This window comes from Stegodyphus dumicola, chromosome 2, assembly GCF_044657685.1.
Source record: "Stegodyphus dumicola isolate Sdum_Otavi_A_Nest chromosome 2, ASM4465768v1".
NCBI lineage: Eukaryota > Metazoa > Arthropoda > Arachnida > Araneae > Eresidae > Stegodyphus > Stegodyphus dumicola.
Genome location: NC_140769.1, coordinates 259,342,268 through 259,486,446, shown reverse-complemented (window position 1 = coordinate 259,486,446; position 144,179 = coordinate 259,342,268). Strand labels below are relative to the sequence as shown.

Sequence of the window (144,179 nt, the reverse complement as noted above, 5' to 3'; positions counted from 1 at the left end):
TCATATTTGTTAAATAAAGATTTCGTAGTTATTTTGACTTATGATTCTTTGATTAAAACTGCGTTAAAAAGAGGAAACGTACTCAATACGCCTTACGTGCTAATACACAATACAGCAGTACCTTTCTTTAAAACTTTCCGTTTCTGGTGTAAGCAAAAAATGTGATTCCAGTCCAATTGTAATTTTGGTAAAAGTGCGTTATGACAGAAAGAAATCTTCCTTTAAAATATGATTTTGGAAGCAAAGGAAATTGTTCCCCGCCTATCTATTTTGATCAATGTTTCTTCTCGTGTGAGTTTAAAATTTCCTTACCTCTTGTTTGAGAATGAACCTTATAAAGGTGTTCTTTTGGCAGCGTAAACTAATTCCAGACTCAGTGCAGACGTAAAGCAGATTATCGCTTCGTCTGAAGTTCATGACAGTATCTTGAAGAGGTCTGAACAATCTTTGGTACTATTCCGTTTTGAGGAATAAATAATTGCGTAAAAAAATTGCAACGAATTAAAAAAAAATTGCAGTAAAAATGTATTCGCAATAGCGCCAAATCTAGCAAACGCGCCTATCTAATAGGGCGCCAAATCTACCGTACACGCTGATTTCAGATTGTGTAAGTTTATATAGTTCTATATTTCTTAAGACACCATAGAAATACTAGTTTAATTTTTAAATCCTTTTTTGATTTTAAATCCTTTTTTGATATCCTGTGGATTTAACAATTTGGGAATTGCCCATGACAAAAAGTCTGCGATAGAATTTTGGGTAAAGTACAGAATCAACCACTGCTTGACGCGTTTTTAAGAATTGCACATACTCGGTATCCATGTACACATCGACCTATTTTCACTTAAAAAGTAAAAGAAAATTGACAAAAATCCAATTATTTTCACCCTTGTAAAATGCGGCAAACAAATAAGCGGACAATTCTGCACTTTACCGAGAATTTTATATATAGAATATGAATATATAGATTTATTATACAAAGAATATGAATCTGCGTCTATTACTTTTAGATCGCTCAATTTATTAATTACTAATTGAATTAATATGAAAGATAACATAAAAAAAATTAAAGGTTTCAAATTTTAAATTACGACCAAAGAAGGGTTTTTTTTTAACGTTTTGTGTATTACCTTTATTTATAAAATATCATGTTCTTTGCACTTAAACCATAAATTTTAGTTCAGTAGCAAAGCCACAAAATAATTTTAAAATGAGCCTAGAATTTTCGATACACAGCTACGCGCGCTGGAGATAAAAAGATCCCCCCCCCCGTTAATAGTTGCCATTGCTCGCTTTCAAATCGTGGAGTTTGTTACTCAAAACTTCGTTAAAGTTTTACAAAATAGGAAATCGATAATAAAACAAATTTCAAATTTCAAATTTGATCTTTTACATGCCCATATTCGTAGGAGGATTACGTCATTCAAAATTCGATGGCTCTCTGAACCGTTGTTTTATCACAATAAGAGAAATAGGCATACATTTGTGCAGAATTTTCATTATTTAATTTCTTCAAATATAATGCAGGACTCTAACATTTGGTGGCAATAGTTTGAAAAGTGAAACGGGCATTTATAATGATTCAACGCAAAATCGCAAAACGAAAACAATAGTCCTTCAGGGACAAAGCTCCTTTGGACTAAAAAATCGTAAAATAAATTTATATTTAATCAATTAACTTCAAATGTATTTAATAAATAAGATACTTATGTGCTATCGCAACCACCTTAGTAGAAGTCGCCAGATTATCAGAATGTGTCAGATTATGGCAACCCTTCGTATAACCATTCTTCAGGCAACCATTCTCATAACAATCCTAAAGTCCATCAATGTCGCTAATTTCGTATGCGTTCCAAGTTCCAATGACTTTTATAATTGTATTCCAAGTTCCAATGATTTTTATAAAAACATCGTGGTAGTTTTTCCCTTAAATCTCATTTTAGAATATGCGTTTATGAAATTTGCTAAGAATGTAAGAAACTGTGGTAAAATTTCTGCATAAATATAGAATTACCTTTGGTAGATATCTTGTGTTTACATTTGCCTTTCCTAGTCTCTGCCGTTCTCTGATATTTTTAAACGAAAACAGATCGCAGTGTACTTGGAGAGAATAGCGAAAAAAATTACAGAAAAATATGGAGACGAATGTAACTGCTTTATATTTTAATTTATAACATGTAAGATATTTTTTCCGCCTTCTTGGCGTGCCTACGTGGTGTAGTGGTCTGCATGCTAAGCGCGTAATCTAAAGGTCCGTGGTTCGATTCCCCGCGAAGATGGTTGCTTATATTTTATGTTTCCTGCTTCCAAATTACCTAATGTCTCTACAGTGGCGGCCGAACTAAAAGGGTTGTGGATGATGATGATGATGATGATGATTCTCCTCACCCAGTATTTGGCAACTGGGTCTCAATAATTTTCGATCTGTTTAGGTTACGAAATACACCTATATATTTTCTCAGATATTACTTTTAATACAATATTTTGTAATGAACATTTTAAGATGAAAAATCTTTCTTTTAACTGCTTGATAATATATAATCTAACGATTTCTTTACAGTTTTTGTGATAATTAGCCTAAATTGATCAGGATATTGTGTTAATAAAGTAATTATTGAGCTTCCTAGGAAAAAAACTGCATTACATCTATGTAAGGAACAATACTGTTACTCAAATGGAAAGCCAATTATCTGCTCTTTACTTTCTTTAAAATAAATTTTAAACTAAAAATAATTAAGCGTTTTTACTTAAAATTCATATTTACCTTTAAATGTTTTTAACAACGGAAAAATAGAGGTAATTACTTTATTAGCCCAAAGGGCGTTAGCTCAGAAGGGCTATTAATTACGTTTTGGCATTTTGAGTTGGTTCACTATGAATGTCGTTTCCCTTTTCAAACTGTTGCCACCAAATATTAGAGTCCTGCATTATATTTGAAGAAATTAAATAATGAAGAATCTGCATAAATGTATGTATATTTCTCGCATTGTAATCAAACACCGGTACCCAGAGCCATCTAATTTTGATTAACGTAATCCTACTGCGAATATGGATATCTGGAAGCCCAAATTTGAAATTTGGAAGTTGTTTTGTGATCGATTTCATATTTTGTAAAACTTTAACGAATTTTTGATTAACACACGCAAGTATTTCAAAGCGAGCCATGGCAACGTCTTACAGAAAAAAACATTTTTATCTCTAGCGTAGTAGACTGATCAAAAATTCGAAAGATATGCTCAATTTAAAATTATTCTGCGATATTGCTGTTGAACTGAATTTTATGGTTTTAGTGCGAAAAACGTTACATTTAATAAATAAAGCTAACACACAAATGTTTAAAAAATGTCCCTTTTGGGCGTAATTTAAAATCTGAAACCTTTTAGGTTTTTTTAAAATTTATTTTACTCTTTTGAGAAATTCTAAAAATAGGTATGTGTAGGGAATTATAAAAAAATGCACAATCCAAGGACAGTAATTATTATTGCCCATGATGAATTGCATACGCAACGGTCCGTTCATGCACTTTTAATACAGTGGACCTAGACATTTATTAGAAGCTAGAAATGAATAAAGACCATGATGTCTACTTCTTTTTCATTTATATTTTTATTTAGACCGTTAGAAGACTTAACCTTCCCAACAAATAACTCAAATAAACTCAAAAAAAATTTTAAAATATACTGCTGCGAGCGTGCGGGTTCGTAATAGATTGAATGCACAAGTCCGATACTAGGTCAATAAACATTTATTATTATCAAAAAAATTTTAAAATATACTGCTGCGAGCGTGCGGGTTCGTAATAGATTGAATGCACAAGTCCGATACTAGGTCAATAAACATTTATTATTATCAAAAAAATTTTAAAATATACTGCTGCGAGCGTGCGGGTTCGTAATAGATTGAATGCACAAGTCCGATACTAGGTCAATAAACATTTATTATTATCAAAAAAATTTTAAAATATACTGCTGCGAGCGTGCGGGTTCGTAATAGATTGAATGCACAAGTCCGATACTAGGTCAATAAACATTTATTATTATCAAAAAAATTTTAAAATATACTGCTGCGAGCGTGCGGGTTCGTAATAGATTGAATGCACAAGTCCGATACTAGGTCAATAAACATTTATTATTATCAAAAAAATTTTAAAATATACTGCTGCGAGCGTGCGGGTTCGTAATAGATTGAATGCACAAGTCCGATACTAGGTCAATAAACATTTATTATTATCAAAAAAATTTTAAAATATACTGCTGCGAGCGTGCGGGTTCGTAATAGATTGAATGCACAAGTCCGATACTAGGTCAATAAACATTTATTATTATCAAAAAAATTTTAAAATATACTGCTGCGAGCGTGCGGGTTCGTAATAGATTGAATGCACAAGTCCGATACTAGGTCAATAAACATTTATTATTATCAAAAGAAATATTCGCACAAGTTTTCACAGTATCACACGGTATAATAGGTAGTTACACTTCAAGAGACTAAGAACGTTAAACACAACGTAATTCAAAGCTCATCTAAAGAGAAAGCTAACTCGGATTTGTCTCAGTTCACGCGGAACTATCAGCAACAATAACTAAGCAACTGAATTTAGATGCTATCTCTCGGCCTTTACAACATATAGTTTTCAACCGGCCGACGAGATATTTCTAGTACTTTCTGCTTCTCAAAATTACTGGAAGATAAGAGTGTGGAATTATGGTTACAGCTAATATAGGGGGTCAATTACGTTTGCTCAATTCCAGTACATATTATGGTGATATAGTAACCGGACCAAAATGTCGCCCAATGGTCGCCAAATTTGACTGCAGAACAAGTCTCCAAAACCGTTGTCAGCCTGGCGATATTACCCAGATACCAATTTACTCAATACACTTGTCCTTGTATTAATTACTTTTTACCAGATTCCAATTTACTCAATACACTTTTCCCATATTTCCAGATACCAATTACGAATTACCCAGATACCAATTTACTCAATACACTTTCCTTTGCATTCCCAGATACCAATTTACTCAATACACTTGCCCGTATATTCCCAGATACAAATTTACTCAATACACTTGCCCCTGTATTCCCAGATACCAGTTACTCAGATACCAATTTACTCAATTCACTTGCCCCTGTATTACCACATACCAATTTACTCAATATACTTGCCCCTGTATTACCAGATACCAATTTACTCAATACACTTGCCCCTGTATTACCAGATACCACTTTACTCAATACTCTTGCCCCTGTATTCCCAGACACCAATTTACTCAATACACTTGCCCCTGTATTACCAGATACCAATTTACTCAATACACTTGCCCCTGTATTACCAGATACCAATTTACTCAATACTCTTGACCCTGTATTCCCAGATACCAATTTACTCAGTACACTTGCCCCTGTATTCCCAGACACCAATTACCAATTACCCAAATACCAATTTACTCAATACTCTTGGCCCTGTATTCCCAGATACCAATTTACTCAATACACGTGCCCCTGTATTACCAGATACCAATTTACTCAATACTCTTGCCCCTGTATTCCCAGATAGCAATTACCCAGATACCAATTTACTCAATACACTTGCCCCTGTATTCCCAGATAGCAATTACCCAGATACCAATTTACTCAATACACTTGTCCCTGTATTCCCAAATACCAATTACCCAGATACCAATTTACTCAGTACACTTGCCCCTGTATTCCCAGATACCAATTACCAATTACCCAAATACCAATTTATTCAATACATTTACCCTTGTATTCTTGCTTTTCAGGCATAGCTTTCTCTGAGAACTTGTTTCGCGCTACAATACAAAGAAAAATGAGCGACACTTTTACTTATAATTCTACTAAAATTATCTAAGTACGAATTTCGTAACAATATCTTTTTATTCGAACTTAACAACTTGCACTACTCATGAAACTGGCAAAACAAAGTCACCACTGCTTGCGAGGTTTAACAAAACATAAATTTGATATAAAACTAAACAAGTACGTAGTTCGCACGCCAAAATCCTACTCTAGTCTCCTTCGAGATGACATCCAACCTTAAGGTTCTTTATATATATTAAACGGATTAAGTCATCCTCATGGCATACTTTAATTGAGTCTTTCCTGAGTTATGCGAGATACATATATTCATTGATACGTACGTACAGATGTTAAGAAAAAAACCATTTTGTAAAAAAATAGTGTTTTATTCTGTCCGTACTTACACATGTCAAGCAAAAAAATCGTGCAAATAGATTCGGGAACAATCAAAACGAATTTCCATTGAAATAGTTTATCCGACATTTTTCGCGATTACAATACCTCCTTTACTTCGTACAAGGAACAAAAAAAATCTACTTCATTTATTTATATAATTAAAATTGAATAAAGAAATACGCATGGCGTAACATGATTATTTAAGCGTAATCGTAATGCTGTCAAAACGTTATCGTAATTACAATAGAGGAATAGTTAAAATAATTCCCGTTTGAAATTTAGGTTCCTGTGCAGAAACAAAAAAATAAATAAATAAAACACAAAAAAAATCTGAAAGGTTTCAGATTTTAAATTACGTCTAAAGAGGCTAGTTTTTTTTTTTTTAAACATTTTGTGTGTTACCTTTATTTATTAAATATTATGTTCTTCGCACTTAAACCATAAAATTCAGTTAAACAGCAATATCCCAAAATAATTTTAAAATGAGCATATTTTTAGAATTTCCGATACACAGTTCCGCGACGGGAGATAAATAGGTTCCTCCCCCCCGTAGAGTGTTGCCATACCTCGCTTTTAAATCGTCGAGTTTGTTAATCAAAAATTCTCTAACGTTTTACAAAATATGAAATAGGTAATAAAACAAATTCCAAATTTGGGCTTCCATATGCCCACATTCGGGTGGAAATTGTACGTTATTCAATATTGGATGGCGTTGTTTTATCATAATGTGAGAAATATACATACATTTATGCATATTATTCATTATTTAATTTCTTTGAATATAATACAGGTCTCTAATATTTGGTGGCAACAATTTGAAAAGTGAATCGGACATTTATAGTAAACCAACACAAAATGCCAAAACGAAAATAATAGTCCTTCAGGGCAAATTGCTCCTTTGGATTAATACCGGCCAACAAAAGTAATATATACCAGGAAGGTGAAAAACAAGCAGCTCCTATCCAAAGAAAATTTAAAGAAAAGTTGGAACACACCTTAAAAATCCTTCATATATTTTACGTCATTTGAAAAGTTGATCTCTTTGACATGCAGCGTATAGCATACATAACGGAACATATTTCCTCATTCTAAAGTTTGTGCAGCACAATGCTGTATACATTTTGCTTATGAACGATGATTAATATATCATTGCTTTAAATTTCCACCAATGAAATACTTCCTTGATAATTTATTCGAATAATCACATAAAAGATTTGTTGCTGTGCATTCTTCAGTTTCATTATTCTTCTCTTCTGAGAAGACTCGGTATTCCGCTTTGGAAAATAATATTTTACTTATAAAATTCCATCATTTGTAGAGGACCAGAGAATAATAGCGAAATTCAATCAAAAGTTCTTTGTGCATTCTTTTGAAACTCCCACGCAAAAGTACTCTCAAAAGATTAAAGGGAATCTGGAGAGTTATCTATCAAATAGAGACGTTTCGATTATTTTATTGTACTGTAAGAATTCAATAGATTTCATTTTTAGAGTTTCTGGAGTAAATAAAGCAGAAAAGAAATTTTTAATCAGTTCTCTTTGTCCTTTCTTTTTTTATAGCTTCTTTTTCAAAGACTACAGCGTTTAATTTCTAGTTCTACTTAAGAATTTCTCAGAAACGAAATAGACTTCGCAGTATCTATAAAAATAGTTTAGATGATATGTAAGAAGTATGATCAAAACATAGTGGAAAACAAATCAAAGGACATTTTACTTAATGACAAAACAAATACTAAGAAAATTAAACGAAAAAATGTGCTAATGTTCAAAGTAATAGAGCAGAAACATAAAAAAAGAAATCTGAATGCTTTCAGATTTTACATTGCGCCCAAAGCGGCGTATTTAACGTTTTGTGTGATCTTATTTTTCGCATATAAACCATAAAATTCAATTCAACAGCAATATCGCAAAATAATTTTAAAGGGAGTATAGCTTTAGAATTCCTGATCACAGTCTCGCGCTCTGGAGATAAAAATGTTTTTTTTCCTACAGTTTTCGTACAGTGTTTCCTACAGTTGTTCGTATAGAGAACTGAATTAAAAATTATATTCTTTACGGACTGTAAAAAGCCATCGGTCAAACATAACCTTTTCTTACTAGTTTTCAACTGTGGAAAAAAATATGAAAGCTTTCATGTTTTATATTACGCCCAAAGGGGCTTTTTTTTACGTTTTATGTGTTACCTTTATTTGTTAAATATCATGTTCTTCAACCATAAAACTCAATTTAACAGCAATATCACAAAATATTCAAAAAGAGCGTATCTTTAAATAACAGAATTTCCGATACACAGCCTCGCGCGCTGGAGATAAAAATGTGTTTTTTTTTTCGTACAGTGTTGCCACTGCTCGCTTTGAAATCGTCGAGTCTGCTAATCAGAAATTCGTTAATGTTTTAAAAAAACATAAAATACATAATAAAACAAATTCGAAATTCCATATTCGGGTGGAAACATTCAATATTCAAAATTTGATGGCTCTAGGTACCAGAATCATAAGTTAGAATAACTATGAAATCGTTAATTAACAATTTAGAGAGTTTGCTTAAATGAGATGGAACACAAATCAAAACTAACAGTATTTAAAAACATTTAAATTGAAGTGTCGTAAATAAGGAACTCACAAGAGGCTCATTTATAAGTTTCAAATAGCTTTAGGCTTACTTATTAGGCAATATTATCAGGAGTATATTTCGTAAAAGAAAGTAACAGGCTAAAAAGAATGACGCACAAGTATAATGCAAGTACGAAATCTTTTTAAGACTTCTGCATCTGAACATAATTAGAATCCTCTCTCGACAATATATATCGCTTGACGTTCGTTTGTGTTTGACGTTGCATAGTTTCATTACGCAAAATGACGCTAATTTTTTTAACACTTTAGTATATATTTTGAATTTAAAAAAATAATAAAAAAGAAAAGAAACCTGAAAGGCTTCAGATTTTAAATTACGTCCAAAGGGGAGTTTTTTTTAACGTTTTGTGTATTACCTTTATTTATTAAATACCATGTTCTTTGCACTTATCACAATAAACTCCTAAATAAATAATGGACTTTATTCTAACCTTGGAACTAAACTCCTTAACCCGCGAGCACACGCACCGATCCGACGAACACGAGAACACGTGACGGGTATGTCATACCCGAATTAAAAAATTGTAATTAAAAATTTGCCGAAAAAAATTAATCGGTTTTTTAAAAGAAATTAAAATGTAAAACCAAGTTAATGCTTCATTTTAGACAAAATAGGAAACAATAAGAAGAGGAAAAATTATTTACAATTTTTTGAACATTGTTTTCAAAATGAGGTCATATGTTCCATACATATACTTATGCTACAATTTTCACAAATGAATCTAGTCTTTCTATCTTTTTTCTTTGAGCACTCTTTACACCTCTTGTAAGTCATATTAGGTTTTTGGAGGGCGGTCCATTGTTAACATGTTCATCGGTGGTCAGTGTTTGTCCAGAATCAGGAACCACAGATGCTCGTAGTCGTTCATTTTGAACATTTTTCTATTAGCTGCATCCCTAAGGCTTTGAGAAAAGTACTCATCCCGTTTACGAATGAAATTTTCTCGTATTGAAGCAATATAAATATTTGTATTATCACGTAACATGTTTATAATACAAATATTAACAAATACTAACATGTTTATATACAACTAACATGTTTATAATACAACTAACATGTTTTAACATATCTTCATCGATAAGCAATGGCAAGGACTCTAGAGGTGTTGAGACGTCTTTAGAATACTTTGTATTTCCAGGGGGCTTAGTTGTAATATTTTTGGCGCCAATTCTAACATTAGTCCGGAATTTATTTTTGTTCCATTTTACTCCATTTTTTCCAACATAAAACTCATTGCTACATTCCAGGGGTTCATTTCCTGTTTCTGCATCTGAATCACTACTCTATATGGATGAATCATGATTACTAATTATATTCTTCGTCATCAAAATCTTCCTCTTCTTCACTAAATGAATCCTCATCAGAAGAAACTGTTTCAAGGAGATTTCTCAATCTTTTCATCTCTTCATCGTAAGGAATATACGATGCCATGCTTACAACTCAAGAAAAACTTATACTAAAAGCTTGAAAACGAGAAGTGCGAAGTGACGTACTGAGAAACGCCAGTACACGCGCGGGTACAATACTGATCCTAAAAAACCGTTGCACTCGCCACCTCAGGAATTTCCCCCATTTAAGTATGTTACCTTGAACTCAGCTACACCAAGTTTCGTCCTTTTATGAAAGAATGGGCGAGAAATATACAAAAAGCAAAATGCACATGGGTATGACATACCCGCCGCGTGTGCTCGCGGGTTAATAAATATTAACATATGAGTACTCAGTTTTATATAATCATCACAACATGCGAGTGTAGAGGTAAGTACAACACTACATGAGAGTGGAGAATAGTTTTACATAATCATCAATACAGGAGAAAGGGAGACTACATCACAATAACTTCGACATTACGAGAAATCAAAGAGTCATTTTCTCCAACACGTTAGGTATCAGTTCCGAATAGTCATTGTATACCACACCGTAAACCAGATTATTACACATGGCTATCGCACATTCTGTCTCAAATAGACACAGAGCCTAAACTCCGCTGGAATTACGCAAATCGGCAAGAAAAAGACACTCCGAAAGGACCTCGGAATAAGGTATTGTAAACAGCAATTTTCACAATGGACATCACTCATCAAATTTCCATCAGGAACTGAGTTCGAGATCCCTAACATGTTCTGGAACGTCTTCCTTCAGGATTACTTCATCACCATCAGAAAGGAACATTTAGCTCTCAGTCACTTCTCAAATGTCTGTAAAACTGGCACTGTTCCTCCATGTAGGACAGGAACCTTTATCGCTCAGCCATTTCGTAAGTGTCAGCAAACCTGAACAATATAATCGTACAGGAAACGCGAGTTTATATTTCAAAGATTCAGTAAATGTCTGTAAAACTGGAATACTTCCTCCGTGTCGACAGGAAGCTGTACTGCTCAGTAATTACTTAATTGTCTGTAAAACTGGAATATTTCAACTGTGAAGACAGGAACATTCATTTCTCAGTTATTTCTTAAATGTTTATAAAACTAGAACACATCTTTAGAACAATAACCTTGAGCATTAAGACATTTCTGAAATTACTGTAACACTGAGACACTTTATCTGTGTAGAACAGGAATATTTATCGCGCAGTCATTACTCTTCATTCAGTGTCAGTAATCACGGTCAGTTGATCATCGTCGTACACGACAGGCGAGGTTCTGTAAAACTGGAATGATTCCTCCTTGCCGGACATGAAACTTACTGCTGAGTGATTACTGAAATATCTGTAAAACGAAAATATTTCATAAGTGGAGGAGTGGAAACTTTATTGCCCAGGGATTTCTTAAATGTCTATAAAACTGGAGCACTTGAACCTAGGAGGACAGGAAACTTCATTGCTCAGTCATTTCTTAAATGCTTGTAAAACTATTACACTTCTTTAGTGTAGAACAAGAACCTTCACCATTAAGACATTTCTGAAATGACTGTAAAACTGAGACACTTCATCTGCGTAGGACAGGAACATTTATCGCGCAGTTGTCAGTCTTCCTTCAGTGTTCCTAATCAGGATAACGTCATCATGGTGGAACATAAGCCTTTATCGCTCAATGACTTCTTAAATTGTCTGTAGAACTAGAACACTTCATTTCTGTAGCACAGTAAACCTTAACATTCAGTCATTTCTTAAATGACTGTTAAAGTGGAACACTTCTTCAGCGGAGGACAGAAACCTTTATCGCTCAGTCATTCTTTAAGTGTCTGTAGTCTTTAAGTGTTCAGACTTCATTCCGTGTGAGAATCTCTAATGTATGCCATTTAATACGGCACCTCTCTATCTTTTTCTCCACATTCCAAAAACAGCAAAAGCCTCTTTATAAAAAAAGAAAGACTATGTCTTCCTTTTTTACCTCATGACCTAATTATTAATTAATAGCCATCATATGAAATATTCACGCCTCACTGGAGCTTAATTGGTCAATATCAGTCACCACACAATATTTTAAAATAAATTATAGCTATGCAGCATATACTTTCCTACTTCGGTTTAAGAAAAGTTTACAGACGTATTTTGCTGCTTTTCATGACGTGGAAAGCCCTATAGTCAACAAGATATGTCTAAAAAAATAATAGACCTAGTAGACGGTCTTTCTACCTTTTGTTTCCTTTACTTTTCAAAAGCCTTTGAAATAATAAAATGGCGCCATGCTCCAAGTCAAGCCTTTTTCCCAAACTATGTCCGACCTAGTGCAACAGATTTGTTTACAATATTTTTAACTCTCTCTAACTTCATATGGCTGTTTTAACACCCAAGCTCAAGCCTTTCCTTTTAAAGCGATCTCCTTCCTCTTAACTGCACCCTACGCCTCAATTTGCTGCTTAAATAAGCAGAAATCTTTCTCTTTCTTCACTAAAGGCGAGGTTCACAATTTATTTAACGGCGTCTCATATTCCCAATTATGTGCATTCCCTATCATGCAATACAGCGAAAAATATAGTTAATTTTGAAATAAAATCGTTGCATAATAGTCTTGAACTCTTTGCATGGGGGTCGAATGCACGATCTGATAGCAGTTGACGATGTGAAATGTTATTTTAAACAAAACTGATTTTTTTAAAAATTAGAACAAAATCTTTCTAATAAAACTAAATTCTAAACTCTGTTTACTACATATTTTTCAAGTCATACATAAACAGTAATAATAATAATAGATAGAGAAAAATTCCAGCTTATATTTATTTTTAGAATGAACTGAAGTTTAGCAGCCACAAAACATCTCGGATGGTCACACGTGGTAATTCAAACGTGTTGACAGTTAAGGGTTAAATTTTCAGACTATCATTTTCAGATTATCATTTCAGACTATTTAGTTCAAATAACTCTAATGTGCTGAAAGAAATACTAAATTACTTACTTAAAAATGTAAATAAATAAATTACGAAAAAGTTTCAATTGGGCCAAAACTTGAACACAAATAAAGGCAAAATATCCTATTTCTTTTATTTATTAAATTTTTAAGATATATACATTTATATTTATGTATTTTTTATGTATTCTTAATTTCTTACTGCAGTTTACAGATTACTTTGTGGCATTTCCATTTTGTTGATGTTTGTAATCTTGGAGAAAAATTACTAGAAACTATGCTCAATACAAACTGAAAATGTTTATCTGTGGTTCTAGTCCTTTTTTTTTTTTTAACTTATTAATTTTTAGCTTCGAAACAACGGTTCACATATGAATGTACTCCGAAATAATACGATTATTTTCATTGTAAAAATTTGTTACTGAGGTTTTTCATCATTTTCCAGGTATAAAACGAAGTTAGTTAATTCAGTATCATGAAATATTTGAATAAAATGTAAGATCTGGTCTTCTTTGCTGGCGTAAACTGCAATTAGACATACTTGAAAGTCAGTTTAGCGATTTCGCAATAAGACTAGAAGAAAAATACAACAAAGGAAGAATATGAAAGACCCTTTTATTGAATTCAATTATTTAAATACGGCACGGTCTTATGTGCTTACAATTTCCCCATCCACTTGTGATGAGGAACATAATGGTATTACTAAATTTAAATGTAAGCTAATAATTCAAAACTACACAAATTAATTTAAACTAGCAGTTTGGCTCAGAAACCTACACTAGCATAATATAAAACTTCGGCGAAAAGAATGCGAAGCCAGATTAAGAATTCAAAGAGGTGGTAAAAACTACAACTTGAGCATTCAATAGCGAAAATGCGCTCTGATTAACCTTTTCACTACTTCAGTTTAAATACACTTTTAGCCTACTGCGATACTGAAGGACCCAGGTTCGAATCCCGGAGAAGGCATGCATGTTTGTAAATGTATGGCAACTTTGCGGTATGGGAACACTCTATGGCAAGCCGAAAATCCTCTCGAGAGTTTGATGGTAGGCGAAGAGGGGTGGGAGACCCTGAGACACGTTTCCTCCGGAGGTGCTCTCCATTAAAATGGGGGTGAGCGACGTCGTACTGTCACTTGCGTGGTGCAAATGACATGCGCAATCTTGTTGCCCTTCTCAATATGAATCCCGAGAGCTTGTTAGTCCAAAGAGCTTTGTCCTTGAAGGACTATTGTTTTCGTTTTGCGATTTTGAATCGCTATAAATGTCCGTTTCACTTTTCAAACTGTTGCCACTAAATCTTAGAGTCCTGCATTATATTTGAAGAAATTAAATAATGAAAAATCTGCATAAATGTATGTATATTTCTCGCATTGGAATAAAGCACCGGTACACAGAGCCATCGAGTTTTGAATGACGTAATCGTCCTACGAATATGGCGCGTGGAAGACCAAATTTGAAATTTGGAATTTGTTTTATGATCGATTTCCTATTTTGTAAAACTTTAACGAAGTTTTGAGTAACAAACTCAACGATTTGAAAGCGAGCAATGGCAACAATCTAAGGGAGGGAAAAAAATCTTATCTCCAGCGCGCGGAAATATGTATCGGAAATTCTAAAGATAGGCTCATTTAAAAATTATTGTGCGACATTACTATTGAACTGAAATTTATGGTTTAAGTGCGAAGAACATGATATTTAATAAATAAAGGTAACGCACAGAACGTTAAAAAACGCCTCTGCGGACGTAATTTAAAATCTGAAAACTTTCAGATTTTTTTTAATTTATGATGTTACTGTCAGACAAGTGAGATAAAGTCACAAATACACTCTCATTCACTTTAAGTCATTTACATACCTACAAGGAAACTCTAGGGAAACAAGAAGTTATAGAAAAGGCTACCAAATTAACTATTAGTGAAACATAATATAAATCTTATCATGATTTTCACCACATCGTAAATTATTAGCTCTATCTTAGAATTTCTGAGCTGTTGCATATGGTTGTTTTTAATGCTAAGAAAAATAATATAAAATTGGATTCCAGGTTATTAAAATCATACACTTTTCTTCAAATTCCCGTCATAATAATGCTAGTTAATTTACGAGACATGTATTGGTGGGCCACAAACAAATTGTTTCCGCAGCTACCAGTTTATTGGGTCATAAACTGGTAGCTCATTTCAACTGGTAGCTCAGTCCAAGCTCCGAGTGATGTTGGGAACGGGTTTAGATAACACTCGGTGGGCGGAGAAGAAATAGTCTTATATGACAGAATTAGAGACTTCCCTCCACCTAGTTTTCCATGAACAAGCTAATCATTTATCGCTGATAGTATTCGTAATATGATCCTCTTGTTGTCTTGACTTATCGTTTGATTTTCTTAGAAGCAGAACATGGAACGCAAAGGTTGCAATCTAAAACCATTGATTCTGCGTATATTTGCTACCGAACCTCAAACTGAGTAGAAAGAGAGAGATAGCATTTTTAGTTATTGCGTCAGCATGTATTGTAATTCCAGATGCACATGTCCTTGAAGCTTGAAATTCGAAATTGTAAGAAGTATTAAAAGTTGGCTAAACATTTGACGATACGTTTAATAAAACCATTTAATTTTTTTAAGTTATTGCACACTGCGTATAGAGCGGGGTTATAAATACTATGCCAACCGAAAATTGTATTTCGTCTTTGATTATGAATTCTGGAATGTAACGAAAAAAGTCTATTTATTACCGATAACGAATAGAAGAAAGGGTATATATCTGGTTTCGTTAAAATTTAAGTAAGGAAATTTAAGTAAATTTAAGTAAGAAAATTAAGTAAGAAAATTAAAGAAAATTTAAGTAAGGAGTTTATGATTGTCGCCGGTTTCTCGTCCAATGGGAAAATAAAAATAAGAAGATTGGAAACAAATGTTAAAAATCAACTCAACTTCCTATAAAGAAATAAATAGAGCAAATTCCATTTCTTTGTCCCAATATCTTTCGATGAGTGACACTTTATCTAAAACAAAGCAACATGTCGTACTTGGGAAAGTACCACTGTAATCCTTGAAAAACTGAAGACTGATGCAAGTATTACATATATACCTTTTTAAGATGTATTACATATATACCTTTTTCAGGGCCAAGCTATATTGGCAAGAGAAGATTCGTCCTATGTCTTGTACCTGAGACAGAGTATCAGTTACTCTGCTTTTCGTTTTCGGCCATGTTACCTTCCGTCTTGGGATATACTCCTGTAGTTATTGCCTAAAAGTTAAGCATGATGATATTTATGATTGATGAAGAATCTATGTAAATTTTCTTTCGATATCTTAAATTTTAAATGTTTGATACAGGTATTAATTTAATTTTTGTCCTACTTAAGTTACGTAAAACTCTTTTACTTGTTAAACAGATGCTTCATAGTAGATTTGAATAATGATTCTTTACTGAAGTTGTGCTGAATACAGAATAATGAATTCAAACCGCTTTAGCTGTGTTAATGTACAACATATCATATTGAGTCTTTGAAGACTTCAAAAAAGCTCTTTCTAAGTACGACATTCCCCCCCTTCATGATTCCTGGACTCTGAAAAGTAATGGAAGTTTGTGTGTGATTATGGCAAAGCCTCGAGGGCTTTCTGCCTTAGGGGAGGAATGCCTTTGTGGAGGACTTTTTAAGCGAAACTGGCTCGTATACACGTTACACATGGGGAAAACCACGAAAACGCCCATGCAGCCCAGCCCATTCGCGGGATCCGAACCTCGGACTTAACTACCAGTGTTCAGCGACTTTACCGCTCGGCCGCTAGTGAGCGAAAAGTAATGGAAGATGAATGGAAATCGGTACCCCTTGAAATTATGCGAAAAGCCTTTTTATCAAGGAAATCACGATGCAGAATTATAGTCCGGAAACAAGGGTATAAGATCGAACATTTAAAAAATTAGTCCTTGCATTATTAGCCTGCCGCGGTAGTTGAGGTAGAAAATTCTGCAAAGCTACTGGCTAGGATCTGTACCTAGGCAGTCTCAGCCACGGGGGGGGGGGTATAACATTTTTGAACCTAGTGTTGCTAAAGGCCCCGGAAAGGTTGCTCATTGGCCGGCATGGTGGTCTGGCGAGTCCTAAAGCAGTGTGGCTCTAGTAGCCAGTGGAGTAACACCCCTCGAGTTCGCTTTGTAATGTTCTATTGCGAAGGGCAGCCTGAGCGACTGGCAGGTAGCAAATTGACGACCAGTGTCGCTTTAGGTGATGCGTCCTTCTCTCCAAAGTGCGAAGACGGAGGTTGAATCTTTGTGCCTGGTTCTAAGGGGTGATGGAACTCGTAGTGCGGTTCAGTCTCGCGGAACGAGAAATGCCCTAACGTGCTTTACATAATTAAATTTTTTTCTAAAAGTTACTCTTTACACCTCCGTGTTTGTGTGTATTTTTCAAAGTGTGTTATTTTTATGAATCTGACGGCTGAAAATTAAAAGATCATTAAAACAAAAATTCATTAATTCAATTAGAATTAATCATCTGAGCTTTATCCTGATGTATGAAATACTGTACAAAAGCTTCTTATAGCATTCCTTGCATCTCATTTATAGGCGTTCAAGAGACTACAACTCTAGTAGTTAAAACAAATCGGTTGAAGATAAATAACTGCGGAGATTTTAGAATGCTGTTAACTAAATTGAAGTTGAGTGTCGACAAATTAGAAGAAATGATCATGATCATCCTTCTTATACGGCATAAATTACCCCCCCCCCAATTTACTTAAACATAACAGGTAAATACTGGCAATTTCAATAATATGTAAACAAGCCAACTTCTATATATTTTTTTATTTTTTTACATACTTTTATAAAATCCTTGTCTTGCTGGAGATTCCTAGCGGGCGCTGAGTATTAAATGTTTCCTAAAAGTTGCCCGGTAAGCCACAAACGTTTGAGAAACAGTGAGCTGGAGCAATTAGAGCATGTGTCTTCTAGGGTAGTCCTCTAGGACATGAGAGTCCTCTAGGCATTTGACCTTCAGGGATACTGAGATACCTGGAGATTGTTCTGCAGATAACCTACAACGAAACTCCATAAAAGCAGTTTCTCAGCTAATTTTTTGTATCAGGCCCTGAGTACCTGTAAGAATACACACCAACTGGAGACTGCTGTCTGAGAATTGTACTCCAGAAGAGATTTATGTCTTTCTGGGGTGTTTTAGATGCAACACACACGTTCATTTTATTCGGTAACTAAAATTTTTAATTTCATAAGGTATGTCATTTCATTTAATAGGAGCTTCGCTCTTTAGATGCGTTATAAAATACTTCCGCTGCCTTATTAGCATGTCTTCATAGTGTAGTGGTGAGCACGTTGGGCGCATATTCCAGACGTCCGTAGTTCGATTCCCGGCGAAGGCTTTGCTAATTTTTCACATCTCCAGCTTAGAAATAGCGTAATGACTCTACAGTGGCGGCCGAACTAAAAGGGTGGTGGATGATGATTCTCCAGGATTAGCGATTGGGTACCCTTAAAACTCCAGTCGCCCTCTGAAAGCAGAAGTATATAAGGTATTTCTTCCGCCTTTTTATAATACCTTCGTAGTGTAGTGGTCAGCACGCTGGACGCGTATTCCAGAGGTCCGTGGCTCGATTCCCGGAGAAGACGTTGCTCATTTTTCACGTCTCTAGCTTCGAAATAATGTAATGACTGTAAAGCGCTTTGCACTGCTTTCTGTTTAACATCCTTAGTAGTTTAAAGTGATAACTATTAATTGTGCTCTGTCATACGGAAAACAGTTGTCCAAATATATTTGTGGAAAACTGTGTCCCTTTTATGAAAATTAATTTTTTTCCAAGTTGCTTTCGGTTCTGTGTGCATTCCATCCGTTACGAACCCGTACACGCGCAATACCACTATACTCAGGATACAGATAGCTGTAGACATTTCTGCAAGAATTTGTCACTTTAAATTAGCATTGACGGAAGGATAAGGATAAGGAACTGGGGACGTGGGCACTATGCCTCTACCATACGGTTAATTAGTATAGCACCACGTCCACCATGATCTAGAGGGCCCTTAAGACAACACTAATGCGAATACGTGAGTACATTATTGAAAATGAATGATTGACTACAAACAATAATAAGAAGTTACGATACATTTAACATAATACAATGTAAATACGAAGTCATATATGTTATTGCGTAAGACTTCTAACAAGTGATATGTCATTATACTTAATACATGATACAGCTCGAGGATAAACTCTTGAGGAGAAGTCAAACATTTAACTTATAGAGAGATTATAATATGATAAAAATACGGTACAGTATGATAAAAATCCAATATAGGATGACACAAATATAGTAGTTTACAGCAGATTACAGTAATGATGAATACAAAGGTATGGACTAATATGTTTGCGGTAATATACATTGAAAATATTATGCCAGTTAAAAATAGACGTGCGTATGACATGATACAGTTTAAACAGTTGTAGTATACCTTGGTAATAAGGAATTGTTGCATTTGTGTAAATAGCAGATTACGATACATTTAAACATAATACAATGTAAATACGAAGTCATATATGTTATTGCATAAGACTTCTAATAAGTGATATATCATGGAAACAACAAGATTCTGCATAAGTAGCGTTACATTGTATTCTACATCTTTGGGTACGCATTAATAAAAGTAACCTAAATGTACACTGCGCCAAAAAAAAAAAAAAAAAAAAAAAAAAAAAAAAAAAAAAAAGGACGGTTCTGTATCTCCCGTTCTACTGTGGGCCGATTGACGAAATTCAAATTTCGTTTTTCATGTATCGAAAGCGCGACTTAGGATATATATTAGATTTATATATAGCACTATTCTAACATAGGTATTTTGACACAAAATCGGACTTTTTCTGAAATAACATACCAATTTTTTTTCCACATTTCGATTCTACAATTCAAATTATGTAATTTTACGACTCAAATTATGTATTAATAATTATATTTTGTAAAATTTGGTGCGAAATTTACGGAGAAATTCAAAAATTTATCTTGGCTCATTTTTTTTTAGTTTGCGCCAAGAATAATTCCCTTGACAAACTTCTTAATATGTGGCAACCCATTTTCCTTTCCCTTTCATTATGCCGTATCGGAAAAAAGGGCACCTCGTTCCTACCTTTTTACGTTGTGCATGAGCGGAAAGAAGTTCCATTGTTTCTACTTCCAAATAATTTTAGCAAAGTGTCTAAACCACATTTGATGTTTTATCGCTTTCAACAAATATGCCAAATTTCAAAACTCGCCAATATATAAATTCACGTATATCTTCGACAATTTTGAACACAAAACTGTAAGTTTTTGCTGGTATGCTTAGAAATACGTCTACTTTAAGATGATGGTAAAACATTAATAAAATATAAATCAAAAATGTTTTGAAAAATTTTTTAAAAATTGTTTAAAAATACAAATTTTAAAAATAAATCATAAAAAATGGGTCAATTTTATTTGGAATGAACCAAAATTTCGAAACGTGATAGGAAGAATCAAGTACGTTTAATAAAAAAAGAGAGATTAATAAATATATACCAAATTCAATTAACATTGAGGAGCCAAAATTTTGGAGCTAATTTTTTAAAATTTACTCGTGCGATTTTTACAAAACTTGGTACTTTGGTATAATTTGAGTCGTAGAATTGAAATATAGAAAAAATTGGTATGTTATTTCAAAAAAAGTCCTATTTTGTGTCAAAGTACCTATATTAGAACAATGCTATATATAAATCTAATACATATCCTAAGTCGCGCTTTCGAGACATGAAAAACGCATTCGCCAATTAACCCAGTAGAACGAGATATATAGAACTCTCACCACCTTTTTTTTACGCGGTGTACATATGTAGCATATAACTCTTTTCTGCATATTTCATGTAGACCAGCATAAACCTTTAACGTAATTTTGGCATAAACCTTTAACGTAAATATAGAATACATGTTGAAAATACACATACTACAAAAAAAGAAGTAGAATACGTTACGCAATAAGTGACCAGATTTGATAAAATTATAGCATCAATCGGTAACTACAGTGTCTCACAAAAAGTGATGGGACACTTGTGCTTTACAAAAGGAAATTGTAATAAAATAAATTAAAAGAACATCTAAACATTTTTTGTGGGTGTGTTTCATACTTAAATTTAGTAACAATTATTACATAACATACATTTTCTCATAATATTAAAATATTAATTTAATAAAAATGCAATTGTTTAGAACGGAGCAAAAAATGGCTCACATAAGTGATGGGACACCATTAGATATTACTACGTACTACAATAAAAATATTTTTGGGGGATTTTCTTTTTATTCAAAAGCAATTGTCAATAATTTATAAAATCGCCTGTAGTATTTCGCTCCAGTTTGCTTTGGAATTTTTGTGTTTTTTAGCTCTGTGCAGTCATGAATGCTAAACGAAAAGAAACTTTGCCCGAAATTCGAAAATTACTTATTAATTTGCATATTGAACGCGTAAAATCTATTAGAGAAACTGCTAAAACAGTTAACTCGAGTCATTCAACAGTTTTTATCATTAAACGATATAAAAAGAATCATATGATTCAGGATAAAAGAAGATCTGGCCGACCATCAAAGCTATCCAATGGAATAAAGCGAATTATCGTTCGAAATATTAAAAAAAATTCAAGAATGAGTGCTCCTAAAGTTGCTGCTGATTTACAAGCATTATATGGAGTAATTGTTATTCCTTAGAATATTAGAAGAGTAATTCGATCTGCTGGATATCACGGTAGAGCAGCCAGGAAAAAATTCTTCGTAAGTGAAAAGAATAGAAAACACAGACTGTCTTTTGTAAAATCAAACATAAATAAGAATTCTTATTACTGGAATGAAGTTATATTTGCTGATGAGAGTAAATTTAATATATTTGGTTCTGACGGTAGAATCTTGGTGTGGAGAAAACCCAGGGAAGAATTTCGCAAACAGAACTTGGTGCCAACAGTAAAACATGGTGGAGGAGGAGTTATGGTATGGGGGTGTATGTCGTCCATTCAAAAGTTGGTAATTGGAGTTGGTAATCTTGTTTTTATTGACAGTATAATGGATCAGTACAAGTATATTGATATTTTAAATCTTCAGCACGAAAATTGAACCTTCATAACGATTTTAAATTCTACCAGGACAATGACCCCAAGCACACTGCTTTGAACATTAGACTCTGGCTGCTCTATAACTATCCTGAAATAATAAAAACACCATTACAATCTCCAGACTTAAATCCCATAGAGAATATTTGGCAAGAATTGGAATCAAGAATTCGAAAACACACCATTTCTTCAAAACAACAATTAAAATCGGTGCTTCAAGAAGAATGCGGTAAAATCACTCCAGAAATCACAAAAAAAATTAGTCGAAACCATCCCTCGAAGATTAAATCATGTTCTAAAAGTAAAAGGATATCCAACAAAATATTAAAACCTTTTAAAAAGTAAAATTTTTGGATAAATATTTGATGGAAAAGTAAGTGTCCCATCACTTATGTGAGCCATTTTTTGCTCCGTTCTAAACAATTGTATTTTTATTAAATTATTATTTTAATATTTTGAGAAAATGTATATTATGTAAAATTGTTACTAAATTTAAGTATCAAACACACCCACAAAAAATTTTTACATCTTTTTCTAATTTATTTTAGTACACTTTCCTTTTGTAAAGCACAAGTGTTCCATCACTTTTGTGAGACACTGTAGCTTTGCAAAACTGTGATTTTATAAAATACAGACTTTTGTTTCCATAAAAGACTGCGGAATCGGAACTTGTCAGTTCCCTTATGAAATTAGTGCTCCATAAATTTGATCGATTAATAAAGAATCGTTCATAATTACCTTTGATAAAATTAGAAAAAAAATATACCTGGTCTTTTTAAATTACATATCGCATCTAGCTTTAATTAAATATTTCTCCACACGGGAAATTATGCTGGAAAACCTTTAATTAAGCCGAAAAACGATTTTCTGAAGAAATCTTTTTTCTACGATAAAATAATATGCTTTCACGATTTTTTTTCTTCTCAAAATAACCTCGGGAAATGCTGCAAAAGGAAACATTTTTCTAAGAGCTCTTTCGAACAAAAATTAATTTTGAATGAAATTTTTGAACCACTGATAAAATTGATAAAGTCTGGTAGTTTTAATTTCTAAGATAATATCTATTAAGATAATAGAATGATAGCAATTAACATTAAATGTACTTTAATAATATTGAATTAATAAATACATTTTTGGAAACGTTATATCTTGATTCAAATAAGAATGTAGCCTGTTTGCTACCCATCTCATCTTTTCGAAAAAAGTGCAATTTGTTATTATCATGTCCATAACCTTTTGACTTACAGTTTGTCAAGCGTTTAATCCATGTACTAACTCTGATTTCTTAGGTTTGTCCCTGCAAAGACACGCAGGTCAGCAATTAACAATGAAAGATTATTTATTAGTACATTACGGGAAAGAAGGCTTTTCTTGTATTTTTTTCGCGCATTTTACAGCGCTGGCAATGACCGCTTTGTATCATCTATTTGCTGATGATTTTATTTTATTTAACCCTCTATGCTAAACAATTAACTCTAAACAAACAAACAAAAAGTCGCAGATGAATAAAATTATGGAAATTTGCCTAATTTAAAGCTGATCTTCATTTCCAGCAAAATATTTCTTTCTTGATTTGGTCCATCAGCAGCTAAACTGTACGATCGCTGGACACTGATATTGACGGCCAACTGGGATAATGGTTAATGACTTTAACTTCCGTACCGAAGAGCCTGAGCTCGAATCCCGGATAAAACATACATGTTTGTATGTGTATAGTGTCTGTGCGGCATGGTGTCCCTCTAAATATCCGACAAGACTAAAAGCCTCTCAAGATTTTGGTTGTAGGGTGAGAGATGGTGTGAGAGACTCTCCGATCCGTCACCCCGTGGTTCTTTCCCTCAAAATTGGGGGGGGCGGAACTAAGCTAAAGTCCATCGGTCAGCTATATGGTTGTCAAGGCTCATGCCATTGATAGGCGCATATGACTCTGCCACGAAAAAGTCGAGCAGTCACCTATATGGTTCTCAAGGCTCATGCCATTCATAGGCGCATATGACTCTCGCACTATGAAAGTCGAGCTGTCACCTATATGGTTCTCAAGGCTCATGCCGTTGATAGGCACATATGACTCTCCCACCATGAAAGTCAAGCAGTCACCTATATGTTTCTCAAGGCTCATGCCATTGATAGGCGCATATGACTCTGCCACGATGAAAGTCGGGCAGTCACCTATATGACTCTCAAGGCTCATGCCATTGATAGGCGCATATGATTCTGCCACGATGAAAGTCGGGAAGTCACCTATATGGCTCTCAAGGCTCATGCCGTTGATAGGCACATATGACTTTGCCACGAAGAACGTCGAGCAGTCATCTATATGTTTGTCAAGGCTCATGCCATTGATAGGCGCATATGACTCTGCCACGATGAAAGTCGAGCTGTCACCTATATGGTTCTCAAGGCTCATGCCATTAATAGGCGCATATGACTCTCCCACCATGAAAGTCGAGCTGTCACCTATGTTTGTCAAGACTCATGCCATTGATAGGCGCATATGACTCTGCCACGATGAAATTCGAGCTGTCACTTATATGGTTCTCATGCCAACGATAGACGCATTTGACTTCTTGCCCCAATGAATGTCACGGACTTGTGCTGAAAATGGCAGGCAAGATTGGTCACAATAACAACAGCACTAATAGTAATAGTTCGGCCTTTGTCCAGTCTCGGCAAACGGGTTCGTTGTATAAAAATTCTCCTGGTTTTCTCCGTATGTAGCGTGAATATGAGTCCATTTCCTAATGTTTTCGATCCAAAAATTTGATAATGAGCTATTAGTGAATGAGCCCAAATTAGGGTTCCCACAACACTATTTTACTAGTTTCATAAAGATTTCTGTCGGTCTCTGTATATGTGTGACGATTTTTTCACCCACATTAACTCTTATATCAAACTTCCTAAAATTTATATTTCCGCATTTATGCTTTAAGCATTCATATAAAGGGTTGATTATATTTTGGGTAAAACTGGACAACCGAAAGTGGTACTTTACTTGAAGTCCGTAACAGGTTTTAAAGGGCAACTGGAAATGGTATTTTACTTGAAATCCATAACAATTTTGAATGAAAACCACATTAAAATGGAATCTAAAATATTTGGGTTTTAAAATTTAAGACTTTTATACCAATAGAAACAGCGTATTAAATTTTGACTATAATTAATAAAACGGAAGTGATATTTTATTAAGTTCTGAACAGATTTTGGTGAAAGGTATGTCATTCTATAGCACAACACTTTTCCGATTTGTTAAACTCGTATATGCAAATACTATGCGTGTAAAATGATTATTGAGAACATCATATTAGATATTGACTATACATATGATAAACCGAAAGTGGTACTTTACTTTTAACAGGTTTTCATGTAAAACATAGAATCACTAGAAAGATTATTGGAGAAGTCAAAAAGACAACAAGAATCATCTTTATATTCGTAAATTACTAATTACGTAATTTTCGAATATAACGATGATTCTTGCTATATTAGTAAATTACTAAATTACTATAACTTAAAATTAGTAATTTACTAGTATATTAGTAAATTGCTAATTAAATTAGTAATTCACTAAAATGAGTTAAATTAATTTTATAATAACGCTGATTATTGCGGTTTGATTTTTCCAATAATCATTATTCGGTGTGCTATTTTAACCTAAATCACTAGAAATAATTTAATCTAAAACAATTCAGCTCACATTAAGATTATTTCTGTTATATTTGAACTAGACATGGCGTATTATATTTGGACTTAAAAACTTTTATAATGCAGGCATGTTACCAAAAAATATATTTGTTATTGCCTTGTACTATTGATGATGGCGATGCACAATAGTAAATAGTAGAAAATTCGAAAACACCTATTGCTTTACTTCTTACTCATCCCCGAAGGCAGGTTCTGATTGTTCGGATGTAACTTCAAAAACTAACGACCATTTTTTACTGATAAATATCGGGGTATATACATACAGATCAAAATGAATTTAGATTAGTTAATAACACAGAAGGAATTCAAAATTTGAAACGAATTTTAAAAAAAAAAATTGCACATGCTTAGTTCCTCTTAATGAAATATAATCCACAATTTCGTCTTTCTATTTATTGAAACAATAAATTAAACTCTATTTACAAATGATGAATCAGAAGTAACATTTTACTTAAAATTCGTTGCTGTTTAAAGTATGGAATTGGCTTGGCGGGAGATCAGGTGTGGACCACATAAGATTTTTTTAAATTTTTGTTGAACTTTACAAATTAAAAATGTTTAATTCAAATTATCCTTTGAGAGTGATCATTTGTTTAGTAAATATTAATTTAAAATAAAATGGCATAGTTCTGTGCGGTTATTTTAGAAAAAAAAGTGTCTGATTTGGTTCAATTATTTTTAACGTATAAAGAGAAGTACAAGTCCGATATTACGCCTTAATTTTCACAGTTATATTCTCATTAAGTTCAGTAAGCCTTTGAATATACACTTTTAAATTATAAATATATATGCATCAACGTTAGTACATTTGCATAACTAATATTTCAGTGATTCGGGTTACTGCTTAAAATATTGCTTAATACGCATTTAAGGAATCAAACTCGCTTAGTTTAATTTATAGTTTTAGTTTTATCATATTGTTACGTTTTTTTCTTCCTTTACGTTCGTACGGGGTTCGTGGATTTGAAGTAAATAATGATGACACTTGATAAAGTATCGAAACACACTTTATTGGCCAGTATTATGCAAGGCAGCTCCAATAATACGTTTACAGTCGTCGAAGAACTATTAGAAACACGCTGAAACAATCAGCGACATAGCCTCCAGGCTGCCAGGCTATAAGGGTGAGGACAGCTTCACTGCAAAGCACCAGAGTACAGCTCCCGACTCTGCTCGGTCATTTCCGGAACTCCACGTACTCTCGAAACTCTATACACTACAACTCGCGATGAACTCGAAGATACACAAGAGTACAGCTCCGGTTCAGTCGTTCTCGGAGCTCAACACACTCTAAGATGAAACTCGGCGATGTACTAACTCGCGATACACTAAGAGACGCTTTCGGTGCGCTTGATTACCAACTCGGCACTCATTGACTGACTATCAACTCGATAAACTCTCACCGACTGACTCTCTGCGTACCAGTAGGGTTTATATAGCTTTTGGCTTGTGTTCCCAAACTTTCTGATCCAAACCATTAGGAATTCGTAACAGAAAGCTCTCCATCCGGCTATGGCATGTCGCCAGTATTGTCGCCAAGTGGGCGATTTCTTGCCAACCCTGCCTTCCTAGGTGATCAAAGCTGGAGACGTGAAATTGAGCAATACCCTCGCCGGGACTCGATCCCTTGACCTCTCGAGTTCGCGCTGAGTGTGCTAACCTTACACCACGAAAGTATGCAGAAACGAAGGCAGTAGTCAACCTTATATACTTCCTCTTTTATAGGGCGACTGGGGATAGGGGAGCCAATTGCCAAATTCTGGTGGTGAAGAATCATCATCCACCACCTCTTAGTTTAGGCGTGCCACTTTAGAGTTATTGGATGATTTGAAGCAGGAGACGTGAAAAATGAGTAATGGATCTCGCCGGGACTCGAACCCTGAACCTCTCGAATATACGCCGATTGCGCTAACCTTTACGCCACAAAGGTACGCTAAAAGGAGGGAGAAAATACCTTATAATATTTGTGTCGGTTAAAAGGCTGTACCACACATTAGTATGCTGCAATTTAAAACACTAAAAGCATTTAAATTTTTATTTAAATAATTAAGGTAAACGTTTACAATAGGGTTCCCCTTGGTATTTTTGGCCGATCTTTATGACACCAAGAATGCGCCAAAAGGAGATGCTTATAACATGGCTGACACTCAAAAGAACGCCGAATACATATGTTACAAAAACAGCAAAAGTATTCACCTCGTGTGTGGTCTTATTGTCAATAATATGTTTACAGTCTTATTGTCCTTTTGACGTCTTATTGTCAGTATCGGATGAGTGCTGCACATCCATAATGCAAATCCTGCAGTCTTGGAATTGATCCTCCTTCTTCTGATTCCGGCATTGGAGACGTCACATAAACTCCTTACTGGGCGGCCAGGCTTTTCGCTAAGAAAGCACAGATTTCCAAAACTACTAGGAGAACAAATTGTTTTTTTGATTTTAATGCGAAAACTTTCCTTGTATTTCATACCTGGATTTGTTTTCTTTTGATATATTGCCTTAATTCAGTTGGCATATTTTAATATGCACGTATATATACGTTCTTACAGATATCACAATAAATATTCTAGGCCGTATATATACAGCCTTGCCGCTTAGAGGGTTAAAGAGGGAACACAAAATGTAATCCGTCGACTGGCTAAGATCCCGACTGCGAAACGTCGAGCTTAATGTGGCTCCACATACTCTCAATGGCGTTAGTATAAGAGCCTGTTCCGAAAGCCTTTATGGCAAAAAACCCACTCATAGGCCTCCTATTGATCCTGCTCGACCAGACACATATCTTTCTCAAAAATTTGACATTCATAGCGAGAATTAATTAAACCTCCATTCATACAACAATCAGTTACAGTTTTCTTACCATTTCGCTCTAAATCCTGAAATAAAATAGTATTTATCTTGTCAAATGTCCTTCTTCGTGGAAGTGACTGGACAGTGATTAATTAGAACCAGCCAGCTAACGAAACTTAAAGATCAGTTAATGGTAATTAAAAGTCGAAAATTCAAAATACAGTCAATATTCAAAATACCTGATTTGTAATACGTAATACACGTACTAAAAATCACGTAGCCTTCAATAACCAAAATGCTCCAATTAGATTAAACTTAAAAACAAACATTGGGCTAATCTTTAGAATATGGTAACAGGTAGTTTGGCGACATTTTAGTAAGGCAATAAAGGTTACTAGCTAGGACTTTAGCAATAATCTGAGAAGTACACAGTTTGAATCACAGATTATTTTGTCTCAGAGAAATGAGAGATCATGAGACATGTAATGTGACATTTTCCGGAAAATTCCGATCGTGATTTCAGCTAATAAGCACTTAGAAACAATTTCGCTGCTAAAGTGCAGAATCGCCCACTTATTTGTTTGGCGCTTTTTACAAGAGTAAGAAGAAGTGGATTTTTGTCAATTTTCTTTGACTGTTTAAGTGAAAATAGGTCGATGTATACATAGATAAAGTCAAGAGTGTACGCAATGCCATTTTTGTGCAATTGTGGGATTTTTTTAAAGTGAAAATAGGTCGACGTGTACATGGATATCGTGTATGTGCAATTCTTAAAAACGCGGCAAGCAGTTAGCGATTCTGCACTTTCTCCAAATTTCGCACCTAATCTTCGTCATGATTAAGCATTTTTGTTCCATAAAAGTTCTAGTATAAGCGTAATTCGGCTAGCAGATTGTTGGAAAAAATATTCAGTAAAAAACAGCATGCCTTTACTTCGTGAAAACAAAATGGAGTCCAAAACAAAACTAGCAGGCTGCTGTAGCAGGGTTGGTTGCCAAATTTTCGCCAAAACATCGCCAAGTTACAATAATGTAAAGATTCTCCAAACATTGGCTCATATAACAAAAAATTGGCTGCCATTAAACATTGGGAAAAGAGTCGATGAGTTACTAAAAAAACGGTATCAGCGTCGGTATTTGATGCCAAATCAAAGGGCAAGTTTTTCTAGACTTTATAACGATAATCAGAATTCCAAATGACTGATGCTTCTGCATGATTTCGTAAAATTGAAATTTTCGATATAAATCACAAGAATAAAAATTACATTTCTAATTATGCTGATGATAAAATAACTCATTAAAAGTGTTTATGTCACAGTCGTCTTTTAGATTTGAAAAGAAAAGTCACTAATGATGGTATTATAAGAAACAAGAGTAAAATCACTAATGAGCTGCAAGCGGAAAAGTGGTTGCAGTTGCTTATTGCGCAAAGTTTGAAATTAGTTTTTTGTAGCATGTTTCCAACGATATGCTTACTGCACCTTGTTCAAGTATTTAATGACTTTGCATAGGAAACAACTGTTCTCTGCGGGAACATTGTTCAGTACGAAATTTTATCTAATTCCGAGTTTTATTTCATTTTAATGCATCACAAAACATGTAATCCCAAAGCGTTTGCTGCTAGAAGTACGAAGTTGTTTTTAGTGTAAGAAATATTATATTTTTATATGAAAGCATTCATGTGTGTAATTATTGCATGAGCTTCTATAAATTTAACATGCAGAGTTCATTCGTGTATTTAATAGTATTCAAATTTTAATGCCTAAATTAGAATTAGTACAGATCTGATATTTTTTAAATGAGATATTGTTACCGATTAAAGCAATGTTTCACGCTTCCAGTTTCACCCCAAAGGACCTTATAAGGTTTGTCTCCAGCCTGCCTAGCTTGCCTTCGTGGTGTAGTGGTTCTGCACGCTGTATTGGTATTCCAGAGGTCCAGGGTTCGAATCCCGGCGAAGGCGGTTTCTAATTTTTCGTTACTCCTGATTCCAAATAAATCCTGATATTTTTACACTGGCGCCCGAGCTAAAAGGGTTGTGGATGATGAATCTCCACACCCAGGATTTGGTGATTGGGTCCACTAAAAACCCCATTCGTCCTTTAAAATGGGGAGTATATATGGTATTTCTCCCGCCTTCCTAGCATGCCTTCGTGGTGTAGTGGTTCTGCATGCTGGGCCGGTATTCCAGAAGGCCGTGGTTCGATTCCCGGCGAAGGTTGTTGCTCATTTTTCATCTTATCTGCTTCTAAAAATTTTCTAATGTCTATACAGTCTTATTAGTGACTTTAAAAAGCAAACACTTCAGTTCGTAGAAGCCTTAAATGAAAAATAATCTGAAATAAAAACATGAAGTATGAATTCTTAGACATTAGATTTGAAGATTTGTCAAGTGCTCATCACGTGTAGCATATGAGGAAATATTCTTCTTTGTTGCTGAAAATCTTCTTCAAATTTCCCGCGTTTGTAAACAAAGCATGTGAGGTATATAAACCCCAAATTAATTCGGAGGTCAGAATTTGGTATCGATTTCACACTCTGTTAGTTCGAATTGCATTATTATTATATATTACTTTACTTAATACTGTTATAAAATAAAATACGTTGACATTTTTTTTTTGCAGTTTCGAATTTCAGAGCATATATTTTATCAGAAGAACCTCACGTTAAAACCTTATACCCTTTAAAACAAAATAAAAAGAAAATCTGAAAGCTTTCAGATTTTTTCGGTCACCCAAAAGAGTTTGCTAAGGTTTCTTATATTCTCTCTGAGCCCGCAGTCTACCAGTCGCACCTACCAGCCCGCTGTTGGACTCATTCCTGCTAACTAATACAATTCTGCCTTTCTAATTTTATTATTAAGCATATTTTTCTTCTCACTCACGGCATATACAATACAGCAGCAAAATTTCAAAATCTTTAAAACAAGCATAGAGGTAGAGTGCAGTAGAATTTCCGATGCAGCATTTAAGTGTTGGCATCCATTTTTATGTTTCTTCAGCCTTTTCTCAGTTTATCATATCAATGTTCAGTTTTCTTACAAAGGTGCCTTTCAAAACCTTTTTCTTTTTTACTTCCTTGTACGAAGTAAAAAGGAAGTATTGTAAAGGCGAAAAGTTTCAGGCAGCATATTTCAATGAAAATATCCATTTTGACCGCTATCGAATGAAATTTAACGATGTTTTTGCGTGATATCTGTACGTAAGGACAGAATAAAAGACTCGTTTCCTCCAAAAAATTTATAAAACTGCTCTAAAATTAATTCTGAAGAGAATTTTACTGGCGTCTTTGCGAACGTATGTACGTACGTGCGTATCTCGAATAACTCAAAAACGAGTAGCTTCAGAACGTTGAAATTTTGTATATACGACTGCTATAACATGCAGATGTGCACCTCGTATTTTGGTTTAAATCGGCCGCACCAAACGTATATAAATATATTTATATATATATCCACTCTGTTACCCGGCTCAGTGATCTCAGTTTCTTTACTCTTATACCTTTGTAAATTATACATTTTCTGCTTTAAAAATGATTGAATTATGTTGTTTTTATCTTCCGGTTAAGAATTTTATGCCTTTAGTAAATCTGTGTGCAATATTTTTAGAATTATCAGCAATTTTAAAGTTGTTTAATTACCGCTAAGCCTGCTTTTAATGGCGCCCATTGGAGGTTTACATTTGAAAGAGGAGACTAGTGGATTTGTTGCCAATCTAGAGGAACTTAGCTTCACAACAACATAGATAACGCATTCATTTATTATTGCCAATTGAATCATGCTTAATTCTTTCTGGAAATTTTTCGAGGAAATAAGTGTTTAAGATTTACTTCGTAATTTTTAATACATATATTTTGAGTTTTTATGTAATTTTTTTTTTTTTTTTTTTTTTTTTTTTTGCCTTCTCGAGAAGTGAGAACTGAATTAATTGAATGAGAAATACTCAATCGTCTGTGAAAAACTGTTTCTTTTTTTGTTTTGTTTGCTTGATTTATTTTATACATCGTTCTAGCTTTATTATAGTATTTGAATAGAACATGTGGCAACGATTTGATAATTCTTTAAATGATATAAGTTTTGTGCATTCTGAATTATAATATGAACGAAATATAATACTGTTAAGTGAATCTAGCGCCAGAGTGTCGCTATGGTAAACAAAGTGAATTTTAAAGAATGCATTTATTCTGTTGTGGTTTATGCGGTGTCGGCGAAGTAGGTTTAATTCAATCTAATAAGTTTAAATGAAATGCAAGAAAAAATGCGTATAATTTAATATTCCGTAGAATGAAGTCATGTGGTGTACACATCAGATTTTTTTTATTAACGTTTTGTGTCACTTTCTTAGCGCTTACGTCACATAAAATTCAATTCAACAGCAAAATCGCAAAATATTTAAAACCAGCTTATCTTTAGAATATCCGATAGACAGCGTCGCGCGCTAAAAATATTTTTATCGTACAATGCTGCCAATATTTGAATTTGCCAATTTTGATGAAAAAAGTCAACAATAAATTGTTGACTTTTTTCATCAAAAATTCGTTATAGGTGTCCAAAATATGAAATGGGTAAAAGAAATTGAAAATTCCAAATTCTGTTTCCAGCTGCCCATGTTCAGGTGGAGGACTACGTCATTCAAATGTGGATGGCTTTAGGTTGTTTTTCAGAATGCAAGAAATATGCATACATTCATCATCAGGATTTACCTCCACAGCGAAATATGCTTAGTTTACTTTAGCATCTTAGTTGGATTCTTCGCTCGGTTACGAGTTTGGGTTTGAACTCCGCAGCGAGATAAGCTTGGTTTACGTTTCATATTTTGTTGCCATCGTTGCAATCACTCTTGAGGGTGGCGAATAGAAGGGAGGTAATTGAATTAGCAGGAAAAGGTGAGCTCTACCCCTCCTACACCCCGTTTTAAAGAGTTACACCCCGTTTAAGAATGTGGGTTATCATGTTCCAGAAAGTATCCCAAAAGAAGGGAGAGTTTTTCAGCACCCCCGCCAAGAATAAAATCAATGCAAAAATTTCTGTTTTTACTTTGTTTCAGTTCCAACCACTTTCAACCTTTACTTCATCCGAGTTCCCCCCCCCCCGAAAAAAAAACAGCTAACCTTTTCGCGGGCTTTCCAACCCCTTATTAACTGGATGTGAGACCTATTAAACTGCTTAGGTGGTTCACTTTGCTTAAAACTTAAGTTAAAAAGTAGCTTTCGAAAGCCAAACAAATTCTCGGTATTTCTAATACAAATACTTACTTATTTGAAGGTAATTTCCCGAATAATTAGCTTATATTAACAAATATAAGATCACCAGAAAGGCACATTTCTACTGTACACTGTATATAAATTTCAAATATATAAATAAATAATTTCAAGTATATATAATCAATAATAATAATTTTAAATCGCAATAACACTCAAACATTTCTCAAGACTCGTGTCGCTTAACCGAGTAAAGTTAAAATTAAAAGCCTAATAACTGACTTTTCAAAATAAAAAGAGGAACTTAAACAAATTAACTATTAACACCTCTTTATTTAAAGAGACTAATTAGTAAATTAAAGTGTATGGCTAAATTCTTAATAAGAGATTCATGAATTAAATCTATCTAACTACACAACACTTGTCATGTGACTTCTTACTATGTTTTTACTGTCATTTTCGTATTCAGGAAAGTAGTTCAACTCAAACGACCTGCTTTCCTCTATGGGGCAGATCAAAACGTTTTGATATGATGACCAGGGTAAATCATTGGGTGCTACTTTGGTAGACGGCTGCACGGATTTTTGGCGATTTTTTTTTTGGCGAGCAGTACGACTTATGGTAAACCCACTGCTAGAGAGGTTATTTATGATAACCGATACTTTGTTGTCATTTTATTTTAAAAATAATGCTTTTTATTATGCATAAATTCTGTGTTTTAAATATTATTTATGGCTTCTAAATATTAAAAACAATTTAATTTTGCATTTTTATTTGAAATAAAGATTTTATTGTTTATGATATTTTATGGAATTTTATGTTGTAGATGATGTAAGGAATGACGTTACATTACTTCAAAAGCAATTGGTTTTAATATCTATAATTTTAATCTAATGTTTTAAACATTATTTATGGCTGTTAAATTTTAAAATACAATTTAATTTTGCATTTTTTAAATGATTTTATTATGTATGATTATTTAAATAATTTTAATTCTATTCGTGATGTAATCAGCTGCCTGATTGGTTACAGAATATTTGTGCATTACCGCGCCATTTTAAAATTTTATTATTCAACTCTTCTAATTCCTTAGATTACATTTTTCAAATTTTTTTCATTGATATCTAAATTATGATTCCGTTTTTTTTTTGTGGTACTTATCAATATACGACAGGTTTTATACTCAAAAAAATGTAAGTACATATTTTTCTTTTACTTTATAATTGTATACTTCAATTTTTTTTAAAAAATTAATACACTCTTTTCAAAAATTGCCGAGCTATTTATTGCCACATATGTTTTAATGTTAAATAATTATATCCTATAAAACTTATTTTAAAAGATTTGAATTTAAGTAATATTTTAATTCTTTTAAACGTTGGTATGATGTTTTTAATTCGATATTCAATTTAAGTAATATTTTAATTCTTTTAAAAGTGGTATGATGTTTTTAATTCGATATTCAATTTAAGTAATATTTTAATCCAATTAAACGTTGGCGCAATGTTTTATAGCGATGTTTTTATTCTATTTCTTTGCTATATGAAAGTAATAATTTAACTTTACTTAAGTATTTTATACTCATAGTAAATGTATTTATTTACATTTGCCTACCATTTTAGAAAACGACATTTTCAACAAAAAATTAATCCATTATTTTAAACGATATTTATTTTCTTAAAGTTTCGAATACTTTACTATGCATAAAATACGTAAAAAGAGCGTTTTTCAAGATAGCTGACGATTGTAAAAACCGCGCCAACAATTGCGCCAATGTAAATCGCCAAATATCCGTGCCAGCTGACGATTGTAAAAATCGCGCCAACAATTGCGCCAACGTAAATCGCCAAAAATCCGTGGAACCGTCTACCAAAGTAGCACCAATTATTGCAATACAAATTTTGAAAAAGGTCTATAATAGCAAATGTATAAGGAAAATTATCCTTAGTTTAACAGAGAAGTGTTTTGGATATAGAAATGGGCTTTCGTTATGGATACACATTTAGCGTTAGTTTTGGATATACAAATTGGCAAGAAATAGAGCTCAACTAAGATGGGCATACTTTCAAGTCCAACCCTAATACTGGCAGGAAACAGGTTACTAGTAATGAAATAATTACAGATAAATTAGTCGGCAAATGGATACCAACGGTATTTCCAAAATTCTTAACCAAATTTCTTGTATTAACACTTTTTAATAATTAAGTCATTTAAATAAAATGAAATGATTTAGTGCTTTAAATTAAAATATGTATAAATAGATGGTGTTTACACATTTTAAAAGGATTTCGAGGTAGTTTAATTAAAATTTAAAATGTAAAGAGTGTTTTTAAATGGTCTATCTCATGATTTCGATGATAGAAGGTATTTTCATAAAATTTCGAGGAATATTGATTTCCGTTCCTCGTCCACTACTTTTAGAGTCTATTAGTAGAGGCATGTTGGCACTTAAAATGAGATCTGGTGAATCTTTACATTATGGTAACTTGGCGATTTTTTGGCGAAAATTTGGCAACCAACCCTGCTACAGCAACCTGCTAGTTTTGCTTTGGACACCATTTTGTTTTCACGAAGTAAAGGCATGTTTTTTTTTTTTTCTTTTATAGAACAAAAATGCTTAATCATGACGAAGATTAGGTGCGAAATTGGGAGAAAGTGCAGAATCGCAAACTGCTTGCCGCGTTTTTAAGAATTGCACATACACGATATCCATGTACACGGCGACCTATTTTCACTTTAAAAAAGTCCCAGAATTGCACAAAAATGGCATTGCGCACACTCTTGACTTTATCGATGTACACATCGACCTATTTTCACTTAAACAGTCAAATAAAATTGACAAAAATCCATTTCTTCTTACTCTTGTAAAAAGCGCCAAACAAATAAGTGGGCGATTCTGCACTTTAGCAGCGAAATTGTTTCTAAGTGCTTATTAGCTGAAATCACGATCGGAATTTTCCGGAAAATGTCACATTACATGTCTCATGATCTCTCATTTCTCTGAGACAAAATAATCTGTGATTTGAACTGTGTACTTCTCAGATTATTGCTAAAGTCCTAGCTAGTAACCCTTATCGCCTTACCAAAATGTCGCCAAACTACCTGTTACCATATTCTAAAGATTAGTCCGAGATCTTTTCAAAAGACCAAAGGCAAAATACTCCATAGTTGAAACGTCAGAGAACTTTACAGAAATACGTTGAAACTATATCTATGCAGTACGTGTATCAGTCTTCATTTTCTCAAGGAATGCAGTGGTACTTCTCAGAGAATGACTTTTATCTTTTTCTTGATAACTTTCACACTCCAAAAGTCTTTGGGACAAAGAAATGGAATTTGTCCCGCGGATATCGAACGCAAAACGTTCCTTGATAGCATGTTGAGTTGATTTTAATATTTCTTCACAATCTTGTTATTTTTAATTTCCCATTGTAAGAAAAATCTAGTCGCTCATTAACTCTTATTGAAACTTTCTTTACATTGACAGAGCCAGGTGTTTACATTTTTTCTCTTCTTTTTAGGTAGTAAAAATTTAAATAAACTCAGTCATTTAAATAAACTCATGCTTCATCAAAGGTTCAAATGCATTTCCATTTACCTCCTATTAAACAATTTTCATATAAGGTTTTCACATAAGGTTTCATATAATTGTTCTTCTTTGAGCCACGTGCCTCGGCAAACGCTGGTGCACATTATGGGTTTTAGCTTTTTTAAGTTGACAGTCGTGCTTTATTATTAGTCCAAAGGGGCTTTGTCCCTGAAGGACTATTGTTTTCGTGGAATAATTTAAACTTATTTACTGAAATTTCAGTTAGATTGGTAATTAGAATATACCTCTTCTTGTATATTTTAGTTTCTGAATATAGTTCTTACAAATATCTGTTAAATTTTCGTTTTTTTGATTGAGAAAGTTGAATCTTATGCGAGAAGCAGGACTTTTATTTTCCGTTTAGTTTTGTAGCCCAAGCAATATTCAAAACATATTAAATTAACTTTTTTAACAAATTTTACTTCTTATTTAAAAATAATCCAAAGCAATGACATGTTATAATACGTTATTAAACAGTTTGCAGTTAGGTTGCTGTAGCTTGTCTTCTGCTGGTGTCGTTAAAAAAAACAAATATTTCTCCACCCTAAAAAATTCTACTAAACTTTTGTTTTTTGAATACATGACAGGAAACGTAATTGAAGAACCAGTTTGCGTACATATGCGTTGATCTTATTGTTAAGCAATCTTTCACTTGTAAACAAGTGCCTTCAATCTGGCCGTTACTAAAAAGAACTTTATTTCAAAATTTAGTTAACATAGCTTTTCATCAGTTATAAACTCAAAGGATTAAGAAAAACTAAATGCTCCAGTACTATTTAATTATTTCCCAATAACCTATCATAATTCATACGCCTACAAGTTGCCTATAATGATCGCAGCTTTCAAACTGAAATGTGAAAGTCTTCTTGCTATGTTGCCTAGCTATTAAAAAATAATACGTAACTCAATTAAAACAGCAGACAAAACAACGCACATGACTGAATTTTGGGAACTATGTATCACATATTGTTATCGGTCTGTTTGTTTTCTCTTTTTTAAAATAAGCATGTTACATAAGTACAAGTGATATTTTATTAATATTTTTTGCAACTGGTAACAATATTTAATTTCAGGTTATTGTTTTTTTAAAAAGAATTCTAAAATGTAACGCCCTGTTTTATTTACATCTTTAGGTATTAAAATGCTGGATACTATTGACTGGCCTGGACGAATATATGCTGTAACCTCTTCACAACTTGCCACCAATATTGAGCACTTCAAATTTATCAGCCTTATAGGTGATAGGGTTCCTGTACAGCAAAGATATAGATATTAAAGACGCTGTAGAACAGAGATACAAAGATGAGGTTACACAAACTACATCATCATATTTTGAGGACATAACATCCGTACAGTATGATGAAAGATATGTACTTAATATGATACCGAAAGACGTTCACCATTCTCTACCTGACAATAAATGAACTGACTGAGAAAACTTGATTCCATGTACTATAATGGCTAGAAAAAGATGGTTGGCTTGCAGAATATCCATACGTATCTGAAGATGGTACAAAGGAAATAGTTGCAGAAGCTTTCTACATGGTCATTACCTTTCTCATCATCATATTTTGAAGAAAAATTGCAGAATTAAGATCAGGTCAGTATTAAATGTACCTGCAGAGATTCTTAGAAATCTTTAACTGAATGACAGGAAATTAAACTAAATTAAATACATACCACATGTACTGATGAGATTTCTGCATGGAAAAAGTGGTATTATATGAGACATAAGAAAAATCGTCTTGTAGATTTGTCTAAACAAAGGAAGTAAAGATTACCTCATTTTATGTAGTTTGATGTACAAAGTAAATTTTAAGTTTTGAATCACAATCATGTAGACTTTCCCATTACTTGTAGTCCCTTTTCTTAAGGGTGGTTACTAATCACTACTTGGTCGAGGAATTTATGTTTACTGAATATTGCCACATCATATTGGTCACATTCTACAGGCAAAAACTGAAAGGCAGATTTTATTATCTCATTGAATTTTACACAGGTCTTACACGATTGAAGTAGTTCTTACATATTGTTTGAAGTGCAAGCTGTAGAAAGCAAAAAATATGGAGGTTTTACTTCTGGATTTAGCTGAAGATTATGAATATAATGTTAAGATTTTGAAAGTAACAAGTGTAGATATTGAAAGTTCTCCATACCACGAAAGCTAAGGGGGGGAATTCAAATAAATCATAAAAAATATTTCTGTTTGAGAGTCTCTGATGTGTAATGTTTCTTTACTAAAGAAATTCTTTCTTAAAATCTTTGAGAAAACCGAGGCGGAAAGGTAGATAATTTATTATAAGAAAGTTTTGTGAATTATCGGTTTGCATTTTACATCATATAACTCGACTAATTGGAGATCATAGTTTTTATACCATGAGCTTTTAAGGGGAAGCAACTTTTGCTTCGAAGTTCATATACTTCGATGATATTTTTGTAAAGCTCTCTTTCTTTCATAAATATCAGATCCTCATTTTACGCATATCAAATATAACTATACAATCTGGTGTTATGGAAAGAAGGACGGGTGAGAGAAAAATTAAAACATTGTTCAATTATTTCTCACAACTGATAGTGTAATTTAATGAACAATTTCCAGAACATTTCAAGCTGCAAAACACTATGAAATAAGATTCTTCAAGCGCTAAGTCTCAATTAAAAATCACAGATGAATCATATGAAGAATTTCTTGTTGGGTGATATGAACAATGTTAACTGGTTTTTCTTACACTTAGTTTCACGTGGCGTATTATTTTTTTTCCGAGCAGTTTGAGTCTGCTGACATTTTGGACACTGGTGAAGCAGAAATATCCAGAATTAGAATTTCTGGATTGTAAAGTGGCATTCAGGAGTCCAATAAAATATCGTCCATTTTTTTTTCTTTTCTAACGGTTCTAAAACTTTTAATTCCTTTGAGCGCTATATATGTAAGATAGACGAGGTTATTACTACTAATTGTCATTCAAACCAAATGCACGTTCTCAATAAAAATTAGAATTGTATAAAGAAAATGGTACTTTTACCCCCCTAAAAATTATTTTGAGCTACCAGTTTGATAAGTTTCAGATCTCTCTGAAAGATATTTAAATTTTAGGACAATGTTTTCACACATCTTTAAGTAAAGACAAAAGTAAAATGTCTATAAAATAATGCTTATGGGGAATTATTTATTAACTCTGATTATGAGATACATTTCGCAAGAGAAGAAGAGGAAGAACTTGTTGTAAAGTTAGCTATACATAAGTCATGTGATCTCTGAGGTCATCTGCATTGTTTGTTCACATTAGCTATGCATAAGTCACGGGATCTCTGATGTCATCAGAATGTATCTCATTGAGAGCCTTAGTACATTTTTAATATCTGAGAGATACCTTGTTGAGAGAAAAAGATAGCAGTACTAGATTTATGGAAAGCGCAAGAACGTCAGGAATAACAAATTCACGAACTTTTGGCATTAAGGTATGATACAGTTAATTTAATACGATTTGATTCCGCAGCTACAGAAAATGCGCTTACTCTACAATGGAACCTATGGACTCTAGCTTAAGCAATATTTATGATAAAGGTAAATATCATTCATAATAAACACCAGATACATATTTTATATTTAGATAAAGCTTTTTACTTCTAAAACGTGAGAGATAGTTCCCCCCCCTCCAATGACCGGACACTTTACTAGTTCAGGTTTGCTGTCGTCAGCAGTAGTTCACCGGTCATGTAGCTTGTCATCATCGAGAACGTTTTGCCCTGGTGGAGGCGCCACAATTGGCGACCGATTACAAGAGAAAAAGGAAATTCCTTGCCAATCTTGAAGCAGAAAAACCCAAAAGACGTATACCAGGGTCTCTTACCAACAACGTCTCGAAAGGACTTTCGGCACGATATTACTTTAAGTGCCTCTGTACCTTAGAGGAACTGTACACGGCTATTGTAAAAGATTCGTTCATTTTCATAACGCTGTATACTCAAAAGTATTAATCGTGCAAATATGAGTTGTAAAAGAAAATAACCCCAAATTCTCTCAGTTTTTTGCACACTCTACAAATATTCTATGTGCTCCCTGTGGGTAACATGGTACATGTTCAGGGGCATTTGAAGGCACTGCAACACATTTTATAACTCCATCCTGTCAATGGTCATCCCTGCAGCATTGATCTGTTGCCTGAGTTCTTCTAATGTTTTTGGCAGTAGGAGTACCTACATAAGGTCCTTAATGTGCTCTCAAGGAAGATGTCACAAGGTGTTAAATCCGGTGACCTGGTGAACCAAGGGAGCAAAGAGAGGACATTCTCACCAACACGCCCAATCCGTCGATGCGGAAGTTCATCGGTCAAGTATCTACGAAACTAAATGTTCCAGTTATCCGCCCTGTTGGAAGACAAAATCCACCAATTCAGCAACCAGTTGCAGAATCAATCACAACTGTAGCATATCCAGGTAACATGCACCAGTCACAGTTCTGGTATACAAGCTTGACGCGTTTGATGTTATTTTCAAATATCTTTCCTTTTTGTATGTGTAGTAAGTGTAATAACACTGTAGTTCTCACTGAAACTACAGTATTTTGTGAATAAATGAAACATTTATAGTTGCTCTGCATAATTACAAAAATCCATATTTTCACCGAGATTCGAACATGGGTCGCTGGAAATTTAATAATGCTACAATTTCAAGATCTGAATTACGTAATTCCAAAACGTTTATCACATCTTTTAATAAATCACAAAGACGTGTTTTGTATATAGATAAAATAATTTATTGATAAGTTTACAGTGAAAATTGGCAAAGTCCCTTTTATCAGTGGACTTAACATTTTATTTACAGAACGTGTACTTTTTCATACACATACAGACAAATTTTAGTCATCGTGTCCAGACCATCTTAAACAAGATATGTCACTCACTAAAGCTACTTCTAAAACATTAACGTTTATATACACATCTAATATGCATATGCATTATACAGTTATTTTAAAACAGTAAAAACAGTTAACAGATGTTACAGATACAATTCATCACATTTCATATATATTTCACTTTGTGAACATTGTGCTACGTTCGGACATCCATATCCATGCCTTTAGAGACCCACGAAAAGCGATATTTGAAGCTGAAGTTAACAAGATGAAAGTATAGCGTTTACAATTTTGAGCTTCTCGGTATACGCTGTTTCCTCATTAACAGATAAAATTATTTAATCACTTTAACAAGACTTTGATTATTCTGAACATGTTCCAAGTAGCACATAAATACTTATTTACATAAATTAATACATTTGTATTTACTTTTGATTCTGAATGCAATCCTTCATTAATTTAAGTAAGTGGGTGCTACTTTGGTAGACGGTTGCACGGATTTTGGCGATTTTCCTTTGGCGAGTAATACAACTTATGGTAAACCCATTGCTCGATAAGTTATTTATGGTAGCCGATACTTTGTTGTCATTTTATTTAAAAAAAGCATACTTTTTATTGTGCATAAATTCCGTGTTTAAAATATTATTTATGGCTGTTAAATATTAAAAATCAATTTAATTTTGCGTTTTTATTTGAAATAAAAATTTTATTGTTTATCATATTTTATGAAATTTTATGTTGTGGATGATGTAATCAATGACTTCACCTTACTTTAAAAGTAATTCGTTTTAATATATATAAATTTAATCTAATGTTTTAAATATTATTTATGGCTGTTAAATATTAAAATGCAATTTAATTTTGCATTTTTTTAAAAAATGATTTTATTATGTATGAATTTTTAAATAATTTTATTTCTAGCCGTGATGTAATCAGCTCCCTGATTGGTTACTGACAATTTGTGCATTTCCGCGCCGTTTTAAAATTTAATTCATATCTTCGAATTTCTTCAAAGGTGTCTTCAAAGATGTTATCTAAATTATAATTCTGATTTTCTTGTGGTACTTATCAATAAACAACAGGTTAAATACTCAAAAAAATGTAAGTACATATTTTTTTTTTATTTTATAATTGTATACTTCAATTTTTGTTAAAAAAATTAATACACTATTTTCAGAAATTGCTGAGATAATTATTGACCATATGTTTTAATGTTAATTATATTCTGCATAACGTATTTTAAAGTGTTTGAATTTAATAATATTCTAATTCTTTCAAATGTTGGTATGATGGTTTTTAATTCGATATTCAATTTCAGTAATATTTTAATCTAATTAAACTTTGGCCCAATGTTTTTATAGCGGTGTTTTTATTCTCTTCTTTGCTATATGAAAGTAATAATAACCTTACTTTGTATTTTATACTCATAGTAAATGCATTTATTTACACTTGCCTGCCATCTTAAAAAAAGACATTTTAAACAAAAAATTAATCCATTACTTTTAACGATATTTATTTTTTTTAAGTTTCGAATACTTTACTATGCGTAAAAACAGCGTTTTTCAAGATGGCTGACGTTTGTAAAAATCGCGCCAACAATTGCGCCAACGTAAATCGCCAAAAATCGGTGCAACCGTCTACCAAAATAGCACCAGTAAGTGCATTGATAAATAAAAAAGTAAAAACCAAGCAGGACATTTCTTCAAAAAAATACTTTCTAAACAATTCAATTAGGCACTCACTACATATAGCCTATTACAATGAAAGCAATGGGCAGTTTTAGTACTTTTAAGTGTAAATAGCTTAAATATTTAAATAATAAAATGTGATAATAATAAATTAAAAAAATGAATAACATAGACCAGGAGATTTTCCTCAGCAAATATTTAAAAAACAAATTTGATTAGGCACTCACTACATACAGCATTTTTTAATGAAAGGAACAGACAGTTTTAGTACATTTGGCGCCAACTCAATATGCATAAAAGTGTTTTACTTTAGTTTCTTACAGCTTAGAATAAAAGGTAATGGTTTAATTTGCAAAGTATCACCTTGAGTTCTGATGAGCATATTTTACAACCATCATAAATATCAACATATATTGTTTCTAAGAGTTACATTGCCATACAAAAAGTACTTTTATTATCACAGAATTGAAATTGTTTCAAAAACAAAAATTTTAAATTTACGAAAATTTTTCTCAAACTACTGTCTATCAGCCTGCAAAACGGCTTAATATACAGCACCTAAAATTACAGCACACATTAAAATCAAAACAATAATTAAAATGGACTATAACTAAGGCGATACGTTAAATATAAAAATATAACTGCATACGAAATATGAACTTAAAATGCTGTTTTGAAAATTAATGCTTAGTTATGTTTTTAAAAGTTGAACCATTTGATTGGATTCTACTTTCGTAAATAATCAGATTAATAGGTTAAATTTAACTTCCACGTTTTGCAGATCATGTTGCATTTATATAAGATATTCTGCGTACAAAGAAGTAGTACAATTCAAAAATTAAATTATTAGGGTCTTACTGAAATATATTTTAATTATTAAACTTTATTTCAAATCTACTTAATACTTTTTCAGGCATATCAGTGTTACATCTAACAATATTGAAAAAACTATGAATTTGGGTACAATAATTATTTTTAAGAAATTGTGTGTAGTATGTTAAACATTTTGTATTTTGCTTAAGTATTTTGCATTAGTTAAGGTGTATTATCCTCTTAACTGCGTTTTTTAAAAATTTATATGTTTGATACCATTCGAATGAAAATGTAAATTACTATCTAAATTTTCAAAAATGGTGATGCTGCTCTAAACATCATATTGGGAATCATATCAAGTCGAATTACTTACAATTAGTCTAATAAAGAAGGAGGATTTAACTAAAGAAGAAAATATATTAAAAATCTCTTAAATTAGAAATCTCTTAAAAATCTACCACCCTCTCTGGAAATTTAATAATGCTACAATTTCAATATCTGAATGTATTTAATTTTTAATATCTGGAATGTTACAAGATAGCTAATACAAATGAACAAAGCTTCTCATACAAAATAATATAATTTTGATACGTATCCCATAAAAATACAATAAATTTGATACGTAGCGCATACAAATACAATAAATTTGATATGTAGACTATTCAAATACAATGAATGATACGTAGCCATAAACGCACTGTTAACTTCAAGTTCTATAAACTTAAATAAATGCAATTTAACACACCTTGTAGTGCAGTAATTCCGCTAAATAGTATGAAAACCACTTAAAGCATATTTTAAATTTTATTTGTAAAAATATTTAAGAATTTCGTTCATAATCTTCTGAACTTAACGCTTGAGGTTATGCTGGCATGCGTTTAAAATATCAAGTTGTTTAAAAACCAACACTGACTATCTCCTCTTGTGAATCCTATACTCTGAACGCTGCTCGTGAAGTCTGTACTCTGACAAAGCGTTAATAGTGATCTGTATTAAGCTACAATTCAGAACCCTCAAGATCTCCTTGTAACCAGATGGTTCTGCTCAGAATTAGAATTCAAGTTTGCAATTCGCATAAATTTCAATAATTCTTCAGCTAGGCTATTCAGGAATTAGGTTTTTTATTTAATAAAAATTAAAGACACGGATGTCTTTTACCTTTCTCACCTATTAACATAAACAGTTTTTTATCTGCTATCGGTCGATTCGATCCAAATCTGCTTATATATGCTTAGGTGCCCAAAACTCATTTTATAATGTACGTCTAATGAATACCACTGAAGACCACAAATTTCATAACAGTGCTACCTCTGTCTTATTTTCTATTGCAACAACCCCCCTTCTTGTGCGTCTTGTTCTTGGACAAAGTTAAAAAAACCTGAAGGACAGAGAACGATATCTAAATTCCCAGGCTAATTCATGTTTGATATTTCTGAAGGTATTGCATTTTATTGGCTTAAGTCCTTAAATTGTTCTTCATTTAGTTGGCAATACTGCATTGTAAAGCCTTCGCTTTTCTTTATTTTTGCCATTTTCAAGGCTAATCAATATGGTGTTCATCTAGAGAAAAATGAATACTTCCAATATCTTCATCGCCCTTTCAGATTACCATCTTTTCCAGCCTTTCTCTAACAACATTCAGGGCCAAGAGCTTCATGATGAAGCTTCTCTTAGCAGCTACCTAACAGATTTCTTCAACTTGAAACCACAACATTTCTACAGGAGAGTCACTGGACTCCTACCTGGAAGCTGGCAGACGGACATTGATGTAAATGGTGACATCACTAAGTGAATATTGATTTACGACGTAGCTTGACAATGTCTTCTCATCGTGTATTGTACTCTTTTGTAGTGTGCGTATTTTATACTAATAAAACCATATCGTGGTGAAACCCATAACTCAATGAAGAACGGTGCGGAGTTATGCACCAACAGAGAGGTTGGGTTGTGCAGCTAACTGAGACACCGTCATTCTCTATATAATTTGCAACGTTCTAGAAAGTCCCATAATCTATTCTTAAAGTGTTTTAGGAATTATTGTAATCTGAAAGACTTTGGTTTAATTTAAAAAGAACTAAAATCGATAAAAGTACCGTAAGTTCTGATTAATACCAAGCAAGCTCATATTGAAGATTAAAAACCGTCACCCTCCTTGTTCACCTGTTACGCGTATAAGTGTCAATTTACTCTCTATATTATCTTTAGTTTATCAGCTATGTCTACAACGATGTCTGACATACAGATTAGCTTCCGAAACACTGATTTCGTGATGCTGAACTGAAAGAAAAATTGTCAAATAACTTATTTTAGATTCGCAATATGCCTATTTAGCACCATATTTAAACTCAAATAAATACGAAAATGCAGGCCTATTGCTTATAGCTGAAATTCAAATGAGTAACTAGCTTATATTTTGCAGAATTCTAATAATAAGTTAGATGATTCTTCAGTAAGGTTTCAGCGAATGTGCAATTTGTGAAATATTTTCAGCAGTAACATATGGAGGATTACCTAAACACTAAAATTACAGAAATGTATCAGTTCGAACCATGCAGATAAAAAGCGCTGACAGTAAAAGATTACTTCTTGCATCGTAGGGGGAGAATTCAGTCGTTTTTCGTTTGCATTTCGGAAAGAAATTTGTTAAACTGTTGGTTAGTAAAGAGCCTGATATAATAAAGAGGGTTAAGTTTCATCTTACTAAGTGTTTTACTCAGGTAAGTTCAAATTCAGAACTAAGTGAAGACTTTCATTATTCTAATCAGATGTTTCGGATAAATATTAGGAAAGATTTTAAAAACAATATGAAAATATTATTATAATTTTTAAGTAATACGTTATTGAATTAACTAAAAGTCAATAGATTCCAGAAAATAAAACAACAAAAGTTAACGACTTAACACTCATTTTTGTTCAATCCTCTTAAGAATTACCGAACTTGAATTACTATACTGTGACTTAAGTAATACTTTATTTACACATTTTGTACACTAAAACTGCAGCAAGTGATATTAAAAGGGTTCAAGTTTAAATTTTACTGGAATGGATCTAATTCTCACTCTCATTAAAAGAAATTTTAAAAGAGGTTTCCAAATTATTATTTTTTTAATTTCAAAGAACTTTCTCACTAATATGCCTTTTTATCTCTCTGTATTTTTGTTATTCTTATCACATTTTTAACTCATTTAATACTTGATTTATGTCAAGTAATTAAAGCCTGTGTTTACTTTATCAATTCAACAGACAGATTTTAATATTTAGTATCTTTAATTCGGTAAAAATTTAGAACAAAGGATAGCTTTGAATTTCAAATTAGGTTTCCATGAAAATATTATTTTTTTAAATTAAGGTTAATTTAATTTTTAAAATATGAAACAATCACCTCTTAACAATAAGTAAAACACAAAGTTTCATATTTGAGACAAAATAAAGGTATTGCATTAAGCGAAAATATTTACCAAAAGTTTTACAGAAAATACAGTTTTATTGTCACAATTTCCTCTCTAAAAATGCTAATAAAATTAATCTTCTCTTACTTTGTGTTTTTAAACGAAACATTAGTTTTCATAGCACAGTTTCGATACATAAATTTGCGAAGACACAAACTATATATTTAAGAGCTATAAAAATCAAACATTTTCCTTTTCCTTAACGTTAATCTTTAGCTGAAGATTTCTTAAATAAATGTTTCTGCTAATGTGCAACTGAAGACACTTTACATAAATGTTTAATAATGAAGTTACGATTAATGAGTTATTTGAAAAGACAATGTAGTGGTACAAGAAGAATTCATAGCTTAGTGACGTTAGTTTTTCTTTATATTAATACATTTGCCCTTTCTTAAAAATTGCCTAAATTTTAAGACTTACTACAGTATATATGAAGATAGTTAACTACATTAAAAGACGTCCTCTTATTCCTTCCTGCTTTAAAGGAAAACTTATAAATTCTTTATGTACTGTTCAAGCAAATTTCATTGGATATTTTAAAAAAGATTTTGCAATCAAACTTTGTCTTCAGATATTATAAATTTCATCGAATTCGTAATTTGTGAGAACATAATTGAGATCCTTTATCGTCTGCAATTTCCCGAGCACAAGATTGCTAAAATATCCCAAAAAGTTTACATGCATTTGAACTCAATTTAAATTCTTATCTGCTATATTTTAGTAAATATACTTTAAAATACTTTGATACGGAAATATTAATAAAAAAGGAGAATTATGCTTACTCTTTCTCATATTTTTATTTGAAGCATTAGTTGCAATATTACAAATTTAAAAACATCTTGAAATCTCGTTTCCCTTCTAAGTTATATTATTAATTTCAGAAAATTTTAATTTTATAACCCTTAAAGCAGAGAAGCTTTTAAGAGAACACATTTTTCTATGAATTTTTTGATAAATAGGATTTAAAAACGAAAGCGGTGTCTAATAAAGCATTAGATGCTCTTTACTTCAAAGTGTCTTTGAAGAAATAAGTTATATCAAATTTATCCTTTATGCCTTGAAATTTACTGACTATGAAACACATAAAAATTTAGATGCATTAAACTAACAGAAGTGAAACATGCTAGTTTAAAAATTAAATTTTATTTTATTTTCACTTTCTTTAATTATAATGAAATTGCTTTCAAAGCCATGTTCAGTTATTTTAGAATACATTTATAAATCTAACAAATGAGTAAAAGAAGTTAAACTTATTTAACGTCCATAGCCTAGATAGCTGAATTTTATATGTGTTCCTTCAACTAAAATATTATGAGGCAAATACTAGGTTATAATATAGCACTGCTAACTTTTTATACAGCAGATGGGCATGAAATAACTAATTCACTTAATATACATAATCTAGCATTAATATGATTCTAATATATAGCTAAAGCTGAGCTGAAAAAAAGAACAGTTAGTAGGATAAATATTAAATTTTTATCTTCTTAAGCGCTATCATGTTAAAGCCCTGAAACTAAGCACTCTTCACCTACTGTTTAGGCAGAATAGAATTGATTCAAACGAAAGAATAGTTTCAATTAAAATGTTATAAATTCAGACTTCTTTAATCATATTTTTTCTTAAAACCATTATCAATGCAATCAGCTGTCGAAACCCATAGGATTGTTCCAAATTTTGAAACACGTTTTCCTTTAACATCAACTGCAAATGTTGCATCGAGAATACTGTAATTTATAATACAAAATATTCACAATATATTACACAGACACAATTAGCAATGTGCGAATAAACAAAATGTTCTTTCTCACTCGTACAGAAAAAACATCGTCCCATATCAAAACCATAGTTCTCTTTCTTTGGATACTCATACGGAAGAACATCACATGGTTACTTACTCAAGCACTACTTGAATCACAGATCAGTGATCCGATTGGAAAGAGACAGAGGAAGGGGCGGGGACAAAGAGATGACGCAGTGATTGACGTCTGAGACAATGAGCAAACGGTTTCGAATTCATATTTTTTAAACTTTTTCTTCACCTCATTTTACTTGATTTCTTATTTTTGCTTCCATTGCTGCTTTAATTTGCTTCAAGCTCGCATTAGGGGAATGGATAAATATTTGAAAAAGTGTTCGTAGCAGAAAACCTTTAAACGCCATGTTGTTTTTTCAGGTTGTTCAATTCTTCTGTCAAGGGATCAAAAGATTTCTTTTTCTGTGCATTCTGAATCATCTGCTTCAAAAGAGGAATGGGACTCTGCAAGAAGAAGAAAGTAACATAAATGCTATTTTTATATCTAAAGAAAAAACACATGTGTGTATATGTTACCGTGAAAGACCGAAATTGGAGAATGTCGACTTTCACCGGAGAATGTCAACATTCACCAAATACGTCAGTGAAAGATCGAATATTGCACTACATTCTTGTATATTCGGACCCTCACCGGTGTATGTCGACAATCACAGATATGCTCTGGTGAAAGTTGAAAAGAGAGGTTATAAAGTGCCATAATAGTTTAAGCTGTTGCAATAAATAAGATTTGAATCACATTAATTTAGTAAGTTTTTTATTACTGTTATTTTACTTTCTCATTTAGAACGTACTGTATAATTAAGTAAGTTTTTTTTTAACTTCTATTATTTTCCTTTCTCATTTTGAATGTACTGTGTGTTTTAGGTTCTCATGTTCTTAAGTTCTTATTTCAAGTCTCAAATGCGTTTATTCGCGACTGAATGACGGAGAAGAAAATATAATATTGTTATATGTTCAACATCCACCATTAGTTTATGGTGAACGTCGACATTGACCGGTGTAAATAAGAGTATATGGAAATAGGAGTATTTGGAAAATATTTCGGACATACACCAAGAGACTATGTGAATGTTGACATTCACCGGTGAAAGTCGACATTCTCCAGATTTCGGTGTTTCACCGTAACATATGTATCTAACATACAGTTGAGTAAATGATTCCTGAAAGCGATCTAAAAAATGCTTGCATTTTCTTTGTTGTCAACGTTAGGGTAAAAAGAAAAAATAATTAAGATTATTACGTTAATATCTCGCAACAGAATGGCTTAGAAATTTCAAGATTAAACTATTTGTCAGAGAAAAAGGATCTTGAATTATACCAATCAGTTATGATTTTATGACGTAGTTTAAAAGTGTACAGCGAAAACTGTCAAAATGGCAAACATTTAGGTTTTACTTTCTTAAGTTCCTTAATGTTTGAAAAAAGATGAAATTTTGATCGAATGTAAGCAAGTAAGCTTGTAAGGATCCTAAGTTTTACTAACGTTTATTTTATTTTAAAACTGCACTATCACTTCTTATTTTCTACTTCCGGCCAGAATTAAATGCTTTAACTTGTTTATGCAAATTGTCTTGCTAACGCCCAAGTATTTAAGTTGTGGCTTTTTACCAAGATTTAGGGAGAGAGAAGGAGATTTAGGAAGCAAGCAGCTTGCCACTGCAGTTTTATGAGTTTTCACTCAGTTGATGGTTGCCTTTAAGGTCAGAGGTGTAGCCCTCTTGATATTTGTAAACGTATTGTAGTTTCAGCACCTCGGCGTACTACATACGTACCCTTTTAAATAAAGGCCAGTCGTAGTGCTAGGCATTTGTATACTAATTCAAAGTTAGCTTTTAGTTATAGTTAGTAGTTTTATATTCTTACGTTCAGACCCCAAGTGGTTGGTCTTTGTTTAAGTTCGGGAGTACTTGTAAAAGTATAGAAAATGAAGGGTTTCGTATACCCTTCCTGCTTGTGTCGTCTGTTATACACACAAATCTTGAACATAGCTTGAGTAAGCTCCCTGTTCCTATTCAGGATACATCATGTTTCCAAAGCAAATCAAGAGAAACACAAGTCCTGATAAGCTGTGAAAAAAATTGTTTTAATATTTGAAGTTTCATAATGCTGTAACTGTTACTTAAGCAAAGTAATTTTGATTGGCATGCTACGTCATATGGCTGTTACCATATAATAAATTAATTAACTCACCCTTGCCAGGTATATGGCATCAATGGGAATTCGTATTAGTATCTGGAGAGGTTCACAGACCATTCATTCAAGAATTACCACTGCACCAATTTGTATTATGTTGAAGATTGGCATTTAATAAAATCTTAAGATTGAGCAAGGAGAGTGTGTGCAGCACCCATTAATACAAAATCACTGTAGCAATTTTCTCTGGAGGTAATGCAGATAGAACTTCTTAACGAAACACAGACCGTATCCAGTTCACCCATGGGAAAGCTCTCACGGAGCCAGATCTCAGCTGGTATTTGAATCCGCGTCATAATACTGAGTGACGTTAACCCCTGTCAGTTAGTGGGCCAGTTATAACACTGATTTTCTTCTAATTTCATTTACAGTCATTGTGTTACAAGCTTGCATTTCTCAGCACTAAGATGTTAATTTGAAGATATTAGTGTTAGGAAAATCTATATTATTTTCTTTTGTATCATATTCTTCACTCTAATTTCTCCTCTAGTGTTTTTATTGTACGATTTCATTGCAAAGTTTTCAACTTAATTCCTAAATTCAAAACAAAGAACTGCTCCGTAAGTATAACATTTCCTGGCGCTTCCAAACTGATTTTGTTTCTGCATGAACCCTTTGTACATGCTTGTCAATGCCGATGACTCGTCTCTTAAAATCTAAGCTGAGACCTTTCAATCCCCCTTTGCATTGAGGCATAGAGATGAAAAGAAAAAGGAGCGGATGTAGAATATAAAAAATATTCTTCCTGGAAATTCAATTTATATGTTCAAGTAGGAATATAAAATGCTTTTATACTGCATGGAATAGAGTATAAAAGCATCTTATACTTCTGTCTGACCATCGACATATTTTCTACTTCCAAAACTTAGTTGCTATGCCCGAAAGTCACTTCCTAGCCTCTTTTTGTGACTGATCTCCAGCCACCACTCGTAATAGAATATTATGTGCATTGGAACTATACACTACATTTTAAAAGCCCTATGTTGGGAAAAAATAACTTACTTTAAAACTCTTATGTAAAACAACTCACATAAACAACTTCTAGGGCGATTCTACTTGAAATATCAAAATTTAATCAGTAATCTTCGAAGTAATATCCATTGGAACATACACACTTGAAGAGCTACCCTTAGTTCACTAACTTGTAATGTTGTGGTTCTTTTAACCTGCACGCAACAATAGTGGTGACTGCTATGAACTGGAAAGTATACAAAGTTTTGAGAAGGGTTTAAATCCCTTTTTTATTCAACTTTAGAAATTACAGATGCGTGCTCTTGACGCTCACAAACTACGCCGACCCGGCGGTAAAATAAAAATAAGAAACTAAAAATGAATAATAACAAGTGACTACCTACGAGGCTTTCTAAACGTAACTAACCTAACCGCGTTCTAAGATACCACTGACAATTCAGCAAACTTCTGAATATTACGTTGAAAGATTTAACTATCTCCCGAGGCAAGCACACAGGCCGAAACGCGTGATTCTTCAATTTCTACCTAGCCACCTCCACGCTCGTGAAGCAAGAAAGTACACTTTCGAACTCGTTTCCCTTCTATTTAACTCAGATTACTTCCGCTGACAATTTGAATACTTTGCGCGTTCTACTAAAATTTACATACTCTGGCATTGGCAATTTCAGGGGAAAATAAGGCTTGACAGGAAAGATAGTTTAAACTTAAAATAAATGTTAGTTAAAATAAATATAAACCCTACAAACTTAACTTTAACTTTGGTGTCTTTTCTAAGTTCTTTATTTCCCCTTGTATTTCCTCGCCAAGATGCAAATTAAAAAGGTCAACGAAAGTATTTAAATGAGAACGTTAGACAGAGTCTTATTTCGCTAATGTAACGCACGTATGCTATTTTGTCCTCCAGCTGTTAATCTTAGTAGCGACTACGCCTTCTGGCTTTTTAGTTAGTCTATCTCCACTGTAGGTTGAGTCAACCTGCAATAGTAAATTAAATTGCGTAATTTAGAACTACCTCTTAGCTTTTGGATTTATTGTTAAATTCTCTTAAGTTCTCAACGCAAGTAGTCGGTGTTATTGTAAGCACAAAGTCCGTGCCTTTATGTTAAAGAGTTGTAATAAATAAAAAAGTGCATTTTACGACATTTCTCTGTTGCGTTACTCTTCCAGCTGTGCGAGAAGTCGCCAGGATAATCTTTAAGTTCTAGACACTTTGTATGATAGCTAAAGAAAGCAGATCTTATACACTTGCTCCAGTTCTTCTGCTACGCGGTGAAGCGGTGAGAGAATGTCACATTTGGTACGCGAGACAGATTGTCCGCTATGTCTATTTTAATAGCTTTAACGTATTGGAAACATTTAGGCCTTAAAATTGCCTCGATAAGAGAAGAACAGAGAAGTCGAAGGATGGCAAACTTAGCAAATAACGTGGTTCGTGCACTTCCGGAATCTGTTTCTTATTGAAGAAATCCATTCGCCTGTGTGGATCCAAATGTGACACGACGCGAAATGGTTTAAAAACACATTAATTCGTTTTACTCCGCAGCACAAAGTATCCAGTCTCGCTTGATGTCCTTTCATTTATTCCTATTATAGAGAATACGTTAATTCCCGCTGACCGTGAAATTAATGTGCTACAAGTTCCATAGGCAAGACTTGAATATAGTACGGACTTTTGAACGTGGGCATATTGGTACATCTATCCGATATTCGATTTGATTGTATGCTTTCTTCTTTCATCTCTTCTGAGTACAAGAGTGTACACTGCATAATGTTTATTTCAAACTATTAAATTAAGGAAAAACAGGCGTAAATGAATGCTATGTTAAATTACGATTATTATCTCAAAAGGGGCGTTAGCCCAAATGGGCTATTAGTTTCGAAACGGGATTTTGCTTTGAATCTCTATAAATGGTCACTTTTCAAACTGTTGCCACCAAATACCATTGCCACGTATTTTATTTAAAGAAATTAAATAATGAAGAATCTGCATGATGTATGAATGTTTTTTGCAATGTGAAATCTAAGCTGAGACTTTTCAATCCCCCTTTGCATTGAGGCATGGAGATGAAAAGAAAATGGAGCATCCAGTTTTGAATAACGTACTCCTCCACACAAACATGGGCACCTAGAAGCACCCGCATTCTGAATTTCGATTTTATATTTGATATTTTTAAAACTTCAATTAATTTTTAATAAACTCAATGATTTGAAAGCGAGCAGTGGCTACTCTGTACGGGATAAAATATTTTATCTCCAGCGCAAATAACTGTCTATTGAAAATTCTGAAGACTTTCTGTTTTTAAATATCTCATGACTTGAATTTTATGTAGCGCAAGTGGGAAAATCAAGATGTTTTATAATTAAAGTTTGCACACAAAGTTTAATAAAAAGATAAAAACCATTTTGCTAGCATTTTACTAAGAAACCAGAATACTGATGTAATTAACTGAAAAATATATTCGACACTTAAAACTGCATTTGGAATTCTAAATTTTGTAAAATTAAACAAAAACTGTGTGATTTTGTTTTAAGAAGATTGCGAACTCAGCGACAGGGTAAGAACTCTTCACAAACCTTTTTAGGCCATTGCTAAAATCTGATTCCTTCCATAATTTTTTAGTTTTTTTCTTCCTTTTTTCAAGTTTTATGGCTGTTTTGTAAGATATATTGCTTTAATTTTAATTAGTTTCTCACATTGAAAAATTCTAATTGATTCCGCTTCGCATTTAAAATTACAAAACAGAAAACTATCTCTTTTACATGCTTTGTCACGAAGGTCATTTAGTAGCCAAAATTTAGACTAGCCGTCTCTGAGTTTTATACGCGATCTCTAAAGAAGAATGCATTCATATTTACGAATATCTAACTACAGTTATAAGTAATGAATTCTTAAAGTAAGAATAATCTAAAGCCATAGCAAAATAAATATTATTCTACTGTAAAAATGGTTAAGAAAAATACTTATTTGTTTTAGAGTGTCAAAAATAATCCATTCTTCAGAGGGAAATATGTAATAAATGAGATCATTTACGTTAGACTGTTATTTCAAAAGCGTTATATCGGCTTGTAAATGTCAAAAATTAGAAATGATTAGACTGTAGGGTTCCAACTTTTATTTAGATAAAATGTGGAACCTTACAATCTAATCCTTTCTGATACAATACCCTACAATACTCTACAATCTAATCCTTTAATTCACCTGAATGTGGAGGATCCTAGTGAATAATCGCTAAGCGAATAATCGCTTTAGGTCAGGCACAAAGACGAAAGCTCGAGAAGGGTTAATTACCCTTTATTGCTCAACATAAGAGTTTAAAAGATGGCCCCTTTCTCAGGGCGTATAGAAAAGCCTCCACTTGGGCTTGAACTCCAAATAATAAGAAATAAGACTTAAATAATGATTAAGTAAAGAGATATAGCCGAAGCTATCAAAATTCTAAATAGTTGGTCCCCTAAATATCGAATAAGCTAGCGAAGCTATCAAGGACCTGTAATACGGCTTAGCGTAGTAACAGCCTACATTACCTTGTGCTTGCCAGCCCGATTAGGTACTACGAACAAAAGATATTTTAAAAATAACCATTCATTTATATTTCTTAGTTGTTAAAATATGGTAAGCATTTACAGTCATAAGAGATATCTTGCAAGACGTTATGAAATAATTGATTGCTGACTGATTAACTTGATAGCGAACATGGAATCTTATTGCTTCATTCCAATGTTTAGATGACTCAGCAGGGGAAAAGTACTTCAATGGTTTGTAAAATTTCTTTAGCCAATAAAGCAGTTTTTGGAATCCGGAAACGAACGTTATAAAGAATTGGACGATAATAATTGGTTATCCGATCTGTATTTATCACAGATATAACAGCTAAACTGAACGAAGATCTCCAGGGAAAAGAAAAAAAAACCTTTTTCACTTGACTGGGACTGTAACTGCTTTTCAGGTAAAGTTAAATTTGTGGATAAATCAGATAAAAAAAACCATTTCACCCATTTTTTCAGAATTTATCAAGCCATATTAATAACCACAAGGCAACAGAGAAATACTCGGAAAACCTAAATCCACTAAAAAATAATTTTGAACTCCGCTTCTCTGATTTCCATGAAATACAACCAATATTATTATTCATCTCAAACCCACTTGCCTAAATTAATATTTCAGATGTATTACATAAGAATGGAAATATGTTTAACGAAAGTGTTGATGTTTTGGAACTGCGCTCGCGAGAGACCAAAGGTTAAGCACCACTGGTCTAGAGAGTCGTTGCCAAAAGGCAAACGCGCTCTAGTACGAAATTCTGAGGCTCTCTCTCGAAGTTAGTGGAACTTCGACTTAAATGCTACTCTTACTCGTTTGTTTTCAACGCGATTCTAAAACCACATTTTGTTAGGAAATTGTAAGCTGAAATTAGGAAGGAACAGGAAAGTAACTTCAACTAAAATTAATTGTTAGAAACTTAGGATAAACCTTACAACGTGGTGCCGTCCAGTCTTCTTAGCAAGCATATACTGCTACTAGACCCTAGGTGAAAGTTTCGGTAGCGACGTGTATGTCAAACTATAAAATGAATACAACAGGTAAAGTATTCTAAAGACATTTTTACTGAAATATTTTTAGATGGCACTTACTTACAACTTCGCCAACCACTTTGTCAGGACTTGTTTTTCTATTGAATTGCGTTGGAAACATGAATGGTCCTGAATCGGAACAAGGAGATTACTCAAGCTATGTTCAAAAAGGTGTGAAGAAGACAACACAAGCAGGAAGGGTATACGAAACCCTTTATTTTCAATACTTTACAGGTATTCCCGAACTTCGGGATACAATGACCAACCACTTGTGGTCTGAAAGTAAGAATATAAAAACTACTAACTAAAAACTAACTTAATTACAAATGTAATATACAAATGCCTAGCACTAATATTGGCCTTTATTTAAAAAAGGTACGTATGTAGTACGCCGAGCTGCTAAAACTACGATACGTCTGCAATTATCAAGAGGGCTAAACCTCTGGCCTTAAAGGCAACCATCAACAGAGTGAAAACTCGTAAAACTACAGTGGCAAGCGGCTTGCTTCCTATAACTCCTTCCTCTCTCTTGCTTGGCAAAAAGCCACAACTTAAGTACTTGGCGTTAGCAAGACAATTTGCATAAACAAGTTAAAGCATTTAATTCTGGCCGGAAGTAGAAAATAAGAAGTGATAGTTTACTTAGCTTATAAGTTTTACTAACGTTTTAAAATAAACGTTAGTAAAACTTAGGATCCTTACAACTTGTGGGGAGGAACTTAAAGACAATGGTAACAAACTAAATTAAAAGAAAAACTAGTAGTTCAAGACTACACAAATTAATTTTAATTAGCTGACTGACTCAGAAACCTGCGCCGGCGTGATATTAATTTCAACGGCAAGAAGGGAAAGTCGAGTTTAAAAATTCAAACATCTGGTAGAAGTAACAACATGCGCAATAGCTAATTAGCACATATTACAGCTTTTTTCAAAGTTGTTTTAATTTTATTGGAGATATACTTTCACCCAGCATTCAAATTAATTACGAAGATAATTGCTTTATTCTTTAGATTTACAACTAGAAAGTAACGAATATTGGCGTATTGCCGTATGAAGAAATCTAAAATTTAAGATTCCTTTCAAATCTGAAATTTTCACTGAACGTTGTAGAATTTCTGATGTTAAATGACTAGTTATTACGATTTGAGACTTTCTGACTTCTCTTTTCCGTATTCTTCATCAGATTAGCTTTTTGTGCATTTAAGCTGAAAGTTCTGAATCTTTATATTAGAGCTTCTGACAAAGACGTCTTGCTGTTAGCATTTTCGACAGTTCTGCTTTAAAGGATATTCCAGCTTTAGCATTCTCGCTAGCCGAGGTTTTAAATAGGTGCCGGTAAAATAACTGAGTCAGTTTATACTATTTAATACAGTGCTTCGCAACCGGTGTACCGCGGCACACTGGTGTGCCATGAGTAGGATATAGGTGTGCCGCAATCAAATACATGTATTTGACATTTTGCAATTTTTTATCATGTATTTAATACAGAATGACAATTTTTTTTCCTTAATAATGTCTATTTTAAATGCTTTTATATATTTCACTGTTGTGTGGTTGTGTGTGTGATTGTAAGTGTGTCAGCATTTGAATTTTTTCGGCATTTCCTTGATAACTCGGAACTCTTTGGTGTGCCACGAAATTCCAGAAAGATTTTTTGTGCGTCGCAGGTGAGAAAAGGTTGCCGAGCACTGATTTAATACACGTTCACTTTAACATTCATTCTACTTCACCATTTGGGGAGGGTTAAATTAAAATTTAACAGTCCCCTAGACCTAGTTAACTAGTAGTTTAAACTATTAACTAAACGTTCTCAAAATTGTTAGTAATTCTCATTTAATATACTCTAAAGAGGCTACGAACTTCACCTAAGACTGACACATTTATTCAAGCTTTTAACTTACCATATCTATGCTTGAGCCATTTATTTATTTCCAGACCAACTTTGCAGTTGCTAAGAAAAAGAATCTTTTCACGACATTCCAGAATCGGCAGGAATACCAAAACTACACATATCCAGCTATATGAATTCTTTATAGTAAAACTAATTGCCACTCAAATCTATCTATATAAATACTGGGCGATTTTCGTGGTGAAATGACGCAAAGAGGAACGATGTAAATTAAATGAATACTTAGTGATACTTAAATAAACATATACGCCACAAACTGAAATTCATTACATTTTTTACAAAATGCGTAATATTTCCGCTATGAAAAGAAGTAATTCACTCACTCCAAAATTTAAGTTCTTTATTCAACTGTGCTAAATCCAGATTTTCCGATCAATTAGGTTTTCTGTAAAATAAATATAAATTGTATAAATTAATTTACTGATTTTACTGTAGTTGCGCAGACTCCAGAAAAAATATAAATTGTATAAATTAATTTACAGATTTTACTGTAGTTGCGCAGACTCCGGAAAAAATATAAATTGTATAAATTAATTTACTGATTTTACTGTAGTTCCACAGACTCCGGATGGGATACAAACGCAAAACATTACCATTTTCAGCTATAGTAATTGACAAATGGTTCCGAATATTTCCAATCAATGATTCATGAAACGTTTTGTTTTGCAAATTAAATTAGCCATTATACAATCTGAGAGTACCCTGAAAATTCTCCCTTTTCCCCCTCCCTTTCTGATTTGGACGGATGCGTTCTGAAGATGGTTGATGGTTCTATAGTTGGTAATGGTTGATGGAGTTCCTAAACTTTTCATGGTTTAACTTTAATTAATAGCCACTGCAACAGACTGGTTTCCGACTATGACGAAACATAAGAAAAAAATGACATATCAGTCTGTTTGGGACAAACAGGTGTTTGAAAACAATTTTTCTACTAGCTATTCCCTTTCTCACAAAGTTTGTAATGGGGCAACAGTTTGCCCTTCAAATGATAAACCAAAGTAGTTCTTCGAGACTGTCTGTTTTACATCATGGGACAAATCAGATAAACTGCTTTAACTATTTTTTTCAGAAATTATTTTAATGTGCGATACGACTGTAAGATTTCCTCACCATAGTATGATATATTCTTGACATTTGAGTGCCATTTCCCATTACTGGCAATGAGAGCATTCTGATGAAACTGAAAGCCCTTCCTCAACTCTCGATAGATTTGATTTGATTGAATGAAGTGATTTTATCTGATTTGATTTGTCCAGAATATGCTTTATTTGGTATAAACAAAACACATAAGGCTCTCTCCTAAGGCAGGAGTGTCTTCATGGAGGATTTCATAAGGAAAGGTGGAACGTATCCAAGTTAAACATGAGGGAAACCACGAACATTCCCATGCAGCCAGTCTGTTTCCTAGAATCGTACCCATCTATCATTGTTCTTCAGCATTTTCTGGACTCGAATCCAAGTATCATTGTTCATCAACATTTTTAGTCGGTAAATGATGGACGTTCACATTGGGTATCAACATTGGTTAATTAAGTATTTTTCTTTAACAATAAAGAATTTCTACTAAGAGAAGCATAAGGTTTTTTATATTTATACGAATACATTTTTCTATTTTTTAGAAACTTTATTTGATGAGAGTTATATAAAATACACATGTGTACACAGTTATACACAGTTATATAAAATACACATGTGTAAATTTCTAAAAGTTAATATTTTAATTTGAGGAAGCTAGGAAGTACTTCTAATGGCATTTATAGATATAAGAACTTAATGAGCAAATTTATCATTATAAATTTAAGTTAAAATTTATCATTGAAAAATCATTGTAAATTATAAATTTAAAGCTATATTCCTTTTAGTTCAAACATACTTTAAAAAAGTTAAAATCCTACATAATCTAACTTATCTCAACTTCTACATTGTTCTATTTCCTTCTAACGTCTTATTAATTAACTACAATATTCATTATTCTAAAACATAATGTTTAAAGCTCAAATAACGGTAATTAAGTCAATTATCTCTAATGTCCCCATGGAAAACAACAGGAATTCATTTATTTCGAAGAACACAAGATAAATCAAAAATCAGGCGCTATTCGCCAGAGACCATCTACGTCATAATGACGCAGAGGTACAAAGATGGCCATTCAGCTATTTTTGGAACAGGAATTTACGTCATTCGGATTTTGCCGCATTGAAGCGTTTGCTATTTATGGGTCCCATAGCGTGCTTTCATGAATGGGGCACTTTCGGAAAACTTCTGAATGAGGCCGCATCCCGATCGATTCTGGATTCGGCCAATCAAATCAGAGCTCCATTTATTGATCCCGCCTACTTCTTATGACGTCAGAAGGCTCACGTAGGTTCAAGTGCTCTCCTGTAATGCAGCTATGGATTAAGTTGCCTAACTTTCATGCATGAAATACTAAAACTCTCAGTATGTACACTTTATCTCAATCTTTGTGATAATAACTTGGGAAAAGTAATTACGTCCGAAAATATTTTTGGTGTTACGTTTCGAAACTATTTTTATTTATGTTTAAATTCCAAAGACGATACTTTTGGATGAGAAGTTATTTGTTCAAGAGTAAAACGCATTTTGGTAAAGTTGACAGCTGAGAAAATTAAACTTCCTTTAGAAAGTTTTCAGCGGATTGAAGTGTAAATTATTAAAAACTAGTGTAGCGTTTATGATTATAATTTTTAATATCAAGTAAATTATCAATAATCCCACAATTAATTAACATGGGTATTTTAATCCAAATTTTTACTTGTGTTTAAAACACATTTACCCTTTCCTTTCACGTCCATGAATTTCATTTTACAACGTGAATTTTCTTACTGTGCTGATATATTTATACTTATCATATGTTTAATCACGAGTAACTTCTCAAAACTTCTTCTTAGTATAAAGTATTCATTTAAAACCATTAATACAGTTTCAACATTGGGAACATAAAGGAAGATGACAAATCAGTTATATCATAATTCCATCATTTACTGCCTCAAACAACCCTTTCTAATGCAGCTTTGTAATTATTTTGAAGGCAGAATTAATCTTAGAGCCTTTTATCATTGGAAGGTCACATCTTGATTTAAAAGCTGAGTACTCAAACAAATAATTCTATATTTAGCTTTTAGTTACCTGTGTAAGCAATATCATAAAGCTATGAATTAAAATGAATTCAACGTTTCTTTTTCTGTATCTCCATATTATGATTCACATATTGTCATATTTTCTATTCTTGAAGCACTGCGAATTCGCGTGGTGGCGGATAGCTCTTATATAAAAGCAGCACGTGGCTTCCTTGTACGGCTTATTAAGTTATGCACATTCTTTACTAACTTAATCAATTAATAATTTTAAATTATTTCCTCGAATTTCTTGTATAAATGTTGCAACTTAGAAATATAAGCAAAAAACCAATTTGTTCTCGGGCGTTTAAAATTTGCCTGTAAATGTATTTTCTTTGCAATTGTAAGATTACTGCGCTGAAATTAGATATAAAGGCTGGAAAATCGCTATTTCATTTCCATTAAAATAGATGCGCTAGGGCCATTTTGTTGACAGTACACTAATCAATTTTTTGCAGCTCTTAAACTGTTATTAATTTTTTCCATACAGATATAACAATGCATTAGCGATCCCTCAAGCCAAAGGGAAAATGACATAAAAAATTACAGAATTCAAAATTAAATATCAAGGTCAATTATTGCCGTACGAGAATCAAACTTCTTGTGTTATTGTGTTTTCAAACGTGTAAAAAACTTTTCTAAATATACGTACAGGAACTGGGAGACCACATTCAAAGTTAGATTTCATTATCTGCCGGAAATTATTTTTTCTTAAATTTTAAACTGCCAAAACATGAATATTTTCGTTACTTAAAACAACTCTGTCACTGGAAGTATATGACTATGATCGACAAACAACGATTCCGAAAAAAAGACCTGGTAAGAACTTTTAAGCCGAGTAAGAGGGATATATATATATATATATATATATATATAATAATAATAAAATATCATAGTCAACAATACACTTAAATTTCTAACTGTATGTTCTTTTTCATTTTTAATGGCGACGGTCTCTTATTTGAAAGTACGTGGAATTAAATCCACAGCCCCGTAGTCAAGTTGTTTTCCCGCCTTTTCTACACGTACAGTTATAGAATGTTCTGGAAATATTTAAAGCGAACTGGATTGGCTGACGAGGCTGACGTCATTTCTTGGAAGCTCCGCCTTTCCAGACGCTATAAAAGGACTCGCGAAGGAATATCGGGAGCTTTTCTTAAATGTCACGATGCAGTAAACTTCATACAAAAAGTTATTAGTAATTCTTTTTATTTACTCCGGATATCTGATTTTGTAATTGCTATTTCTCCTGAATAATAATAAATGGATCCTGTTTTTTAAACTTATCGTCTGATAATTTAAGTTACGACTACATTTATGATTCTTCAGCATTATATTTATTCCGGACAAATGCTGGTACATCACATATATATATATGCGCTTGGTACTGGGAAGATGCTCAGATAGACGTTATAGCAGTCCTATATACAAAATTTAAACGTTCTACGGCTAATCATTTTTGAGTAGGGCAATATATATACCTACGTAAGTACAGACGTCACCAAAAAATGCATTTTACAATCCGTTTTTGAAAAGAGAATCCTTTACTCTGCACATATGTACAGATCTTACGGGAAAATATCGTACAAATGGATTTGGTAACGATCAAAATGAATATTTCCGTTGAAATACGAGAGCCGAAATTTTTCGCGATTACAATATTTCCTTTACTTCGTACAAGGAAGTAAACAAGGAAACCTTACACTAATAATCTAAAGAACTTCGTCGAAGTATGTGTTTATACTTTTCAACTGGCAACCGTTTTTGATGCAATATGTAGACACGAGGTATGTTTTTCTATATTTGTACACGGTACATTTTACTGTGTACATTGTAAATTTCTCTGCGGAACTTCAACTAACATTTTAATTTCGATGTGTTAAATAATTTTAAATCATATATCCCATATCTACATTATGTACTATTGGCAGTATATTAATTTAAGTATATATTAATAAAATTCAACAATTTCTTCTTATTTCCTGTAGAAATGTCGCAACTTAGAAAAATAAGCAAAGAAAAATTTGGTCTCGATCGTTTAACATTTGCCTGTAAATGTATTTTCTCTGCAAGTATAAGATTATTGCAGGGAAGCTACATAAAAAGGCTTAAAAACTGATATTTCTTTAAAATAGCTGCGGTAGGGCGATATTGTTGACAGTATACTAATTAATTTATTGTTGCTTTTATGCTGTTATTCGATTAATTTTTCCCATATTAATATAGCAATACATTTCATTTCAACATATTAATGTAGCCTTTTTAGGGCGAAGGATTAATTTTATCATTCAAGTCAGAAGATTTGTTGCATTTGCTTCTAGGTGTCCAAAACAAGAAAGATCTGATATTTACAGAAAATTAAAGCCGAGAGCTTTCGAAAGAGTTTCCGTGTGTGCTTAAATAGAGATGTTCCGTTTTGGATCTTACGGAACGAGAATTTACAGGAAATATCTTTGCAACAAATAAATGATATTGTTATATTTGCAATCATGCTTTCTTGGAATCTTGAATAAACTCTGGAGTTCCTTTCTAGCAACCTATACCAATGACCTTCGCTAGGCTGAAACACAAAACTGCAGTAAATAAATAGGAGTCATTGGCTTTACGAGTTAATTGCAGCCTCTTAATTAAATGCATCTGTGCATATAATTCAAGCTCATTCAACTATGTTACGTCCTTATGCTTAAGCTGATAGGTATATACATTCAGTATACCTCTCAAACTCCTGTTCTCGAACTACTGTAACCTGATAATCTATGTTAATTAAAACTGCTATATTGTTGCTTCGAAATGAAGAAATAGGATAGGATTATACGTCTATGTTAGTCACCAGCTGTCCCCCGTCTTTCATCATCTGCCACCACTTGCCGTGTGACAACTTTACACATGGCTTATGCCACCATAGTATTTATTTCCTTTAACCATTTGAAGGCCAAAACGCCCGAGATGGCCATTCATTCAAATGATTACAACCACTCGAAACGGCAGAGATTGCGAGTTCATTTTCTTCCCCTTCTAAGGTACGCATTAGCAAGTCAGTTTCCCCAAATGCATTGTATCAGTTTACTGTAGGCAATTTATCCTAAAATTCTAATGGAAACTTCATTGTTAGAAAGTAGAAAGGATGTCATTCAAAATGTTCACGCATGTTTGTGGGTTAATGGACGGGGAGAAAACGGAAGGGACAGGTGATGGACGAGCTTCGGCTTTCTAAAGTTAACCAGCATTCAAATTAGATACCATGATATGAAGTCAATCATAGTAATATGTCCATTACGATTACTATACCTTTACGAAGTCAAACTGTAAACTTCTGCAGCGGCTAGAGTTACAAGTAAAATAAAGCATTCGGTTAAAGACAAAATAATGGGCGAGTCATTGGCCATTGATTTTCAAATTTTACTAATGGATAATCTGATAATCTCTGCCTTGCGTCCTTTTATTTCTTATACCTCTCTGATACTACTTTCTTGTGATGGTCCAGTCACGGCATGATATGCAACTCTCAATCCAGGATAACGTACCCTACTTGAACTTAAAGATTGTGCCAATATTTATAAAACGCCATGCATAAGACCAAGTGAAACACGTCCTCGTTTATAGAATAATATTTGCATACTTTGTTACTACAATAAATGGTGCACTGTAATAAATTGAAAAGATCATATGCTATGAAAATTTGCAACAAAGACCTTTGATTTTCTTCTCAATGAAGCAATAATACTTGAAATTTCCCTTTGCATGCTTTAATTAGAGATTTAACGACATATCATAAATTTAACTAGACTTAAAACTATTCGAAAGCATTTTCTAAAAACTTTTAATCATCTTGTTATAGATTTTTTTATTGTTAACTGCATTAAATACCCTAATCGTGCTCTTGAGAAAAATGAAGGTCAAGTCTCTGTAGATAAGGTAATGAAATAAAGCAGAATGCAACCAAACGTTTCTTTAAATAGAAATCGCTCGGGATACCTTTCAAGTATCATTATAGTAGTAATTTAGAACCTGGTTGTTTGTTATATAATGGGAAAAAGAAAGAAGAAGGTATTGATTTTGAAATCAGTGTTTCTATTTCAAGAATCCCGGAGGAGAGGGGAAATGATGGGTTCATTTACCGTGTAATAGAGTCGATGAGGTATTTTTAGATTTATATATAAATAAGTTACTGTAATTAATTATAAATTTATTACGAAATTGGAAATTTACTTTGTAGCAATAAATTACCATCTGATACGCCTCGCTGGAGTAATGAGTGAGGGTGCGGTTAGATGAAATAGATTGCTTATGAGAGGCTTTTCTAAGTAAAGTCAGTTTATTTATAACTTATGCAAATCGTTCGTTAGGAAATTAAATTTAAACATATAAATATTTATTGGCATTTGGCATCTGAATTGGCAAAATGCTAGCGCATCTTTTTAGGAGGCTTATTATATGAAACATTCAAGGCACGTCTATTATGTGAAATTCTTGAGCAATGATTTTTACTTAGAAATATTTTGGATGTTTTCTTACTTCCTGGTAAGTAATAAAGCAAGAACTGTAACTGAGAAGAATTTCAAGTATCATATTTCAACAAATTTTGACCATTCCCGAATCAATACGGACGATTGTTTTAAGTGACATTTTTATGCGCAGACGGATTAAATGATTCTTCTTTACATAACGGATTGTAAAATGGATTTTGTCGTAATGTTTGTCCACATGTAAATAAGTACGTGACGTACGTACTAAATGTGCATATATATATCCTGCATTAATCAAAAACAATTAGCCATAGAAACTTGAAATTTTGTATATGGAACTGCTATAACATTTAGTTATGCATCTCTCTTTTATATTACAATCGACAGCTCAAAATGTATACGTATACACTTTATATATATTATGCAATATATGCATGGTCTTTATTTTCGCAATCGACGGTCGTTGTCATATATTTGCAATTACAGAACTGTTTCAAATGACGGAAATATTCGTGTTTCGAGAAATTCATGCTTTTTTTTTAAAGTCTGTCAAAATTTGTTTTGTTTGACAAACTTTAAAAGAAATTAATTTTGTACAAAAACGAAATCTAACTTCTAATGCGATTTCCCGTCTCCTATACTTATATTTGGAAAGTGTTTTACTCGTTATGAAAAATTAAAATTATAAGAAGTTTGATATCCGTGGGACAAAAATTGATCAGGATATTTAATTTCATAATTTGCAGTTTTTGATATTAGTTTAAACTGCATCAGTTACTGAAGCTGCAATAATTCGAGGAAATACGTTTAACTGAAATGAAAAAAAAAAAAAAAAAAAAAAACCATGTATGCTTCAATAGGCCGTGCAAGGAAAGCATATAGTGTTCCCATCAGATTATAGTTTACAAACTCTCAGGAATCCAAGTACTATCAAAAATCCAAAACAAAACAAAAAAATAGAAAACAAGATTAAGAAATATTTAAATATATCAAATCCATAAATGAGTAACATATTTATGAACAGTAATGTAGTTTCTCATTGACCAGCACAGATTTTGCATGGTCTATTACAAAAGCATTCTGTTATAAAGTATATCCTCGTGCAAAAATCTTTTATTTTTTTCATATGTGGTCTATAAGGGATTTCTCCCCCCCCCCTTCATAGCATACCTTCGTGGTGTAAAGGCCAGCACACTTGGCGTGTATTTCCAAGGTTCGATTCCCGGTGAGAGCGTAGCTAATGTATCTACAGGTTAACCTTTTGTAGACGGATGTCCAATATATTGGCAGTTGTATTCCCTGTTTGAATGGACGGGGTTGTCCACTTTAATGGCCATGTCTTTTTCCCCCATTTTTTAGGCTGAAAAGTGGGTTGAAATGTCAAATTTGACGTCCCTGGGTTTTCAGCCACTTATCTCTTTCAAAGATCTCCCTTTTGCGACATAGATGCACCCCTCTGAGAATCCATTAAACTACACAAGAATCTTTGTTGCAAATAGGAGGTGATTTCTTAAAGGGGGGAAAGCATTCGGTTCAAGATTTCCCGTCTTTTGGTAGCTTTTACTGCTACCAAAGCCCCGGCCTCAAAAGGTTAAACAAAACTTAGGATTTGATTATGTGGATTACAAAAAAGCATATGAGGACTATTTGCTTGAGTAGAGATATGCTTTTGGAGATGACCTATACGGAAAACTGGCTTCTACTCACCTTACATAAGCGAAAACTCCCATGTAGCTTTCGCTGCTACATGATCCGTTCGCTACCCCGTGAATACAAGTCGAAGTGTTTGGCAGTTTTTTTACTCGGTCTTTGCTAGGGCCTGACACAAGCAAAATTCACATTTCCGACAGAAAATTTAAACTTGGGGATCGCGATATATAGTTTTAAAACTGTATTTTTTCTTAATCTTTTCCCTTCTGTCCCCGGGTACGTTTATTGCAATGGTAGTAATCTTTACTCCGGCATTCTCAGCACTAAATGTATAAAAACAAGACCTTGGCGGTTCCAGTAACCTGTGGAAGAGGGTTGAGGCTTTTAATACCTTCAAATGAACACGATTGGTCCGCAGGGCATATATCATTATTCTGCGTATTACTCATAGAAGTAATCTTAAGATCAGTCAAATCACCAATTCAGTAGGCCCGTCTTATGCGGATCTCTGTGACCTTGGGTGTAGTGGTCCTAGATTGGCAGTTTAGTGGTGTTCCATAACAGAGATCCATAAAAGTCCGTCTTCTCCGGAAATCAGTGGTGGCCCTACGTGGCCAGTTTAGTGGTGTGCCTTAACAAAGATCCAAAACATTCCATCGTCTCGGAAATTCGTGGTGCCCCTAGGTGGCCAGTTTAGTGGTGTGGCGTAACAGAAATCCATCGTCTCTAGAAGTGTGGGATACAAAGAGCAACAAGCGAGACGTTTTAATTCCTCTCAAGGTAGGCGTTGTGAACTGACAGTCCCACCACCCGCCTGATGAGGAGATTCTCAGCCGAGGCCTGTTCGTTCAGTGCCTATGTTAGTAGTGGAACGTGTAGACAAATACTTACTTACTTCTCTTTTCCCTGTTTTGTTTCGTCTGAATTTCTTCATTGTAGTAATGTATAGAATAAAATGTAATCATCCATTTAACGTTAACGGTAAGTTTTAAACTGGTGTTAAGTATTGTTTCCTAAAATATAGTTTCATAAGTGCAACATTCTAAATAGATTGTATATTCTAAGACTTATGTAGTGTATGAATGATACGAAATTTTGAAATAGACGCAGGGACGATAAGTTGGAACGAATATTTTTTCTCTTTGCATATATTCAAAAACCTAGTGTAATATTACCTTTCTGCTGCCTACGTAATCAACTAAAACAAAAGAAACGATTGTTTGTAAAATCCGATACGAAAATCCTCAACACATGATCTAAAAAAAATCAGTGACGATTCCAGACATCAATGCATTAAGTGATATTTGCACATTGTACTAATAGATCCAAATGTAACGTACAAATTTTGCTGGAACATTTTAGAAGCGGTTTGGTAAAAAGATTAAACAATATAAAGAACTATTTGGCAGTTATGGTAGTAACTTCTTATTTTGAGCTTTACTTGTCATTCCAAGTAATTGTAGAGATTATTAATTTTCTTAAATACCACGCAAGAGACCCAGCTACTCGTCGTCAGAAATCAAACCACTCATCCTTCTATATAATTGCTAGCCGATTGTGTTGACTGCAACACCATAAGGATATGGATGAGATGCATGTCACAGTATGTTGCACAGATAAAAATCTGCTAAAAATGGCGCATGCAGGCAAGTCGTGAACAGAAAACTAAGTTTTTGTTATTTTTAGAAGATATGTTCATATTATCTAATTACCGAACTTTGTAAGAGCCATGGAAGGAACACGGGACATTTCTAAATCCAACGTAAGTAGCATTATTCATAATAAATGAAAAACCCACCAAGCATTGCCTTAGTAGCAGAGACAGTTATGAAACAATTATGCACTGCTGAAATTATCTCAAATATAAAATCTCACTTTCAGTTTTGAACGAAAAGCAAATAAAACTGAAAAACAGCCAATTGTCCTAAGATTTCTTCACATCAATAATAAATATTTGATTTTAAAAAAGCCAAAAAGCATGACTATTTGTTCATTTTCTTAAACATGTGACACCACACCATGTGAACTACAAATGTTTATCAAAACTTTTTATGCACTTTTTTACCAGGCGACCAACAGATACATACTGAGATTGTTGTATAAATAGTACGTATTTAAAGAAAGTCAATTGAAATCGAATTTCTATTGTGAAGCGGAGGAACAGCATAAAAGTTAGCTTCAAGAATTCGATGGAAGAAGGAAGAAGTTTGTAATTATAGCTGTTGTCTCATACAGCTAAAGAATAAATTTATCAATGATGAAGGATTTGTCTTGTGTCCTACAGTATGGGACATATGCTGCTAAGACAAAACGTGTTCAAATCAAATTTTTGTATTTTCAAAATAATATTAATAAATAAGAAGTATTTTTATTGAAGTCGTCTGATTTATTCACCTGCAAAGCCTCAAAAATTGCAACGCCATCACGAACTCGTTACCCGTCATGCATTCGAATTTACAAGCTAAATTTCTTGAAAAAGTTGTAGAAATGTAAAATAGCAAATTTGGTATTTTGCTCAAATTATGACAATATAATATGAACCTCTGAGCAAACAACATATTTCTTACAAGAATATGTTTTATCACCCAAATATCTGTAAACATTTGAAGCTTCAAGTACAAATGCAAACAACAATCGAAAAATCCGAATACTGTGAAGAAGTTAAAATATGAAATATAGCTCTTAAAATAAACTTAACTTCATTTCTTCATTAGCACTTAGAGTAAATGAGACTAGATAAAATGTTGGCTGTTGTAAAAAGCTATTTTTATTAGACCATATTATTGTGAAAGAGAGTCGTTTATGTTCTTTAAAATATGCAGAGCTTAGTTATAGTGTTCGCGGTAATCAAAATTCTTTCCCGCTACATAATAACATTATTACTACAGTTAATCACATAATAAAGCAATTCTAAATGGTAGTCATCAGGTTTTAAACCACGACATTCTTGTCTATAGCTGCAATTCTTGCGAAAGACATTTACCCGTTGCTATAGCAATGAAGAGACTAATAGGAAAAGCGGATTGGAGGAGCCATAATCAGTTTGTGACGTAAATGCTGCAAAATCTATTACGATCGGGTTGCTGTAATTAAATCACTCTGCTTTCACTGGAAAATTACATAATTCTCTTAAGATAATACGCTATAGACGAAACGCACAAATGATAAATAGGAAACAGGTACAGTTAATTATTCAGTAAACAAAATAAGCAAAATCTCTATTCATAAAAACCAAAACTTAATTTTTTTTAGTTGAAAGCACCGGTAAAATTTTACCTCTATATAATAACTTCAAAATACCCTTAAATATTAAGTATTGAACGATTTATAAGCTATTGCTTCTATTAATTGTAAAATCAAATCTTGGTTACACATTTACCCTTGAAAAGTATAACATTAAATTTTATTCTATTTCTCCAAATGATTAATTAATAATGCTACCTCTACCTCATAATGGATATACAAAGGTATTTTAAGCTGAAATCATGTTTTATCCCGAATAATGGCAAATGCTTTCTTGTTTTTCCTACATATGCTTCTAATGTCAACGTTACTTGCTACTTTGATGAAAATGTCATTTTTTATGCACTTTTTTATGTATTTCTGATGTAATATTATCAGGGTCAATGTTCCTTCTTACCTTCTTCGGGAACATACAAGGACCTGACTCGGAACAGAGAGCTTACTAAAGCTATGTTCACTAATTGTGGTAAGTAGACAGGATACAGACGAAGGGTATACAAAACCCTTTATTTTTCTCTATATACAATAACTTCCGTACTTCGGAATACACCGACCCGCTACTCGGGGTCTAACGTAAAAGTATAAAAATAAAACTAAACTCTAATTTAACTTTAGAATAATAAACGTGGAAGATTGGCCTTATATTAACAGGAAGGCGTATGTAGTACAGATAACTGAGAACACTACAATACGTTTAAAAGTTATCAAGAGGATTAAAACCTCTGGCCTGGAAGGCAAACAGCAACTGCGTAACTTCTAAGGTAAGCGGCCTGCTTTAACTCAACTGCTTCCTCTCTCTCGCTTGGCAAAAGGCCACAACTTAAATACTTGGCGTTCGCCAGACAACCTTTGCATAAAAACCTTAACGCTTATAGTTCTGGCCGGAAGTAGAAAGTAAGAAGTGATAGTAAAGATTTAAAATAAAAATAAACGTTAGTAAAACTTAAGATCCTTACAATATAACGACAGTTCGAAAAATATCCGCTTTCTATTAAGACCATAAACTATTTCTGAATCTTAGACTATTCCACAATTTTATTTAATCTCTTTGTATGTGTGTTTACATGTTCATAAATGTATTACTGACACCTGAGATATAAAACTGTGCTTTAAAATTACTAAGCATTTAAAAAATTATGTATGATTCAAAATCTTAAGCGCAATTTTTAAAAAATTCATATATGAAATTTCCCAAGAAAGGAATGTTTTATTTTATTTACGTCCGGTTCTAAGATTAAAACTTAGTTTAAAATTATTTTCCTTGTGCCAGTTTATACCGAGAACTATAACGTTTTTAATATTGTAGAGAAATGCCAAGCTGCGAGAGATAGCTTTCCCGAAGTGCGGGATTAGGGTTGCCAGAAAGCGGCAAAAAGGCAGGGTTGCCATATTTGGCGCGAAATCGCTCATTTAGAGATATTTGAAAGCAAAATTTGCGCTATGCTATAGACGGAGCGAGAACATTCTAGAATGCATTCTTAGCAGTTTACTCGGGAATATTCTGTAAGATAGGTTAAAGCTATATATACTCTGCCTGTACGCGGTGAAAGTGTGCAGTAGTATCTTGAATTCAATAGTCTAGTAGTGCCTTGAGTTTAGAGATTAGATTGAGAGCTATCGAGCGAGTCGGGAGCTGTACTTTAGTGCTTTGCAGTGAAGCTGTCTTTGCAGCGAAGCAATTATAGCCTGACGGCTATGTTGCTGATTGTTTCAGCGTGTTTGTCGTAGTTTTTCGACGAGTCTAAAGGGGTCTTTGGAACCATCCTGTGTATTAGTGCTTACTAGCGAGTAAACTGGGTTTGAATCTTCATCAAGTGTCGTCATCAGTTACTGCAAATCACGAACCCGTAGAACGCAACAATATAATAAGTAAAATATATATACAATAAGTATATAATAAGTTAGATAAATATAGGTAAATGAATTAAATTTATATAATAAAATAAATAAATAAGCATATAATGAGTTAAATAAATTAGAACCTTTAAATCAATCTTTTCTACGTAAAAAAGCAGATTATTTTAGTTTCACATAACACATATCTTCATATTTATTTAATTATACCAGACACTTTGTCTGTGGTCCATAGGGAATTGAAAAATTCTTCTGAATTTTGATTTTGGAATCATGCTTAGTATGGAACTCCGCAGTTCCGCTTAACACAGAATTAAGATCATTAGAGTACATACCATAAATATTTATATTATATAATCTTAGTTTATCAATATAAATATCATTTTCACAAAGCTTAATCCTTTAAATTGTGAGTCTTAACTTTTATTTGTAGATGTAGGATTCTAAAGTTACAAACACATTAATAGTGTTTTGAATATCTTACTAAGTTTTAACAAAATGTGTTAATATTTTTCCAAAAATTATATAATTTTCCTATGGTGTAGTCACTTTTAATTAACATATTTAATGTAAAACAATGTTTTCCATTTAATTTGACATAATTTGAATACCTCTCAAAAGTAATATATATGAGGAATTATAATGTTAAGTCTAAAGAACAATTATTTGGGGATGGATCTTGGAATTTTGTAGTGGTGGCAATAACTCAAAAATGATTTTCCATATTTTATATACACTTAAATAGGTGGATGACACCTGTCACCCACGCGCCTAATTGTGCAACACAAACTTACGTGCCTAACGCAGAGTTAACAAAAGCCTGACGATACGGCTCTCTTTAAGGTATCTGCCTACGTTCGGAGCACTTTTTTTTAAAAACATAGAATTCTGATGAAATATATATTTATTTAGTCAAAATATGATATCAAGTCATGAAAATAGGTAAATTTTTAGGAACATTTTGTAAATTTTTGAAATATATGCAATTTTATGCAAATTTTTAGGAGAATTTAACACTTACGTTAAATGCCGTATATTTTTCCTCACAGCATATATTTAAATTTTTTTTATACTGTATACTACTACAACACTTATCTGTGTTATGAACTAAAATGTATATGATATTTCTAAAATTTACTAAAATATGTGTAATTACATGAAAAAACACAGTTTTTTGTAAAATATTTCTTATCGTTTTATATAGAAAAACTTATAAAACAATCAAATTAATAAATATTACTTAGATTGTAGCTTAAAACCTAATAAATAATATAGAAAATATTTTAGTGAAATTTAATAGAGATATCTTTAGAACATTTTGAGTAATTACATTTCTTGTATGTAAAAACACTAGAAAAATTAGTTTTTCAGAAAACGCATTTAAAGATTTCACATTAACAGAAAAACTGTTCTGTTGTATTTACACACTTAAAATTCTCCACATTTGTACATCACACCCTTCATATCTTTATACTTAAGTAATTTTGATTTCCTATTTGATTTTAATTTTTTTTCTGGCTATTTTCGAAATGAGCGACGAATGAATTTTCGAGTTCTTTATTCTTTCGTTATCAATTCCAAAGTAATTTTTAATCATTTCTTGTTCAATTGATAGGCCTAAATGTTCAAACACAGGAAGTAATCCAAGATACTCTGAATTAAAAATTAAAACGGCTATATATGCACCCAGCAACATAGTCTTTATACTTAATCGCAATGTTGCCAAACCCAGTTAAAAAAACCGCAATGTTGCCAGTCCCAGTTCAAAGAATTAAGGCAAATAATTATTGCCAGAAACAAAAAAAAGTACCCAGAATTAAAATGAAATGTTTTAACACAATTGTACACGCAAACAGTTAAAAAAAAACACGGATAACAACATTGTTTACCTTTAAGTTGAGCCTTTTAAATGGCACTTCCGGTCTTTCTGCTTTCACTTCCAGTGCAGTTAGTTAATTGGCTATACCTTCTCTTCTAATTATCACAAACGTAAAAATGAACCATTTTCGGAATCCTACAAAATTGACCTTTCAAATTGGGCAATAAAAAAATCGAGTTTTTTCGCCGAAATTGTTTTTTTAACGTAGGCAGATACTTTAAAACAACACTATTTATTACTATCTTCATTTAAGCTAAATTGTATTCCTATGAGAGCACTTTGGGTTTATAACAGTGAGAAACTACGAGTATGGCAAAAATATTTTATGAATTTTAACGAAATACGCGTTGCTTCTTTCGATGTATCTTACATTTGAAATCTACATTTTATTACCTTTCTCCAGTTCCATTGCAGAAATTATGTCTCGGAATTCTATGATATTTCAAGTTGTTTTTACTTAATTCAAAGAATATATAATTATTGGAAATTTAAAGGCAGCTATTTAATACCCGTAATAATTGTTGCGAAATAAATACCCTCTTCTGATAACTGTGGAATTATTTGCACAAAAGGTAGGATTTTCCAGACATATTGCAAAACATTTCCGTTCATGCAAAAAGTTTAGAAACGTCTACCTTACCTATCTTCAGTGTTAAATATTATTATTTTTCTTTGTGTTTTAACAGCAAAATTACACGTGTTGTAATTTTAAAGTTTAGCAACTGCTAAAATATTAGGCATCTGTTGAGTTATAGGCAGCCATTCCTATAAATATTATTTCATCAATATGTAAGAAAAATGGACAGTTTAATCTTTGAATTCACTAAGGAAACACTTTAATACCTTCTAAAATAAATGTAAATGAACTGGAGTATCGTAATATACCTCTAGTTATTATTCCGAGCATCAACCAGCACAAATCCCTGTTTTCTCTTTGATATTTTAATCACTGGTTGACAGACATTTTAAAAAGTCTACTTTAAGTCTTTGAACACTAAATTTTCCTTCACCAAGGGTCCACTAACTTCTGAAAAAAAACCGGATGGATCCGAAATATCGCCATTTCGAAGAAATGAATGTCATTTCTCAACTATCCTAAGAGGTGAATAGATATTACACACTCAAGTAAGTCTGAAACAAACATAATCATTTTGTCATTACACAGAACTCAAGCTCATTTGCGTAATACACTCAGGTGCAAAATTAAAAGAATTTGCAAAAACATATTGAACTGAAGGTAATAAATACGCCGCTTAAGTGTTATGCAAATATTGAGAGTCCATTGCGTAAGCATATACCTAGCGTAGTTGTGGAGGAGATATAAGGGCATTAGGGGTTTCCACCTATTATGGAGCTTAAGACTACTACTGCTTCGCAGCTCTCACGTGAGCTGTATGTACCACTGGAACCCGAGTTTCGCTCTCTACAGTTGCACAAAGACTTCATGAGCTAGGTCTTCATGCTAGAAAACCCGTTGTTTGTGTCCCGTATACTGCAGCACACAAGAAAGTGCTTTTAGCATGGTGCAGACAAAGTGCGTCTTAGACCAGACTTCAGTGAAGCACCGCACCTTTAAGTGATGAGTAGAGATTCAGCCTGGACATTGATTCTCTGCCCACCTGTATCTGGAGAGAGCCTGGACCACGATTCCATCCCTCCTCCTCATCAGTGAAAAGGATCATTATGGTGGTGGGGTGTAATGGTTTGGGTAAGCATTATGCTGGATGGCCGCACGCCTCCGCATGTATTTGACAAAGGCTCTCTGACTGTTATGAGGTACAGAAAACATATATCAGAAAGGAGACCTTAGAGCAATATATTCCACTTTTCAGAAGCGCCGTTAATGATGGATTCTTGTTAAAGGACAACAACGCTCTTTCACATAAGACTCAGCTGGTAGCTGACTATCTGGAAAGTAAGACAATTCGCTGCATGGATTGCCCAGCCATATTTCCTGATCTTATCCCTATAGGGCATAGCTGGGATTCTCTTGGGAGGACAATTTCATCTCGCCAACCCCTTTCCCAGAACCCTCCCGGAGTTGAAAACTGCTTTGCTGTAGTAGTGGACCACAGAGACTCCTTCTGTCCTGTATGCAGTTACGCTGCGTGACCTGTCTGGCTATGATAGGGGATCATACTCTATATTAGACTCATTTTCAGGTCTATATCATAGGGTAGATTTTGGATATCCCTGCACTATGGGCTTTAGATGTAATCATGTGTACATAAAATGATTTTTGAATGGTGCATCTCTTTCTGTTTTATAAATGTATATTTAGACCAAACCTATATTTAGACAAATCTTTCCATTAGTTTTTCGAAAATTTGCTATAATGTGCAAATTCTCTTGATGTTGCACACGAGCGCAGTTGTTCTTCGCTACCCATCATTACATAAATGATCTCATTTTCCCATTGGTTGTCCTACCTAAGTGATTTCGGTTACGTTATCACTGTAATTTAGTTACAAAATGCCATGTAAAAATGAATTTGAGACAATACACATTCATACCCAGAGATATATATTAGAAAGATATATTTCGCGCATAAATATGTAGTCTCTATAAAAAGTCCAAAATAAAAGAAATATTTTTCAAATTAAATCCTTTTGCTGATATTGCTCATTCTGGAACTTAATGTATTATTCGTGCTTAAATCTTATCTGATTTCAGATACCCATGTGTGCTTTTTAAACACACTTCTATACATTTCTGATTAAGTCTAAAACACAGGACGCTATTTTTTCCTACTGCCCTTGCTGAAACATATCGTTGGATTAAAGACCCCCGATAGATGATAAACACTAAACTGCGCTATCCTGACAAAATTATTTAAACAATATTCACCTTTTTTGGAGTGTTCTTTGCCCTTGCAAGCGGTCCTTCCAACTCGCTCCACGTTGTCCTCTGGCTATTCTGGAGAGGTCTAAACAGAGGTTCTTCTTTCTGTCCTTCCTCTCTCCATTCTTCACTTAGGTCAGACCTCTCACCAAGAGTGGGTTCAGGAATTACGAGAGATTTCATTTCCTTCTTTTCAGGTGCTGAAGGAACTGCTGTTACTTGGACCTAGAAAACCATTTAGAACTCATGCATCCCCCATCCAGCTAATATCACGAACATTTGCTGCAATTTGCAGATTTTTAGAACTTACGTAGATGCCGTGGTGATTCTGAGGGCCGAACATGCCAAGTCAACATCCTGAATTAAACCCGAAGTGTCTTAAAATAGAGCTAATAATCGTAAAAATAGGGCTTAAAATACAGCTAAGCACTTTTTATGTTTTTTTAGAAGATACCTTTTAAAACTATAAGGTATTTCTCCCGTCTTCTTAACATGCTTTCGTGGTGTAATGGTTGGCACACTCGGCGCGTATTCGAGAGTTCGAGTCCATACGAGGGTTATGCTCATTTTTCATCTCTCCTGCCTCAAAATAGCCTAATATCTCTGCAAAGTTCTGTTACTTTCTGTGTCAGTCAGTCTTGTTTCGAAGTGTGTATAAGTTCAGTTGCTATTTCATGAAGATGTAAATGACTGTAATTAAGTCATATTGTAGTAATTAATTTGCATGTTTGCCTAATTGTACAACTTCTACAACCTGTTTTCCCAGTTCTCGCTTCGTCGGTTGAATTATATATTATCAGAAATCGAAATCTGCATCAGGGGTGTCACAGTATTTTGGTTTATTTATCTGGATTTAGTTGACTTACTACAGCACTAAAACTTGCCGCCAGCTATTCTTTTTTTTTTATTCAGTTGTTCTGACGGTTACAGCCGAAAACATCGCGGCAAAAACACCGCGAACGAAAAAGTTGCGGAGAAAACAACGCAAGGCGAAAACGTCGTGCTACAAAACATCGTGGGAGAAAACATCGCAAAGAGAAAACATCGCAGTTCTAAAACATCGTGGTACAAAACATCGTCGTCGAAAATAAAGCGGTTCAAAAACTTCGCAGTTTAAAAACATCGTCGTCGAAAATATCGTGGTAAAAAATAAAGTATCGATGACATCGCAGATATGCGATGTTATCGATACTTTATTTTTTATCGCATGACGATAACATCGCAGATATGCTTTTTTGCAGGCTTTACTAACTGTAAATGGAAATTCCCATAAGGATTTGTGAGCGCAAGATGTAAAGAAGGATAATTTTTACTTTCACATTTTTTTATTAACTAATAAATTTTTGCTGAAAATGTAAGAAGGAAACTTAAGAATAGAAAATTAGATGCAAGTTATAGATTATACTTTTCGTGAAAAATTACAAGTAAAAACTTTATAAAAATTATTTATTAATGGCCTTTGTTAGTTAAAAATGTCGGTTTAAAATTCTGTTAAGTGCTATAAGTTGCAATAATTTTCTATGCTTAAGTTTCCTTTTTATTTTCTCAGCAAAAATTTATTGGTTAATAAAAAATGTGAAAGTAAAAATTATCCTTCTTTCCATCTTGCGCTCACAAATCATTATGGGAATATCTATTTACAGTCACTAAAGCCTGAAAAAAGTGTATCGCCATGCGATGATTTGTAGATACTTTATTTTTTACCACGATATTTTCGACGACGATGTTTTTAAACTGCGAAGTTTTTGAACCGCTTTATTTTCGACGACGATGTTTTGTACCACGATGTTTTAGAACTGCGATGTTTTCTCTTTGCGATGTTTTCTCCCACGATGCTTTGTAGCACGACGTTTTCGCCTTGCGTTGTTTTCTCCGCGACGTTTTCGTCCGCGATGTTTTTGCCGCGATGTTATCGGCGGACACCGTTCTGACCGAGACAGGAAAGCTTAACGTTTGAGTTCTGTGCGTCCTCTCTGACCTCACAGATAATATTCTATTAACTACTATTTTGCAAAGGAATTTTAAATAGTAAATCTATTCATTCCTTTTATAAGCCCATAAACTTCAGTAAGATCTGCTATTAGTTTTACTTGCTCTTTTCTTATTCATTCAATCTTAAAAATGAGTATACTCATTTAAATTAATAAATCACAAAAACCTGCAAACTGCAGCTTATTAATTTAGTGAGCTAATGAATTTGCATAAGATTAATATACACAAGGATACCTTTACGTGCGAAACACTAATTCATTAATTAAGTTATTTAAAATTGTACGGAAAGTGTTTAGAAATCCTATTATTTATTTCTTACAGTTCACTATATCCGTAGACTTGGTGTCTGTTCTTCAACCGTTTGAAGAAAGAGCAGGTTTGGGCACTATAGACTGATAATTTACACTACGAAGTATTTTTATTAAAATTAAAATATTTCAATTTAAATAGTACGCTGCTGATTATCTTCAGCTATGTAGTTCAGGAGCTATAAATTTAATTATATTTTATCCAAAATTATCAAATCAAATATGAATATATATATTCTTAAATGATCGGAAGAAAAATGTACTCTTAACTTTTGTAGGTATTTTGATTTTATTTGAGGCTATCGTCAGATTTTTTAATAATTTGTACGTAATATTATATACAAAATGTCTTAAAATGTCGCTGCCAAACCTAATATAGTGGTTTGTCATAGCATGACAAAGAAGATTTACATAGGAATTTGTGTCCGAAAATGCGAACGGCGACCGCTAGAGAGCATTTCTCACAAGTGAAGAGCGGAAGAAAGAAAGGATGTCAAAAGAGGTGTTAATTTGACTTTTATTAAAGAACATAGTTAAATCATAGAAGATATTCAAAATTCCTTCCATTCAGCACAATTAATGTTTCACAACGTCGATGCATAGATTCACGGATTAAAAATGGGCAAGTGTGTCACGGACACGTGCCGCCGCTTCCAAGATCCTGGATACGAGATTTATATTCGATGTTACGGTCTTCTCGTACATCATGGACTTCTTACATCTCCACAGGTAGAAATCCAAGGAAGTCAGGTCGGGAGATCGTGATGGCCAAGCGATTGGTCCTCCTCTGCCAATCCAGCAGTAGGATATGTCCTATAGAGGTACTCCCGCACAATGCTGCAAAAATGTGCACGCGCTCCATCATGCTGAAACCAGATGTTTCAGCCCGTAGCTGCTGGAACATCAACGATGAGTTCCGGCAACACTCTTTCCACAAAATGTCCATAAAGGTTAGTAAACCGATTCATCCTTCTCTTGCAATGTCCTTGCCTGAAATGATCCCACTTCTCACTCTCCCATAAAGGCCTGCCAACATTGCCTTCTAGCGGTCCCCGTTCGCATTTACGGATACAAGTTCCTATGTAAATCTTGTTTGTACTGGTATGGCAGACCAGCATGGTAAAATTAGCAACGAAATTTTAAGCCAACGTGTAGAATAACAGTGCATAATGTTAAGCAGATTATACAGATAATCTACCATCAATTACTGAATAACCGCTTTTTAAGAATTTAAACTATCTGAATTGATTTATTGGTAATTAATAATAATTAACAACGCTTCACATAAAGCAGACATCAGTGCATAGTCATGATATCTTTTATACCCTTGAGCTATTCTAGGTAGAAGAATTGGTACTATTCGGTTTCGAGGGCCGTAAAAAATCGCCAAGCTATTGCGTTGATGCCAATGCTACCAAACATAATTGCGGCAACCCTAATAATTGCGGCAAGAAAGGAAGTATAATAGTAAATAACTATCTAAGATTGATGTTTTAATTTCATATAATACTTTTTTATTATTATAATTTATATGAAAAAGACTAAACATGACTGAATGGAAGCATAAGAGTAAATAACTATTTCCGATTCATTATTATAATTTATATAAAAATTGCTAAACATAGCTGAATGGATGCCTGCATCGCTATTTCGCTACCGACTTATCGCTAAAGCATAATTTCATCTCGTTGGTTGTTCAAACGTAATTTTCTATAATGAATGATGCCTTTTCTTTGAAAATATTCTCGGTAAAGTGCAGAATCGCTCGCTTATTTGTTTGCCGCTTTTCACACGGATAAAAACAATTGGATTTTTGTCAATTTTCGTTTACTTTTTAAATGAAAATAGGTCGATGTGTACATAGATAAAGTCAAGGGTGTGCGCAGTGCCATTTTTGTGCAATTCTGGGATTATTTTTCAAGTGAAAATAGGTCGATGTGCACATGGATACCGAGTATAGCAATTCTTAAAAACGCGTCAAACAGTGGGTTATTCTGCACTTTACCCAAAATTCTATTGCCGACTTTTCGTCATGGGCAATTCCCAAATTGTTAATTTCATAAAATATTAAAAAAGGATTTAAAATCAAAAAAAGATTTAAAAATTAAACTAGCATTTCAATGGCGTCTTAAGAAATATAGAACTATATAAACTTACGCAATCTGAAATCAATGCGTACGCTAGATTTGGCGCGCTGTTAAATGGGTGCGTTTGCTAGATTTGGCGCTTTTGCGCATACATTTTCGCTGCAATTTTTTACGGTCCTCAAAACGGAATAGTACCGAAGAATTATTAAAAACGTAGTCATGAAATGAAAACCACCCTCGTATAAATAAACATCACATAGTTTATGGATGTTAATTTGTTGCTATTTTAGTTTAAAAACAAATAATTTAAATATATTCCATGCTAACTAAAGTAATCTAAATTTTAATGTTAATTATTCTATAAATTAATAATTGCTGTAGTTAAGACTCAGTATAACAACCCCCTAACTCTCTAAGGTAAAAGAACATTATAACGAAGGGTCATTATAAAGGAAATAGGTTTCATAAATGATCGCTAATGGAGGATTTTTGAACCTGACTTTATAAATGAACGATTGCTATCATGAGCAATCGTTATAATGAGTATCAACTATAGTATTTTCATAGATAGAAAATGATTGCCATCTTCTACCTCTAAAATCATTTCGTGTCAAACTAAATGTTTACTTTCTAAATGATCAACTAAAAGCTAAAATAATTTTTCTTATTCATTTTATTTAATTACTAATTAACTGTTATTACATTGTTAATTAGTGTATGTCTTGCCTTTAATGTTCTGTCTTGATGATTTGTTCTGTCCGAACACAAAATTGTGTTCTTCCGTAATTTATTGATTTGAAGCTTTTGATTTATTGCCTAGTTACCTGTGGTGAAGGTTGAGAGGGAAAAGGAACAGGCGGTGCCAAGGTGGAATTGTTGCTCGCGGAATTACTAGCATTCTTGTTGGCTTCTTGTACGTTTGAAATGTTGATAACCCCTGCATTGCTCTGTTGAGCGTTATTGCCTCCGCTTCGTCTCTGCATATCGAAAATTTCAGACTGGTCCATAACTTCCTTTGGATCCGAATCGCCCATCAGGTAATTGACCATCAAGTCATTGTACAAGTTTCCATCGCCTGCCTCTGGTTCCATCGGCTCCTGTCGAGAAATTAAAAATTCGTGTTTACGAAAGGTTTTTTGCGTGAATTACGCTTTTGTTTTAAAACAAACAAGAAATGATCAATCAACCCTATGGTCTCTAACTGACGAGAAAATCTCAATTTGTTACAAAGATTTCAAGATTTTAGTAATTTGTGGTTCGGGTATGCACTATTTCCATTAAAAACGAACATGAATAACGCATCAAAAAAATTTATAAATAGAGCTAATTAATTTACAAAGTGTCAAAAATATAAAAGTGCGAAATGATCAACTTTAAACTGTACTTTCAAAAATAAATATTCTTGCCAGCCAATCAGGATAATAGTTACTGAATCTGACTACGTACCGTAGGGTCCGGTTTCGAATCCCTGAGAAAGCATGGATGTTTGCAAATGTATAGTGTCTGTGTGACATGGGTACACTCAAAATGTGCGGTGAGATGAAAATCCTCTGGAGAGGTTGGTGGTAAGAAAGAGAGGTGGGAGAATTTCGGACGCATTCCCCGGGGTGCTCTCCTTAAAAATTGGGGCAGGCGGAACTGAGCTAAGTCAGTGTCACCAGTATGGTGCCCAAGGCTCTTGCCAACGACAGACTAGGGAAAAATAGGGAAAATTTTTCCCCGAATTCGAGAGCGACAGTTTTCGTTCCCTACATGTGCTTACATAATTCAAATATGTCTGCAGGGCTTTCTTTTCTGCGAAAAGATACTAACGGTGAAACGAAGAGCTTCCCGCTGTCGTTTGACTTCTTGCCACGATTAATTTCGTGGGTTTACTCTGATTTCAGACAAGCGAGATTAGTCACAACCGTAAATATACTCATTTACTAATTTTATCACTAAGAATTCTAAGTTTCTTATGTTAATTAACCAGTTATTATGACTGTGAGCATTAATTTAATTACCTTCCGTGTTCTTCATCACAATGCAAATTAGACGCTGAAGGCTTTGGATGCTTAGACAGGGAAAGAGCTTCTGGAACTCAAGTTCTTCTGCTACGCTTTCGCCAGTTCTACTTAAATGTAATTATCTAGGCTTTACATTCTCTCGCAGACGATTGCTTTGAAAGTACACTCCGGTAGAAGTTAGTTGAACCAACTTATAGCTTAATTTATTCGAATGTGTAGTCGTAGACAACTTTTATGAGAGTTAAAATTTGATTACCTGATATTGTTTAATTTACATCGCCACAAGTAGTGGCTTGTGGGTAGTACGAGTTGTGCTGGTTTCGTTAAACATTCAATTTAATAAAATGGTTGTTTAAACATTCGGCAATTGTCACAGACACAGCGAAAACGCGCTAGGTTTTTAGTAGGGTTGTAGGTCTGAAATTCAAGATTCAGCTCAAGTACTACCTTACAGAATAATCGCTTTGTTTGTAAGAAACGAGCCCGATTGGACCAATGAGGCTTCCCCATTCCGTGAAAGATAGTTTCTAGTAATTTCCTCCCAGACTAAAAAATCGGAATGTCGTCGAATGTCAAGTTGTAGTAAGAAGTAAAGAAGTTTATAATTATTTACTGTCGAATTTTGTCCACTTGAAAAGATTTCGTTGAAAACTTAGAAAGCTTTTATGATTTGTATGTTTCTAGTTTCAATGTAAGTAAGATTTTTAACGATTAATTAAACACGTAGGAATGATTTGAAATAAATATTAGTTTGAAAATGTAATATTTAACTTTCAGTGAGTTACAAAATGTAAGGAACAAAAATGCCTTGCAGATTGAAACTTCAAATTTTAGATTGAAAATAATTGTAACTTTTTCTCCTTGCGATATTATTATTATTTATTCATGTTTTATTAATATTTAGGAATCTAAATTAAAAATTTATTTAACAATTTTTCTTATTTTGGTAAATAAAAATATTCATTTTGTTAAAAAAATCCTGGCTCGTCTGCTGTTTATAAAAACAAGTAAAGTATGGTTAGACCCTTTCTGACCACGATCCCACGGTCAGTATAATTCTAGCTCCCAAACAAAATGCTAAAGGAATATAATTTAATAGTATCACTTGTACCTTTTAATAATATCACTTGTGCCTATTTTTTTCTCTGTTAGAATTCTTCTTCTTAAAAAGACTGAATGGTTATGAAACATATTTACGTTCAAATTGGCACATATTTTGAGAGCTCACAAAAAAATTCTGATAATTATTCCAACTTAAATACCCTTAATATTCGGAATTAAAATTTTGCACAAACAAGATTAAATAGTTTATGTATATATAATAAAATTAATTACAATAAGATCGTATTTTGATGGTTTTTAATGTTATAAAACAGAAGCTAATTCTGGGTATAGACAGACCTACCTGAGCGTAGACATCGCTTGGGTAAGCTGCCCTGTACACAGGATTTAACGAACCTTCGTATTCGTAGTTACCATAATCGGCTTCATCTTCATTCCTTTCTGGTAACTGTTGCACAAAGTCGTCTGTCCACTGAGGAGGTAAGGCATATATATCCTCAGAAGTCAACTGATAGCCCGTGAGAGGTGCAATAGGAGCCTGGTAAGGAGCTGAAGCAGCTTGAGTGTCAACCTATGGAATTAAAGTTCTTTCATATATGGAAACCTAAACATGTTCTCGAAGGGAAAGCACTTTACTTGCTGTAGATATTATAGAAGAAAAACGAAATACGCCAAATTTATATAATCTGTTTCTTAGGGTATTTAACATGAAGTGAACTTTGAATATTGCTTTTGGAACTTATCTGATAATTCTGTGAAGATAATGTGTTGCTTATGTTACCGCTGATTCTCTAATACTTACTATAATCTCTGCACATGTATGAAGCTTTTCCTTATTACCATTCAAGTATGTTCTACAACAAGCTTCGGAAACCTATGACCCGCGGGTTACCGAGTGAACTGCAGTGGATGGACAAAAATATGGAAACACCTTGTGAAATGCATGTTTGAAAAGAAAGATTGATTTTAATGAAATATGTAGATGGCGCTGGCGTTTTTGACTACTGACGCCACCTATACAACTTCGTAAATGTGCTAAACAGTTCAGTTGTTGTCGGAGTACTGTTATGTGAGGTTGTCATTGCATTATGTCAGAGTTAACAGACTTCGAACGTGGGCAAATTGTTGGAGCACGTATGGTAGGTGCTTCCGTAAGCAAAGTAGCCGAGGTGTTTAGTGTTTCAAGAGGTACTGTATCGAAAATTTTTTCCGCATATTTGAAAAGCGGAAAAACATCATCTGCTAAATCACAGCGCGGACGAAAGTGTGTCCTGAGTGATCGTGACAGACGATCTCATTAATGGCAATTGTGACGAAAAATAAGAAGACCACAGCTGCAAAAGTTACTGCTGAAATGAATGTTGCGTTACCGAACCCTGTGAGTACCAAAACAATTAGAAGGGAGCTTCATAAACAGGGAATTGCTGCCCGAGCTGCTTTTGAGAAGCCACTCATCAGTGATGCTAATGCCCGTAACAGGAAAAGGTGGTGTTTAAGTCATAAAGCCTGGACTATAGAGCAGTGGAAGCGAGCAATATGGTCTGACGAGTCTTCTTTCACATTGTTTCCCACTTCTGGCCGAGTTTACGTCTGGAGAACGCCATCTCAAGCCTATAATACAGACTACTTGTTGCCAAGAGTGAAACATGGCGGGGGTTCTGTTATGGTTTGGGCAGCCATATCGTGGTTCTCTACTAGCCCCATGATAACTGTGTCAGTGCACATGACTGCCAAGACTTATGTGAACATTTTGGCCGATCAAGTTCCTCCCATGGTACAAACTTTGTTCCCCGATGGTGATGGTGTCTTCCAATACGACAAAGCCCCTATTCACACAGTTCACATTGTCCAGGACTGGTTTTCTGAGCACGAGGATGAGTTGTCCCATCTCCCCTGGCAACCACAGTCACCAGACCTGAATATTATCGAACCTTTGTGGTCTACATTGGAACGGAAAGTGCGTTCTCGTTATCCACCGCCAACATCGTTATCTGAACTTGCCACCGTTTTGCAGGAAGAATGGTATAATATTCTCTTTGGAAAACATACAGGAACTGTATTTATTCATTCCGAGAAGACTGCAAGCTGTTTTGGATGCCAACGGGTTTCCTACACCATATTAAGCAAAGAAACATGTTTTTTAAAGGTGTTTCCATGTTTTTGTCCAACCTCTGTATTTCAAAATTACAAGGGGTCTACCTGAATTCCGAAAATAAAGTATAATATATAAAAATAAATTATAAAATATAAAGAGGAAACGAAGACGAAAAATACATAAAAAAGTAAACTGAAGATAAGTAATAAAGATAATATTCTTTTTTATTACAAAGTTGCAGTAAATAGCATGCATTTAATTTTTAAACAATAAAAACTGTAACATCACTTCAAAGAGAAATCGATAAGTATGGCAACACCAATTCGTGATTTCTTGAGAGACATCTGGCAACACTAATGTCATTCTCTTATTTCACTCTTAACTGTAGCACTTATTCAAAAGCGCAAGAATAAATTCAGTAGCGTAAAATTTCTCATTAGCTCAGTTCATAAATACGAAAAAATATTTTCACATATGAAATTTGCTTTAACTAAGAACAGGAGCAGATTAGATGCCTGTTTTCATCTCAAGACGACTAACTTCTAAGCCAGACTTCACTTAACGACGTTGGAAACCGAGCATCAGGGAAAACATTGATATCGAAGAAAAAATAAAGTTCAATTATTTATGTTTATTTTTATAATAATTATAATTTAATTTTTTATGTTTAAAGTTAAAAGCGTGTTGGAATTGTTTTCTCAATAATATTTATCTTATAATTCGCCGAAAAAGCCTTTCTTAAAATGGATATATCACTGACCCGAGATATCATCTTAATATACACATTTTGGTTGACTTTGGCACACAGCCAAAAAAGATTACCAATGCCTGTTCGATAATAAATATTTTTTGGTGTTCACCCCGACGTCGTTTACGGTCTGCTCTGTGCTAGAAACATCTCACTGAAGATCCATGTACGTCATCTTTTAACGACGAAAGCTTAAGCTCATGTTGAACATTGTTTGCTTCCTCCTTCTTTCGTTGGATTATGTGCCTCTACCTTTATTTGCCGATTTCTGCGTGGAGTAGGCATTTAGCTTCTTTGTGCTGTCGTCATTTATTTTCAGCTTCCTTTTATTCATAAACTTCGTGTTTCTGGTTATATGTTTATAGGAAAATGTTTGTCTATCACTCCCCTCCCGACTTTTCGAAACTGTATTTTGTGACACTCTACGTCCTTGTATTGCTACATTCTCCAAATAAACCCGAATAAAGAAATATTGCTAAGACTACCAAATTAATGAGAAAATATATTTACAACACTGTGGTAAGTGTATTGATACCTACAGATATATCTTGTTTTTAATAATATTTTCTTTACAGTAAACTTATATTACTTTGTATGGGACTATGTTTTACCTAATATAAAGCTATAGATCCTGAGTACTTTACTAATATTAAATACAAAATGCCAAATCAATTTTAGTTGCTTTGTACAATTTTTTTTGCCATAATAAATAAACTAGTATCTAGATACGATTGACTCATTCATGACCTATTCACCTTTTTTTAATTATTTTCGAGAGTTTTAAGCTGCTTGATTCATCTGCCAGTTATTTCAAGTTGTTTCAGATCTTTTACATACTTTCTACTCTGTTTGTTAAAACAGTACTTCCTGTTTCGATGAATAGCAAAACGTTCAAAGTTTACATCATAATATCAACCTTGAAAAGATCTCTCTTTGATACCTCAATCAAAGAATATGAAAGAAATTAAAGTACCCACTTACGTTGTTTAATTTAATGGTGGTTTTCCACAGCGGTTTTAAAGTCATAAATGTGGTTTCAAAGTCATAAAGTTGTAGAGTTCCTCACTTTGTAATTCCAAGTTATTGTTGGAAGTGAAGAATCTAAGAACTGATAAGCGAATAATCGCTTAAGTTCGGTGACAAGAAACAACAAGATAGAAGGGTAACTAACCCTTTATTATTCCAATAATATTTAACAAAACTCCGCCTGGGAGTGTACAAACAAAGCCCACACTTGGTCTTGAACTTAAGAGTCTAAGAATTAAACTAAAACTCATGTTAACTAAAGAAATATAGCCGAAGCTATCAAGATTCAAACCGAGTTGGCCCCTTAACTTTTTTGACTACGAAGCTTAGCAAGGGCCTGAGTACGGCCGAGCGCAATAAAGCTTTAAGAGAGAGAGTGGCTAAAAAGGCAGACGCGCGTAAATCAGAAACTCTGATTCTCTCTGACTCAGTAAGTAACTTCGTGGTTTAAATACCGCTCTTCCTCATTAAATATTCAGCAAGATTCCAAAACTACGTTCTGACCGGAAGTAGTACGTTGAAGTTACGAATTTGACAGGAAAGGAATTTTAACTTAAAATTTAACTGTTAATAAAATTAGCATAATCCTTACATAGTCATAAAAGGCCTAAGCCGAGCTTCTTTGCTAGGCAACCAGACAAGAGAGGTTAGAAAATCTGGTTTAAAGAATTTGCTTAAATGTTCTAACTTTTCAACTTTATACCATTTGGTATAAGACCCGACCAATCACAATGAAGCAAACATCGATCGACGGCTCGCCTTAGGCAGTTACACATCTGCGCATGCTCAGCTGTTCCTTCCCTGATTGGCTATAGCTTAAACGCTGCTAAACATGTGTGAATGGACTTAATGACTTTTACGCTTTAAGCCAGAAAGCTTTATGATGACAAATCCGTCGTTTGAACAAAGTTATGCATCATATGCAAAGAACGCCCTATGGTGTCCTAAAATTTGCTTATTCTGTCCTCTTTCTCATAGATTACGTGTCAAACTTTTTTCGCGTTATTTTTATTTAGAGCACAGAGAAATGTGAAGTTGAACATAGAAGAAAAGCAATGTAAAGATGTTAGATGGAATAGGAAATGGGGATCCTAAAATACTAAACGGACAATATTTTAAGGGTTTTTCGTTCAAACTTGCAGGAATTTTGGAAAAAAAATCAAAAATATATCAGTCGAATATATTCATATAGTTCGTTATACACGATTTAGTTACCTATGCAGGTTCGTTACTACAGTATATAATAACGTTACGTATGTAAGAAATTGAACGAATCCAATACGTTAGTGCGTTATATTCGAGAGTTCAACATTACTTCTGTAATAACGGCGTGTAATTTTGGCATAGAATTTAATGAAGATTTTTGAATCAAAATTTGGGTCTCAAGTCTTCTGAACATGTTAACCAAACATAATTTTATTACATAAAGATACGAACCTGGGGAAAATATCGAGTCACAGGCAGTCTGAGTCGTTCCAGAGCTTCCATCGCCGATCGCCGTACCGGAGGAGATCTATGAATAATGTACCTTGGATCGTATGGCATCACTCTGCTGTACACCATCTGAGAATTGCATAGATCTGGAGAGAAGTACAGGAAGAAGAAGAGTACGAACATGTTTACGGCACCTGTGGGAAAAACAGTAGCGAAAAATTCTAATGAAACAACCTGCTCGTAAATGCATAAATAATACACGAGAGTTAATCTTCTCCCTTACAAATATTCGTAATTTATGTAAAATATTGTCTGCGTGTTAGTAATGTGGCATTTAAACGTTTGTTCGTAACTCTTGGGATAAAATGCTCTTTATCCCATTATTTTACAATAGAATCCATAACCAACCGTGTCGGAATAAGAATAAATATTAAGAATTGCTAAACCCTTAGGCGCTTTTATATACACATTTTACGGAGCATAACAGTCAATAATTGCACAAATTTCTTCTTTTTGTCATTATCATATATTAAAACAGACGAAAAACACGCAAAAGTAATACATAAAATAAGCCAAAACAATAACACTGTATATGGCGTAAATTTTAATCAAGACACTATGGATTTCGAGGCTAAACAGGTACAGGTCCTTCTTCATCAGAAGCGAAGAAATCTGCCAGTAGAGCAAACTATGTAAACTGGAAGAAATTTCTCGAAACTACAGATTCGTAGCAAAAATCAAGACAGAAAAGAAAGAGTAAAATATAAAATTAGAAGTAAAATATAAAATTAGAAAAAGCAGTAACCCTGTGTTCGGCTAAGATTTCAGTCCATTTCGGTCCTTCATCATCATGACCAAATAAATCTGTTTAATCGATCGAAGACTAAAATCTATGCCAAACACAATATTGTTGCTTTGCTTAATTTTGTGATTATCACATTTTGTATCAAATTAATATTTCGATTATATTCCGGGTTTAACTTGTAGGTTTTCTGCTGTGCCTTCTCTAAGCTTATGTTAATATCCTGCAAACTGTACTAGATTGCAGAACCAGTTTAGTCTGAAGCAAATAAACAAGTCCTAAGGAGGTTAAAATTATCATTAAAAGAACAGAAGGCACTACTCGTGCCAAATTATCTTCCAGGGTGCTGTATCATATGTTTCCTGGTTATCACTGTACATATTCCATACATATTTAAATCGCACTCTTTATTTTGTTACTTTAGCCGGTAACTTGTAAATGGCTATAAATATTTTCTAAATAAATATCCCGAGTTTTGCTATCGCATAGAAATGAGCTGGCTACCTTGCTCCAAGATTCACATATGTTCTGGAATATGGAAGACAAAATTAGCCATTTTTATGTAATTAAAGAACAAGACACAAGCTTACTGATAAATCTTTTGTGGTCACGAGGTATTTGTTTTACGGTTGTTATTACGAAACATTTTTGGATTTGAATTTGACACTGCTAAAACAAAGGTTGACTTATGAACATGATTGATCTAACAAAATCATTCTAGCGGAAGTTATTGCTTTAGGATAACCATGTAAAAATGAAAACTTGATATATTTCTCAAATTATGCTAAAGAAACTAATTCAAGGTACCTATTTTGTACGATGAATCACCCAAAAAAATTCGTTTTTTGAAGAAGGAATTAGAAGAGACGATCTAAGATATCAGATCTATGGGAGATGAGCTCTTCGTAATTTCTGCCTGACTTTAAGAAAACCCAGCCCGTTTACGAATGGAATTAATACACATTTATTAAGATTCAACTCTAAAGCAGCATTTCAAGTCAAGTGGCCATTTCGATCTAGAGAGTTCCGATTTTTTACACTTCTCATGTCCGGCAGTTTGTATCAGAATAAAGAAACCTTTTCTAACTTATGTAAAGGATCATATCACCAGCGAGATTCTAGTTTAGACATTTGCTTGACTTCCATTCTGAAAATCGCTATTTCGTAGCCATCCGAAAAGTAGTTACAAGAAAGAAATATCAAGTATTTGAAAAGAAACAGTAAGTATATATTCGATGTTGCCCACACATCCTTACGCTCCTTCTATTTTAAAGAGCTAGAGTTTCAGGGAAGATTTTAAATATTTTCTCACAAATTAAATACATTGTGAAATAAGTAAATATTCCCATCAGAGGTCAAGCGGTTAAAGCCCCTGAATACTGGTAGTTTGGTCCGGGATTCGAGCCCCGGCGAATGGACTTGCTGCATAGGTTTCGTAGTTTTTCCATGTGTAACGTGGATACGATCCAATTTCCCTTAATAAGACCTCTACGGGGCGTCCTTTCTTTTCCGTTGGGTGTCTAAGAGGGGAACACATAATAAGTGAAAAAAACCTAAACACGTAATTGGCCTTTTTTCTTTATTTTGGCAATTTACATACTTGTAACTATGCTTAGTATAACAAGCCTGGTCTAGAGCAGCAGCATTCTCGACTTTAAAAGCGTCCTTAATTTTGAGTTAAAGCATGTTTCTCTTCTGATTTAAACAAAGATCAACCGTTCTCTCTTGACTATAATGGACTTTATTTAGACTATACCAGCAATAAGCGCAACCGTTCTCCCTTGGCTACATCGGACTTGATTTAGATCAGAACAACAATAAGCGCAACAACTTTCGGTTTGTCACAATGCACTTGATTTAGACTAGACCAACAACATTCGCATCCGTACTCTCTTCGCTACGATGGACTTGATTAAAACTAGACCAACAACAAATGCAACCGTTCTCTATTGGTCCCAATGGACTTGATTTATACTAGAGCAATAACATGTGCCCCAGTATTTTTCTTTGTTACAATAGACTTTATTTAGATGAGACCAACAATAAATGCAACCGTTCTACCAGCAGTAAGCGCAATCGTTCTCCCTTGGCTATATCGGACTTGATTTAGATCAGACCAACAATAAGCGCAACAACTTTCGGTTTGTCACAATGCACTTGATTTAGACTAGACCAACAACATTCGTGCCCGTACTCTCTTGGCTACGATTGACTTGATTGAAACTAGACCAACAACAAGTGCAACCGTTCTCTTTTGGTCATAATGGACTTGATTTAGACTAGACCAACAACATACATGCCCATTCTCTTTTGGCTACAATGGACTTGATTCAAACTAGAGTAACAACGAGCGCGCTTGTTCTTTCTTGGCTACAGTGGACTTGATTTAGCCTAGACCAACAATAAGCGCAACCGTTCTCTCTTGGTTACATTGTAAGGATCCTAAGTTTTACAAACGTTTATTTTATTTTAGATCTTTACTATCACTTCTTATTTTCTACTTCCGGCCAGAATTAAAATCTTTAACTTATTTATGCAAATTTATCTTGCTAACGCCAAGTACTTAAGTTGTGGCTTTTTGCCAAGCAAGAGAGAGGAAGGAGTTATTGGAAGCAAGCCGCTTACCATAGTAGTTTTACTCGGTTGCTGGTTGCCTTCAAGGCCAGAGGTTTAGTCCTCTTGATAATTTCAAACGTATCGTAGTTTTAGCAGCTCTCTGTACTACATACGGACTTTTGTTAAATAACGGCCGATCTTAACGCTAGGCACTTGTATATTAATCCAAAGTTAGTTTTAGTTAGAGTTTTAGTTAGTAGTTTTATATTCCTACGTTCAGACCACAAGTGGTTGGTCCCTGTATTCCGAAGTTCCGGAAATCTCTGTAAAGATAGAAAAATAAAGGGTTTCGTATACCCTTCCTGTGTGTATTGTCTACTTCACAATTTATTGATCATAGCTTGAGTAAGCTCCCTGTTCCGAGTCAGGACAGTTCATGTTTCCAAAGCAAGTCAAGAGGAACACAAGTCCTGATAACATGTACTTGATTAAGACTATGTTTAATCTTAACAATAACAGCAATATCTCAACCTAAGCGGTGTAAATTAATTAAACAAACAGTTCGTCTTCAAAATTTTGGTATTAGTTCGCATTTATCCATATTATAATTGCATTTACTTCTCACTGGCCTTTTTATTACTCTTTGAAGTAATTAATTAAGCAAGTACTTGCAAATACGCGAAATTTATGATCTACATTTTCTTTAACAAAATTATTTTTTTCATAGAGAGGGTAAGTAGCGATTTGTAACACGTGCTCTTAATCATTCCGTTTGTTATTCATTTCGAGGCTACATCTAGTTTATTTGAAATTTATTTTATTTGTGGAGAGTATTTAGGGGTTTACCCGAGCCTGATCTAAAAACCGCTGAAATGTGTCTTTAGATTAAGTTTCCTTGATTATCTTCCACAATTCGTTCTGTATGTGCACAGTCGAAGACATCTTTTCACTTGGTGACTGGTATTGTTTTGTTGGTGTTGTTTCTTACTTTTTTTCGTGCATATTCACTGCTTATTCTTTTAAAATTGAAAAATTGGTGTAAACGTTTTGAATTTTAAAATGAATAAAGAACACACTAAAATTGTTTTATCATATGTAAAGTCATCAGGTTATGTTGAATCAGGAACGGGAAAAATACACAATGCCGTCGCTGGAATTCGAAATTCAGATTTCCAGAACTAATCGAGCGTACTTTTAGTTGCTTCACAAAGGCATGCGGAACGGGGAGAAAAAATCCTTTATGCATTAAAACAAAAACTTATAATTAATCGAAAGATTTGCCTGACAGCAATGACTTCAGTCGAAAATCTTTTGGACATCGTCGACCAAAGAGGATTCAAATACAGTGATAAAATAGCGCTTCGAAAAATACGCAGTGGAATTCGATAAATATTTAAACGCTTTCCAAACCAAAGTAAAATTATTGATTTTTAAGAAACAAGCAAATACAATATGCATGGAAATTCATAATTTGGATCATCCGTGTTTTTCCTGATGTTTTATTCGTGACCTTCTTCTCCGGCATTAGCCAGGATAATCAAAAATACACTGTATTAAAAATACACGGGTAAAACTAAAGCAGAATTTGATCTTAAGATTTGATTCATTGTATACTTTTACTATATGTTAAAACTTCCGCCATTATAAAGGGAGATGTCGGCCGATTGTCTTTTCTTCCACTCCGCGGTTGCGGATTGCCTTTCCTTCGATTACGGTTACGGTTCGGCCGCTGAGGCTCGCTGTCGCTGCACGCTCACCACCCTCTGCAATAAACGGGAAGAGCAGAAAGTCGGCAACCCTCTCCAAATACAAGGCGCACTTCGAGAAGCATTGGACAATTCCCGAAATGCGCTTAGCAACTAACACTTAGTTCTTCACACTTTTAAAACACCGATCTGAAAATATCATAGAAATAACTCTGCAAGAGTAAAAATGAAATAACTCTATTTATCTGATAATATATGCTTATTATTTTTATCAATGTTACCATTTTTAAAACTTTTACTTTTTTAATGCTCGTTTTATGGATTTGTGGCCGGTTGATTTTTTTTTTTTTTTTTTTTTTTTTTTTTTTTTTTTTTTTTTTTTTTTTTTTAGATAATAAATTTTCAGAGCGATACAAGACGCATTTGTAAATAGTTTGAAAGAATTGCTAAAGACACTGCAACGTTTGTAACGATATATAAAACTATAAAGAGCCACTTAATGTTTTTTTGTTCTGTGATTAAAAGCTTTCGAAATCTGGAGAATCAGGCAGTCATAATTGTTTTAACTAAAAGTCCAAAATGGCTGTTGATCTCCAAACGAGATTCTGCGTTGTTTTACTTTGCATTTGAGCCTGTTGCCATTCAGAAAAACGTAAAATATTATTCTTTCATATTTAATCTCTCTAATATAATTAACAAACTAAAACTATTTAAAAGCCGTAGATGCAGTTCTTAAAAATATTATTTTTTACTTTTTAATCTGATTGATTGAAATTATTCTTTCATATTTAATCTCTCTAATATGATGAACAAACTAAAACTATTTAAAAGCCGTAGATACAGTTATTAAAAACATTATTTTTTACTTTTTAATCTGATTGATTGAAATAAAAATACATTTAAATTGTGATATATCTAATTAAAAATTATTATTTAATTATATGTTAAATATTTTTACAGAGTTTGTTGCATAATTTTTTAAAATTTTTTATATATGCAGCAGTTATATAACGTTCCCATATCAGTCTAAATGCACGCTAAAAATATTTCGCTATTCCACCTGGGCCATGCCTATTAATAATTTATTAATAGGCCATATTAAATTTTACCAGAGCTCATCTTGAGGATCGTTACAAACTGAACTCTTTCAACTTCCTTCATTGCTCCGTTTTCTTAACAAATTGTTTGCCCTTTCATTCTTTTAACTTTCAGTCTTTTAAATTTATTTATTAAAAATGTTTTATTATGCATTTTATTAGGCATTACTTTCTTTTCACTTAAGCCACATAAGCAGCATTTCAAAAATCAAATCACAAAGTAATTACACTGATGTGCAAAACTTAAGCAACAGGTGTTCTTTTTGGCCTAACTCCACGAGAAATCATCTGAGAGACATGAAATTCAGAATTAAGAGACAGCATTTTGTATTTAAACGATGACGAAAGCATAATTGCTCTAAAAATGAATACAATGCATACAGTATGGAATCAAACAAAAACAGGCTTTATTGAACTCAATATCGTTACACATGATTGTCTGTACAAGAGGGAGAACAACAAGCAGCTGTTCCTTAGTATGGGATATGCCCTCCCTTTACTTCAATGGTTGCTTCGAACCGTCTCTCCATACTCAGCACCAGATTTTCCAATAGATCTTGAGGTAAGAGTTCCCATTCCTCAATCAGCATCTGTTTTAGTTGTTGGGTGTTCCCCGGAGGATGTAATCGTGTCACAAGCGTCTCCCCAAAGCATCCTATACATGTTCTATGGGATTTAAATCAGGGAAGTACGCTGGCCAATCCATTCGAATGATATCTTCACTTGAACAGCAGGAGTCCGGTGTGGCCGTGCATTGTCATCCATAAAAACGAAGTCTGGTCCAATTGCACCTCGGAACATAGGGAAGGATCACCTCCTGACAATAGCGATCTCCGGTTACAGAACTTCTGTCGAAAACGTGGAGCTCCGTCCGCTCGTTCAGCATAATGCCTCTCCAGACGAGATCTTCAGGACACCGTAACGGTCTCTTTCCGTAATGTTACTGAGATTAAACCATGTCCCGACCTCTCTCCAAATCAATTTGTGTTGAGAATCGCTTGTGGCACTAAAACGATTCTCATCCGTAAGGAGGATACGACTCCATTGATGAGATGCCCAGTTTTTGCGCTCCTTGCACCACTGTAAACGGTGATGCCGATGGCCAACTTTCAAAGGGATGCAGCGTTCAGAACGGCAGGCGCATAGGCCACCTTTGTGAAGGTGTTTGGGCACAGTAATTGCTGTTCACAGTTGTTGAGTTGTGGCGCTTGCTGACTGGTTTCGGACTCTTTTCATCTGCAGGACTATATATCGGCTATTTGCTGCAGTTGTTTTTCTGGGACGACCACCACCAACCTTTCTAACAGCTGTACCTATGGTATGGAAGGCTTTCTAAACGCGCGAAACGCCACTTTGCTTATTCCGAACTCTTCAGCTATACTGGTCACACTTCGACCCTACTCCACATTTTCGATCATTCTTCCACGTGTGAAGTCATCCAGATCGTTTCTTCTAGCCATATTTCACGAAAGAACTCCTTGTACTTGCAGCGAATGTCTTTAATCGCATCTCCATCCTTCCTTTTATGGTAATCTCGAGTTGAGCGCGCCACACGTACGCGTTTTGCGTACGCTCACGTAACCTGTGACCTTTCTTCTTGACATTTGCATACGCATGACCTTTTTACTGAATTGTGTGTTCATTGTACTGAACGCAAGAACCCCTTTTCTACAATTTCATGGCTATCTGATTAAAATTTACATTGTTGCTTAAGTTTTGCACACCAATGTAAAAACAGCAAATTTTAATACCCAATAGAGTGTTTATGTATTCCTACAGAATATTTTATAAAAGTAGTTTGTAGAACTAATAAACTTCGTAGTAGTTTACTATTGTAGCAATGTAAACTTACAGTAGTCTTAAAGTAATTTCTAGGATAAGTTTGCAAAAGTGGTAAACTGTTACATGTTTTTCCCGATACTCACATTTTTGGATCATAATCACCAGAACGTAGAATTTGAATATCGATGAAATTTTAATTTTAAATATATCATAAGTACTCTTTTCTAAAATTAAATTGTAAGGCTCGAAAAATTTCAATAAAATTAAATTGTAAATTTATTTATTAGGTATTTAATTTAATAAATACGTAATGCAAGACGTTAGAAAACTCTTTTATTAGTAACATGAATACTATAAATATTCATAAAAACAATCAATTTGGCAGATTAACTGTGATTTATATTATGAGAATCAAATATATTGCGAAAAGCAATAAAGATTTAAATTAATAAGAAATAGATTTATCACCTTCCTGTGTTTTTAAGTTAGAACTATCTTAAAGGAATCTTTTCAAAGTTTGGTATCTTTACATTACGCTACCGTGTCATTTATTATCTACGCGGCTTATTAAGTGTCGCTACTCCACAAAATATAAGATCTTTAATTTAGTTTTCCCGCGACCCTAAAGCTATTTGCTTTGACGTGATGGACATGTGGTATGTGAGATAGATAATGATAAGCGCATGATTAATATAGTGTTTCAAACATTTTAGAAAACTCTTTTAAAATGTTCTCTTACGGCAATAAAATTTTTTTATTTTCTTTCATTTTGAGTTTCATTAATGTTTATGTTATATTTCAAATGTGAATTTTTGTTGTTGTTGCCAGGAGTAATTTTCTCGAAACGTACTTTTTGACCGTATCATTTTTGTATCCAAATAACTTCAGAATCAAATGGTTTCCACTGAATCAAATGAAGAATCAAATGGTTTCCACTGAATCAAATGAAGAATCAAATGGTTTCCACTGAATATTATCGCGATGCATTTTTTTAAAAAATAAAAATGAAGAATATGTATGTATATACGTAAGTTCCTTGCATAGTGGAAAACCAATGGCTCCTGGAGCCACTGAAGTTTGAATTTGAATATATGTGGAGGAGTGAGTCCAAAATCAGATTGGTAATGTGCAATGCTCAGTGATAGTATAAAAATTCTTAATAAATCCTCCGGGGAAACGTTAAAATCTGAGTCCTTTCAAATATTTGTTTACCTTATAATTTTTGGCTTGCTTTTATTTCCGATTTCGAATGCAAATTATTGGAGCGGAAGAATTTGCGCAAAAGAATAGAAAACCATCTGACCTTTGCATCATGCAAAACAACAACATTGATTGTTACTAAGGCACCAGAAACAAACGCTGAGCGGAAAATGTCACCAGGTGTTTATGATTACGACTCCACATACCAACGTAAATAAAAAGGGACTTAAAAAAAATTACGATTAAACCTTGAAGTTTCAAAGTGTTTTAATTTTTTTTTTAACTAATTGAAAATTATAAAATACAAAAATCACGAGATTGAAAATAAATTGCCACCTTATGTTGATATGTACATTATAATTTAACTCTTAAAACAGTTTTTGAGTTAAAATAATGCACCATCTTATCGCCGAATTTATTGTCTTATTTTATCGCTGCTTTCTCTTTCGTCATTTGCACTTTTGTAGCTGAAGAAGCAGGCTCTGCATTTAAACCTTCAAAACTAGTCCTGCATGTTCATGAATATTGTGCTGATCCTTGTCGCTTCTCCAATAATCTTTAAAATTAGGACAGACTTGCTAATTTTAAAATTAGTTGCGCAGAAATTGAAATTAGAAAGCCCATATAATCTGATAGTTAAAATGAGCTGTTCAAAACAGGAAAGCTAAACAATAGATAGAAAACATTTTCAATAATATTGATTCATCGCAAATTAATGCTGAGTGTGGACTTGTTCACTTATTTAATGAAGAAAATACTTAATTATTTAAGATATGTGCATTTATATTATTGGGTCGCTTGCGTGGGAGACTTGTAAGGAAAAATTTCTTCAAATGTGCAGTGCTGTCTATTTTTCAGAAGGCAAAACGAGAGAACTGAAAAAATAATTTCGTAGTCCTCCCACCCGGAGATGTTTAAAAAATTTTAATTAAAAATTCGTTATTTAAAAATGAATTTCTCTCAAATTTAATAGCATTATTAACGATTAAAAAGATACTGGAGCAATATACATAGAGTTTATAAAAAAAATTGCTAACAGGAAAAAGAAACATAAAAAGGTCTAAATGGTTTCAAACTTCAACGAGAGACTCTTTTGCATAAGTTCTCTGTAAAATCGTTTTCATTGTCTAATTAGAGTATTCGCTAAGAAAACAACATACAGGCGAAATACTCTCAAGATATTGGGCACTGTCGAACAGCTTTAATTATTAATGTATTTGGCAGAGCAGAAAAACAACGTAATTTATATCCAGCGTGAAGCAATATCAAAAAACAATTTATTAAATGTTGAAGAATCAAATGTGTGGATTTTTCGCCAATTTATGAAAAACGAGTTTTAATTTTGCAAACTTTTGCCCCAAGTATTAATTAAGATTGCGCGAAACGTAAAATCTTCAATTTGCCTTCACCACATTATGAAAAATAATCAATTACCATAGTATTGCCACTCTACGTAAGATAAGATCTTTATAAATTACAATTGTATTGTTTTTTAAAATTTGGGTGACTGGAAAGTAAAACATCCACTTCTTTATTACTAAGCTCCGAAGGAAAATAGTATGCTGTTTCCAGTTAACATACAAAATCCCATCCTGCTAAAATAAAACCTCTAAAAATGACCATGTCTCGGAAACTTGTAATGTAGTTTCTCCCTCTTTGTAACGTGTCTTCGTGGTGTAGGTGGAAAAGCGTTGAGTTATCATCGAAAGGTCTAGATCGTCAATACAATTCTAATTGACACTTTAGCGGCGCCAGAAATTAATCCACAAATGTGGTGGACTATAATACATCGCCAACAGCATTTGGTAATAGAGTCATCGTCTCCTCAGTTTCCCTTAAACTCTTTCCCATGAGAGAAATCAAAATATATTCCCCTCAAATATCTAAAACGCTCGTGTATACGAATTTCTGTTGGAGTGAATTTCCTTCCTCCTCCGACAAGTAGAACTCTACAGCGTTAGCAGTAACCTACTTCAGTGAAGTGATTACTTCTTTCTTGGGGATCTTTGTTCACTTTCACCCAATGTGTGCAATTTTCCCTTGGGACAGGATTGCAAGTGCGAGCATCAATATCTAAATGTTGATGATAAACAAAGGAAAGGGAAGTCCTTTCAAAAAATGACCGTTATGTCCTTCAACTGTTCGGAAACCAATAAGACATTCACTGACTTGAAGGTAGAAAGCAAGAGGTAGAAAATGGCCGTAGGCTTTTGGCAACCTGCCGATGTCTTAATGCTCGGGCGTTACTGGCGACTTTGCGGTGACAGAGTTCAGTTAAATAACATGTAAGGTTTTTCTGCCTTCCTACAGCGTCTCGTCGTTATGTAATAGGAAATTCACCTCAGGTTCATATCGAAAGGCACAAACTTCAATTCTCTGCATTGCTTATATTTCATGTTTTCGGCTCCGATAAAAACCTCACAAACTTTACAAACTCACGAAAAAAGAAAGTAAAGTAGCCATAAGTACCATATATCGTGCACTCACACTGACGTGTGTTGCCATTGAGTAAAACGTTAGATCTTTAATTTATTTTCTACGCGCCCTAGTGTGTAACTGATTCTCACTGTACAGCTGTTGCCAAAGCATAAGATCTTTATTCTATCGTTCCCATTTACCCTGTGTAATCAATTAAAATTGTAAATTCAATAAATGCGCTTCTTGATAATTTGAATCTCTAATTTGCTTCTTTTAATAATATATCTAATTGGTGAAAATTAAAACGAATTTAATTTTTTAATACCTAGCGGTAAATTCTATGAATCATTGCAGCCTTATATTATTCTATTGTTGGTGTAGTGACTAATATCGTTTGTCTGATATCAGAACAAGCCCACGAAATTCGTCGTGGTAAATAGGAAAGTTTGGGCCTTTCATTGGCAACATACAGGTGATACTACGACTTAGTTCCGACTCCAATTTTGAAGGTGAACACCCCGGGTAGATGGTTCCGAGGGTTTCTCCCACTCCTTCCCCTACCGCAACCTCTCCCGAGAACTTTCGGCTGTTCGGATATTTAGAGTGCTCCCATGCCGCGCAGACACTATACATTTACAAATATCGATGCTTTTTTCGGGATTCGAACCCAGGCCTTTAGACGCGGGAATCAGAATCACTAACCACTACCTCGATTGGGCGGCTTACGTTATTCTAATTAGAAAAAAGTATTTTTTACCTCTTATATTAATATCTTAGTATATTTTTTTATTTTATTTCCGCGTATGGCACAAAGGAAGTATTATAATCGCGAAATATTTTGGATATCATATTTCAATTGAAATATCTATTTCGACGCTCCCAAATTCATTTTGACTCTTTTTGCGCGACGTCTCTACTTACGGACAGAATAAAGTGTTCTTTTTTCAAAAACGATCGCAAAATGTATTTTTTCGTGACGTTTGTACATAATCTCACATAACTCAAAAAAGAATAGCCATAGAACGTTAAAGTTTTGTGAATGGAACTGTTATAATATCTAGTTGTGTCGTAGCTCACTTTTTTCTTTTTCTTTTTTTTTCTAAACGGCAAAAAAAAAAAAAAAAAAAAAAAACGAAAAAGAAAAGAGTGAAAGTGTTTCTGTAGTGCCTCATGCATAAGAGCTGATATATTATATATATAAATAATATTATGTTAATGTTTTCACAGAACCACAGTATTTAAGCGGCTTTTGTTTAGCGTACGAACTAGGATTTTTCTTTTAACCTTTTTCTAAATTTTGAAGCACAATGCGCAAAGTTTTTGACCACATAGGTCTTTTATCGTTTGCTCTTTTTACTTTACTTTGATTTATATATGTATATATATGTGTGTGTAATAATAAAATTCCATAGTCAAGAATACATTTAAAATTCTAACTGTATGTTCTTTTCATTTTTAATGGCGACGGTCTCTTATTTGAAAGTACATGGAATTAAATACACAGCCCCGTAGTCAAGTTGTTATTCCCGCCTTTTCTACGCGTGCAGTTATAGAATGTTCTGTAAATAGTTAAAGCGAACTGGATTGGCTGACGAGGCTGACGTCATTTCTTGGAAGCTCCGCCTTTCCAGAGGCTATAAAAGGACTCGCAAAGGAATATCGGGGTCTTTTCTTTAATGTAACGATGCAGTAAACTTCATACAAAAAGTTATTAGTAATTCTTTTTTATTTACTCCGGAGAGCAGACTTTTGTAATTGCTATTTTTCCTGACCAATAATAAATGGATCCTGTTTTTTAAAAGTATCGTCTGATAATTTAAGCTACGACTACATCTATGATTTTTCACCAATCTATTTATTCCGGACAAAAGCTGGTACATCGCATATATATATATAATATAATATATATACATATATATATATATATATAATATTATGTTAATGTTTTCATGGAACCACAGTATTTAAGCGGTTTTTAGCGTACGAACTAAAATTTTTCTTTTAACCTTTTCCTAAATTTTGCAGCACAATGCGCAAAGTTTTTGACCACATAGGTGTTTTATCGTTAGTTCTTTTTACTTTACTTTAATTTATATATATGTGTGTGTGTCATGTACCAGCTTTTGTCGTAGGTTAAATTATCAGACGATAAGTTTTAAAAAAACAGGATCCATTTATTATATTTCAGGAGAAAATCGCAGTTACAAAATCAGATATCCGGAGTAAATAAAAAAAAATTATTAATAACTTTTTGTAGGAAGTTTACTGCGTCGTGACATTAAAGAAAAAGCCCCGATATTCTTTTGCGAGTCCTTTTATAGCCTCTGGAAAGGCGGAGCTTCCAAGAAATGACGTCAGCCTCGTCAGCCAATACAGTTCGCTTTAGATATCTCCAGAACATTCTAAAACTGTTCGTGTAGAAAAGGCGGGAAAAACAACTGGACTACGGGGCTGTGGATTTAATTCCACGTACTTTCAAATAAGAGACCGTCGCCATTAAAAATGAAAAGAACATACAGATAGAATTTTAAGTGTATTCTTGACTATGGAATTTTATTATTACAAATATATATATATATATATACTATATATATCCACCCTCTTACCCGGCTTTTATTTCCGCAATCGTTGCTCATAGTTATATACTTCGAACTACAGTAAATCTAATTTAGGGCAAATAACGAAATCTGACACTGAACACTGTCTCCCAGTTCCCTCACTTATATTTATGAAAGGTTTATACTCGTTATGAAAAAATAAAATTTTATGAAGTTTGATTCCCTTATCACATTTAATTTCAAAATTTGCAGTTTTGGATGTCATTTTCAGCTTGGCTTGAGGGATTGGTTAATGAAGTAAAAATAATTAGAATAATTCTAACGACGTAAGTTTAAATGAAGTGCAGCAAAAATGTGGACAGTTTAACAGGCCATGCAAGGAAGCCATGTAGTGTCCAAATCAGATTTTTTAAATTTTATAAATCTATGATTTAGCAATGTGTTTTCTTTCTGGTGTACGAGTGAGCATCGATAAATGTAATTTTGCATTTTTTGGACTATAACAGTAATATCCATCTGATTGTTCGCGGGCACCATGCTGGCGGGAGATCTTTTTATGCAGTCTGCGGCCTAAAACAGCATTTATTATTAAGACACAATAACAAGCCGAATTCAGAAGTCAAACAACAAAAATCAGCGTTATATTTTCAAAATTTTCACAGAACTAGTTTCGATGGTTTTACCGAACCACCATCCTCAGCTGCAAAACCGCAAATGAACAGGATAGGAAATAATGATTAGATAAGATAAGAAAGCCTGGACAAGAATAAGCAAGTGGCGCCATCTGTTGGTGAAACCAGAACTAAAACATAATTTCGGAAGCACTTCCGGAGAGAACCCGGTGAATGTAAACATTGCCAAATTTGGCGATAATAGTTAAAATCTGGTAACCCAACGGATTCAACCTATTCGCTTGTTACAACCATTCATCTTGCGTCCATTTTGTTTCGTTATCACTGTGGTTCTTCGCATTTGCAGATTTCTATTATTCTTCTTTTATTTATTACTTTTTTTTTCTTAATTTTTTAACAACGAATAGATAGAAATATTTTCGTACATAGATCCCGGTTCTCGGTTCGGGATGAAAGGAAGAAAATAAAGCGGGAGGGGTGAATGCTAATTTGTAACACGGCTGTTCACGTTGTGTTCTTAATTATTAACAGCTGTACGCACGCAGAACCATGAGGTTTCGAAACGCTCAAATAATTCGTTTTCGTACTCCGCAAAAATGTGCATTTTAAATAATTAAGTAATGCTTTTATTTTTATTATTGTTTATTGTCAATTTCAGTACATTAATACTAATTTATATTTTTTAAATGAATTTTTATTTCTGTTATAATTGCTTATATATTGATTTCTGTTAATAATTTAATATTTAATTTCTGTTAATAGTTTAATAATTAATTTCTGTTTAAATTTAATACCAATTTATTTCCGTATATCACGTTTAACCTGTTAGTTTTACATCTACATGCTTATTATCTGTGAATTTTTACTACCATATGCTTAATATATTGTTTAGTCTGCTAACTAGAATTTACCTGCACTAAAAATCACGTTTACAAAGTATCACGTTTACGGCTCGCCTCATCGTCGATGAAACGCGAGCTTGGCGAGTAAAAATGGAACGGCGCCAACGGGTTGTCTGCGGATGAAAACCCATAATTTCTTTAAAGGCCGAAGGCAAAGATGGATTGGAATTAGGATTGATAACTACAACAGAAAGATTTTTTTTGAGATCTATCTTCTATTGGAGAACTGGATTTTCTAGAGGCTTTCACATTCAAAAAAATCTTTCTGAAGAAATTATGTTTTAGTTCTGGTTTCACCAACAGATGGCGCTACTTGCTTATTCTTGTCCAGGCTTTCTTATCTTATCTAATCATTATTTCCTATCCTGTTCATTTGCGGTTTTGCAGCTGAGGATGGTGGTTCGGTAAAACCATCGAAACTAGTTCTGTGAAAATTTTGAAAATATAACGCTGATTTTTGTTGTTTGACTTCTGAATTAGCATTTATTATCATTTGCTGAACTGCCTAATCAGCGCATATTTCCATATATATTTTTAATTATGTACAGAATATCTTCATAAAAATACTCATTAGGAATTTCATTTTGAAAATAGAGACATAAAAAGGTGCAATGACTTCGCCTTGAGCCAAGCTCCGAATTCTAGCCAGGCGTGTTTTTACTCGTATATTACACTACGAAGGCAAGCTGTAAGAAGAGAGAAATTACCTTACATTGTCCTTCATTTAAAGGGTGGCTGAGAAAGAAATGGTCCATTCACTGAATCCTGGTGGTGGCGAATTATCGTTCACCCCATTTCACTCCGGCACACATCTAGAATTATACAGAATATTTTCGAAGCCAGAAAACCTCTGCAATGCCATCGCCGGGATTCGAACCCCGGATCTCCTTACAAATTATTTGGATTTAACACCTCGAGAAGCTTAAAATTGTTAGTGCTCATTATTTCAAGTTATTTTTAAACATAGATAAGTATGCAACCGGTGGCCAAGACACAAATTGTCCATTTGGGAAACTATGGCTGAAATACAACATAAACAGTGTGATAATTAAAAACCAGCTTTTTTAACATAACCATTTTTCACATAAATTTTTCTACTACAAATTTATCAACAAACGATACCATAAATTAAGCACTGTAATTTCGGCATTGCTCTGATTTTGTATTCTTGTAAAAAAACCTCATTATTAGAAAACACAAAAATATTTCATTGTACTTGTACTTGTACGAATATGAAATATAAAAAGAAATACTAACTACAGCATTACTTACGATTTTCATTAGAATAATTTTCCGAAAATGAGAAACAAAATATCTTTAGAATCCTTAAAGTAAATACTCTTTACAGAATATTTTTGTTTTATATTTTAATTTGTTTCCTATGGTTCACAAACAATTTAATTTAAATTTAAAAGACATTAAACTTTTAGATTTGTGTATTTATACCCAAACTTCATTCACTTCTTTCAGTGGAAAATCCTTACTTGATTTCGCTGCCATGCATGTTGAGTGTTCTATTGAACAGGTTTTCCAAACTTACCCAAATTTTCTTCTTATTTTCTTCAACGACATTTAATTCTGAAGCAACAAATATTATCACGGAAACATCTGCTGGAAACTGAATGAAATAATTATCGTCTTCGATGTTAAATATTGTATCTCTATTTCATCTAAAATTTTTAATTATAATTAATAAAATATTATTATTTCGTAAGACGTTAGTATCTCCGTATTAGGCAAAATAAAATTTTCTACTGGTAATTAATGCTTTTCGGCCAAAATGAATATTCAGATAAATTTAAAATTTAAATTTTATTTTTACACTGTCATGATAAAAAAACTTTTCCTACTTATATTTATAGAACACGATTTTTGTTATGATATCCAAATACCTTTTCCTAAGAATATTTTTTATTTCTTTCTACCCTTTTCTAAAACTATCGATCGTTTGGGATTCCGAGGTTTAAAATTTAGCGAAAAGATGGCAATGTAAACATGAATTTTTATGAAGATAAATCAGAGAGCTATATTTAACAAATACTTATTTTATTAATACATTTTCATCTTATAGTCTTGTTTATAGTGCTTCTTGTCTTTTTACATGTCACTGAATAAGATCATTAGACAAAAACAAATTATAAGAAGCCAAAATTATTAAATTTACTTTAACCAATTCTATGTCTAACTTAATTTACATTAAATAACATTTCTAATCAACAAATCATTTTCACATTAAAACTAAGAGAAACTTAGATTCTTTATTTAGCGATTATGCAGCGTTTATTATTATTATTACTATTATCAAGTATCTTGTTGAAGAAATATACAAATAAAATACATTCATTGTACTGGTAAAACATTTAAAGGAAATATTTATAATACGTCTGATATAAAAGACGTTACATACTTTATACAGTTTTTAGTTCATAATTTACGAAAAATAATAATTAATTGAGTATAATTATTATCTAAAACATAAAACAGAAAAGGAATTCATTTTTAAATAATCATAAATAGAATAATTATTGAAAGCTAAGAGAATAAAATATCTTATTCCAGATGAATTTACTGATATGATAGGTTTCTAAATTTAAAATACCATCATTTAATTTTATTTTTCTTAAAAGTTCAAAACTATTCAAAGCATTTCCCACCTGTGGCTTTATAGAACAAAGATGAATGTCTCTCTGTAGAATTTTCAGCTGGCTGGAGATGAGGTGAGATGTTCTGCGAGCTGTTGCTTCTGCGTTAAATATGAAATCTTTTGTCGCGTTTCGCTCGCTTTTATACAGACCTTTTGCTTCAATAGTCTTCCGCCCACGCGTTTTCGATCGATTTTCTCGCGGGTTACCATCTTTTCCCGCCAATGCGCATGCGCGCGTTAGTTCTGCCTCTCTCATTGCCTCTTCCCTCCAGCCCCCGCAACTTGACATTTCCAATGCGTGCTCCCCACATGAATGATTGGAAGCTCAACACGAAAAAAATAAATAAATAAAATTTTAGTTTTGCGCCGCTAAGCATTCGAAACCCCCGAATAAGATGTCGTTTGACTCCTTCCTTTAGTGAACAAGCATTCATTTACTCTTTAATACATACCATGGAATTCCTATTTCAAGATTTACCGAATTCCGATCACTCAATTCCCCGTACTTTATCTCCTCTTCCTCTTTAATGGTCCAACTTATGCCGTACTTTCAATCCAAAGCATAAATTGGAACTATTCTTACGGACTTCAGAGATATAATACTGTGATAATTCAATGTAAAGAATACATTCATTAGATTTCACAACAAAGCTAAGGAAAAAGCACTTCCAGAAACCTTTCATGAAATTGTTTCGTAACTTGCTTCAGGTAACCGCACTTCCTCATTTCTTACACTTTATAGTTTGAGCCGCTATCAAAATTTAATTTTTATTGTTAGAGCCAAAGATATTTCAATCTGTTATGAAATAGATGTGCATTAATATTTTGTTCCTTTAGTATCTATAGATGATCAATGCTTCCGACGCAACAGATATTCATATATCTTTTTCGAAAATTATCCGTATTCATATACCCAGGTATCTCGTATTAAATATACTTAATACTACGAGTACTATATAGAAGTAATAATATAAATTACCAATATATGTATATATACAAAACGAAACATAAGAATAGACTAAAAATTAAAAACTTTTTTTTTATTTTTTTAAATTCTGATACATTTGAGATTCGATTTTTCGGTTTTATATGAATTTTAACGTCTGAAATGAAACTTTCTTTGAATCTTTCTCCAGTTTTTGATCTCAAATAAACCAGGAGAATGAAACATGTTTTCGAAACATATTAATCGACTTTTATGAAGCTTTAATTCATTTTCCCCTGATGAGTTCTGAATGGGAGTTTCAGTAAAAGAGATTAATTTTTATATTTTTTATAATTTTTTATATTTTCACTTTCGCATTTTTATTTTTCGAGTTTTTTCTACTATTAATTCTTATTTTATTTCTTATTCGTTTAGATATTGTGTTAAACTTCTTATACACGGTTGAAATTATTAATATTGTTGAGGAGTTGCCCTGCTTTTATTCCAATTTAATTCTAAATTTATATGCTTTAAGTTTATATATATATATATATATATATATATATATGTACATAAAGGCTGATTTTGGCCAAAAATCTGAATTTTCTTTTACACAATTTTAAAGGCCATATTCTTGGTTATCAAAAGCAACTTTGCTTTTCTTGATATGTTTGTTAGAAGTGGAGATAACCCAGTTTTTCTGAGAGATGACAAAGCGGAAGTTATAGTCTTCCACAGCGGAAGTGAAAGATTAAAGGGCAAATTAAAAATACAATTTTCGTCCGTCATTATGTTATTTGTTAACTGAATAATTTTAAGCATTTCAATTAGCCCGTAGAAACTGACAAAGTCTTTTTATTACGCATGTTCTCATTTTTGTTCGGCAACTTAAATTGTTGTGTATATATGTCATGTAATGTTAATCTGAGAACTTTAAATTATACTTTTTTGATAAATCTTTTTTTGTGATTTATGTTCACAGAAATTATGATAACTCTAAAATTTTCTTATAGAATCACTTGAAATTTTGCACACAATGTTCTTATGTTATTATGCATGATGTAGACTAAGCGTAAAAAAATTAGAAAATTTAAATTATGTTATTTTTCCTTCGATAATGTATGCATTGTTTTTATTTTTTGTGTGTTGACTAACATATTTAGCCATACATAACTAGTTAATAAATATTTTCTAATTATTTTACTTCACTGTATGTTTATGGTTAATATACATAAAAATAAAGTAAAAAATATGTTTTTATAATGATTATTTTTTTCTCTCAGTGATGATTGACGTTTTTGTTAATTTTGATGAAAAATTTTCAGTTTTTTGAATAAATTTGTAAAAAAATGCATTTAAATTTTTATTACTTTTCTAGTGATTGTGATTAAATGTGATTGCAATCCAATAACAAATATCAGAAATTTAGAAATATAACTAACATTTTGAAAAAGGTCCTGCGAACGAGATCGATTACCGACCTAACAACAATCATTAGCTCATAAAGTCTTATTATAAGATGTTTTGTGTTAATTTGTAATGTTCTTATATTATATTTAATCATAAGCCCAAAAAGGTTATTAGTCTTCAAATGAGATTTTGCATCGAATCACTGCAAATGTGTCGTTTCACTTTTCATTGGAATCTGCTACCATTTGGCAAAATTTACGAAGAAACGTATTCGCAGAAGCATATGATAATTAATAACTTTTTTCACATATAGTGAAATTTTTTGTTCCTTTTCTTATTTGTCATTTTATTAAGATGTTTGATACTGTTTAGTTTTAACTGAGTCAAAGAAATTAATGCTTCCTTATTTTATGCATTTTTGTGAGTCAGAAAGGTATCAACTGACGATTGTGAAATCAGATAAAAAATACATTATTGATATTCAGTTGCTTTTTAAAACGTTGTACCGGAATACCAGTATTCGGAATTTTACAAAGTATAAAAATACAGATGTTTCTGTTCCACGTTTATTAGTTTTATATAATTTTACAAAGAACAAAAATACAGATGTTTCTGTTCCACGTTATTAGTTTTATATAAAGGCTGTTTGCACATTTTTTAGAAAATTTTTCTTTGCTGTAAAAAACAAATCTTCTGATCGAAATTGTTTTAACTATATTTTCGAAAGTATAAATTATCGTCTGCTAGTTGATAGTTTTGGTTTCATGCAAAATATCGCTTTTAAAGAACCAGTGGACAGAAGGTTACATTTTTGTTCTTTCCGAAGTACATTATTTGTATTTAATTATTAAAAACACGTTGTGAAAACCATGGATTTTCGATGTCTAAAGCTACGATAGGTAATGTTATCAACAATAAAGGCAAAAAAGTCAAAATTTAACTTCAAGTGGAAACATTATTCCCAATACACACTCAAGGAAAAAACGGAATATTTCGAATGTTGCAAAAGTAAGATATTTAATGTTAAAAGAAAATTCTCCAATTCAAAGGACAGTTGCAAAATCATTTAAACGCTCAGTATCAACTGTAAGCAAAGTTATTAATATTGAATCTTAAATTAATCTTAAAAAGGCAAAAAAACACAATGTGCATCGTCTACAGAATTTTTTATGAAAAACATTTATTAGGAGAAAATCTTAAAATGTTGCCATATTTTACAAATCTTGGTTTTACTTGAATGACTTCAGTAAAAGAGATCCATTTATTATCATCAAAGAGAAGAAAAAAATCTTAAAACACGGCTAAAAGGAATTTAAACGAAGATTTTTAAGGGGACTGTTAATTTTCTAGAAAAATGGAAGAAGAAACGACTATCAAATCCATACCTTTTGCTAATATCTTTACAAAATCTCCTGATCTATCACCCATGTTTTTTGCGCTTTTTAACTTTTAAAAAGCGGCTTGTACAAACGTCAACGCAGTTCTTATATTTATAGCTAACTGTAATTATATGTCAACAGAACAATTCTTTTCCAATAGCATCCGTCTTCCATTAGCATCACCTTCAACGAATTCTTCTAGATAGGGCTTTGTTTGCTTTTTAGACCAAAAGGCGTTCTAAAACTGAAACTGAATTTTTAAAATAGTACATAATAAGAAATATAATTAATTTTTATGGCAATCTCTCTTAAATCAATTAGAAAACCAGTCTGCCTTTCATTGATTTAAAAAAGGTTTTTGTATTACGTTTCATTAATGTTGATATAAAATACGAATAATATTTTTTTATTGTTTAGTATTACTATAAATTTTCTATAATGTTTTTGCATGTACTATAAAATTGTTTATATTTGTTTGGACTTTCCGCATTCGTACACATTTGCGTAAATATTTGCATATTTTTTTACATTTATATGTATAATTGCTTTGTAACTTAGTTTAAATTTGTTCGTCTTATTATGTGTTCACAGCTTGGTGATATCTCTAAAAATCTTACTAATCAGAGTTTGTCAGAACTAGTGATGAGTTAAACAAAAAAATGGGGACACGGGCCAAATATATCACAATATCGCCAATCATCGTGATGATGCATTCTACAACTAGTAGGATTCAACTATCATGTGTTCAAAGGTCTACCCATGTTTTCGACGGTTGTTCCGTAATCATGCTGCCCTCAGAAATTGATGAATTCATATTTAATTCGACTAAATTATTTAGCCATTTGTCGCAAATTTTAGCATTTTATATTAAGTATTTAGGCAATGTTCGGTGCTCAATATTTGCTATATTCCATGTATATTTTTGAATGTTTTTTAACACGAATTCTTTGTGTTTATAATGCACACTGTGAACGGAATTTCAGAATATATTTTTATTATAACAAGAATTTTCTGGCAACGATAGTATTTTTTTTCGTTCACATTGTATTGAGTGTAAGGCTTTGAATTTTCATAAAAGGTATATTTTTCTTACATGCGAACTGTTTGGGAGAAAAGCATGAAATCCATTCATATTATTAAAAGGGGAATGGAAAAATAATACAGTTCTCTGATGATGATTAAATGGAATCTTGAAATGAAATTTAATATCTTACCCATTAGAATATTTTATCTTTCTCATTTTCTGCTTGTAATACAAAATAAAATATTTTACTAGGTTGAATTTTTGCGTCTCATTACTATATTTGAAGTCTCAAGTTGAAACTAAGAGTGTTATTATTAATTTGAAATAAAAGTCAGCAAATTCATTTTTAGGTGATAGCAAACAATTATTGTACAAAGTAATATATTACGTGATGTTCTAAATGCCGACTACTGGTATAAATACAGGGTATGGCAATGAATGGGGCGATTTGGCAACAACGCTTGTTTGAGTTCGTCTCGAGTGGGGAGAGCTATTCTACCACCAACTTATAAGAAACTTTAAAGCATTTTTACTAACAATGCAGTGGACGGGAGCATAATGTGCTTATGCTGTAAAAGTATTTTATGAAAGCGGCAACAGTTACATTATCGCTCATCGTGAATTTCGAAGAGAGTTCATTGCAATAATGCTGTTACTACGTCATCAAGAGCTTTGAGGCCACTGGTTCGACAGGAAGAAACACGAGACCATCAGTAGAACAGATACACCATCGTTTAGACGGTTACAGCCGAAAACATCGCGGCAAAAACATCGCAGACGAAAACGTCGCGGAGAAAACAACGCAAGGCGAAAACGTCGTGCTACAAAACATCGTGGAAGAAAACATCGCAAAGAGAAAACATCGCAGTTCTAAAACATCGTGCTACAAAACATCGTCGTCGAAAATAAAGCGCTTCAAAAACTTCGCAGTTTAAAAACATCGTCGTCGAAAATATCGTGGTAAAAAATAAAGTATCTACAAATTATCGCATGACGATAACATCGCAGACATGCTTTTTTCAGGCTTTAATAACTATACATGGATATTCCCGTAATGATTTGTGAGCACAAGATGGAAAGAAGGATAATTTTTACTTTCATATTTTTTATTAATCAATAAATTTTTGCTGAGAAAATAAAAAAGAAACTTAAGCATAGAAAATTAATGCAACTTATAGCATTGAATAGAATTTTAAACCGACATAGTTAACTAACAAAGGCCATTAATAAATCAGTTTTTGTAAAGTTTTCACTGGTAATTTTTCATGAAAAGTATAATCTATAAGTTGCATTTAGTTTTCTATGCTTAAGTTTCTTCTTACTCTTTCAGCAAAAATTTATTAGTTAATAAAAAAATGTGAAAGTAAAAATTATCCTTCTTTACATCTTGCGCTCAAAAATCATTATGGGAATATCCATTTACAATTATTAAAACCTGAAAAAAGCATATCTGCGATGTTATCGTCATGCGATGATTTGTAGATACTTTATTTTTTTACCACTATATTTTCGACGACGATGTTTTTAAACTGCGAAGTTTTTGAACTGCTTTATTTTCGACGACGATATTTTGTACCGCGATGTTTTAGAACTGCGATGTTTTCTCTTTGCGATGTTTTCTCCCACGATGTTTTGTAGCACGACGTTTTCGCATTGCGTTGTTTACTCCGCTACGTTTTCGTCCGCGATGTTTTTGCCGCGATGTTATCGGCGGACACCGTTTAGACTTTCGGGTTTTAGGCTGTATTGATGTATACTATCTACCATCAGCCAGGCATTTATTAGACTAAATATTAGTGGTTGCAATGAATATATAAATATGTAAAGATAGTTACATTTGAATTTACATTACATTATTGAATTTTGAAGATAGAATAATAGTCAATATTTAGAAAGTGGAATAATAATTTTACATTCATAATTAAATAATAATAATTTTATGTCCATAATAGTCCGCATGTGGTGGATAGAATAAGAGTTGATAGTCAATAGACATAATCCATAGTTATTGTCGATAGTCGTAGTCAGTAGTTATTGTTAATAATCAAAATTCAATAGTGATAAATAATTATTGTTGAGTTCATACGACTGGTTCGACAGGACAGGAAACCACGAAATAAAGAGCAGCACGTCATGAAGGCTTATTAGCTTAGTTGCTTATCACGTGGAGCCATCCACTATCTGTTCTTTATTATAAATTTTTCAATATTTACCTAATAAGGACAATATTGCATAATTTAGTTACATAATAATATCAGTAATACATCAATAACATAGCAAACGCATATAAGAAACACAATAGTGGTTTTCGGTAACATTTTGATAATATATTTAGTTTTGATTAAGTAAATCAAAATCATATTTTATTACATAGTTATATGACAAAGTAATAGTATTTATGCTGTCTTCGAATTGTCGCAGTTTATTGATAAATAGTTTATTAGATTTTGCAGCTTTTGTCTAAGGATGTTAGTTTCTAGTAGTTTTCACTTCCTTGTATGAAGTAAAAAGGAAGTATTGTAATCGCGAAAAGTTTCAGGCAGCATATTTCAACGAAAATATCCATTTTGACCGCTATCGAATGCAATTTAACGATGTTTTTGCATGATATCTGTACGTAAGGACAAAATAAAAGACTCGTTTCCTCCAAAAAAAATTATAAAACTGCTTTAAAATTAATTCTGAAGAGAATTTTTCGTGGCGTCTGTACGTACGTATCTCGCATAACTCAAAAACGAGTAGCCTCAGAACGTTGAACTTTTGTATATAGGAGTGCTATAACATGTAGATGTGCACCTCGTATTTTGGTTGCAATCGGCTGCACCAAACGTATATAAATATATTTATATACATATCCACTCTGTTACCCGGCTCAGTGATCTCAGTTTCTTTACTCTTATATGTTTGTAAATGGTACATTTTTTGCTTTAAAAATGATTGAATTATGTTGTTCTTATCTTCCGGTTAAGGGGTCTATGTCTTTAGTAAATCTCTATGCAATATTTTTAGAATTATCAACAATTCTAAAGTTGTTCAAGTGCCGCTAAGCCTAATAATTTTCTCGATGGCGGCCATTGCTTGTTTACATTTGAAACAGCAGACTAGTGGATTTGTTGCCAATCTAGAGAAACTTAGCTTCGGAACAACAAAGATAACGCATTCATTTATTATTGCCAATTAAATCATGCTTAAGCCTTTCTGGAATTTTTTCGAGGAAATAAGTGTTTAAGATTTACTTCGTAATTTTTAATATAGATAGTTTGAGTTTTTATGTATTTTTGCTTTCTCGCGAAGTGAGAACTGAATTAATTGAATGAGAAATACTGAATCGTCTGTGAAAAACTGTTTCTTTTTTGTTTTATTTGCTTAATTTCTTTTATACATCGTTCTAGCTTTATTATAGTATTTGAATAGAACATGTGGCAACGATTAGATAATTCTATTCTTTAAATGATATAAATTTTGTACATTCTGACTTATAATATGAACGAAATATAATACTGTTAAGTGAATCTAGCGCCAAAGTGCCGCTATGGTAAACAAATACTAGAGTGAATTTTAAAGAATGCATTTATTCTATCGTGGTTTATGCGCTGTCGGAAGAAAAAATCCGTATAATTTAAAATTCCGTACAAGGAAGTCATGTGGTGTACACATCAGATTTTTTTAACTATAGTTTGGCATTTTCTGATGTATATGGTTGACAATGTAAGTCTTTGGTTATATCACAATCTATATATAATCGTTAGTTATACCACTGGTTCGACAATAAATAAAAGAGGTAGTAGCGAAACAGAATGCGTATACCCGAGAATATAGCGGCGGTGAGAGAGGCCGTTAAATGAAGTCCACGCAGCTCTGCTCGTCGTCATTCTCTGGCACTTGGGCTTTCAGTCTGCAGCGTTTGATGGATCTTGCATAAAGATCTTCATTCCTACAAGATTCAAATTGTTCAAGCAGTACGGGCGCAGGACTAATGGAAACAAGACTTCAGTTCTGTCAGGCAAGTCTGCAGTTCATTAATGGAAACTAAAATCTTGTTAACAATTTACTAATGACTGACGAAGCTCATTTCCATTTATCAGGATACGTTAATAAGCAAAGTTTCCATTAGTGAGAGAATTTCTCTGGGGATGCTGCAATAGATGATGAGCAATGTAAGCATATACAAAGGATGTTCAAATATAAACAGGAAATTTTATCCCCCTTTTTTTGTAAAGATTTCAAAGTAATCAAAACCTCTGGGCAAATAAATCCGTGCATAAACTTGTTAACAGTAACAATAGTTCCTCTTCCAAATCTCCGGTTAATAGCAATCAGCATTAATGTAGAAGTCCAAAGCAACAAAAATCAGCGTTATATTTGCAAACTTTCCAGTGCAGTTTAAGAGAATTCTTCAAACAAGATTGGAAGGTTTTGGATTAAATTTCATCTAAATGAGATTGTGTATCAATTTTTTAAGTTTACACTTTAGAAAAATATCAAGGTGATTCAGAAATTTCTGTCGTTTCAGGCGTAATTTAGTGAAGAGATTAATGGATGAAGACAGGATAGCAATGAAGAAAATCAAACTAATCAATAATGAAGCTCAAAACAATGGAAAATCTTCACACTGAAAATGAATACAATACACAATATTTGGAACTAACAAGCAGGAAAACACATGAGCGAAGCACGAGGTAAAATAAGAAAACTTAAAATGTGTAAACCATAAATCCAACTTGAAAAATTCGAAAACACCGAAATTCATATAATCATAAAATGGCGAACTCCTCACTCGACCATTAACGGCCTTTACCAATATATGATACTTGACTTTTAAATGCTTGAAGAATCGAGTAAGTTGTATCCAATAATATGGAAGTACTTGTACACATGCTGTGCTAGAACTCAGAGATTACTAGCGACGGAGGCTGCTGTGCCGCCATCCGTAGAATAAGTAAACTTTGAACAAAAGAGGTGCTCGTATGGCGCCATCTATTAGTAGTGATCAAAAGCATTTTAGTTGACTGGAGCCCTGGTTGCGCCATCTCTTGCAGGATGTATTGTAAGGCATTTTTAAAATTTCATAAAAATTATTCTTTTGATAAGCAATAATTGGCAAGAAAAGGATGAAAAACACAATTTGCAGTACATTGAAACGTTTCACAAGAGTAAAAACTATTTACACACTATAACGACATTCTGAATGCACAAAATTTATATCATTTGAAGAATTACCTTATCGTTGCCACATGTTCTATTCAAATACTATAATAAAGCTAGAACGATGTATGAAAGAAATTAAGCAAACAAAACAGAAAAGAACAGTTTTTCACAGACGATTCAGTATTTCTCATTCAATTAATTCAGTTCTCACTTCGCGAGAAGGCAAAAATGCATAAAAACTCAAAATATCTATATTAAAAATTACGAAGTAAATCTTAAACACTTATTTCCTCGAAAAAATTCCAGAAAGAATTAAGCATGATTTAATTGGCAATAATAAATGAATGCGTTATCTTTGTTGTTCCGAAGCTAAGTTTCTCTAGATTGACAACAAATCCACTAGTCTCTGTTTCAAATGTAAACATCAATGGCCGCCATATAAAAAAGGCTTAACGGCACTTAGACAACTTTAAAATTGTTGATAATTCTAAAAATATTGCATACAGATTTACTAAAGGCATAAAACTCTTAACCGGAAGATAAAAAAAAAACATAATACAATCATTTTTAAAGCAAAATATGTACAATTTACAAACATATAAGTGTAAAGAACCTGAGATCACTGAGCCGGGTAACAGAGTGGATATATATATAAATATATTTATATACGTTTGGTGCGGCCGACTGCAACCAAAATACGAGGTGCACATCTACATGTTATAGCACTCCTATATACAAAATTTCAGCGTTCTGAGGCTACTCGTTTTTGAGTTATGCGAGATACGTACGTACGTTGGTACAGACGCCACGAAAAATTCTCTTCAGAATTAATTTTAAAGCAGTTTTATATATATATATATATATATATATATATTTTGGAGGAAAAGAGTCTTTTATTCTGTCCTTACGTTCAGATATCACGCAAAAACATCGTTAAATTGCATTCGATAGCGGTCAAAATGGATATTTTCGTTGAAATATGCTGCCTGAAACTTTTCGCGATTACAATACTTCCTTTTCACTTCGTACAAGGAAGTAAAAAGAAGCTTTTTGGGGGCTTCTATAGTTTAGGTTAAAGTAACACGTCGAATAACGGTTAAGTTAGAAGTCAAAAAAAAATCAGGATGTTGAAGTAGGTTTATGGTTCTTTTGCGCAAAGATTAATCAATAGATTTTTTACTAACGAAAGTGTAATTCTGCCTTGAAATTGTCGTACCATTAGCTGAAGAGAGCTGACGAGACAGGTCTGAGGCTTGCTCCTCCTGTTTGTTTTGGGAGTAACTGCCAAATACCGGTCCTCATTCGGCGTTGCCAAATACCGGTCCTCATTCGGCCTCATTCGGACGACCTGTGCCGTAACGTCTACTCACATTACCATCATCTTGGAATCGTTGCCAAAGCCTGGAGATGACACTCTGGGCAATTCCAAGTTCTTCTGATACTTCCAGTTGGGTACGCCCACATTCCAGACAGCCGATAATTCTACCACATAAAAAATCATCCAAATGCGTCCTTTTTGTCATAAGTATTCGGTTATTGCACTGAAATGTTTATAAAGCGCCTGCAAACAATTTTACTTCTTTGCCTGTATTCCTTATATATCACACTCTTACACTCTCGTCATTGTGACGTACCATCGGTGTTATCTGGTTACTTCCTGAAATTTGCATATGATTCTTGAATATGTGTGTAGTGATTTTACAGGTGATATATTTATTTTAGTGTTCGATTTCCGCGTGACTCCGAATTATCCTTAATTTATGGACATGAGTGTATTTGTATTGACATTTTGTATGGTGATCATCCCAATAACAAGAGCCCAGAGAGATTTCCGCCGGGGAGGCCTTGAAAGCTGCAAATGGTCTGCAACTCGCCTTTATACGTTTCTACAAATTACACGTGTTGAAAGTGAATGAAACGTGATTTGTGCTAATTAACTGACCATCTTTATGTATCTTGATTCGCTTTGCAAAGGCATTTCATTCTGAGAGGTCAGATACACATTTCTCTTCCAAAATAGAGAGAAAGTCGATCGAACTCTAGGCAGTAGAATTCTTACGCATTGACCGATAAAATCTGAAACCTTTCAGAGTTTCTTTTTACTTTCTTTTAAAGGGTATGAGGTTTTAACGTCAGGTTCTTCTGATAAAATATATGCTCTGAAATTCGAAACTGCAAAAACATTTTCAAGGTATTTTATTTCATAACAGTATTAAATAAAGTAATATACACTAAATAAATTAAGGATAATTCGGAGTCACGCGGAAATCGAAATCTAAAATAAATATATGTAGAATTTGACTTAATTCACAACATGAGAGCACGAAGTAATATTTAAATGGTTTATTTAATAGAAGGAAATAAAAGTAATTAAGAAAAAGTAAATAAAGATGAAGTTAACGGTATGCAGGATTAACATAATGATTACACCTAAAGGCATAACATCAAAAGCACAATCTAAGTTCATAAACTCTTGAAGACGTGTGAGCCGTTTGCTCACGTCTGCACCTCCACTCTCGACCAGGTCTCAGCGCTGTCTGGGATGATTCTTACTGCGCTGGGTGATGCTATACTGATGACGTCATAATCCTGGTATTCTAATTCAGCATTGGACGTTGATGACTCCCACAGCTTCGGCCAGCCTGAAGAGGCATCGTCCTCGATGTCTGTTGAATGGACATCACTATCATGTACCTGCAAAGATAATAATAAAAAAAAAAAAAAAAAAGAGTATCGGGTCCTTAGGCTTTGAGCTGATACAAACATCAAATCAATTTGACACCATGGCTTCATATGGTCAGCCGCAGTAGATGTCAAATTTGGTCCTTCATGGCATCCTACTTTCTCGACTTTATATCTGTCATTTGATCGAACAGCTATTTGATCGAACAGCTGATTTTATACGGTCCATGAAACTTAGGTCGTAGTTTCAAACAAGTCCCATATTGAGTTCTCTGAATGGCTACCAAGTCGCCAATCTTGTATAGTTTCGGTTTCTTACGTTTCTTGTTGAATTGCTTTCGATTCTCTTCTTGTATCTTCAAAATGTTGTTTTTCGCATCTTCTCTCATTTCATCACGTTCTTGCATCAATTGGTTTAGATATTCTTCATTCAATATCTCACTAATTCTCAAATCTTCTTTGTTCTTCATTTTCGTGCCTATGAGAAGCTCAAATGGTGAATATTTTGTACTTCTCGTAGTTGTACTGTTGATTATCCTCTGGACATCTGAAACATACTTAAACCATTTCGTTCAATCTTCATGTGATAATTTTGACAAAACAGGAATCAAAATTCTATGAATTCGCTCAATTTGTCCGTTACCTCTTAAAATACCGGTAGTAATTTTGACATGTTCTATTCCTTCTTGAGTACAATAAGCTGAAAATTCTTTCGATGTAAAGGCACTACCTCGATCTGAAATGATTCTGGCTGGATTTCCAAATACAGTCTGTTGTTGCTTCAATTTTGAAATAACTTTTTGTGTAGTTGGTGATTTCACTGGATAGACCAAGTAAATTTCGTAAAAGCGTCGACAACAGTTAGAATGTGTTGGTATCTCTTGTTCGTCGATGGAAGAGGTCCAATAAAGTCGATATGATACGTACTCAAGGGAACGTTTTCTTTCGGTACAGGATGAAGAAATCCTTCTGCTTTTCCTTGCTTCTTGTTGTACAGTATACATTCTATACAGTTAGCAATTACTTTTTCAACTTTGCATTTCAGTCTGGGAACATAGAATTCTTGCTCTACAGCATTCACAGTTTTATCTACAGCAAAGTGACCTTTTTTATGTACCTTCTGTATGATTTCGTTCTGTAAGGATTCTGGCACTACTAGAAGATCTTTACCATTTTCAAATTTGTACAAAATATCATTTCTCACGAAGAATCCATTTTCTTCTCCTTTCTCAACTAAATTCTTTATCAATTTCACATGTTCATCTTCATTCTGTTGTTGTGCTAACCGAATCTTCTCAGTTACATCGGATGTGTATGATGTTAAAATTAAAGCATTTCTACTTAAAGCATCAGCATGTTTCATTTGGCTTCCTGAACGATGTACAATTTCGTAATCGAATTCTTCAATAAACATTGCCCATCTTGCAATTTTAGGAGTTAAATCTTTCTTATCTAAAGTTTTCTGAAAAGCGCTACAATCAGTTACAATTTTGAATTTAGTCCCTAACAAATAGTTTCGAAATTTCTTCAGAGCTTCTATTACTGCAAGGGCTTCTAATTCGTAACTACAGAGTTTCTCTTGCTGCGGTGAAGTCTTCTTACTCATATACTGGATTGGGTGATAATTACCATCATCAGACAATTGGAGTAATACCGCACCAAAGCCTTGACTACTAGCATCAGTATGGAGTTCTAATGGATATCCTTGCCTAAATATGTGTAGAACAGGTGCCTGAGAGAAAAAGCTTCCTGCTGTTCGGAATCGAACTTAAAACCAATACCTTTTCTAAGCAAGTCGCTAAGAGGTTTAGCTATTTTAGCATACTGAGGAATGAATTTACGAAAATATCCCGTTAGTCCTAAAAAGCTTTGTAGTTGTTTACAGTTACGCGGTTGTGGAAAGTTTCGAACAGCAACAGTTTTGGAAGGTGATGGTCGAATAGTTCCGTTTTCAATTACATGTCCTAAAAATTCAATTTTACGTTTTAAGAATTGGCACTTTTTGAAATTTAGTTGTAATCCATACTCCGAAGCAGTTTTGAGTACTCTTTCTAATTTGTCTAAACATTCAACTTCATCATTAGCCGGTATGACTATATCATCCATATAAATAATTAGTACACCTTCATTTAACAAGTCACGAAATACTGAATAAATGTACCTTTGAAAAACATTTGGACTAATACATAAACCAAAAGGAGCTTTAAGAAATTCGTAAATACCATTATGTGTTACAAATGCGGTATATTTGGTGCAATTTTCGTCTATGTCTACATGGAAAAAGCCATTTTTCAAATCTAGTGTCGTGAAAACTTTTGACTGTTCTAAGCGATCAAGTACTTCCGGAATTAAAGGCAGTGGAAATTTGTCTTTAATAATCTTCTTATTCAATTTCCGATAGTCCACGCATAAACGTTTCGAATTATTACGCTTGTTACACAAAACAATAGGCGCCGAATAATTAGAATTGCTAGGCTTTATTATGCCCTCTTTCAACCATTCCTTAATTTGATCGTCAACAACTTTTTGTTCAGCGAAAGACATGTATCTTCTATTTTGACAGACAGGAATATCATCGCATAAATTTATTTGCATCTTGAAGTCAGATTGTCTATTTTTCCGATGCTGGTACGAATTAATTAAATTACACAGTCTTTCTTTATGTTCTGCATTCGAAATATGCGATAAATCAATCTCTTTGACAGAAATAGCATTCACGAAAGGTAATTAAACGTGGCGCTACTTCCGCTTTCGGGACTTTCGTTTACATTAACAGAGACGCCAGACGATTGCGAAGGATCATAAACATTCTTCAATGAGACAGCAATATTCAAATTTCCCATAACGCAACGAACGTTAGAATTTCGAGATGACTCAGCAGTTATCAAGTTTACATTATTTTTATTCCGATGAGAAATTATTTGAAGGCCATTCTCGGTAAAAGAGAAGTTAAACTGACTCAATACATCCAAACCTAATACAATTTGATTACATAATGACTTAACAACATAAATTTTCGTACGAAGTGAAAAACTGTCAATTGAAATATCAGAAATAAAAAAGCCGATGGGGCACGTTTGCTTTGATTCAATTCCGTTTAATGTGATATCACTACAATTTAAATTAGGAGAACCAATCTGCTTGTGTAACTCTACGCTGCATATCGTTACATCTGAACCAGTGTCAACTAAACTATCAACTAAATGATTATTTATTTCTACAGTCTTCATAATTCTATCCTTGTCACAAATTCGTTGTAATAAAGCTGCTTGTTGTGTCTCGGGGGTCTGCTCTGGACAGTTCGTTGAATAATGCCCGAACTTCTTACATTTTATACATTTTACACCCTTTGATTTGTTTACACAATGTTTTGAATAATGCCCAAATTCCTGGCAATTAAAACATTTGACCTTATTAACGTTAGATTGATTCTGAGGCAGGTTTACTTCTATCCTTAACTTGAGTGTCTACTTTCGGTTTCGGATTTTTAAACTTATCATTGTCCGATCTCATTTTATCATAAATTTTAAGCTTTTGTTTAAATTCAGATATTGTTTCGCAACCATATAGTATAGTTTTCCTAACCACCGAATCGGGAATACCATCGATAACATATTTAATTAATGAAGCATCTTCAATGTTACCTCGCGAACACATTTCTTTCATTTTCAAAAAATACTCATCTAAAGATTCATTAGGCATTAATTTACGTTTACATAACATTTCATGCAACTCAGCAGAATTAAAAGCTTTACCATATTCAGATTTCAAAAGCTTTTTTAACTTACACTAGTCATTAACTTTAGGTTCACTCTGAATAAATAGTTTCGCTTTACCTTTTAATGATCTTTTAGCAAAAACTAATTTATGCAAATCACTTAATTTCAAAGAATTTATAACATCTTCAAATTCATCAATCCATTTATCAACATTTTCATATGCATTACCAGAAAAAGGATTAACAATACTTTCAATATCAGAAAAACTAAGATGAGGTTTAAAATGATCTTGAATTGGAAGCTGCGTACTGTTATTTACTTGAGACTCGTTAAAACCAGGATTGTCTCTTTGATTATCATCAAGCATTACTTCAGAAAATTTATTAATAGTTTCATCTGCAATATCACTATTTTCTTCATGCAAAATATTTTCAAATAGTACAGATAAATCACATAGGTAAGAGACAATTCGGGTTACGACTTCCGTTTTTAAACCTTCTGAATTTATGCACAATACATTGCAAACTTTAATTAACTCATTCAAAGTAAAACTATTCTGCACATCATCTATTTTCTTATTAAATTCTTCAGAATCTGGTTTAAATATAAACCCAGAAAATTCACGTAATCTTTTCCGGTTATTTCGGTCTCCATCAGTATTAAAAATAAGCACATGCAAACTTTTGATTTCAGAACTTTTACTGTTCTTTAAAGCTGCTTCCAATTCTGGAATTTCTACTAACTTCATATTGGAAAGTTTTGTACTCACCCGACAGATGATCGTCGTCAATTGCGTAATCCACACTTTATACGAGTAATCCAATAAATTGTGACTTCAGTTCACAGTTCAAAGCACAGTTCTACTACTCGCACATTTTGGAATTAGAGGCCGCACGATTGGTCGCCATAATTTTTTGTAGAATTTGACTTAATTCACAACATGAGAGCACGAAGTAATATTTAAATGGTTTATTTAATAGAAAGAAATAAAAGTAATTAAGAAAAAGTAAATAAAGATGAAGTTAACGGTATGCAGGATTAACATAATGATTACACCTAAAGGCATAACATCAAAAGCACAATCTAAGTTCATAAACTCTTGAAGACGTGTGAGCCGTTTGCTCACGTCTGCACCTCCACTCTCGACCAGGTCTCAGCGCTGTCTGGGATGATTCTTACTGCGCTGGGTGATGCTATACTGATGACGTCATAATCCTGGTATTCTAATTCAGCATTGGACGTTGATGACTCCCACATATATCACCTGTAAAATTACTACACACATCTTCAAGAATCATATGTAAATTTCAGGAAGTAACCAGATGACATCGATGGTACGTCATAATGACGAGAGTGTAAGAGAGTGATATATAAAGAATACAGGCAAAGAAGTAAAATTGTTCGCAGGCGCTTTATAAGCAATTAATTCAGTTCAATAACCGAATAGTTATGACACAAAGGACGCATTTGGATGATTTTTTACGTGGTAGAATTATCGGCCGTCTGGAATGTGGGCGTACCCAACTGGAAGTATCAGACAAACTTGAAATTGCCCAGAGTGTCATCTCCAGGCTTTGGCAACGATTCCAAGATGATGCTAATGTTAGTAGACGTTACGGCACAGGTCGTCCCAGAGTTACAACGCCGAATGAGGACCGGCATTTGGCAGTTACTCCCAAAAGAAACAGGAGGAGCAAGCCTCAGACCTGTCTCGTCAGCTCTCTTCAGCTAATGTTACGACAATTTCAAAGCAGACCATGTACAGACGCTTAGAACAGATTGGTCTATATGCTCGTAGAACTGTCAGATGCGTTCCACTTACTGCAACGCACTGTCGCCTGCGGTTAGCTTGGAGTAGAGAGCATGCATTGTGGACACCGCAACAGTGGATTTGTGTGATGTTTCCCGAGGAGTCCAGGTTTAGCTTGCAGTCTGATTCTCGCCGGACTTTCATATGGAGAGCTCCAGGTACCCGTTACCACCAAGAAAACATCATTGAACGACAGCGTTACGGTGGTGCAGGAGCGCTCGTTTGGGGTGGAATTATTCTGGATTCCAGAACTGACCTGCATATTCAAACTGGAACCATGACAAGCCAAATCTATCGGGAAGTCATTCTGGAACAACAAGTACGTTTGTTTCGGGGCGCCATGGGCGCACAATTTGTGTTTATGGATGACAACGCCCGTCCTCACCGTGCAAACATGCCTTCAATCGGAGGATATCACCCGTATGGACTGGTCAGCATTCTCACCGGACTTGAATCCAGTAGCGCACGTGCGGGACATGCTTAGCCGACGAGTTGTAGCCCGTCAACCTCCTCCTACATGTCTACCGGAACTTCGGAGAGCATTGCTTTTTGAGTGGTGTAATATCCCCCAAGATCAGATCGATAATTTGATACTCAGCATGCCTAGGCGTTGTATTGCATCGGGTGGGAGACATACAATGTATTAACAATCATACCAACCATGTAATATTGGTTTTTTGTAAATATGTTTTTTTTTTTTTTTTTTTTTTTTTTATTTTGCTCCAGGGAGAAAAAATCGCTAATTTTTTTAATAATATCAAGCATATAGCATCTTTTTTTGCTCTTTACCTTTTGTTTAATAAAAAGGCTTAATAAGTTATTATACAAATAAGTCAAATTTGTTTTGCTTCTATCTCTTCCTTTGCCTGATTTTGCATTATCCTTAATTTATGGACATGAGTGTATTTTGCGCCAGCTCTGCTTAACAGGAAAGTCCAGATTTAGCATTCTTTCTAGCCAATGTTTTAAATACGCGCCGGTAAAATATCTGTAGCTTATTCTATTTAATGTGCAGTCTTAGATTGCTTTATTGGCGTTTGAATTTAGTTACCTGTCCACTTCATTTAAAATGTTCACCAATGGTGGAACTTTCGTCTGTAGTACAAGTTGTGCTTATATGTTCAGTTTAAGACTAAACTAAAAAGGTTATTTTAACCTTCTGTCGTATTTTTTGAGTTGTTTAAAAGTAGCAATGATTCGCTATTTGTCTGGTGGAGTTGGCCAGACTTTATCTACTAATTACATTATCAGTACTAGAAACTGATAAATCCCTTCATTAGAGTAATATTTTCAATTCAGTTTTCCTAATTTATTTGAAATGATTCTCAAATGTAAATTGCTTGTCTAGTGTAGTATTTTTGAAACTTTTCTCCTCCTGGAACACTTCTTAAATTCTAATCTTTTTATGCAACATTAAAGTAAATTTGATTTTTTAGTTGTAATAAATGATAATACAGGTATATTAGATAAAAAACTAAATATTTATTCTAACTTTTATATCATACTTATAAAAAGTATTTTTCAGTTTTCAACCTATATAACTAAAGAAGGGTGTCCACGTTTTGTCTTTCATTACAAAAGAGTACAGAGTTTTTTATAAAGAAAGGTGCTGTTTTGTAAAAAGTGGCACTATATATTGTGATGTATTATATTGCAGTTGCACCTATTATTTCATGGGCGAGTTGAAATTACTAGAGCACTTTGTCTTTCTCAGAAGAAAAATTACCAATTAGACAATGAAAATGGCAGCAGTACACTTATCTACTGCTACAAATTCCTGGATGTATTAAATACGTAGTGTACCATTTCCAATTAAATTTTTCTTAGTGTGTTTAAGCTAACATCCTGATATTCTAAAATATTATTTTAAATCAGACTTATCGCCTAGAATTTACTATAATTTTCAACAATATAACAATTAAAGAATCCATATAAATATGAAAGAGGGTCCCCGTGGTAATTCATAAAAATAAACGCTCTTACGCTGATCTTGATGAAATTTGGCACCCTTCGCCTTCAAGATAAGAGGAAGGTTACCCGTTTACATAAGAATTTTCAAAACGCCACTCCAACGGGAACTTGTCTGCACGGAGCATTTATATATATATATATATATACTCTAATTTAAAGAATTTTTGATTAAACCCTCAGCGATTTAAAAGGTTTATGTATCAACTCCGTAAAGCGTTTAAGATTCAAATTTAAGCACAAACCTCGGAATATAAAAGAAGTTTGTTGCTGCTCAGCAACACCCAGCTCATTTGTCTTTGAATTTAATAAACAAACTCAGCGATTTAAGACGTTTGTGTTGCAACTACGCAAATTATAATATTTAAAGTTTATTATCATCGAGCACAGAGTAAGATATTTAATTTTTTAAAGTCCAAAGAGGCTTTGTCCCTGAAGGACTAATGTTTTCGTTTTGCGATTTTGCTTTGAATCACTATAAATGTCCTTTTCACTTTTCAGACTGTTGCCACCAAGTCTTGCATTATATTTGAAGAAATTAAATAATGAAACATCTGCATAAATGTATGTATATTTGTCACATTGTGATAAAACAATGGTACATAGAGCCATCGAATTTTGAATGACGTAATCCTACTGCGAATATGGGCATGTGGAAGCCCAAATTTGAAATTTGGAATTTGTTTTATTATCAAGTTCATATTTTGTAAACCTTTAACGAATTTCTGAGTAACAAACTCAAAGATTTGAAAGCGAGCAATGGCAACAGTCTCCGGGGGGGGATCTTTTTATATCTAGCGCGCGTAGCTGTGTATCGGAAATTCTAAAGATAGGCTCATTTTAAAATTATTTTGCGGCATTGCTATTGCACTGAAATTTATGGTTTAGGTTCAAAGAACATGATATTTAATAAATAAAGGTAACACATAAAACGTTAAAAAAAACGCTTCTTTGGACGTAATTTAAAATCTGAAACCTTTCAGTTTTTTTATGATATCTTTCAAATTTATTCAATTAGTAATTAACAAACTGAGCGATCTAAAAGTAATAGACGCAGATTCATAGCACTTAATAAATTCATATCAATATATACATATATATATATATGAAATGTAATTTCTCATATATTATTTGTTTTGTGCAGCCGGGGCAACAGGAATGAGACAAATTTTGGAATATAAAGTGGTAGGTTTATTTTAGCATCCATCTCACAAGCGTTGTTTTTGTACCTTGAGCAGAAGCCCTATTTATACCTATGTGTGCGTCACGAGGCTCCTCCAATCAGCGATATTAATTGAAATCACGAGGTGACGCTATCCTCTCATCAGGAGTGTTCTAAAGCACTTTATGTAATATGACAGATTTATGAGTTTGGCGATTTGGCGGGCGCCAACAAGTTAATATATTTTATACTAAAGAAAGGATTTCGCCAAAATTTAGGAACAGGGATGCAATTTAGGTAGAGAATCGCCAACACATTATTAAGCAATATTATTAGAATTCAATTTAATCAATTGATTTAAAAATATCATTACATATATATATACATATATGAGATGTCATATTGAAATGAACGAAATTTACGACACGGTGCTCTCTGATATCAAAGACGCGAACTTCTCTGCATCTGGAATTAATTTTGACCCATTTTCATCTACATATATAATCAAATCGTTGATGATCTTCCTTAAGTGTATTAATTAAAAGTCACTTGATGTTTTTAACCTTAGATGCCGCAACGAGTTGAAATAAATTCTACAAAGGTATGACGGAATCTACATATATATATATATATGAATTTCAGACGAATCTACAGTTTTATTCTGATCTTGATGAAATTTTGGTATTAACCTTCAACAGAAGAGGAAGGTCACCGTCTACATAAGATTTCGAGGGTCAGGGTGCATTCAAGATACTCATCTTACGTAAGTATTAACCATCTTAGTTTCACGTCGCCATTGTTGCGTTCTCACCATCAGTGGATGTTATGTATGCTACGCAAAGAATTCATAATTTTTTTTGCAAAAATTACATATTAATATTTTTACATGCATTTAATTTTGAAATCATGTCATCCATAAGTTCATATCGCTGTTGTTGAGCTCCAGATATCCCTTTGAATTAAAAAGAGTTAAAACCGTTAGATGATGCTTCTACGTTGGTATACTCTTGAAAAGAGTGTTGAATTTCTAAGAAGAACGTAGAACCTTTAAAGGACAATTTAACAGCGCTGTTTATCTGTTTTTCGAGAAAATTTCGAAAGCGTTTCAGTATGCCTATTCTGCTGAGATGTTCGGCTAAGCAGTCGTGTCCAGTCCTCAGTCTGAAATTAGCCACAGCCTCTTTACGTGGCCTGTGACTGAATTCATTACAATCATTCCTGATAGTCTCCCAGAGAAAATGTTAAAATTCTACATCCTTGTAAGATGAATACTCCTTTGGAATTTCCTTGGACTTTCCTTTCCTTCATCTCAGACCTGTCACTGCGAAATTACTTGATGAACTTTTTATGTGATGGGCTATAACAACATTACTTTAAAACGCGGACACGTTGCGCTTCTCGCGATATTCGGGGCAATACTTCAATAGATACACAGGCAGATAGATTTTTTGTCTCCTCTTAAAAACAGGCAAGAGTGATGTCACTTCTATGGATCTATTCTTCGCTTGATGTGCGTTGCCTTTCAGAAGAAAGTTCTTTCTTTTAGAGTACCCTTTTTCATGAAAAGAATTTGTTAGGTCTAGAAGTTGATATCATCTATAAATTCATCCTTCATGAAATTGCAGTATATTATTGAATAATCACCATGAATTATAAAACCTTATAGCACATCACATAAAAGAAGAATGAGAGAAGCACGTTTTTACGCCATTTTCTTCTTTATGTCCAGACACGAAGCAGGTGACTGAAGATGAGGCAGAAGGTGTAAAAATATATGTTAGACAGAGTTTTCATTATCAATTTCGGGTGTAATTACAGGGCTTTAAAAATGATAGTTTCATTAATTTGGTTCATAATAGAAATTTTAATAGAATGCATTTCACAACTTTTTTGAGTTATGGAATAGGAATATTTCTCTTCGGAATTTATATATCATTTTTAAAGCGCAAAACCATATCCTTCAATTTACGGCTTGTTTACGGTAAATATTTTGGAAAAAAAATAATTTTTGCTTTTTTCTTAATACTTTATCGAAGTCTTTTTAAAGCTGCTTGATCTCTCACATTTTATGGATTTATTTTTTTCTTCTAAGATCCTCGGATAAAACGTTCTTTTTTTTTGGTTTTTCTCATCAGAAAAATCCATAAAATGAGAGAACGTCGACAGGAGTGTAATTAGTATCGTCAGACGTATTGGATGTTGCTAGCAATGGAATTTTTATTGTCCTTCAAAACACTCTTCGCCTTTGTTTTTTAAACAAAAACAAAGCGCAAAGTTTAATCAGAAAATTAAAGGCTAACCTTTTTTTAAGCGTTTGATTTATTATGATTGGTTGTTTATGAATATGGAGACCTGCTCCTCCTGAATAAAATATGATAAATTGCAACTTTAACTTCATTTTCTTATATGTGAAAGATGATATACTGCGTATTTCATTTGAGTAAAACTTTCAGAAAGAGCAGTTAAATTTTCGTACAGCGCTGATGCAAATAAATGAACCGGTATGCTGCCTACTTGAGATATGAAGTGGAATCAGATGGCCTTTGAAAAATCATATATATAAAGATGCTCTTCAAATACATGCAGATGACAGCTAGAGCGATCAGGGCCCTTCTGGTTGTGGTGTCTTAGTCAGGACTCATACTTCTACATAAAAATTAGAAGTTCAAATTCTTCCTCCAAGTTCAAATCTCAACTCATTGCTTCCGAAAGAGGCCTGAGCTGTGTGGAGAACATTGTTGAATCTGATTTTCTACATATATGGATCCTAATTGGCAGCCGATTCTCCGTTCAACATCTAAGTGATTGCACAAAGGTTGGGAACAGGGCTGGAATTTCTATCTTGAACGTACTTTTCACGCTGTCAGTTAAATCTGAGGTGACATCCAAAGGATTCTCTCCTATGTGGGTATTAGTGGCAACAAGATTGTACATCCTCTGGCAAAGACTTTAAAGACTCTCAAGTCAGATGTGCTTTGCACTTATACTGAGGTGTTCTTCGAGTGTAAAAAATCCCTTAAGTATCCCTGAAATGTACCTCTAGTACATGACTGGTACTCAAAAGTTCGCCCTCGTGGTGCTCTGCTTTTTAGAGGCCATAGAATCTAGAAGACTTGCATATCAAGTTTTGCCAATCGACACTTGAAGAGTGTCTATTACATGACTGGTACTCGAAAATTCGTCCTCGTGGTGCTCTGCTTTTTTAGAGACCATAGAATCCAGAAGACTTACATATCACGTTTTGCCAATAGACACTTGCGAAGTGTCTCCTATGAAACAAGGACCGATAGTTTTCAAGACCTGCATTAAGTGTGAGCTACTCGGGAGTCCTCTGATCATGTTTTATTTTGTCTTGATTTTACTTTGGACGAGGGTCTTATAGAATCTCTTCTCGTTGTAAACTTTTTGAAGGTATTTAGACTCATAGATTTGATCTAAGCGGACTAGATCGTTTCTGAGTTTAGAAACAACAACAGCGTTTGTTCTGGTTTTTGATTACCTTGTAAGGATTTTAAATTTTACTAACGTTTATTTTATTTTAAAACTTTACTGCCTTTTCTTATTTTCTACTTCCGGCCAGAATAAATGCGGTTAGTTTTAATATACAAATTGAGCTTGCAAACTGTTAAGTATTTAAGTTGTGGCTTTTAGCCAAGAAGGAGAGACTTCTCGCCACCTTATTTCACGCGAGCTTTTCAGTCAGTTGCTGTCCACCTCTAAGGCCACAAATTTAGCCCTCTTGATATTGAAAATGTATTGCAGTTTTCTCGCATTCTGCATACTACATACGTAAAGGTTAAAAGGCCAATTCTCGCGTTTATAATCTTTGTAAAGCATTTGAGTTTAGCTCTTGCTTAGTTTAGTTAGTTTGTAGTTCTTATTTTTTACGTTCAGACAAGTACTAGTCTTTGTATCCCGAAGTGGGGAAGCAGCTATAAACTGTGAAGAATAAAGGGTAATTAAACCCTTGCCATCTGTGTTGTATCTTCTACAATTTCTAGTATTTCTTCTATAATTTAGCAAACTCACTGTTTCACCAGGACACCTGGGATTTATGTCCAGGACTAGGACTACAGGACTAAATCAGGTCCAGGACTACATCAGGACACCAACATGTATGCCAAAATGATTAGAAGATATAGTAGTCCTGCTAACCTATCATGGCAGTTTGATTACCATAAATAGAACACTGTCCAAAGATATTCCTTATATGCGGCTGGTGAGATATATAATTTTCAGTCACATATTCTTGTCAAGGTTTCGCTGTTTTAAAGGCATTAAAACTATGCACTTAAATACATAGAGGAAAACTTACAGTCGCTTAAAGAATTAGTCCTTAAAAATATATGAAACTGAAATTCAAAAGCTTTTCTTTCTCTACTAGACATTTCTAACGTCACGAAAAAGCAAAATATAATAATGATCGGCTACTTTGTTGAAATTCTTTTAAATTTGTGAGCCACGAATGCTATAATCCTAGTTTAGAAATTTAATTTCAAGCTTTTCACTAATACATTAATATAATATACATAATTCAGTAAAACGTAAGAATATTTATCATACAAAATTCAGAGAGAGCTCGTTTCTTCTTCAAATAACCTAACTTAATGAATTCTTTGCCATTAATAATGACATAGTTTTAGAGAGTTAAATTAACTTCATCAAAAACGTGGCGGTTTATGAAAATTCTCTAACATTAGAAAACTTTTAATATTAATGATTGTGTCCCACTCTAAAGAGCTTAATTTAAAAAGTGCCAAGCAGAATGAACTGTAAAAATTAGAAATCTACCTGGGATTTATGTTCAGGACTAGATGATAAAGTTTCTATTACAATTAACTTATTCTTAAGTTGTGATCCAGTTACTCTATTCTCTGACTTCGTTTCGAGCAATTGTTGCTCAAAGATAATATTCGATAGATTTCACATCGATACCATAATCACCAGAATAACACATCTTACGTATCTTGCGTATCTGGTAAGTGCATACTTCTAAATGTACAATTATGATTCATTATTTTTACAATTATGATTCTAGTCGATCTAAAAATTTTCTTATAGTAGTAATTCATACTCCTGGAAAATCTGTTTAAGGCAGCATCCAAAACTGAAATGAATTTATATATACTGTGATTCATTAATTTTACACAAATTACGATTCACTATTTTTACAATTATGTTTCTATTCGATCTAAAAGTATTCTTACAGTAGTAATTCACACTCCTAAAAATCTGTTTAAGGCTGCATACAAAAATGAAATAACCTTATATAGATTATTGTTCATTATTACTTCCTTGTACGAAGTAAAAAGGAAGTATTGTAATGGCGAAAAGTTTCAGGCAGCATATTTCAACGAAAAATCCATTTTGACCCCTATCGAATGCAATTTAAACATGTTTTTGCATGGCATCTGTACGTAAGGACAGAATAAAAGACTCCTTTCCTCTAAAAAAATTATAAAACTGCTTTAAAATGAATTTTGAAGAGAATTTTTCGTAGTACATATGTATCTCGCATAACTCAAAAACGTGTAGCTTCACAACGTTGAAATTTTGTATATAGACCTGCTATAACATGCAGATGTGCACCTCGTATTTTGTTTTCAATCGGTCGCACCAAACGTATAAAAATATTTATATATATATATATATATATATATATCCACTCTGTGACCCGGCTCAGTGATCTCAGTTTCCTTATATGTACTTATATGTTTGTAAATGGTGCATTTTTTGCTTTAAAAATGATTGAATTTTGTTGTTCTTATCTTCCGGTTAAGGTTTTTATGCCTTTAGTAAATCTTCAAGATGTATTTGTAGAATTATCAACAATTTAAAAGCTGTTTGAGTGCGGTTAAGCCTAATTTTTAAACAACATGGCGGACATGTTTGTTTACATATGAAACAGCAGAATAATATATTTGTTGCCAATCTAGAGAGACTAAGCTTCGCAACAGCAAAGATAACGCCTTCATGTATTATTGCGAATTAAATCATGATTAATCCTTTCTGGAATTATTCGAGGAAATAAGTGTTTAAGATTTACTTCGTAATTTTTAATATAGATATTTTGAGTTTTTATGTATTTTTGCCTTGTCGCGAAATGAGAACTGAATTAATTGAATGAGAAATACTGAATCGTCTGTGAAAAACTTTTTCTTTTGTTTGCTTAATTTCTTTTACACATTGTTCTAGGTTTATTATAGTATTTGAATAGAACACGTGGCAACAATTAGAGAATTCTTCAAATGATATACATTTTATGCATTCTGAGTTACAATATGAAGGAAATGTAACGCTGTTAAGTGAATCTAGTGCCAGAGTGTCGCTATGGTAAACAAATATAGTGAATTTTAAAGAGTGCGTTTATTCTATTGTGGTTTATGCGCTATCGACGAAGTAGATTTAATTCAATCCAATAAGTTTAAATGAAATGCAAGAAAAAATGCGTGTAATTTAATATTCTGTACAAGAAAGTCATGTGGTGTACACATCAGATTTTTTTATAATTATGGTTCTGTTCGATCAAAAGATATAATCATGGTAGTAATTCACACTCCTGAAAAATCTGTTAAAGGCTGCAGTCAAAAATTAAATAACTTTATATAAATTATGATTAGTTATTTTTAAAATTATGATTGTATTCAATCTAAAAATATTCCTTAGAACTATGATGGTTAAAGAAAATGTATCTCGTCTGCTGAGATTTCTTACGAAAGATCAAAAAAGGAATTATAGCTAAGTCGTAAACAACATTGCAGGGGACAAATATACTGAAGGAAGATTTGTCTTCTGTAAAACCAAGAAGAGTTGTTGTTTACAAGAAGTGATTCCTGAAAGGAAAGATTAAGTCTTGTTAATGTAAAAAGTTTCAAATGGCTTATAAACAATTCCTTAGCTTTTTTGTGTGAGTGTTTAATGACAGCGGATGTTGCAAACATAAAATGCTTATTAAATATCGCTACTTTCGACATACGTTAATGTTCAGTAATTTTAAATTATCATGAATACTTCTTATGAAGCATTTCTTGCAATATATTTAACACTAGATTTTATAATGAGGATTTACATTTGCAGATTTTGTTTACATTTACATTTGCAGAACCTGTTTTGGCAACATACACGAAAACAAGACTTCAGCGATTTATCGCTATATCTAAATAAGCAAACAAAAGCGTACTAAGGGTGTAAAAGACACTTTTATTTAAAAATAAGTAAGTTGAGCAGAAGACACGTCTAATAAATTAGCCCGCATTTATGGCGGGAACTCAAAAATGGAATTTCAAATTGAACTGAATCCAAGTATCATTTACCCAAAGGGCTACTCAGAGATATTTAAATGCGGAAGTTGGCGCTTAACCTACACCGATGTGACACCATTATCGGCAAAAATAAAGCAACCCCGTATACAGGATGGCTTATCGTAGAATAGCAGCTAGTAACGTGGTCTTCAGCAGGCAGAACACGCTCTGAATAAAACAATCCTAAATTCTCACATAAATACACACGTTGAAATTTTGTATATAGAGCTGCTTTAACATCTAACCGTGCATATCCTTTTCTTACTGCAGACGACAGTAGTGGAAGTACTTACTGCAGACGACAGTAGGAATATATATATATAATAATAAAATTCCATAGTCAAGAATACACTTAAAATTCCAACTGTATGTTCTTCTCATTTTTAATGGCGACGGTCTCTTATTTGAAAGTACGTGGAATTAAATCCACAGCCCCGTAGTCAAGTTGTTTTACCCGCCTTTTCTACACGTACAGTAATAGAATGTTCTGGAGTTATTTAAAGCGAACTGGATTGGCTGACGAGGCTGACGTCATTTCTTGGAAGCTCCGCCTTTCCAGAGGCTATAAAAGGACTCGCAAAGGAATATCGGGGTCTTTTCTTTAATGTAACGATGCAGTAAACTTCATACAAAAAGTTATTAGTAATTCTTTTTTATTTACTCCGGAAATATGATTTTTGTAATTGCTATTTCTCCTGACCAATAATAAATAGATCCTTATTTTTTAAACTTATCGTCTGATAATTTAAGCTACGACTACATCTATATTTCTTCACCAATCTATTTATTCCGGACAAAAGCTGGTACATTACTTATATATATATATATATATTATTTAAATTACAACAAATTATGTAAAAGGAACTTTAAAATTAGAAATTTTAATTTTCATATTTTTTTCAACTTTTATGATTTTAACAAATGAGAAATAATTTTTAATTTTAACCTTTCAAATTATTACTTTATTTTTTTTCACAATTTCTTTTACCAGTTTAGTTGTAGTTATTTTTACTTATATATAGAGATTATATATATGTATATATATATATATATATAAAGAGAGATAAATAGACTGATAGACAGATAGACAAATAGATAGATACCTATCTCCTTATTAGGCTTTTAGTTTAATAATCGTTGGTAGTCACATACTTTCAATTACAGAAGTGTTTTAAATGTCGAAAATATTCATGTTTTCGCAATTCCAAATTTTTAAAAAATTAATTTTGGACAAATAAGAAAATCTAACTTTTAATACGGCTGCCGCCCAGAGCGAAAAGTGGTTAGTGACTCTGACTGCCCTACCGAAGGGCGCAGGTTCAAATCCCGGAGAAGACATGATGTAATTTATGCGCCCCGTCATAGGAGGCAACGATGGACCACCTGTTAGGTTCCTGCATAATAAAGAGATCACCGCTTCCGCCCATATAAACGGCTAGAACCCAGCCGTTGATAGGAAAAATTTTAATGGGTCTACTTACATTTGAAGAAATTTTATACTCGTTTTGAAAAAAAAAAATGAAAACACAAGAAGTTTGACTCCCGTGCGGCAAAAATTGACAGAGATATTTAACTTCAAAATCTGCAGTTTTTGATGTCATCATTTTCAACTTGCCTTGATGTATCAGTTAATTAAGTTAGAATAATTCCAGGAAATAAGTTTAAATGAAATGCAGCAAAAAGTGTCTATAATTTAATAGGCGGTACAAGGATATCATTTGGGTTCCACATCAGATTTTTTATAAGTATTTTAGACAGCAAGTTATGATAATGCAAGCAGTTTTTATGATGAAGTAATGAAAAAGCATTTCATGCTTGTTGCCAAAAATGTTTGACAAAAATATAACACAGTATTATATCTTAAGTAGCTAATTTATGATCGTGAAACATTTTATACTTTTAACTAACAGCTTTATGATCTTCAAATTTTGTGCACTTATTTCGATATCGTTGATATTATATTTTCTCTTTTCTTTATATTCCAGATGTTAATATATTTTAAATAAAATACCTTATCTGTTGCAGATATAAAATTGCGGTATATGCTACGCTGAACATCTTTACGTATAATGAAAGAAAGAGTCCGTCTGTGTGTGTGTCTTTCGTTCGTGCTGCGCATAAGGTAATAGACCCAGGGCTACGAAATACAAATGTGCATCTGGTACAAATGTGCATCTGGACAAGAGCCAGTGTATCTCGAAGCGATTTTTTTGAAACTTCGAATCAGATTTTTTTATTTTATCTTTTTTGATGAAATCGCATCATTTTGAATAGTTTCATTCTTTTAGAAATGGGGTTTTGGCAACAGTTATTCATTCAATGCTTTGTATATGGACTGCTGACTGTTGAAAATATGAAATAAAATATTATTAATTATACACGTAACATGCACATCGCAATCCTCTTATTCTGACTCTCATGTGTCTCGTGAGGCTTAACAGAAAGAATTTTCTTTTTTCTCTCTCTCTCTTTATTAGCTAATGGCAAAGAGGTTTGTATATTTTGAATTATGTCATGCACAAAGAACAATTTTGATCGGTTGTTGCTTTCTGATGATACAGTATTCGTTCTTTTATTTCTTGTATTTCGTTCTTTTAGAAATGTGGTTTTGGCAGCAGTTTTTCATTTATCGCTTTGGATACTGGACTGCTGACTGTTTTCTCTTGAAAATATGAGATTTATTGCTTATTTCATTGCATTTTTTTATATTTTATATTAATTATATATAATTTTAATTATATAAAAACGTTTGCATGATTTAGTTTAAGAAACAAAGTTCTTAACTTCATTTATACCATTTGAATTCTTAAGATTTTGCAACGGGAAGTTGATTAATTTATTTATTAGAATAATTAATATTTGTGTTAACGGATATTGCTTATTTCATTGCACTCTTTTTATATATAATATATTTTTATTGAAATTTCTGCTTTTTCTTTTTTTGTTGTTGTTTGGTTTTTTTTGATAAAGTTGTTCTGCAGAGTAAAATTCTGTGCAGGATTTGAATTTGATGTTTGGTGCTCTCTTTAGACATTTTTCTCGTACATTTAAAAGCCAGGCGAGGCGTAGAGTTTGGTTATGGATAAGCAAGTCATAATTTTTACAATTTTTAACTAATAGTTTTTTCAAATGAGAAAAAGAATGTATAAGTAAAGTGAGCTACTTTAAAAGTAACTTTAATTATGCTTTCAAAAAAGTTTCATCAAAAGCAGTTAAGCATTACAAAAACAATATCGTCAGTGAGTGGGAGAATATGGCAAGAATTTTCTCTGGAAATATTAATCTTCTTAAAAGGAAACTGCTATTTATAGTATGGAAAATGAGAATAACAAAAGGAGAAAGAAACGAATCTCGTTTCGAAGAACGAAGTTCTTTGTTTGCTTGGAAGTATAAGGAAATATTTCTAAATTTCATACTAAAAAAAAAACCACACAAAAAGCTAAACTCAGTCTGGTAAACAGGATCTACTATCACAAATTTTCGATTTGAAATGCGTTACCACCTACGCGAGAAAAACAAGATCATTAATCAGATTAACTATTGATGGGCAAAAGACGAGTGTAAACAGGAAAGAATGTGAACAAAACATTTTTTGAAATGAGTCTCTTCAAATGAAAATTCTTTTGAAATTTGTGAATTATATTCATGTTTAAGTTTCTAGACAACTATTTTATTTTACTTTCCTACTGCTTTCATTTCTATTTTCTTGATAGAATGTAAATTTCTAGCGCGCGTGGTATTCAAATGATTTAGAAAGGAGAGAAGGTTAATCTTTGGATTATGGTAACTTGGCGATTTTTTTGGCAAATCTTTGGCGACCAACCCTACTACAGCAACCTGCTAGTTTTTGTTTAGACGCCATTTTGTTTTCACGAAGTAAAGGCATTTTTTTTTTTTTTAACTCAACATTTCCAACATTTTTTTCCAACAATTTGCTAGCCGAATTACGCTTATTCTAGAACTTTTATGGAACAAAAGTGCTTAATCATGACGAAGATTAGGTGAGAAATTAGGACAAATGCAGAATCGCCCACTGCTTGCCGCGTTTTTACTAATTGCACATACACGGTATCATCCATGTACACGTCGACCTATTTTCACTTTAAAAAAATTCCAGAATTGCACAAAAAGGACACTGCGCACACTCTTGTCTATATCCATGTACACTGCTAAAGTTCTAGCTAGTAACATTTATCGCCTTACCAAAATGTCGCCAAACTACCTGTTACCATATTCCAAAGATTAGCCGGAGAGACTATTTAAAGGAAGATTTTTAGAGGATAGAATCACAGCGTGTTCTGCCTTGATTCTCTTCCGAATAGTATTCTGCGGCGTTGAATTATTCTCTTCTTTAGGCTTGTGAGTGGCAGGGAAAGACGGGTAAGAGACCTTCAGACTCGTCCCCCGGGGTGCTCTCCTTCAAAATTGGGGGTGGAACTGAGCAAAATCGTACTGTCGCCTGTATTGTGCCCAAGGCTCTTACCATTCAAAGTCATACTGTTGGCGCCCAAGGCTTTCCAAAATGAATTTCGACTTGATCTGATGTTAGACAGGCGAGATTAGTCACAAGAACAACAATAACAATAAAAATAAACTTCCTTATTTTTCATTACACTTTTCAGTTACAACTTCTTAAAGCAGAGTTTTGATTTCGGTAAAAACCTTAGAAAAAAGTTACTAGAAACTTTTTATTTAGCACGAGTTACAGTTGATTATCAGTTAGCCTGGTACAAATCCGCATCTTGAAATCTTTGAAGAAAGTTTATGTTTATGCATCAGAAGATGCATTAAGTTTATGTTTATGCATCAGAAGATGCATTAGTTCCATTTGTAGATTTTCTGTTGCATTCTAGAGACATTAGGTTATTTCGAAGCAGGAGATGTGAAAAATGAGCAATGCCTTCGCCGGGACTCGAACCACTGACCTCTCGAATAAGCGCCAAGCGGACTGACCACTACACTACGAAGGCATGCTAAGAAAGGCGGTAAAATACCTTATATACTTCCCCTTTTATAGAGCAACTGGGGATTAAGGGACCCAATCGCCATATCCTCTGGATGGAGAATCATCATCCACCACCATTTTAGTTCGGGGGCCACTGTAGAGACTTTAGGTTACTTTGAAGCAGAAGATGTGAAAAATGAGCAACGCCTTCGCCGGGACTCAAACCAAGGTCCTCCCGAATACGCGCCGAGCGTGCTGACCACTACACTACAAAGGCATGCTAAGAAGGCGGGAGAAATACCTTATAGATCTAGTTACGTTTATTTCTATTGGAAATGAAAATAATGTAAAACTGGCCTCAAAATCATTCAAATCTTAAACCTGTACGATATCATTTTAGTTACTAGCCAGTTATTTTATTTCAAGCAGCTTTCCTATCATCCTCATTTCCATTTTCTTGCCAGAATGTAAATTTCTAGCACGCGTGATTTTCAAGTTAGGTAAAAAAGAAGAGAGTACAGGGTGCGGCAGCGTTAATAGCGTAATTTCACTTACGTAGTACAACGACGTACTGCATAAATGCGCGCCAGCTCGTGCCGCATTCGTGTACTAATGAACTGCCATGTCGAGAGTGACACTGATATGGATCGGTGGAGGGCACAGCATCGTGCCTTTGCTGTTGAAAGTTATTTCAAGAATAACTACTCTGTTATTGCTACCCAGCGTCTATTTCGGCAACATTTCAATTAGGGGCGTCACGGGAAAGTTC

General features: G+C 33.3%; 1 protein-coding gene across 1 annotated transcript; it reads right to left on the bottom strand.

Moving 5' to 3' along the window:
• Positions 1-42,278: 42,278 nt before the first annotated feature.
• Positions 42,279-110,084, bottom strand: LOC118182970 (uncharacterized). The gene is made up of 6 exons (XM_085812088.1): positions 109,948-110,084; positions 91,644-91,834; positions 86,681-86,908; positions 84,094-84,366; positions 78,889-79,107; positions 42,279-50,610 (listed from the first exon to the last, which is right to left on the bottom strand). Exons 2-6 carry the CDS (start codon positions 91,821-91,823, stop codon positions 50,503-50,505), a joined length of 1,008 nt encoding a protein of 335 aa, XP_085668214.1. The 5' UTR covers positions 91,824-91,834; positions 109,948-110,084; the 3' UTR covers positions 42,279-50,502.
• Positions 110,085-144,179: the final 34,095 nt, after the last annotated feature.

What these genes read in the sequence shown, in the direction of transcription:
- LOC118182970 (XM_085812088.1), bottom strand. Translation starts at nt 91,823, where the DNA reads ATGTTCGTACTCTTCTTCTTCCTGTACTTCTCTCCAGATCTATGCAAT. An exon ending in TGACTCGATATTTTCCCCAG is followed by an intron (nt 86,909 to 91,643) that starts GTTCGTATCTTT and finishes TTAATTCCATAG; the next exon opens with GTTGACACTCAAGCTGCTTC. An exon ending in CCTCTCAACCTTCACCACAG is followed by an intron (nt 79,108 to 84,093) that starts GTAACTAGGCAA and finishes ATGGTTTTCTAG; the next exon opens with GTCCAAGTAACAGCAGTTCC.